The 119987-nt window shown below is 36.8% G+C and overlaps 1 protein-coding gene across 1 annotated transcript; it reads right to left on the bottom strand.

Annotated features, from left to right (window-relative positions):
* Positions 1-34397: 34397 nt before the first annotated feature.
* LOC149792117 (long-chain specific acyl-CoA dehydrogenase, mitochondrial-like) lies at positions 34398-118415 on the bottom strand. Its single transcript, XM_089970640.1, has 9 exons — positions 118281-118415; positions 110385-110534; positions 100742-100772; positions 98089-98195; positions 84630-84794; positions 75712-75943; positions 71955-72170; positions 46875-47002; positions 34398-35664 (listed from the first exon to the last, which is right to left on the bottom strand). The coding sequence occupies exons 1-9, from the start codon at positions 118355-118357 to the stop codon at positions 35484-35486; spliced, it is 1287 nt and encodes a 428-aa protein (XP_089826766.1). The 5' UTR covers positions 118358-118415; the 3' UTR covers positions 34398-35483.
* Between the last annotated feature and the right edge of the window lie 1572 nt (positions 118416-119987).

Raw genomic sequence — 119987 nt, 5'->3', positions numbered from 1 at the left:
TTTGCAAAGCAAATTAGTATTATAATACTTTAATTTTGATGTATTACAGAAGTCTGTTGTGACCATATGCATGACATTGCTTTCTTATTTTTGGTGGCAATAATTTTGACTTTTAAAAACACCTGTTTATATAACAACACATATTTAAAACTCATTTAGCAAACATATCAACTGCAGTTTTAATAAAGAATACATTAAACTCCTCAGTCCATATTATTGTGTAACCTTTATTTCATATCTCATTGAGTCGATAAATTACTTGAAATATCACCTTCTATCATTAATTTGACAATCACTTTATTTTTCTCGTCATCACTGACTGAGTGGAACAGAGGAACACCTCTAAGCACACATGTTGTGTACATTTCAGGAATAATTCCTTTCAAGTACAAAGAATTTAGTTTTTCTATCGTAATATTCCAGAATTCTAAACTGAATGGAGTGCGTTTAATTGATGGTTGTTGCTTCAAAGTCCAAACAAAGTGAGAGGAGGAATCTCCGTCTTCAGCAAAAAACACACCATCATAAACAATAAGTGCATGACCAATTACTATCCTAAGAAAGCCGAACGTATACGTCCTTTACCTAGACTATAACAATATGTATGTCACAACCAATTCCCGTTGGAGATTTTCACTTGATCGCCGGACAACAGTTCCTCGATGAAAGCTAAGTGGGATATTACCACGACTGGGACTATTTCGTTGAAGCCAATCCTGGATATCAACAACATCTGCAAGACGAACACAACGATTACCTTTCTGTGCCGAACAAATCTTTGTCACCAACTCGATGCTATCACAGGATCAACAGCAGCAGGAGAACACATTCGTACTTGGAAACGCCAAGGAACACTTGAAAACACTTGTACCACCACAACATTCGACAAAGACTTCTTTAAACTCATGAAGAAAGCATGTTCGGAAAAATAATAGAAAATATCAGTCATCGAAACCAGATCGAAATAGTTAATAACATGCGACGGCGAGATAAGCTAGTTCCCAACGATGCCTTTGCTTAAAAGAAAATATTCGATGAAGAACTAGTCGCGATCGAGTCCAGAAAAAATAAATCTCAGGCTTGACACACCCATCGTGGATATTGCAGCCGTTCTCGATCTCTCCAAAATGCTCATATTCGAGCTTCATCAAACGACTTCATCAAAATCAAATACAGAGACAACACCGCGCTCCTTACACCGACGACTACGCGGACATGTATCAACACCGTGCACTGTTTAATCGCAGCAAGTGTCCCAAAGTCAACCCATTCCACTGCGACGATAATAACAAAATGCTAGAAAAGTTCAAAGATGAAACTAAGGGCGTACCCGTCAAGAAATGTATCGGACTTCGAGCCAAAATGTAATGTATGACACTTGAAGATGGTACAGTCATGAACAAAACCAAACGAGTAAAACAAAAAACAGTCATCACCAAACTCACCACAAACCAACATTACACACAACCACTACACGAACACCTCCATTACTACTCCATAAGCACTTTCACAACAACACAAAATATCAACGACCCTCATCAATAAAATGACTATGCCCATTTGATGAAAATAATACTTCACAGACGGCATTCACACACTCGCACATGGACACGACAAAGCTAAAACCCTAATTAAGCACAACTATAAATGTACAATACAATACATAACGATCCAAAATAGTGATACACAATTGTAATTAGGGACATCACGCAGCAAGAAAATGCCAACATCAATTTCCAAAAATATATAGCCAGAAACCCCATTTAATTCTACTACTTGTATCCAGTGTGTAGATTTGAGTATTCAAGTTTTGCGCATTGTAATACGCAGTCATACATATAACATTTGGACAATTTACCATTTAGAGACTAATTGTGGTCACCCATTTGATATGTCCTAGTTGTTTGTTATAAATTATGTGACATATTTCATCACTAAACTACGTACCATCGTACGTATTATATTACCGACTTTATCTTCAACCACTGTCATTCAGTGAATATTGTGGAACTTAAAAATGTTTACTTTAATCAGGTTATGCCATCCCTTACCTTAGTTTAAAACATATGCATTCTGGATGAATATTTAGCACTTTCTACCACTTAAATCTCCTGTTCTACAGTACTACGGGCCATTATAGATTGTCAGATTGGCATTTGACTCATTAATTGAACAATACGACAACGCTTATAATATATCTCATGTTCAATTGAAGAGAAATCAAAGATGGTAGCATGCAAAGTAATTCTTGATTAGACATATTTTTTTTAAATATTATTTCTAATTTTCTGAAGAGAAGCTCAGATGGTAATGAGGTGGACGAATGGGAACAAGTCTAGAAATGGGTGAATATATAATGGCCTAAAGATGGGTTTGACTGGCAAGGATTGGTTGATGATCAAAGTATAATATGTTTTCAAAATAACCTTTTCAGTGTTAACCCTGGATGTAATGAAAAGTTAAAAATCATATTTTATCTATGGATTTGCAATCCTTTTAAGACTTTGGTTTTGAAAACTCATTACAGAATTTAGCAGCTGTCGCTTTGGTACGAACTTAAAAATACATGTTTAACCACATGTAAATCCAGAAAATGTTGCAGCTCACGATTTTCCCCATAGTTAATATTGCATCAATCAAACGTATATACTGATCATCATCGTTCTGAAGGTGAAAGTTAATGATTATTTTGTATCCCAGCAATTCATTTAGAGAGTGTTTGCAACATTAGAGTTTATAGTTTTATTGGGTTAAAGTTGTATTTGCTAGTAATGAGTATGCCTGTAGTGTATTTGCTAGTAATGAGTATTCTGTAGTGTATTTGCTAGTAATGAGTATGCCTGTAGGTTATGAGAATGAACTTTACAGTGGCAAGTCAAATTTAAATAAACTTACATTCAACCATCCTTAGGATTTTAGTAGTCGTACATGTAAATTAAATAAAATGGACATTGCAGACAGTAGCCGCAGTTGGGCTCAGCAAAAAACAAAATATCTAAAATTTACTTTCTGTCATAAAAGTCATACATTAATATTATAGAAAGAAATAATAAAGTAGATGGCAAGATTTGGATAATGATAATGTCAGCCAGCTTTTATTTACTAGTATCCACGTGCTTTACACAAACACGCATTGCAATGACAAGCCAAATTTAGGATAAGCATATAAAAGCTGCCTCTTCAAGGGCTTTGCCCTTTATCCTCGACCCACTCAAAGAAAATGTTATTGACTACGACGGAGAATCCAATGCTAACTACAAGTCTCGTAGATTACGCAATAAATGTTTGATCTCCTGAGGCCATTTGTGCCGACCGAGGGAATTAATTGTTCGCGCAAACAGAAATACCAAGAATGAAACTTTAGCTAAATAGAAAAAAGTATCTGAGAAAAACTGCCTGAGAGTGAAGATATTGCTACCAAGCCAACAAACGGGGTGTCGGGTGTTCTTGCTACGAATGCGTTTGCCTACTTCGCTGAGCAGATGAATTCCATACATGGATTCTCAGTCATGAGCCAACAAATAAAGAGACTGAAATCTTGTCAGATGTAACAATACATGCTTACTGTAGATTGTATTTTGCACAAAACAGTGACATATCTCTTAAATAATGACGCGCCAGGTGCAGTCTAACTAAAAACCTATTGCAACTAAAAAATAAGAACACACGTTGGACATTATCCAATAAAGGCACACACCTATAACTGAAGAGACGTAAATATATGCGAGGTATTAAGGGTCAATCAACTTTGAGTTTTTGAATGACAACACATATGCAAGTATGACAAAGGTAAACGTAATGGCGTATTATATCAATATAGAGCTAAAACATTCACTCTGTATATATTGAAGCTAAGCACAAAGTTATTGGAGAAAATAGCTGCATACACAGTAAAGTAAATTTTAAAAAATGATACTACCAATGGAAAGCTTGATAAGGCTACTCGAATCTGCACAAATATTTTTGCATGGTGATTAGTTACACCGCATAAGCATTCCTAAAAGGGACTACATTACATTAATAATGTATTTCGATTGCAACGAAAGAACACAATTGCTCTTGATGAAAAAAGCATTGTATGAATATTCAAAAACCTGCATGACATGTTTGGATGCAGTGTCTTCAGTTGCAAAAATTTTTATAAATCAACAGTTCGGAATTTATATGTGTACTGACATTTTTAGTGTTTCCTTTGGACTCCATTCAGTTAACGTGACACATTAATCTTGAGCCTAACTTTAAATCCATCGCTGGCATATTTCGAGGCATTCTTGCTTCTGGTCAGTACCAAAATCTAACCCGACGACATACTGGACCAGCCAGTACTTGGTGACCACTTTAGGTTGACACGGTAATGCACGAAATGAGCAAGTCCTGTGGAAAAGACGCAACCACATATGGTCTGCAAATGTTTGATCAGGAGGTTATATAGCCATATGATTTACCGCATGATTAAAACAAAACCAACACAGTTCGATTCAACGTAAATGATAAAAAAGGCAACACAAACGATGAAAAAGAATCGATGAGGTGCATAAATTATATTGAACAGGAAATATGCTAAATCGAAAGATAACAGCATATTAATAAATACAGTATATAATGAAGATAAATAAAGATGATTATGATTAGCGGTCGGGACTATCCAAAATAAAGCATGACCAGTTGTAAAGTACTGAATTAATGAGTAAATTGACCATCTTCACCAGCGACAGATTCGTCAATAGGACATACTGATAAGAGTGTTGACATGTTTCAAAAGCAACACAAATGAAAATAAAAAATAGCACAACAAGACTATCCCAAATAAATTAAGAACAAAATATAATTAAAATTTTCATTGCTTTAATGTGGCAAAGGAAACCTCCGAATTTATCGCATAGTCAAATCTGCATTCGTACACAAACATTAGATGAATTGTCATTTATGAGGTTCAAAAACACGATTCTTGATAAATCAACTGATTTCGGTTAAAACTGCAAGTGGTCAGCATTCTATTCAGGAACAATTAATATAAATAGACAATATGCCCTCAGGGAAAGAAAGTAAGAGAAACAAAATCTGGTAAAAAGTCCCAAAGTTACACTACTCAACATGACTCGACGAAATTGCATGACAAGCCTGCGTGAATCACGTTGTTTAGTTTCATACATAGTACCAGCGGATGATAATCCTGAACAAATTAACACATATATCCCCATAATATATAACTTCGGTATCATGTAATTATATAATGATAATAATAATAGGTATGTAAATCAATATTACTCAAGGTATTAGGTCTAATCTTCATAAAGTTATTACTAGTGCTGAATATCACCATTCCATTCAACAGTATTTGTCAGTTTTACAAATAATAATATCAGTTTCCTTGAAGTATAATTACAGATATGGTTATCATAATCAACCTCAGATGAAGAATAATCAAGTATAAAGGGACGAAGACATTTCTATCAAATGTTTTTGATTGTGAATATGATACAATTTTATTCCACCTAATATAATGCCATTCTGTATTCTTTCAACGTGCGCACTTCTGACTAATATATGTTTGAAAACTATCCCAATTGCAAACTAGTATTTTCTAGATGTTTAATATTTGCGTCATAATATACTTCCCCATTATATTATTGTGTAACACAATAATAACTACTCCGACAGTGGAGCCATTTAAATGCAGGAAGAAGGATGAATAATTTAAAATTTTAAATTTAATTTCTTCAAAGCTTGGATTATTCGATTTTCTGGCGTTTGAAATAAAGTTCTTAAAACTAGGGTTTAAAGAAAACTAATCATGCGCTCATTCGGTCTTCGTTACAATATATGTTATAAACGTATTCCCTGGACCCGGTAAAGAGGAGTGGCTGCTAAACTTTACACTTAATACATAGTTCATCTGGTGATAGAAAGCCACCACACCACTCCTTTGTCCTAAATATAACTTATAGTACGTAACAGCGTGTTAACTAGGATATGTGTATGTCTCTTGTATGTGCGTTGTATGTGTCTTCACCTCTCAGTATCGTCCATGAATAATAGTGAGTGGCACAGTCTAAATTATATCGTTAAGTGTACCCATACATCCATCAACCCGTCGGTTAGTTATCCCTGTAAATGGGATTAAAATAATAGTTTGAATGTTTTGAAAACCAACATGAAAACGAACGATTCGAATACTTTATGAAGTGACACGCGCAGGAGCATTGTGTTGGTCATTTTGTCATTTGTTTAAATTAGCATAGGCTACATAGTGTAAATAGAACACGCCTATCCAATACATATGATATTTAGCGTAATGGTTAATGATATATAGTAGACGAAAACTTCAGATTAAAGTTCTAATGTGGCCCTACTTTTTTCAAATCGTGTTTCAAGTGTTTTACCCCTTTGTCTAAGTTCATAAAATATATAGGAAGGTTTTCTAGCAATCTTGATGCATTTGTATATCTTGGAAAATTGGATTGTCAAACCTGATGACGATTTGCACGTAAATTTAGTACCTGCATTATAGCTTTGCAATTATTGTATTGTCAATTAGGATTCTAACGTGTACGTCTTCAAAAGGACATTTTTAATTGAATTAAAGAGTTAAACATCATTATATTTCTTACTTACCATTGGGTCAAACTTTTCTCATTTAGACACATTTTAGTCACCTTTTGTCCTCACTTGGCTTGGTACTCAGCTCTCACCTGTGGCTCCAAGAATCTGTTGCATTGGCAGCGACCACATTTCGGAAAACGGCCTCGACTGGACGGCTAAACCAGGCTGAGTGTAACCCATGGGTCTTAAACCATCAGTGAATTAGGCTTTGCCTACTTAGAATGTGAAGACTTGATTCGGCAGCCTGTGTCAATAAATCAACAGATGGTCAACGGGTTGAAAGGCGATTCCCAACAAAGCGCTGTGGAGTGCTAAAAGCTCGACGAGACACGTCGGACGTTCCGGTCATCCAATGCACTCAACTCCGTCTCCGGCCACCTCGCCTTTGTCATACTGCTGGACACATATGGTTTTAGGTGCGAAAGTGAGATCGACGAACTGAGCAACTCTTCCTCACTTAAAACAAAGTCACTGCTCAAGTCACTCTTGTCATACACCCATCCCATTTCATTATCCACTAGTCCTGTGGTGACAGGCAAGCGACGAAGCGGCAGGTGTGGGTACACTGGCAGCCGTAGCTGCAAACCTGCACGCAGGCGGCTCAGGCTAATAGGATCATTCACCACTGACACGGAGCAGCAGTGGAGTCCGGCACACACAGCCCTTAATGACTGAGCATCCCTCTTCAGGAATGCACTGCTCATCTCTTTGGCTCGAGGAAGAAGCGCGAAAAGGTACCCTAAATAGGGCCTGCTCTAAACATCCATAGCCAGCTTACCGCGGCTGGAGAGGCCCTACTCCAGCGGTAGAAATACAAAGAACAAAATGAGGATTATTCCTCTCACGCGTGGCATGAAATTTACGCACCTTACTGGACAGAGACGACGGGGAAAGACCCAATAAGAGAACAGCCCTAATAGGAAAGGAGATCGTCAGATACAACGTGGGCATTGCTGCCTTGAGCGAGACCCGGTTTGCAGAAGAAGGAGAAATCTGTGAAAGGGGCTTCGGATTCACTTTTTTTTCGGAGCGCTTGAGGAAGTGAAGAGCTCCGCGAGGCTGGTTACAGCTTTGCGGTGAGTACCGCACTGATTGGTAAATTGGCTGGACTTCCCAAAGGAATAACTACATACTCAATACCATGAAACTCCCCCTCTTGTCTAAAAGAAATCACCTTACCATCATGAGATACTACGTTCCAACTTTAACCAACCCGGGTGAAGTGAAGGTCACGTTCATGAGGATCTGCACCCCGTCATTTCTGGTGTTCCAATGGCTGATAAGCTAGTCATACTTGGTGACTTCAATGCAAGGATGTGATCACGTTACCGGGGATGGTGTGCTAGGAAAGTACGGAGTGGGTCACAGTTACAGCAATGGTCTCTGTTTGCTCCAGACGTGCACCTAGCATGAACTGCTGATCACCTATACAGTCTTCCACCTCCCTACCCGAAACTGGACGTCATGGATACATCCTCGATCTAGGCACTGGCAAATCATCGACTACGTTATTATCAGGAAGACGGACAGGCAGAACCTGAGTGTAACCAAGTCCTTGTGCATCCCCGACTGCTGGACGGACCACCGCCTCATCATCGCCAAGCTCAGCATCTGCATTCAGCCCAAAAGACACCCGCAGGGAAAGAAGGCTCCTAAACGACCAAACATCACCAAGTTGACACGTACCAGTACCAAACAGTCTCTCATGGATGCCCTGGAAGAACGTCTGATATCCACCCTCTGTACAATCAGAATGTGGAGATCATTCTGCTCAGCATTCAGAGAGCTGATCTACATCACAGCATCGGAAATCCTAGGACCCTCAACCAGAAACAACTAAGACTGGTTTAATGAGAACTGCGACGAGACCAAGCAGTTGCTACATGAAAAACACCGCCTCCATCAAACATACCACAACATCCCCAAGTACACCGCTAAGAAAGAGGCGTACAACAACATACACAGAACTATACAGCAGAAACTGCATCAGATGCAAGACACATGGCTGAGCAACAAAGCTGATGAGATCCAGTGCTACGCAGACAGTCCGGACACGAAGAACTTCTACTACACCTTGAATGAAGTGTATAGACCTACATCCTCTGGATCATCCCCCCCCCCCATTCTCAGCGCTGACAGGAACACACTAATTACTGACAATGAGAAGATTCTTCAACTTTGGGCTGAACACTTTGACTGCGTCCTGAATCGCCCTACATTCATAAGTGATCAAGCTATCAGTTGTCTCCCGATAGTACTCATCTACGAAGCACCGGATGACCCCCAACTTTGCTCGATACACAGAAAGAGATATATCTGCTCTCCAGTGTCAAACCCCGTGTTTCCGACTCCATCAAAGCTGACGTCTACAAAGAAGTACACCTAATAGAAAGGTTCCACCATCTGTTTTCACTGATGTGGCAGCAAGAGACGATCCCCCAGGAATTCAAAGACGCTTCCATAATGCATCTGTATAAACGCAAAGGTAACCGCTCGGACTGCGACAACTACCGGGGTATATACTTGCTCTCAATTGCAGGAAATATACTCGCCAGAATCCTACTGAACAGCCTCACTAAGCACGTTGACCAGAGACTCCTGCCATAAAGCCAGTGTGGATTCCGAAAAGAACGAGGGACATTTGGCATGGTGTTTGCTGTGAGGCGCTAAAAGAGAAATGTCAAGAGCAAAACGCCAACCTCTTCTCCATCTACCTCGACATGAAAAGGCATTTGATACTGTCAGCAGAGAAGACTTGTGGAAGGTAATGGTGAAGTATAGATGCCCTAGAAAATTTATATCCATTCCACTACGACATGCAGGCACTTTTCCAGGGCAATGAAGAGACATCTGAGCCATCCCCAGTAACGAATAGCGTTAAGCAGGGGCGTGTTCTGGCACTGACACTGTTCAGCCTAATGTTCTCCGCCATGTTGACTAATGCTTTCAGAGACGGAGATGTTGGATTCGGCATAAGTAAGATACTGTACAGATGGAAAACAGTTCAACCCATGGAGGCTTCAAGCCAAGGTTATAACAAATACGATCAATGGATTCTTATTTGCGGATGACTTTGCCTTAAACGCTGACTCAGACGCCGACCTGCGATGCAGCGTTGACAAGTTCTCCAGCTCCAGCACAAGCTTCGGTCTAAAGTCCTGTATCAGCCGGCCCTTGGAAAGCCCCATGTTGAACCCAACATCACTGTCAATGGCCCAAAAACTCAACGTAGTGAACCGCTTTACCTACCTTGGTAGCACACTGTCCGAGAGCTTCATTGTTGACGACGAATTGAACCTCTGCATTGCCAGAGCCAGCTCAACTTTCTGCGGACTGTATGCCAATGTATGGAATAGAAATGGCATACGCATGTAAACCAAAGGTCTCAAAGGCAGTATTTCTCCTTCTTTCAAGGCGTTGATTTGGCAACATGTATGAAGTCTAATTTCCATTACTAAGGACATTTGCTAAATTACTTGACTTCATTTCAGATAGTTATTTGTTGAAGAAGTTATTGTTGTAAAACTATTACTATATTCGTGCTCTTTCAGCTATTGATCCTACGTCATTAAAATGATATATTGTTCAAGCTTAACTGAATTTGGAGACAGAATAATTAGAGCTAGTTTCTATTTAGCTAGATACTGTATTTTCTTAGCGATATAATCTCTTCTGATGTTAGTGTTTTGAAAATAGATTATCTTGCTGGGTTATATTGTCTTTGGATTTGGTTGTTTTGTTTTTTTATATTCCAAAATGTATTGAAAGTACGTATACATAATACGACATTTTGATTGAGTGTAAGTTTAACTAAATTCAAAGCACACAAATGTGCATTAAATATTGTGGCTTTGTTTACTTTTAGTCAAATCACGAGCGAGTTGCTAATAATACAAAGAGGAGTGATCATATTTGTTAGGTATTTAGTTATTAATGTTTAATTTATAACTTAAATATTTATGATTTTTGAATAGCATAAAGATAGGTCAAGATAAAGGTGTCTTCCTTTTCCATTTCCTTTTGCTGTGCGTATATGTGTCACTTGCATATGCTATACGGTACAGGTTATTTGATTTTGTAACCATTTTGTAAACTCTTCTTACAGTAGAATCGAACACACTAGTTATCCCAAATCTAGATGGCACCATTTAGCAGCTGTCAAAATCATATCGTAAGCTGTGTTTTGATAAATTATAATTGTCACAGAATTAGGCAAAAAAATAACTTGGTTTTGCCTTAGAACTATTTGACTATTTCTCGTTGTACATGCGTACAACGTTATCTAGGGTGAATACGTGTTTTTCCAGGTAAGCGACTGTTTTAACATGTACCTCGCCAGAAATTACTTGCGACAAAAGGACATTATTAACACGATATGCAGGGGTATTTTACCCTGACGTTTGCTCACTCTCCTCTGGATTTAAGTAAGATCAATATCTAAACCGACACTGGTCGTTTTGGATCACGTCAAGGAGTGTACGCTATCCATTGTTCTCCAGCCATAGGGGTAAGTGTTAAATTTACATTTCATTTGATATGCAAAACTTATTCGGTTTGTTATGTCTTATCCCTTAATTATAGGTTACTGCATTTGTATGGGAAAATAGGAACGAGTTTTCGGAATGAATACTGCACGAACTTGTGCAGTATATCCTTCCGACAAAACGAGTTCATATTTTCCCATACAAATGCAGTAACCTTCTTATTATATGCTCATTTTTTTATTTTACCTAAGGTTTAATTATATAAACAAAATACACTACAAGAAACAACGTAAATGAATTAATCCAGTATTCCATACTAAATAAATAAGTGCAGATTTGACATTACAAAATGACATCATTATTAATGCGCACATAGCTCCGCCCAGATAAATTTGAACTTAGTCACGCGCTCGACAATGGCGTGTCTAGTTAAAATTGAAATTTGCAGTCATATTGTGAATGAATGCGCATTGCAATGACTTTTCCATTTGATCTGGAGTGAATATATTTTGGTATTTTGTTTCGATTCGACGAAAGTTTGTGATTTTGGACTGGATTCATCTGTGCAAATTATACATGAAATACATCGGATTGAAGTGGCGCGGGAGAAGCGTGTTTACGTCTGCAAATGTGCTTCTGTTTCTGTCATTGAATGTTTGAAATCATAACGTGGGAAAATATGAAGTCTTTCAATTGCAATTTTCAAAAAGACGCTATGGAATTTAATGTGTATTTCATTTTCAGTGCAGTAAGGCGGATGCAATTGCACTTATCATCGAAATTACAGCACACTTTCGAAACGTGTAATCCAGATTGAAAACCTATGACATGGCTCATGTAATTCGGATTTGCAGAATTAAGAAAAACATTTTGAAGAAATTCAGGATGTAAAACGGTAAGTATATTTTATTTTGCCATTCTTATCACCAGATAAAGAATACAGTATATTTCTTGTCACTTGCATGTTATTTGTAAGGACAAAATCGTTCGTATTTTATATAATGTAGCTACCCTAATTCTGTAACATTGTATCAACGCGGAATGTGCCAAAACAGCTGGGTTTTTTTGTGTTGCAGTCCACGAAACATGTTTTAGTTCATTCAGAAACAAATTTAAATAACCACAGCGTAAAGAGCCTCTTACGTGAGTGTATATGATTTGTTTACAGATCAAAAATGCTGGTGTCTGCGTCATTGTTTGTTTACAATAGAAAGTAGTTCCTTTATTCACATGAATGCTATATGTGTATTGTCGCGCGCGTTCAGTATCGGGGAATACTGAACGATTCCGACAATGTAAAGTAAACGGGGGGGGGGGGAAATGAGCATATAATAATAATGCATTTATTACAGCGCAGATTTGAACTTTGAATTACAAGTCGCTATGAGAGGCATATATCTTGAAATTTTACAGAAACTATTATTATGACCAATTTGGTTTTATTGTAGCTGAGTGTGACTGTAGCTATGATTGTGACTGTCACTGTTGTTGTGACTGTGACTAAGACTAGAGCTGACTAGAGTTTACTAGAGATGTCTAGAGCTATCTGAAGCTGGTTAGAGCTGTCTGGAGTTTCCAGAGTATTTAATTCTGCTTGCTGTCGGTATGTATGTATGTATGCATGTATGTATGTACGTATGTCTGTGCCACGGACGTAGACGTAGCAAATTCAAAAGGTGCTGTCTGGTGTCTGTACGTGTATACGTATGACTGTACACGTGGTGGATCCATAAAGGGTGCGAGCGGCCGATAAGAGTGTGGGCCAACCCAAGGAATCGTGCGACTGTACAAGGGGTCTAGAAGCATACGTTTGGCTTAATTATTGTTCCAATTGCATTTTTATGTTCATAAGATTATATTGAATCTTAGTTGCATACATAAGATTATTTTGAATCTTAATCGGAGTTCATATCTGAGTAGAATACTGTTTGAAGCGTATATGCAGTCCATGAGGTTTCTTGGATCTGTACTTCATATTGATTTAATATTTTTGGTTTATTTTCGATGTGTCAATGATGTGTAGAATGATTTGAGTAAATCGCATGTTGAGAGCGTGAGAGAATCATTGTATTTTTTACATCATATATTTTTCTTTATTAATTCATTTCATAAATTTCCATCTTTCTCACATTGTGTTCGCTTATTCATTTAGTTTTGTAAAAAAACACTCGGTTTCTATTCTGCGACAATAATGCCGCGATTTAACATAATTGTGTTGATATATAAAACAATTTTGCAATCCAATTTAGATATTAGTATATTTAGTAGTAGTAGTAGTAGTAGTAGCAGTAGCAGTAGTATCAAAGATCATTGCTATTACTATAAACTATTTGATCTTAAATATGCGAGTGTCCATAATGTTGCTTAATTTCCGAAAGACGATCAAAGAATACAATGTAAAAGAAATATAAAATAAAACAAATTATAATTAATTTTATAAAATAACAAAGAAAGAAAAAAAAGATTAGGTGATTGGTCATGTTTGTATTATAATTTTACCTCACACTGGAGCATTGAATTGTTGATTTTTATATAAATAATTGCAGCCTGATTTGCCTAGCAGATGAGTATTATTGGTAGAAGCAAGATGACACAAGAGGATGTAGTTATTATAAGAGTACTAACGTGGACAAGAACGGGTTTCATATTTATGCCCTGACTGAATCTAACCTTATCCTGTTCTTATTTGTATTTTTGTTCTTCATTAGCGGTTTAGGAACAAAATAAATGTTTTCACTGTCCAGAATCATACACTGTGATGTAGCTTACACATCCAGGTTGTGCATCGGTAGAAACAGCGAGATGTTATTTATCGGCATGAAGATATAGACATAATTTTTGTTGTTGTTGTTTTGGGGCTTAACGCCATTTTTCAGCACACGATAGGCTATACACGGCGGCCAGTATTAATGGTGGAGGAAGAACCCGGGAAAACCCCGGAAAGAACCACCGACCCACGAGAAGCTACTGGCAAGCTTTCTCACATACCCACATTGGCTGAATCCTAGACTCGAACCGCCGCAGACAGAGGTGAGATGGCAGTGATCCGTAACGGAGAGCGCTTTAGACCACTCGGCTACTCGGGGCCCCTTATAGACATGAATCGTACTTGAATCTCTGAGGATTGAACATGGGGTGGACACTGCAACATCGCAAAAGAAGAGAGAGAGAGAGAGAGAGAGAGAGAGAGAGAGAGAGAGAGAGCGAGAGAGAGAGAGAGAGAGAGAGAACAGCAGCTTTAGGGGCACTAGCAATTGACGCATGACTCAGTGCATGGTATAAAACAACAGATTATGTTAGTTTGCAAACAAAGGAAGAAAATAATTTAAATATGAGTGCAAATGACACTAGTTTTGCTATCATTGGCTACAAACGTATTCTGATAGACTACGTTATGTACTGTATTGTTCCCTGCTGACATTATTTATCGAATATGAAAACAAGGCGGGAAACTATAAAAGCTTGCAATACTAATGCATGCACCGTGTGGAGAGAAATAAACCCCTTGTTTCAATTTGGACTATCTAATACAAAAAATGTTGTTGTTTTTTATTTACAAAACACGCTTCCTACGAAGGCATGCGTTCTTTGGTTTTAGATGCGGCAATATTTTCATATACAACTATTCTAATTTAGGAAAACCGACGTTGGATTCGTTTTGAAAAGTATTAACATTAATTTCGAAAATAAATTGAAACACTGAAGCAGCAGAGGTACTCTAAGTGACACACCGAGTATACATTCTTTGAAACCTATTATGATTTCATTTTTAATATGTTACACTTGAAAGCCACAGTAATACTTTTACCATCTCAGCACTTATATTATAACTGAGACGATTTCCCTAAACTTACGACTCAAAACAAAGATCTGTCCCGGAATATATTGTGGACACTACATTTACTTTAAAAATCGGTTTATGATGTCCCAAACAAATAGCAAATATATACGATCTTACACACATATTAAATGGCTGACGATTCACCTCTATGTCTTGCTGGTTGCATTTTATTGTGTGAAAACTATAGGACGCTATGCACAGTCCACAACATTAGGTATCCATGTATATGGCGTTTTTCACAAAACCACAAAGAAAAATGAATTGACAGTTTCAATTGGCTTCTATAAAGGTGAGTATGTGTTATGAGTCATCATTTGTACTATGTGCACATTATTCAGAAATGTATATTGCATTGCGTCATCTTTTTCGTTCAGGTGACTTGGTCATAAGACAAAATTATCATTACTACCCCATATTTCTGATTTGATTTTTATCAAACATGAAATGCGCCTTTATAAAATAAAAAATAAAAAATATTTTAATCGTTCGATAATGAATAATACACATGCATGCTCTTAATGTAATTTCGGATCTGATTGGCAATCCATGTTGTCACTTTGTCGGCCATATTTCTCATATAAGGTTGATACTATTCTGCATATATGCTGATATCATGAATCTCTTGGACTAATTCAATCACTATTTCAATACACTCTAATAAAATGATCTTTTATTCAGTGCCGTCTTAACAACATTTTAGGCTCTAGGCAAAGCAATGCACTGGGGACCCCTACCGGTCAATATTCATTAACAATATGGGCAGCATGATGCCCCTAGAAGCGTGAGGCCCTGGGCAACTGCCCAGTGTGCCCATACCTTACGACGGCACTGCTTTTGTTTATTGATTGAGATTGTTACTACCCTGAAGACCATATTTTGATTTACCTTGGGATATATACATATATGATAATGATCTACGATTACCTGTTTTGACTGAGATTGATACATAGCCATGTGAGAATCATGTATGTGATTGGTTCACCTTGTTACTAGTCAAGAGCCCAAAATTACTGTCTAGTTCTATGACAATTTCAACAATGAACAACATATATGCACAGTATTTAGGTGATCTTGCAGCGCATTGCCTGAGTGTTTTGCCACTGTGAGATTAATATACCTGATCGAAGTTTGATAAAAGTTGGCAAAACAGTTGTAGTTCTACTGTGTAATTCTGTACTGTATTGTTTCTGAATACATATGATTATGTAGATTGTTGTATGCACACAACATGGTATACTCAGAGTAAAATCTAATAATCAATTATGAAACACCAGTGACATGATAACAAAACAACATAAAACAATTCAATAAATACTTGAGAATAAATAAATACGGTTTGAATATATTATAAGTGATGTGCATCAATTTGGATTCTAATAAAGTATTTCTGGCAAAAAACGTTGCAGAAGAAAAAATAATGTCTCTGGGTTCATGTTTCTGGTCCTGTGAATGTCGATATATGAAATTGCTTGTCAGGTGCTATTTCTGTTTAGTTGGTGTTTCCATTGATTTCCATGGGATATTCCTTCATAAAATATGCCGATTACCATGAGTAGCATACCACATGTTAAATGTTATTAAACCCACGAAACCCAACCATTCTAAATACTCCAAGCAGTTAGTATTAATTGTAGTGTGTGGACACATCTGAAACTGTTGTTTAAATTTTAAAAAAGACCTTAAAGCACTCCATGAAGACACTTTTCTGAAATCGGACTAAATAGTTTATGATAGTCATAAGTATCAAAAGACTGAAATGCTAGATCTACAGTGGAACCTGGTCTTCTGGAGATAACAAAGGAGGACGTATACAGAGAGTGGTGAGAAGTGTTTTAAGTGGGGATTCCAAGAACAGGCGATGCTAAAAAGAATGAGATTTTGAGCAGTAGGCAGACTGTCATCTAGAATCTGAAGAAGAAAAAAAAAGTGGAATTACTAACCGATTCATCAGCCTGAATAGCACATAGGGAGTGTTGCCAACAAGTAGAAAAGCAAGGGAAGAAAGTGGCCATGAGTTGACAAAGTGTTTTACCTCTATTTACATGCGTCTGCGCTTTCCACCACAACACAGACACGTAGAATAAAGGAATAATTGTACTGTTACTTACATAAAGAATTTACCTTTTCTAACATTTGTATATTCCTTGTGTAGTCAAATCAATAGTTTTATAATCATACTGCTACAACGCAACTTTTGATATAAGAAAGATAACTCGTATAAATCGTGAATAAATAGTTTATTGATTAGTCTCCCATGACTATCTTCGCTATGCATCATAATCACTAACTTCTGTATCGAACTGATCTGTTGAATTGTTGGTTTCATATTAATTCTAAGCTCGGTAGTATGAAATACTATATAAACTCGATGATACTTGCTGTAATTTTTATTTATGTCAGCTTATGATATTTTCTCTTCTTTCATTCTCTCTCTCTCTCTCTCTCTCTCTCTCTCTCTCTCTCTCTCTCATTTTCTCTCTCTCTCTCTCCATGTTGCCTCCCTAAAATGTTTCATTCAAAAAACCGAGAAAGGTAACCATTTTTCGGGCAAACGCTAACGATTATGTTATATAGAAATATTATATTATGTTAGATTAACACCTGATCGAAGTTTGATAAAAGTTGGCAAAACAGTTGTAGTTCTACTGTGTAATTCTGTACTGTATTGTTTCTGAATACATATGATTATGTAGATTGTTGTATGCACACAACATGGTATACTCAGAGTAAAATCTAATAATCAATTATGAAACACCAGTGACATGATAACAAAACAACATAAAACAATTCAATAAATACTTGAGAATAAATAAATACGGTTTGAATATATTATAAGTGATGTGCATCAATTTGGATTCTAATAAAGTATTTCTGGCAAAAAACGTTGCAGAAGAAAAAATAATGTCTCTGGGTTCATGTTTCTGGTCCTGTGAATGTCGATATATGAAATTGCTTGTCAGGTGCTATTTTTGTTTAGTTGGTGTTTCCATTGATTTCCAAGGGATATTCCTTCATAAAATATGCCGATTACCATGAGTAGCATACCATATGTTAAATGTTATTAAACCCACGAAACCCAACCATTCTAAATACTCCAAGCAGTTAGTATTAATTGTAGTGTGTGGACACATCTGAAACTGTTGTTTAAATTTTAAAAAAGACCTTAAAGCACTCCATGAAGACACTTTTCTGAAATCGGACTAAATAGTTTATGATAGTCATAAGTATCAAAAGACTGAAATGCTAGATCTACAGTGGAACCAGGTCTTCTGGAGATAACAAAGGAGGACGTATACAGAGAGTGGTGAGAAGTGTTTTAAGTGGGGATTCCAAGAACAGGCGATGCTAAAAAGAATGAGATTTTGAGCAGTAGGCAGACTGTCATCTAGAATCTGAAGAAAAAAAAAAACGTGGAATTACTGTCCGATTCATCAGCCTGAATAGCACATAGGGAGTGTTGCCAACAAGTAGAAAAGCAAGGGAAGAAAGTGGCCATGAGTTGACAAAGTGTTTTACCTCTATTTACATGCGTCTGCGCTTTCCACCACAACACAGACACGTAGAATAAAGGAATAATTGTACTGTTACTTACATAAAGAATTTACCTTTTCTAACATTTGTATATTCCTTGTGTAGTCAAATCAATAGTTTTATAATCATACTGCTACAACGCAACTTTTGATATAAGAAAGATAACTCGTATAAATCGTGAATAAATAGTTTACTGATTAGTCTCCCATGACTATCTTCGCTATGCATCATAATTACTAACTTCTGTATCGAACTGATCTGTTGAATTGTTGGTTTCATATTAATTCTAAGCTCGGTAGTATGAAATACTATATAAACTCGATGATACATGCAGTAATTTTTATTTATGTCAGCTTATGATATTTTCTCTTCTTTCATTCTCTCTCTCTCTCTCTCTCTCTCTCTCTCTCTCTCTCCTCATTTTCTCTCTCTCTCTCCCTGTTGCCTCCCTAAAATGTTTCATTCAAAAAACCGAGAAAGGTAACCACTTTTCGGGCAAACGCTAACGATTATGTTATATAGAAATATTATATTATGCTAGATTAACAACTCGGTTGAATACGTTTCCAACTCCTAAAACTGCTTCCATTTGGTTTAAGATCAAACAGAGGAGTCATAATGTACCTGCTGAAGAAGACAAAATAAATAAATAATAATAATGGCCAATATTAACTAGATAACAATCTCTATTTCATAAGCTGCTTGATAAGCACGCAGTGAGGGTTTCTCTTCTAAAGGCTTGTTTACCATTACTATACAACATTGTTTTATAATGCAGGCATTATTATTATTATTATTATTGCTGCTGCTGCTGCTGTTATTATTATTATTATTATTATTATTATTATTATTATTATTTATTAATTAATTACATCTTGATAAGGCTTATCGACGAGTATATCGTAAACAAGTATATCAATTTCACTTAGATTTTCGTCCAGAAAGTTGATATTTTTTACAATGATGCTTATGTGCCATCTACAGAATGTAGTTCCGTGTCTTTTGTTGCTATTCGCAATCACGTCTGCATATTGATAAGTATTGATAAGTATTTGTTTTGCTTTGTTGTTGTTGTTTTGTTTGGTTATTTTTTTTTTTTTTTTTTTTTTTTTTTTTTATTTTTTAGTTTCTATTTGTATTGACATTGATTAAATCAATATAAGACATTTTTGATTTAAACATAAAAGATAGTTTTAAGGAAGAAAGTTGAGCACTACAAAGACATAATTGGAGCCTTGAACACTGAACGTTCAGTCTTTCAGTTACATTTTCATATATTTACAGTTGATGTGAGCCATACTCTCTCTCTCTCTCTCTCTCTCTCTCTCTCTCTCTCTCTCTCTCTCTCTCTCTTCCTTTGGTCGGTTTTGCCTAGCATTTCCCCTCATTCTTAGGTCCAGAGGCATCGTCGTAGGACAAAAGCAAAAGTCTTTTATGCTCGTCTTTTATGTATTTTCGCCCATATCTTTCTACGATGGTATAGTGTGTGTGTGTGTGTGTGTGTGTGTGTGTGTGAGAGAGAGAGGGGGGGTATTTGTTATTAAAATTCTAACAACAATAGCAGTAACGTCAGTAACGTACAAGCTAAATGATTTGTCAGAAAAAGATGTTATTGGAAGTTTATAATAGCAAGAAATGCAAAAGACAGTACAAGATATAATATTAATTATTGAACGAGTAATAATAATAAATGGTAAAAACGTTTAGTCAAATGGCGTGGCTACAGCGACAGTTGTGTGTGTGTGTGTGTGTGTGTGTGTGTGTGTGCATGCATGCATGCATACATGTATGTATGTATGTATGTGTGTTTTTGTTGTCTGTACAACAATAGAATTTGGATTTTAATAAAACACAAACACCGAAAATTCTGTGCAACTAGTCTCTCATTTATGCTTCTTCAGGCACGAAATGTTTTGAAAGAAAACAGATGACGTCTTTTATTTTAAAATAACAATTACGTTATTACGTAACGTCATAAATTATATGCAGCGGCATAACAATTATATATATATATATATATATATATATATATATATATATATATATATATATATATATATATATATATATATATATATACATATATATATATATATATATATATATATATATATATATATATATATATATATATATATATATATATATATATATATATAATTGTTATGCCGCTGCATAATATATATATATATATATATATATATATATATATATATATATATATATATATATATATATATATATATATATATATAAGGATCTAAAAGATAGACGAGTCTCTAATGAAACCTGAAGAAGTAAAATAATAGAATGAAACAAAGGCAAACAGTCATGCATATAATTATATTGTTATAAAGGATATATAATATATCAATTTAAAAGAAATGTATACAATTTTATATAGTGCTTTGGCATTAATGCCATAAGGATACAAAGTATCTAACTTACGACTCCAGTAAGTTTTTATTATGAGTCTATACATGTCACCATGCACAATATATATAGGCATGAAAGAAAAATCGAGTAGAGAATGATTATTGGTGCTAAGGTGTGTTGAAATAATAAAGTTCCTTTAATACTGAGGATCTCTATATTTTTTATATGAAAGCGATGATTATTCATTCTCTTAGAAACTTGTTGAAGTGTTTGTCCAACACATTGCACGCTACATTGTTTACGAGTAATCAAATGAATCACATCAGTTGATATGCATTTAGTGTTTTCACGTAGTGAAAATACATATTTTGTATTAGCGCTACTGAAAGAAGTACTTTCTCTTATGTTTGCAAATTGAGAGCACCGTGTCTGTTACATTTAGATGTCGAAAATTGTCTTTTTTCTGTCTGTTTAGTTCTAATTAGAAAATCTTGCAAATTCTTGGGTCTTCTATAAGCTAGAATTGGTTTACTTGTGTAAAGTGATTTTACGCTGGTTTTATTTGATAAAATTAGGAGACTATAAAATTGATTAATTGTACGACATCTGTTAGGTAAATGAACGATTATATTGTATTGTGAAACGTATTATATCGTTCTCTATTTTACATTCTGCTGTGCTTAAAGCCTCGTGTTGAGTAATATTACGGGCTGAGTTCAGCGCAGAATCTATTCTATGTGTAGGATAATTTTTATTTTGGAAATAAGTTTGTAATTTATTCAACGAATATTGTAATTGACAATTATCTGAAATAATGCATCGGTATCTTTTGGCCTGGCTATATGGTATACCGTTTTTACATGACATGGGATGACATGAAGAATATTCCACATGTTTGCTTATATTAGTTTCCTTGATATGAATATTTGTAGATATATTGTTATCAATATTTTTTATATTTCATTTGGATTTAAAAATGAAATATGCGTAGTAAATGCATTATATAAATAAATTTAATCGTTGGGTGAAAATGATTTAGGCGATCAGTATTATTTTTCAGTTCTTCAGTTGAATGGTTCCAGATCATAAATATGTCATCTAAAAATCTAAACCAAACAGATGGATTAAACTTTTTGTTTTGAAGAAAATCTTTTCTAACTTACACATGAAAAGGGAAGAGTATGAAGGAGCCATAGGACTACCCATTGCCGTACCCATTATTTGTATGTAATTCATATTATTGAATTGAAAATAATTGTTTTCCAAGATAAGTTTTATTATTTTACATATATCTTCACTAGATAGTGTGCTATTATTAAGATTGTTATCAATAAAATATTTACATGCTTCAATACCATCTGCATGCGGAATGTTGGTATATAGTGATGTTACGTCTAATGATACAAGGATTGAGTTATCAGATAGCTGTAGAATAGACTTCAACTTTTTAATGAAATCAGATATATCTTTAATATATGAAGGAAGTGATTTCATTAAAAGTTGTAAAACACTTTCAATAAATTTAGATAGGTTTTCAGTATATAAATTATAACCTGATATAATGGGTCGTCCTCGACATTTTAAATGTAAATTATGATCAGGATTTCTATGAATTTTAAAAAGTTGAAGTACATTTCGAACCAAACCGAAACAGATCAAGTCTGTTAAGTAATTATTTTAGATGTTTAAGAGTGTTTATATAAATTTCTACAAAGTTAATTTTACCCTGCCATATTATTTTGTAGGTCTGACCTCACAGCCATAATTGTTTCAAGGAAGGCTTCTGACAAATAAAGAAAACAAACGGATATATGACTGGCATGTATTAGTATTTGTATATTTAACAATTATACTGTACATTCTTATCAAAGAAGTGGATATATTTCATAGTAAATTTGAATTTTGCATAAGTGAATAGCACTTATTTCAAGGATGATGCTCTTTTGTATATTTAACAAAAGGTTAGCACAAATGTCATTAATGCTGTTCGCAGTGATAGTTTACATGTTTTTTTAAATTCGTAACAAATGAGGGTATTTCTACATAGGGCACCAAGATTGATCAAGGACGGTAGCTTGAAAATTGGCTGGATTCAAGAGTGGCAATTATTTGTTCCTCGTGTTTCAATGACCTGATCTTATTAATAGTATCAGCTTGTATACCTTTCATTTTTATTTTGGTATGGTTGAGGGCATACTAAGACGTTTACAGAAAAATTTATATTTGTATGATTTCATTCAACGTACCAGCCAACTAAATTTACGGATTGCGGTAACAGAATAAAATTACAATCCGAATTCTCGGAGCCTGTCCTAATAGTCAAACTGCACACCACTATATTCTTATCTGCGGTTATGTGTGTACCATATATCCAAAGGTCGAATAAACTGCTTAACCACATTCATGGCCCGATTTTTCTAGAGCTTTTTTAAATTTTCGGGGTTCTCCCACGCATGCAACCTTAATGTTATTTTGAAATGACCATATCTAACACATTTTAACTGGGAGAAGGCCACTAAATTTTGTCTGGTGTTTGCTGACTCGTTGAAGATTAATCTACCTTTTCCATTACATGAATTATTTCAGTAATTTAAGTGTTGTGCTGAGCTGGTGAGTATTCAGTTTAATTTCGTTGGATTTTATTTGACTTTGATAGTCTTCGACGCGCATTAGCTGGCAAGAACAGTAACTCTTCCCGGCATATGGGTCCGTAAAAATGTAAATAATGCCAATAATACGGCATAAAATTGAGTTCATTAACACACAAAAACACGTTTTTTAAATAAAGCAAACAGTTATACCAAGTAATCAGATGATACACACACGTTTTTTATTCAGTATATTTAATGTGTTAAAGATACTGGGTAGAGCTTTTGTGTAATGTATTTTCGAGGTTATACTTGTACATATATTTATAAAACACGCATGATAGCTAGAGACATTGTTAGGCCGATTTAATTTAAAATTGTGCTGTTTAGTGTATGCAGAAATAAGTTAGATTCAAATTATTTTGAATAAAAGAAAACCCATTCATGGCATTTTTATATTATCGATTCTGACTGCTGACATTATAAAGAGAGGGAAACACTTGATTTGTACATATCACTTTATTCCAAGAGTCTAATAATCATAAATAGTTCGTGAGAACTCTGTGACAGGTTCTTCTCTCGCAATTTAAGACTTTAAGACTTTCACAATTTAAGACTACTTCTTGAACTGTATGATATTGCTCAAAGTTGATCAGAATTATTAAGAAAGTAGAAAAAAATTGACATCCAAAATTCAATGTTGCAACATACGCAATTTACACCAAAGAAATGCTGATTTACTGTAATAATAAATTAGTGGAAAACCTGTACAATATAAAAGTGTGAACGTGGACTTTTTCAAGAATTTTGTCCATATGACTGTCATTTTTTGTAGAATTGTGGAAGTATTCAGTGTAAGGTATTTTCCAGTTTGTTTATTTTTGTCATTATTTTTAAAGATATAAAAATTGACTAAATATATATTATAACAATTTAATTCTGAAGTGGTAATTTCTGTTACTAAATTGTGATTTCAGATCAACATGTGCATGTGCAAGAATGATGTAATGAGTTAAGAGTAAGATATAAGTTCAACTTTTGTATGACTCATCTTTAGGGTATTTTATGAAATAAATGAGTGTGGGAGATCACTTAAACAAGGGACAGAGGCGTTAAGAAATACCAGAAACAATTCAAAAGTAAATTTATTATAGAACTGAATGTTCATAAAATATTTCTATACTACCATATGTAAGAAATATGAATATTTCAGCTTGAAATAACCACGAGGTTACGATTATGCAAAAAGTGACCAAAGACAAATATTAAAATAGTGGATTATGCTTGTGTTTGGATGCAAGGTGTGAATTTATTTGAAACAAAATCATAAATATGAGTTCAATCTTGAATTCTCTACACAGAAAGTATGCATAAAACATTAAATTTTAAGAGCAACATATAATCTCCACATGTGTATCACTAAATAATACAGCATTTCACACAAACATAGTGGGGTGGGCACTTGAACAAAATGCATAGAGAGGCTTACATATGTAAGAAATATGCAAACGTCAGCTTGAAATAACGTGAGGTCACGATTTTGCAAGTGACCAAGAAAATATTAAAAATGGTAGACGGTGCATGTGGTTCAATGCTTCCTGAGAATTTATCGGAAAAGATATCATGAAGATGAGTCCAGTTTTAGATAAGCACACTTGAATTATGCAGGAAACATTCCATTTTTATTTAGTATAAAATTCTGAAAATGTCATCCCCTCTTACTATCATTAGCGATTATGTTAGTAAACCTGTCACATGGTTAGGTCTGGAAATTTGTATTTTTGGTCTGGAAAATGTCTGGAAATGGTCTTAAATCTTTTCCTAACTTTGTGGCAGGAACCCTGCTAAACTGAACGATGTTGAGAGTAAACAGGTTTATCCGAGAAGAACATGGCTATGAGAAGGGAATACACTACATTTTGTAATAGAAAATACAACGTTACAATGCCACTCAATGACAAGAGATACCAAACAATATAAGCCGATTTTTTAAAAAAATGGAAAATTTCAAAATATAAATTTAATAGGTTACTAAGTTGAAGAGAAACATCAATATATGGGATGTAGTGTGTTTACAACGTATCCGTCTTGGCAAAAACAAATACCGCAAACTGCTTCCATAGTAGAGAACTCATCTCGGTAAGAACTCGTGCCAAGGAGAACTCGCTCCAAGCTGAACTTCGCCAATGTGTCGGGAGAAGTCACCCGATGGTGGTTGAAGAAGTCGCCCCAAAGACCATATATACTAATTTGGGTATATCGCAACATGGTGGTTACCGTTTTATTATCAAGACTTGTGAATTATTATATTTCCTAAATGAGATTAAAAATTCATGGTAATTGGCATTCACATTGAAATTCGAATACAACCCCCTCCCCTTCCTTTTCAATAGTAAGTGCTTACTTAGATCCTGTATATATCGGGCCATTATTATATGTCATTGCGGAATCACAAATTTTTGTTGTTGTTCGTGCTATTTAGTGTTGTCACCTTGTTTGCCACAGAATTAGGCAAAGAAATAACTTGGTTTTGCCTTAGAACTATTTTACTATTTCTCGTTGTACATGCGTACAATGTTATATAGGGTGAATACGTGTTTTTCCAGGTAAGCGACTGTATTAACATGTACCTAGCCAGAGATTACTTGTGACGAAGGAACATTAATAACATGATATGCACGGGTATTTTACCCTGACTTTTGCTCACTCTCCTTTGGATTTAAGCAAGATCAATTTCTAAAACCGACACTGGTCGTTTTGGATTACGTTAAGGAGTGTACGCTCTATATTGTTCTCCAGCCATAGGGGTAAGTGTTAAATTTACATTTTCATTTGATATGTGAAGTTTATTGGTTTGTAATGTCTTATCGCGTAATAATGCATTTATTACAACGCAGATTTGAACCTTGAATTACATACATACATCTACAGATTATACAGAAACTATTATTATGACCAATTTGGTTTTATTGTAGCTGATTGTGTCTGTCGCTGTGATTGTGGTCATGATTCTAATTGTGTATGTCGCTGTGATTGTGCATGTCGCTGTGATTGTGTCTGTCGCTCTGATTGTGACTGTCACTGTGATTGTGACTGTGATTATGACTAGAGCTGTCTGAAGCTGTCTAAAGTTGTTGAGAGCTGTCTGGAGTTTCCAGAGTATTTAAGGATGCGTGCTGTCGGTACGTATGTATGTACGTATGTCTGTGCCACGGACGTAGACGTAGCAAATTAAAAATGGTGATGTATGCTGTATGTACGTGTGTATACGTATCACTGTACATGTGTTGGATCCATAAAGGGTGGGAACGGCCGATAAGAGTGTGGGCTAACCCAAGGAATCGTGCGACTGTACAAGGGGTCTAGAAGCGTACGTTTGGTTCAATTGTTGTTCAATTGCATTTTTATGTTCGTATGATTAATTTGAATCTTAGTTGTGTTCATAAGATTATTTTGAATCTTAGTTGTGTTCATAAGATTATTTTGAATCTTAGTTGTGTTCATAAGATTATTTTGAATCTTAATAGAGTTCATATTCGAGATTATGTGAATCTCTTAAAGTGTAAAATACTGTTTGAAGCGTATCTGCAGTCCATGAGGTTTATTGGCTCTTTACTTCATATTGACTTAATATTTTGGTTTATTTTCAATGTGTGAATGTTGTGTAGAGTGTTTTGAGTCAATCGTATGTTGAGAGCGTGAAAGAATCATTGTATTTTTACATCATCTATTTTTCTTTATTCATTTCATAAATTTCCATCTTTCTCACATTGTGTTTGTCTTATTCATGTAGTCCAAAAACCCACTCGACTTCTATTCTGAGACAATGATCATCTGTGTGGTGTTGAAGAGTGTAAAACGTTCATCTCCATTTATTACATCATATATCAGACTTTTTATAGTTTCAAATTTCTCTCGTACATATTGTCTCCATCCATCAGAAACAGACTCTCCATGATAACTGTTTATTTAACTATTTTATTTAAAGGAACCCAGTTATTTTGAATGGAATTTAATCTTTGCCTCTGTTTTTTAGTAGTATCTACCGAACACGTTTTTTTTTTTTTTTTTGTTAAAACAATCTTTGGTTAGAATACCAGAAATACGATGGGATCATATGAAGTCTTCATACCAGCTGTTCATCCACTAATTTCACTAACGTGTATCAGCACCACCCCACCATCAACTTCTTCAAATGCTTAATGTGGTATAAAACCAGAAAAAGCTCCTATTAACTTTTATTCAGAATTAATTGACGTCTTATGTTACATGGTTATGCTCAAATAAACAGCAACACAAAAAAGTGAAAACGAGTATTGAAAAATATAATTTATTTCCCTGGAAATATTCTGTAAAAAATTAAAAATATGAACATACGGTTGTAAAATCAAATCCAAAAATCTAAGAATAATCCACGAATACAACTTAAGAAGTTCTAATGATTTCAAGTTAAGAGTTCCGACGAAGAAATCATGATAGAAGACGATAACGTATGCTATAACCTGTAGTGTGTTGAAGTCAACAGTTCCTTATAGAAACAATACATATCACTCCAATTTTGGAAATGTTAATACAAATTGTTGAAAGCTGTCCTTGTTCAAGAATTTCATAAGGGTACGTGTTTTCCATGCAAAAATAATTAATCCTTTTGAATCCAAATAATCTGAAATAACTACAAACGGCACAACGGTCACTTTCCGGTGTAATAACCTTACTGTGTTTACTTTTCTATACGATAGTTTAATACTTGAATGTTACGCCCTGGATAAGGGTCACGTGGTATTGTTTACATAAAAAAAAATCACGCAGCACCTGTATGTTCTTGATAAGACCTAATCATTTTACTCCGAGAATAAAAGTTGTTTACTTCACTAAAAATTATTTTAGAAGTCTAGGGTTACGTATTCAATACAGCCTTGATCTCACTCAAATAAGACCCACAATAAAAAAATTTTTAAAAAATAAGAACTTGTTGACGTGGCTGTTACTAAATGTTGAATCAAGGTTAAGATCCAGGTCGACACCTGGTGTTTACTAAAACGAACAGTCAGGTCAAATCATTTTCTGGAAAATATCATCTGCAGTAAATAAATTTGCATTACAATAGCATGTAAAGAAAAATAAAGAGAAAATTTCAAACTAACAAACAATTAAATTTAAATATATTTTAGATCAGAAATAATTAAATAAAATATACATAACATACATAAAATAATGCAATACTTATGGTTTGAAACACGCATCGAAACATTGTTTAAAATCATAATAATTCTGGACACACGGAATACTACCCTAGTATTTTCATGACCCACGTTATGTCAGTCTATCCTGAGTACATCTTGGAAAAGGTGTACTGTTTATACACCGAGCTATGAAAATGGAATGCATTATTTAGTCTCATTCCGTCAAAACTTTTAACTAGAATCTAGGTCAGGTTTATAATCACTTTTAGAAAATTCATTGTAAATATGCCACTAAGAGATATTAAGCAAACCAAACCAATTTTATTATAAACCAATCGGAAAAGTTCAACATTTTATAAATTTAATAAGTTATTAAGTTAAAGAGAAAGAACAATGAATAGTAAGTAGTGTTTAAAACGTATCCTTTATGGCAAAACAAAATTACTGCAAAACTTGAAAAGAATATACACCTGGGAATCCGCACAAGCAGTAATTTGACAAGTTAATTAGCAGACCATAAAGTTGGTGTCAGGCAACTTCTTGGTTAATCCTTGTGATGAATGAATCATCATTGCGTATCCTAGCGTCCATGGAGTTTTGTCCATAATTAAAGCGCTCTCAACAACACTGACAGGAACTAAACAATATCATTTAACACATGATTTTGTTTCTTTCTTGACTCTTGTCATCGGTCAAGGAGTCTGAAATTCAATATTCTGTTTGCATGTATTTCCTGTTCGACAACATAATGGTACAGGTAGACCTGAATTGTTTTCTTTATGTAACATAAATAATTGTTGTTGAAGTGTATCACAAACTATCTTTATGCTTGCAACTATCAAATCATTTGGTCTCCATAAATTCCAAAAAAATTGTAATAAGAGTTTCTAAAATTATTTCATGCATTATTTCACACTGAACCTCAAATTTTATTCAGTTGTATTCTGATTAATTTCTGAAACTCTCTAAATTCTGAATCAAGCGTTCTATGATCATCAGTTATTTCTTCATAATAATCTACACAATTCCTCAGCTATTTATGTGAAGAAAATCCAACAAAAGGTGGTGGTTGACCATGATCGCCACACATTATTGCAGCAGTATTTTTTGTCAATAACCAATCAAGAAATATTTTTAACGTTTCTAATGAAACTGTGAATATTACCTCCCAAACAATAATCCTTGGAATATATTTCTCTCCCTTTCGTTTAGGAGTCCATTTATCTCTCTTCCATCGAAATAATTTATGATAAGTGCACGATTTAATATTTCTTTCTTTCATTTATCTTGTGAGTCTGTGTGTAGGTGTTAATACAATTCTGAACAACTGTTTAAGAATTTAAAAAATTGGGGGGTGTCACCCGACAGATGCCCCATACACACTTTTCGAAAAAAAGAAAAGGTGTTTTATTTTTAAGTGTTTCCTTCAAAGGTGTGTTGTTTGTTCATTTTAATACATGTATAAGAATTTGATCAAAAAAATTTTTTAAGTAAAATTTTGTATGGGGTATTTATTAAATGTCCCTCGTGTTATCTATAGGGTGTTCATCCGATCAGGTTTCTTTGACCTTACTTGAATTCACTTCCCTTAGTTTCTGTGTGACCTTTGCCAGAGACTTCCTAAGTCACGTGTTTGCTATGTGTCTATATGATATATCGTGTGTGTGCTATATAGTTTTTGTGTAGGGTCAGCAAGACTGTCAAATATCCCAGTTGTCTTAGTTTATATTTCAATATGGATATCACAAATTCATTTGATAATCTTGATATAATTTAGATATTTAAATTTGTTATATACTTTTGAATTTTGGCGAGTGAGTGGTGTACTATGGGTGAGTTATACAAATAAACCTGTTTTATATGCATGGCTATATGTGGCGTTCCTCGCATTAATTAGAGTCGAGAATGGCTTAAGAGAGCTTCTAAAATTCCTTGTGACAAAGCTTGTGTAAACGAATTCTGCTGATATCATTTGCAAAGTGTGTATGGAGAGGGAGTTTAGGACCAAAACAGTGCCTGAAGTGTGGTGTTGGAGTTAGAGGAGAAACGCAGTTATGTATGCAATGTGATGGTAAAAAAATATAGAGCTCAAAAGATATTATGATAAAAAAAATAACACTGATAATAATGATAAAGTTATAAGAAATATGAAAGATTATCTAGCTTGATTTTCAAAATAATAATTTAGGCAAATAATCATTTAAACAATTAATTACTTTGAAGCACCCTGTGATGGTGTAATCAGGCACTGTTAACTAAAAAAATCTATTTGGTTTCTCATTAATACTGGGTACCTCAAATTGTGCGCTGGGTGGGGGGAGAAAAATTATCTTTATCATAACTTTGTCTACAAATGTTTTCTGGGTGTACTCGAAGATGGTCTTGTGATTGATCATATCAATGGCAGTAAACTCAATAACTCTTTATATAATTTACGATTAATCACACATAGCATGAATTGGAAATTTGGAAACACTGGGAGATGTAAAACAAGTGGAAAAAAAGTTAAATTTGTAAATACAGGGACTGGTGAAGAAATATTTCAATCAATGAACTTTGCTGGCAAATATTTTGATATTTGCCGGTGCTCGGTTCAGTGCATCACAGAAAATATTACCAGATCTGCTTTTTCGTTAAATATAAAAACAAGATAACTTTTCATTATTGTTAAAGGGAGATAGCTCTGTCAAGCTAAGATATCTCCGATAGAGTAATTAAATAGTATTGGTACTAATATTATATCAATATTTAATTTTTGTCAAAATAATTATTAATAGAACAATTATTTATTCATTCTGAGACTTCTATTCATTGGTGGTAAAGTTTCCCATTTCATATAATATATATATAATTTTATAAGTTTACCCAGTCATGAAACATGTAAGGTGTTTTTTATGCTGGGTAAAATGTCATGATTGAACAGTTATTTATTCTGAGACTTCTATTATTAAAGGGAGATAATTCTGTCATGCTAATGCTTTCTCTAGCAGAGTAACTCAGTGGTTAACTTGCTTGTTACCATGTAACATTTATATGACTAATTAATATATTTTTTTTAAAATCAATGTAACAAATTTGCTATAATAATCTAACCATCTGTGATAATTAACAACATAATTCAAGACAATATTTCACTTACCTTTATTCACTTCTGATGTACTTCGAGACTGACAGAGACAAAATGAGTCTGGCTGTCTTTTATCGTCAAATAAACCCACACAGAATGACGTAATTTCCATAATAATTCAGTCATGTGATTTTCTAGAACATTCACCCATGCAGAATGACGGAGTTTCCAGAATAATTCACCATACTAACCTGTAGAAGATAAGGACTTTCCTGGATTTTAATGAAGGAATTCCATACTGATCTGTACAAAATAAAGGACTTTCCTAAATTTTAATGAAGGAATTCCATACTGATCTGTACAAAACAAAGGACTTTCCTAAATTTTAATGAAGGAATTCCATACTGATCTGTACAAAATAAAGGACTTTCCTAAATTTTAATGAAGGAATTCCATACTGATCTGTACAAAATAAAAGACTTTCCTAAATTTTAATGAAGGAATTCCATACTGATCTGTACAAAATAAAGGACTTTCCTAAATTTTAATGAAGGAATTCCATACTGATCTGTACAAAATAAAGGACTTTCCTAAATTTTAATGAAGGAATTCCATACTGATCTGTACAAAATAAAGGACTTTCCTAAATTTTAATGAAGGAATTCCATACTGATGTGTACAAAATAAAGGTCTTACCTTTATTTTAATGAAGGAATTCCATACTGATGTGTACAAGATCAAGGACCCTGACGGACTTGAACAAGGGGTGCCATACTGATCTGTACAAGATCATGGGCATTCATGCATTTTGATACAAACAATTCCATATTTATATGTAAAAGATAAGGATTTTCCTGGATTTTTACAAAGGAATAACCATACTTTGCTGCACAAGATCATGGACTTTCCTTAATTTAGGTAACACTGACTCAAGTATCCAATGGCAACAAAAAAAAATTTGGCTTTAATATCGACTTGATTTGTGTACTAATATCTTATTAACAATTTCCTATATGCAATAAACTCGTACACTTGACATACTACTTTTTGTATTTTATACTCGATCTGTAGTGCTACCCCACTAGATCATTTCTTATATACAATATACTCGTACACTTTGCTAGTGCTTTTTTCATTTTATACTCACTCAGAAGCCATACCCCACTAGATCATTTCCTATATGCAATATACTTGTACACTTTCCATAGTACTTTTTGTATTTTATAGTCACTCAGAAGCCCTACCCCACCAGATCATTTCCTATATGCAATATACATGTGCACTTTCCATACTACTTTTTGTATTTTATACTCACTCTGAAGCCCTACCCCACCAGATCATTTCCTATATGCAATATACATGTGCACTTTCCATACTACTTTTTGTATTTTATACTCACTCTGAAGCCCTACCCCACCAGATCATTTCCTATATGCAATATACATGTGCACTTTCCATACTACTTTTTGTATTTTATGCTTACTCAGAAGCCCTACAACACCAGATAATTTCCAACAAAGGGTCATAATTTAACCTCTTTACCTCATAGAGCATAGTGACAAAGTGCAGCGCGCTATAAATAGAACACGTTGCCTAGTCGACAGCATATGCATAGGCCTGCCTGTGAACTGTTAAGCAATGTATTGTATGTTACGTTTAACAGCAATTTTAACCATTTTACGTTTTTGGTACACATCTATTATATGTGGAGAAATTTAAGAGTAAAGTCCAATTGTTATAGCTGTAATTATTTTTCATTGAAGAATTTTGTATGTGCTTTAAAATCTTGAGAGAACTCATTCACCGTCATGTCAGTGAGGCTGCGTGACCAACCGTAGCTGCCATTTCCCATACTCAAAATTTACAAGTTTTTTGTCTGCATCTACATCACTAAGTCATCTGAATTTGATAATTTATAAAAACTAATTGCTGCCTACATCAATATCAGAGCCTTTACCTGGTTACTGAATCTTCCATAGTTGTGATTCTAATTGTGAAAACTTCATAAGTACTGAATGAAATATGTGACCGCCATTTTGAAGAGTGGAGATTACGACTCAGTTACTTTAAATAGCAGATACCGACCAGTGCATAAAAAGTAACCACGTGATCTGACGCAATTGTCATTTGCAGAAATGAATGTAGTATCTAAAAGTGGGTTTTCCCCGAAGGTGGCGCTATGAAAACTGGCTTAAAATCGCTGATGTTTACAGCTGACATCAAAAGGCACCTCCATGCAACTTGAAGAGGTGTCAAAAGGCGCTGCCATGCAAATGGTGTAAAGGCATCCAAAGACGCTTGCATGAGGTAACGGGTTAAGTATTTAAATTCTTAGTTTGCAGTAACAACAAAAACCATGAACATTGGAACCCACTGAAAACCATGCACATTGGAACCCAATGAAAACCATGAACACTAGAACCCAATGAAAACCATGAAGATTTGTATCCAATGAAAACCATGCCAATACAACCCAAGTAGGTGAATCATTGCACTTTACAAGTCTCAGATGAAATCATGTACAAGTTTCATTTGTTCAACATGTTTGGGTAGTAATACTAATTAAGCTCAGACTGAATGGACATAAACTTGTAAATCATAAAGTATCCAAGGTATAAAAAATATATTGGTCCCACAATTCTTGTATAGACAATATTAAGTGCTTGGACCAATACATGTTTGGTCATGTATAGAGTTGGGAAATGTAAAAATAACACCATTAACTCTCTTTTTATATCTTTTATTTAAAGATCTATAAAATAAAATATAATTTTGATAGCTACACTGACAGCAAACCCTGAGAACAGAATCAAATTAAGAAAAGCTAACCTTTTAAAATTTTAAATTTTTAATCACAGATGTAGGCATCGATGTCATTCCTCATCATCCATTAAAAAGTCTATGTATATAGAAACAGTAATGTCCACAACCATGACTCGGCCAATGAATCCGACTGTACTGGTGGTACTGCATTAAGTAGAGGATACATGTTGGGTATATTATCTTCAACTAATGACAGCTGCCAAATGGTTATTATAATTTTCTTCTTCAAAGTGTTGCCTCTAATTTGTACCAAAAAATGAATGATATTGCAGACAATAATTCTGCATGCATTCTGCAAATGTAGTTAACACAAATCCCTAATCACAACAAAAGTACCTATTTTGCAGAGAAAGAAGGAAAGCTTAAATTTTGTTGTGACAATGATTTTGAGCAGTTTTCATGAATGTAAAAATATAAGCAACAAAAAGATGCTTTATACTGACAGAAAAAGAATAAATCTTTTTTAGTCCCAGTTCCAAATATGTCCAGGAAAAGTAGGGATATGTTTCCTATATTTTAGTCCCCATTCCAAAATGTCCAGTAAAAGGAGGGATATGTTCCCTCATCTAACTACATATATATAGCATTTTAATTACATTCTGAGTCTTGAGGTATTGAGTACTCAAGTACTAAATTCTCTTACCTGTTGCCATTGTACAGCATGCTACTATATTTCCCATACTACTTTGTAATGGACTGACCAAAGACATTCAATGGCTCCTAAAATAATAGCATGTATTAATACAGTAGGTATGTAATAAAGTGAACAAGGATGTTCTGTGAATTTTAAATTCCTAACTTGTATTGTCTACTGTATGGAAGATTTGAAATAATTGTGTTGATGTCTGAATGAACAGTCAGATTCAGAATTTAATAATTTGGCCACTTTTCGCCCTTATGTATGTGTCAAGCATCTTAACAGTACAATAATATTAATAACCACTGCATGTTCCTTTTCTTTCTCCCAGGGCATAAACCTAATCCTCATCATTTATCTGCAACAATTTTTCTGGCTATCAACTCCTTCATGATTTCATTGCTGCCTCCATAGATTGGTTGAACACGGGCATCAACGAATGCCCGAGCTATGGGATATTCCCACATGTAGCCCCATCCTCCATGCATCTGCAGACACTGCGTGGCAATCTTGTTCTGCTGATCACTGCACCTGAAACCATGAATCAAGAGGTAACATATTGTCTATCATAATTCAACCTCATCCTCCAGTTGAAACTATACTAGATTAACAACCCAGATTCAAGCTGTACTATGTTATCTATTCCGATTCAAGTTGTATTACATTATCTACCCTGATTCAAGCTGCATTACATTATCTACCCAGATTCAGGCTGTATATTATCTACCCTAATTCAAGCTGTATTACATTGTCTACCCTGATTCAAGCTGTACTACATTATCTATTAGATTTACTATCCAGATTCAAGCTGATGTGCAATGTCCTGATTCAATCTGTACCACATTATCTATCCTGATTCAATCTGTACTACATTATCTACCCTGAGTCAATCTGTACTACATTATCTACCCTGAGTCAATCTGTACTACATTATCTTCCCTGAGTCAATCTGTACTACATTATCTACCCTGAGTCAATCTGTACCACATTATCTACCCTGAGTCAATCTGTACCACATTATCTACCCTGAGTCAATCTGTACCACATTATCTACCCTGAGTCAATCTGTACCACATTATCTACCCTGAGTCAATCTGTACCACATTATCTACCCTGAGTCAATCTGTACCACATTATCTACCCTGAGTCAATCTGTACCACATTATCTACCCTGAGTCAATCTGTACCACATTATCTACCCTGAGTCAATCTGTACCACATTATCTACCCTGAGTCAATCTGTACCACATTATCTACCCTGAGTCAATCTGTACCACATTATCTACCCTGAGTCAATCTGTACCACATTATCTACCCTGAGTCAATCTGTACCACATTATCTACCCTGAGTCAATCTGTACTACATTATCTACCCTGAGTCAATCTGTACTACATTATCTACCCTGATTCAAGCTGTACTACATTATATATTAGATCATCTATCCAGATTCAAGCTGGTGTGCAATATCCTGATTCAATCTGTACTACATTATCTACCCTGATTCAATCTGTACTACATTATCTACCCTGATTCAATCTGTACTACATTATCTACCCTGATTCAATCTGTACTACATTATCTACCCTGATTCAATCTGAAGTACATTATCTACCCTGGTTCAAGGTACAGCACATTAGCATATTATCCAGCCTAATTCAAAGTGTGTTACATTATCTGAGTTAAGCCAAAGTACATTATTTACCCCAATTCCACCTGTAGTAGTTTATCCATTTTAGTGAGATATCTCCAGATTTGAGCTGCTGTACAAAGTCTACCCTGATCAAAGTTGAAGTACATTATCTGTCTATAATTCAAGTTGTATTACACCATCTGTCCTGTCTCAAACAAATTACCTACTCTAATTAATCAGTTGTTGTTGTTGTTGTTGTTGTTGTTGTTGTTGTTGTTGTTGTTGCAGGGTTTAACACCATTTTTCAGCACATGATCGGCTATACATGGCAGCCAGTATTAATGGTGGAGGAAGAACCTGGGAAAATCCACGGAAAGAACCACCGTCCCACAAGAAGCTACTGGCAGGCTTTCTCACATACCCACATTGGCAGAATCTGAGACTTGAACCCACACAGAGGTGAAATGGCAGTGATCCATAAAGGAGAGTGCTTTAGACCACTTGGCCACTCAGGGCCCCATTTAAGCAGTAGTATGTTCAAACTGTCCTTATTAAAGCTAAAGTAACATTATTCAAGATGTTTGTCCCTTTTTCAAGCTGCAGTACAATAAACCACACTGGTACAGAACCTACCCTGGTGACGTTTGGATAATAGTTATCTCTCACTATAATACTTGTCAAGGGAACCATACAAGTGTTATATGTTGAGTCACTTTATACCAGTACAGATATCCTTCATGATAATGCCATTCAAGGGAGACATACAAGTGTTATTTCGAGTTACTTTATACCAGTACAGATATCCTTAATCAGGGGTGCACTATGGTGTAGGTGAGGTCTGTTTGTATTGACGTATATGTATTATTACAGCAAGTGGTCAGAGAGTTAGTATTTCTTTTACTGATATTAATTAATCTTTCATGTAAAGTAATTACAAGAAGGAAATTTTAGTCCTTCTAACAAAGTATGTAATTGCCAGGCTTTTCAATGATAGTTGTTTCTATACCTGTTTGTTAATAAAGACTTGTTGAGAGTCAAGATTATATCATGTGGGTGCAGATGCTGTGAAAGCAGGAATAAATGATAGAAGTCTGCATACTTGCCTGTTCCTATAAATTAGAAAGTGATGTTTGTGTCCTGTAAAAGCACATGTAGAGGTGTAAATAACAGTAGTTTTTGTGTACCATGAGGTCTAAAATGACCAGCATGTACCATGAGGTCTAAAATGACCAGCATGTACCATGCAGCATGTACTGTGAGGTCTAAAAAGACCAGCATGTACTGTGAGGTCTAAAAAGACCAGCATGTACCATGAGGTCTAAAAAGACCAGCATGTACTGTGAGGTCTAAAAAGACCAGCATGTACCGTGAGGTCTAAAATGACCAGCATGTACCGTGAGGTCTAAAATGACCAGCATGTACCATGAGGTCTAAAATGACCAGCATGTACCATGAGGTCTAAAATGACCAGCATGTACCGTGAGGTCTAAAATGACCAGCATGTACCGTGAGGTCTAAAAAGACCAGCATGTACCGTGAGGTCTAAACTGACCAGCATGTACCGTGAGGTCTAAACTGACCAGCATGTACCGTGAGGTCTAAACTGACCAGCATGTACCGTTGAGGTCTAAACTGACCAGCATGTACCGTTGAGGTCTAAACTGACCAGCATGTACCGTTGAGGTCTAAACTGACCAGCATGTACCGTTGAGGTCTAAACTGACCAGCATGTACCGTTGAGGTCTAAACTGACCAGCATGTACCGTTGAGGTCTAAACTGACCAGCATGTACCGTTGAGGTCTAAACTGACCAGCATGTACCGTTGAGGTCTAAACTGACCAGCATGTACCGTTGAGGTCTAAACTGACCAGCATGTACCGTTGAGGTCTAAACTGACCAGCATGTACCGTTGAGGTCTAAACTGACCAGCATGTACCGTTGAGGTCTAAACTGACCAGCATGTACCGTTGAGGTCTAAAATGACCCAGTCCATCATCTTAGTTAAGCAAAAGTACAGTATTTACCCCAATTAAGCCTGTAGTAATTTATCTATTTTAGTGCATTATCTCCAGATTTGGTAAATTTTACAAAAAATATCTGCTCCATTCAAAAAATCTTGCATACCACCACAATGAAAATTAATCCAAATAGATCCAAAATTTTGAATGAATAGCTTGAATCATAGGAATATTAAACACAAAGGCTGAATTATAATAAGTCTCCTAGGGTTTAGTGTTAAGGTTGTAATCATACACCCTAGTAAAACACATTACGGTCTCAACAACACATCATACTTAATATTGGAAACTCCATGCTACTCTCCAGGGGCTATGTGTTGTATAATGCAAAGAGTAGTACAATTATATTTCAATTCATTTAGTTATAACATAAATAGTCTGTTAAAGATTTTATTTTAATGCATATACAATCATCTTTTCCGCCAGATTTAAAAATCATTGTTTTCAAAAATTAAAGAACTTACTACAAGTACTAATGTTCTGAATTAATATTTTAAATTTTTACAATATACATAGTAACTATATTCACACAAGATTTCTCAAACTGATCTTAATGCCAGGCAGTCAGCTGAATAATTGAATACAATAGGACGAAGAATTGAGTACGTCACACCCAAGCAGATCAGCGTGGTGCACCGGTGAATGAAAAGCAGATTTACTGCATACCCATGCTGAAGCATTCACTGGCATAAGCTGATTTTCTCAACGTCACTAAGGCATTAAACAAACTACTGTGTATATATACCCCACCAGCACACATAGCTCTTCAGACTGTTTTGTCACCTGAAGAAGGCATTAGCCGAAAGATCTTGTGACATTCATTGGAGTGTAACAGAAATATCAACTAAATTTGCAGCATCTGACTTACAGATAAGTACAGTGTTATACTGTATTTCTTTTACTGTATTATCATATTTTCTTTTCAGGTATTTTTAATCATTTATTTCAGGTTCTTGACTAATAACTTTAGGTTGCCCTTACACTAGCACCTAAATCACCCACCCCAACCTCATCACCCCTATATATTTTTTTTAGCAGGATGCCCGGAACAAATCAGCAATTCAGGAGAGGCCAGTATGCCGACTGGACAATAACCCCAACAGCCAATGGATAAAACTCTTCTACCCAATTTTGCAGGCCATACACCACTATAATATCATGAAAAACCAAGTGATCGGACTCAGAACAACAGGTCCAACTATTAGACAAATTTTTAAAACCAGCCCAACCAACACCAGGACTTACACAGGAATTGGAAAGATTAAATAGAATGTGGGCTACAAAGGTCACTGAGGCCTTAACCAGTCATTACAAAACCAGGATCTCCAAACTGATGGGCATGATAGTAGGACTTGGATTTGCAGATTCACCCTCAACAACCTATCCAACCAAGCACTAGGCTGGGCGAAACGAAACTTCAGGAATAAACTGAGCCTGGATACAATACAGGAGTATTAACGGATTGTGAAGTCTTTTATAGCTGTTCCATCCAGACAACAAATCGACTCCACTAGGAATTCAAACACCACCCAAAACAGCCAACAACAAAGGTGGAAGCAATGCATGGGACATCAATCAGTATATTCCTAAGAGCCCTCGGCAAAAGATCCATCAAAAAAAAGTGAGCCCACAGAAAGCAGTATACAATCCGATTCAGTTTAATAATTGGTTCTAATGACTGCAAGTTTTAGACACACTCCCACACAGGACACCCAACAAACAGAAAGTGGATTTTAGGCCAAAGACACAGCTAGTAAACTCCAAACAGTAAGAACCTCGAGAACCGAGCTCAAGTCCTACGAAGCGATCTTTAGAAAGAATTTTGTCAACAACACCAAACATGCCGAAGCACGCCACATCAACAACATCACATCTTGTAAAATCATTGGTGGATGCTCTGAATGCTTGGATAACATCAAGGACTCCTTCTCCAAGGTGGGATAGGTCACCAGACCGACAATCACGGTCCCTAAGTTGCTCACCATCTCCAAGCAGCTCACGCTCCTTGTCGCCATGCTACCAGATACAGACGTATGCCATCATGGTCATATCACCACATAAGTTAACATGGTTTACTCAACACCATGGCGACAAAGCGGACTGGAAGCTACCAAGATTAACACAATCAACTGTAATAATTGGAGATTTGAACGCATCAAGAATCGGAAATGAAATAGGTAATAAACAGAAATTACAAACACAAGGAGAAACCAGAAGAAATAATTGTCAACGTAGGTATAAACGACAGAGATAATGACAACACCACCGCAGTAGTGCAAAAAATGAAGGATTTAGTGAAGATAGCTTGAGCAACATTCCCAGACTCGGAAATTTTCCTAGCTCAAAACCCGGTTTAGTGCTTATGGATGAAATGAAACCCAAGGAAGCATTTAATATCAGGAAACTTAACGAAAGTTTGATTCAACTCACAGGGTCAGAATCCTAGATAGCAATATCAGCGGAGGTTGTTTTCTTTAGTCGGATGGGATTCATTTAGAAAGTGATGTTTGTGTCCTGTAAAAGCACATGTAGAAACAAAACAGCCAACAGCATTGTCAATAAGTGGGTACAACAGATCAATCTTTACAAATCGGATTTTCGGCCAATCCTGAAGGACACAGCCAGGTCAACACAAACAAAATTGGGTAGCAACATAGTAAACCTAAGCTCTAACAGACTTTCTGTTTCTGAGAGATCACTTTTAGAAAGGGGTTTAAAATTAATTCCAACACCAAAATATATTGATCACTCAACAATTACACAACCAATAAAGGAATTCACAAGAAAATTAATGATCACTAAATTCTTTCATTCCAAAAACACGATGACTAAGACCCCTTTTACAGATAAAAGCAATTGGTGCCCACCGCCTTCTACCCTTACACCATCATTTAGAGAGATAACTGACCGTATCTTTAAGAATGCTTCTAAGATGAAAATGGAAAGAGAAAAACCTAATCTTCCGGCTAATGAGTTAGCGGCTATCAAAACACTTCACAAGGACTCTGAAGTTATTATCAAAATGGCAGATAAAGGTTCAGCAAGGGTTGTCTTAGATAAAAAAGATACATTTGGGAAACAGATTGGCAACTTGCTAACTCTAAGCATTACAGGAAATTAGAACAACCTATTTATCCTACTACAAGTAAACAAATAACTAAAATCATACATCGTTTGGCAAACAATAAGCACATTAGTAAAAAGCAAATCTAGTACTTGACACCAGCTGAGAACCCTAGGCCAAGGCATATTTATACTTTACCTAAAATTCACAAAGCCCCGAAGCATGGTCTATTCCATTTAAAATTCCACCAGGAAGACCAATAATATCTGATGTGGGGAGTGAATCATATCGCATTTTGGAATATACAGATTCATTCTTAGCACCATTAGCTGCTTAACACTTGTCCTATCTCAGAGATATGGTGGAATTTTTGGAGAAAATTAGACAGTTTCAAATCCCTTCCAGCAGCTTTCTTGCCATTTTGGATGTAGAAAGTATGTACACAAATGTTGACAATAAGGATAGATTGAAGGTGGTGTTTAACAGTTTTAAAGCAAATGCACACCCTGGTAGACCAGATTTAGAAATTTTGGAACTTTTGAAACTTTGTTTAGAAAATAATGATTTTGAATTCAATAGTAACTGGTTTTTACAAATTTCAGGAACAGCAAATGGGAAAGAAATTCACCCGAGTTATGCAAATATTTTTATGGCGGAGTGGGGAAAAAAAGCATTCAAAAGTTGTTACCTTCTTCCCTTATTATATTTAAAGTTTCTGGATGATATTTTTCTAATTTGGACTTATTCCAGGGAAGATTTTGATCATTTTATCCAAACTTTAAATAATTTCCATCCATCCGTAAAGCTAAAAGCTACAGTTAGCGACACCTCTGTCGATTTTCTAGATACAACAATTTTTAAAAGACATATGTTTGGAAATACCAAAATTTTAGATACAAAGGTATTCTTTAAGTCGATGGATACACATCAGTTACTACATATATCTTCTTTTCACCATTTGCACACCTTTAGGGGGATCTTAAAATCACAAATTATTAGATCTGACAGAATTAGTTCCAGGAAGGAAGATTTTCAGAGGGCTACAAACACACTGTTTAGAGCTTTTAAGAGCATGAGGGTATTCAAAGTGATTTCTTCAACAAATTAAGAACAATACCATAAAAAATTCGGATACAAAACATGTAGTAGCAAAAGCAAAACCATGCAATAGCAGTTGCTGCTGCACTTGTCCCTTTTTTAAGGAAGTAGAAAATTTCAAGTCATCAGACTAATCAAGCATTTTATGTTAAGCAAAATCTTTCATGCAATTCTAAAAAGTTATATACCTAATCACATGTCAAAAATGTGGCATACAATATGTAGGACAAACCAGTCTTACATTAAGAGACAGATTCACTAGACACAGATTTGATATCAGGCATAAGGCAAATAAATCTGTCTCTAACCATTTTAATACCTCAGACCATTTGATGAACGATTGTTCGATCAACGAAAAGAGAACATTATTGGATACAAAAACTAAAATCATTAATGCCTGGTGGCCTGAATTTACATGAAAATTCTAAAAAACTAATCTCGTTTATCATTACATATAACACAAAAGCAACACAAGTGGCCAAACTAATCAAAGAAGGGTATAGTGAAATTCAGGCAAAGATTCCCCGCCGTATTTTCCCATAAATTAGTTACCGCTTATTGCAGAAATAAGAACTTTGGTGACTTCATTGTCAGAAGTAAGTTAAGGAGCAGAAGTAATTCTCCCTAGGCCAGAGCTAATTAGGGTCCCCAAACCCTAATCCTAACTCTAAAACCTAACCCTAGCACTGTACTTAGCCATACTGTAACCCTAACCCTAGCACTGTACTTAGACATACTGTAGGACAGTTTGCTGCTGTAAAATGTTGGAACACTTTTTGTGTCAATACTACTAAGCCCAATGAAAACATCTTTGCTCTGGTGTGGTAAAATGGCCTTCATAACATTATCAAAGGATAAGTGGTTATCAATGGGTCTTAGAAGTAACAATATCGATATTTTCATGGGTTTTATTCCTCATAAAGGTCTGTCTCAGTGTGGGACTGACAACCACTCTTGATAATTATTATGATTCGCCTGGAAATGGTGGATGATGAAATATCCAAGGAGGTAGGAAGGAATGCTTTCGATCCTTCCTGCTTCCTTTAGAGGAAGCTAAAAAAAACTTTCACATCTTGCAGAGCAAACAAGTCTATCATGACCATGCCAGCACAGATATGTCTGAGGTTTGGGATTCCAATAGAAAGTGGAGCTAATGAGGATAGCTGATTTTTAGCCAGAAAATCATGTTGGCAAAGAAGAAAATGATTCATAATTACTAATGAACCACCATAAATAACTTTAATACTGATATCACAACTCTACAGTCTTTAATTAAGAAACAGAAAAGAGCAAACACCAACGAGTTTTGTAAAAATAAACAAATTTATTTCCCTAGAATACAAAGTGAAAAATTAAGAAAAAATCTTAGAGTATTGTGAATTGAATTCCAAACAGTCCAAAAAGTTCTATCACCAGTCCTAATAAATAAAGTTCTAATTTAGTACCAGTCAAATTAAGGTATGGTGCTGAAGGTATTGATATGTCTGTAGTGACATGGAGATGTGCCTTGTCTTTTAATAAATCACAATAATATATTCCAAGATATCCTTATCTGAATTCACTATAATTCCAAATTAATGCCTCTGTCCAGCTTATTCAACACTTTGTAATTACAGAGAATAATAATTTGAATATATAATTCCACCCAAATCAAATAATGAACATAATAAGAATGATTATGCTAAAACTGTTAAAGTAAGAATGAGTAATTTCTCAAGTAAGCAAGATTACAAACCCCTCTAACCATAACATCTCTACTTCACCAAGGTTGCAATTACCATTTTCTGTTAAGCAGTTTTTCAAAAGCAGTTATTAAAAGTTTAATGGTGGATATATTTAAATGCAGGTTGGCATCATTTGTACAAAGGTTTAATGGTGGATATATTTAAATGCAGGTTGGCATCAGTTGTACAAAGGTTTAATGGTGGATATATTTAAATGCAGACCGGCATCAGTTGTACAAAGGTTTAATGGTGGTTTAATGGTGGATATATTTAAATGCAGACCGGCATCAGTTGTACAAAGGTTTAATGGTGGATATATTTAAATGCAGACCGGCATCAGTTGTACAAAGGTTTAATGGTGGATATATTTAAATGCAGACCGGCATCAGTTGTACAAAGGTTTAATGGTGGATATATTTAAATGCAGACCGGCATCATTTGTACAATGGTTTAATGGTGGATATATTTAAATGCAGACCAGCATCAGTTGTACAAAGGTTTAATGGTGGATATATTTAAATGCAGACCGGCATCAGTTGTACAAATGTTTAATGGTGGATTTATTTAAATGCAGGTTGGCATCATTTGTACAAAGGTTTAATGGTGGATATAGTTAAATGCAGACTGGCATCATTTGTACAATTGTTTAATGGTTGATATATTTAAATGCAGACTGGCATCATTTGTACAAAGGTTTAATGGTGGATATATTTAAATACAGGTTGGCATCATTTGTACAAAGGTTTAATGGTGGATATATTTAACTGCAGACTGGCATCATTTGTACAAATCTCAGAGTCCTTCATGACAGAATGATTTCCACAAAATGTGCATGAAATTGGTTCAGTAGTGAGATTAAGTTTAAAGAAAAAGAAATGCTGACAGATGATGAATAATATAAGGAAGATGATGGATGAAAGGTACTGGATGGAGATCCATGCCATAAAATCATGACCTTACAAAAGGACTGGAAATTATACATCAAGTCCAGAATCAAACAAAAGTAGGTCTCCAAATGAATTGTGTTATAAAGAAAGTTCATCAAGGAGTTTAGAAAATGTATTCATACCAAAATAATGCAGAAGACCTGAGTCTGCCAACATCATTAAAAAAGTGACTAGTATGTCTTGCTTCCCACTGATGTGGTCTAAACAAAAACCATGACTAGTTGGTACAGTATGTTAGAGTCAAGTCTGTTAGAAGCCTGTATGTGTTATGTCAATTTGTTCCATATAGAGTCAAGGCTGTTAGAAGCCTGTATGTGTTATGTCTGTTCGGTTCATACAGAGTCAAGTCTGTAAGAAGTCTGTATGTGTTATGTTTTTTTTCTGAAATTTGAACATCATTCTATTGGCATCAACTGTTACTGTGATATAATTAGATCCATGACTATACTCAGGTATAATGTGAAGCCTTATAGTGAGGGGCTACTGTGAAGCCTTATAGCGAGGGGCTACTGTTAAGCTTTATAGCAAGGGGCTATTCTATTTGAAATTTAATACAGTAGTCCTTTAAATAATGCTTTTAAGGGAGCTATAAAAATCTACTGTGTTATAGGTGAGGCTGTCTTAGATTAAATCGTTTATTATTGGATAAAAGAATTCAAGCACATTAACTTCTATGACAATACCAGTATTATATCAGGAACGGTGTTAAGTCAGGTTATATTAGAGACAGTGTTATATGAGAAATAGTGTTAAAAAAGACAGGGTTATATCAGGGACAGTGTTATATGAGAAATAGTGTTAAAAGACAGGGTTATATCAGGGACAGTGTTATATGAGAAATAGTGTTAAAGGACAGGGTTATATGAGGGACAGTATTACAGTGTGCAGCATTATAAATAGGGGCCACTGTACCTAAACACCAAAGAAAGGTCTTTACTTGTTACACTTTTGAAATACTTATCTGGCAACAAATGCAATTCTTTTATTTGTGTTTATTCTTCCTGGATTTAAATCTTACATAAAAAACAGATACTTTTCTCTGTGCAATGATCTTTTAAATGAATAACATAACAAATAAGATCTAGAAATAGGATATAAAATTTTAATTATAACCCTACAGTGATAAAGACCACTGACTCGTAACCCTAAAAAAGAGATGGAGATTGATGAATCATAGGATCTAACCATAAATCATGGATGACGATTGCTAACTTAGTCCTTCTGCATCGTAACTCCAGAATAAAAACTGCTGACTCACCAGTATTTGGCCATAGATGCCATATGAGAGTCCAGTCCTTTTTTACTGTGTATGTCCAGACAACTGTCCACAAAGGATCGGCCAATACACACCTCCGTCTTTATTTCTGCCAGCTTGTGTTGGATTGTCTGAAAGTTAAAGTACAGTACCCTGTACACTTTTCCAGGTCAATAGACGACTGCCATTAAAAAAAAAAATATTTCAGCACTGTGATTCGAGTAACTTATATGGAACAATTTGCTGGGTTGATTGAAGTGGAACTTTATTTTCATAATCAAATAAAGGAGTCATTCTTTATTAGAACTGATTATAGATAAAAAAAGATGCCTTCTAACTTTATTTATAATTTTAATCCCCAAGACATCTTAAATTAAATTATGTACTATACAGCAATATAATGGCGATGGGACAATGTTGTTATCCAATCCATAGTCATCCTTCCTCAGAATCTGAACAAATTAAATACTAATGACCATAGGTTCAATCTAGATAGATATGACTGTAGGTTCAGTTTAGATACTAATGACCACAGGTTCAATCTAGATAGATATGACCGTAGGTTCAGTCTAGATACTGACGACCATAGGTTCCATATAGATTTGTTGTTGTTGTGGTTGTGGGGTTTAATACCATTTTTCAGTACACGATAGGCTATGCCTGGCGGCCAGTATTAATGGTGGCAGAAGAACCCGGGAAAACCCCGGGAAGAACCACTGACCCACGAGAAGCTACTGGCAAGCTTTCTCACATATCCACACTGGCCGAATCCTGGACTCGAACCCACACAGACAGAGGTGAGATGACAGTGATCCATAACGAAGAGCACTTTAGACCACTCGGCCACTCGGGGCCCCATTCCATCTAGATAGAAATGACCATAGATTCCATCTACATAGAGATAACCATAGGCTCCATCTTGAAAGAGATGACCGTAGGTTCAATCTAGATATATATGACCATAGTTTCAATGCAGATACTGATGAACATAGGTTCGATCTAGATAATGATGACCATAGATTCAATCTAGATACTGATGACCATAGATCTAGATACCAATGAATGTAGGTTCAATCTAGATAAATATGACTGGCAAATCAATCCAGATACTGATGTCCATATATCTAGATACTGATGAGTGTAGGTTTAATCTAGATAGATATGACCATAGGTTCAAACTAGATACTGATGACTGTATGTTCAATCTAGATAGATATAACTGTATGTTCAATCTAGATAGATATGACCGTAGGTTCTAGATAGATAGATATGACCATTGTTGTTGTTGTAGGGTTTAATGCCATTTTTCAGCACACAATAGGCTATACATGGCGGCCAGTATTAATGGCGGAGGAAGAATCTGGGAAAACACCGGAAAGAACAACCGACCCACAAGAAGCTACTGGCAAGCTTTCTCACATACCCACATTAGCAGAATCCGAGACTCGAACCCATGCAGACAGAGGTGAGATGGCAGTGATCCGTAACAGAGAGCGCTTTAGACCTCTCGGGGCCCCAGATATAACCATAGGTTCAATCCAGATACTGATGACTGTAGGTTCAGCAGTCTAGATACTGATGATTGTAGGATCAGCAGTCTAGATACTGATGATTGTAGGATCAATCTAGATAGATATGACCATAGGTTCAATCTAGATAGAGATGACCATAGAGTTGAATCTAAATAGATGACTGTTGGTTCAATCCAGATAATGATGACCATAGTTTCGATCTAGATACTGATGACCATATGTTCAATCTAGATAGCTATAACCATAGGTTCCATCTTGATAGAGATGACCACAGGTTACATCTAGATAATGATGACTGTAGGTTCAGTCTCAATGGATTTGACCATGGGTTCAATCCAGATATCGATGACCACTGGTTTGATCCAGATACTGATGACCATAGGTTCAATCTAGATAGATATAACCGTAGGTTCAATCGAGAAACTGATGACCGTAGGTTCAACCTAGAGAGAAATGACCATAGGTTCAATCTAGATAGAGATGACTATAGGTTCAATCCAGATGCTGATGATTGTAGGATCAATCTAGATAGATATGACCACAAGTTTGATCCAGAAACTGATGACCGTAGGTTTAATCTAGATAGAGATGAACATAGGTTCAATCCAGATACTGAAGATTGTAGGAAAAATTTAGAAAGATATGACCGGAGGTTCAATCTTGATAGATATGACCGTATGTTCAATCTAGATAGAGATGACCATAGGTTCAATCCAGATGCAGAAGATTGTAGGAAAAATCTAGATAGATTTGACCGGAGGTTCAATCTTGATAGATATGATGTTAAGTTTAATCTCGACAGAGATGACCATATGTTCAATCTAGAAAGATATGACCGTATGTTCATTGTATATAGAGAGGACCATAGGTTCAATCAAGATAGCTGTTGTTGTTGTTGTAGGGTTTAACGCCATTTTTCAGCACACGATAGGCTATACATGGCAGCCAGTATTAATGGTGGAGGAAGAACCCAGGAAAATCCCCAAAAAGAACCACAGACCCTCGAGATGCTACTGGCAAGCTTTCTCACATACCCACATTGGCCGAATCAGAGACTTGAATCCACGCAGACAGAGGTGAGATGGCATTGATCCATAACGGAGAGCGCTTTAGACCACTCGGCCACTTGAGGCCCCCAATCAAGATAGAGATGACCATAGGTTCAATCTAGATAGAGATGACCATAGGTTTAATCTAGATCGATTTGAACATGGATTCAATCCAGATATTAATAACCATAGGTTCAATCCAGATACTGATGCCCATAGGCTCAATTAAGATATTAATTTGGTATATATAATCAATCCCAGTTTCCTAAGTTCATGCCCATCCCAGCCATCAATTAATCCCTTTGCTGTTGATACAAAGTATGCAAATCAGCATTCAATTGAAGAAAATATCTGATGACCTGCAATTTCACAATTAACAAAGCACTAGACAATAATGACTTGGTTTTATGTTTCACAGCACAGCAGTAAAAGTAGATTATTTCATGCCAATGTAATTTTGTGAAGTGCGTTGCCCCAGGGTGCCAAGGTAGCTATCTCAGGCTGATCCAGTAGTAGGATTGACCAAGGTAGCTATCTCAGGCTGATCCAGTAGTAGGATTGACCAAGGTAGCTATCTCAGGCTGATCCAGTAGTAGGATTGACCAAGGTTGCTGTCTTAGGTTGACTCAATGGCAGAATTGACCTCGGTAGCTGTCACAGGCTGATTCAATGACAGAATTGGCCTAGGTAGCTGTCTCAGGCTGACTCAATGGCAGAACTGGCCTAGGCAGCTTTCTCGTGGTGATCCAATGGTAGCATTGACCAAGGTAGCTGTGTCAGGCTGATTTTATGGTATGATTGACCAAGGTAGCTGTCTCAGGCCAATACAATGGTTGGATTAACCAAGGTAGCTGTCTCCAGCTGATCCAATGGTAAGACTGAAACAAACCTGCATCTTATCTGTCACAAGTCAAGTACCCTAACCACCTAGACATGTGGCTCTTGCCTCCATTAGTCTACCTCTCACACATGCAGGAGTATGCATCTAGCTTATTCTACATCCATGAGCCCACATAATGGGTTGGTCTATTTGCTTAAAGCTGTTTTCATGTACAGTAAACTGCAAACAAGTGGCAGATTTTTCTGAAGCAAAATTAACACCTAAGGTGCTCAAAACTTCAAGGAGCTCGAAAGCACCATACAAATGCAATAACAGTAGTTAAGTGGGATACCCTAGCGACAATGGAAATTATCATTACAGACCCCCTTGGGACAATCTGGCGACAATGGAAAATTAACATGGAGAAAAATCGTGGGACAATCTGGCGACAAGGGAAATTAACATGGAGAAAAATCGTGGGACAATCTGGCGACAAGGGAAATTAACATGCAGAAAAATCGTGGGACAATCTGGCGACAAGGGAAATTAACATGGAGAAAAAATCGTGGGACTGTTGAGCGACAAGGGAAATTGAACATAGGATTTTTGTTTTTAAAAAAAAAAATAAAAAATTTTTTTTAAAAAAGGGGTAGGCAATTCAAAGACTATCTCTTTTCAAGAAATATGGGGCCCTGATAAGGGCCTTTGGGTTTTTTCTTCTTCTTCTTTTAACTTCTTAACTTCTTCCACCATCCTCTTATTTTGTCCATCATTCCTTTCTTCTTTTTCTTTTCTGTTTCCGGCAGCCAGTCCGGGTGGCCCATGGCCCTGAACTTCTCTTGGATTTTCATCCAGTTTGTGTTCAGTTTTTCAAATTCATCCCTTTTTTTTCTATTTTCTTCTTCTTTTCTTTCTTTATACCATCTCTCTTTAATCTTCTTGACTTCTACCTCCATCACTTTTCTCATCAACTCCTCTCCTTTCCTCAGTCTTTCCTGGCCTCTCTCCACATAAGAGCACTCTGTCCCATGTGACATTTTTTCAAGAAAGCACCTGACTTTGCTTGCATTGTCAAGTGCTTCCTTTAGGCTTCCCACTCTGACATAGGTGGGATTTATCATACCTCTCAATCTTTTTTCCTCCTCTTCAATCATTCCTGCTATCACTTCTTTGGCTATGTTTAGACATTTAGCGTAGTCCAGGTACTCTGCTATCTTCCATTCTTTTTCCAGTCTCTCCACTACATAGATACCATCTATTATCCAGTTGTATATATGTACCAAATTGTTGAACAAGTCACTTGCAACCACCATCTTCATTTTTATTATTCCGTAGAATGGTTCGAACGACGAACGTGGTGGGTTATTATAGTGAAAGCGCGGACGTGAAGGAAAACATCCCCCTACTTTCTCATTTCATATAATAAAACCCTAACTATACTCTTCACATACGCTAAGAAACCCATAATCTACTATTCACACTAACATACCTGAGCTCTTACAAACACAAACACACAAACACACAAACTCATACCCTCACACTATCTTAAAAAAGAGTTAGTGTTTATATACACACTACTCTACCTACACACATTGGCAAATTGATCGTTATTTCTTTTCTAGAGTATTGGGTAGCCCTGAAAAGGGCTGTTTGTTTTTTAACTCCAGATGCACCTATCTAATGATGGCACCTTCCAGGCCTGGCACCGCACACACATCTTCTTCCCCAGTCTCCTTTTACCTTTCTTCTTGGGAGTGCAGAGGCGGGATAAGTGGCTTCAGAATCCCAATTTTCTGTCTCTGGGATTCTGAAATTTTCTCTCTCCTTTTCCTCCTCTTCTTTTTTTCTTCTTTCCTCCTCCTCTTTCATCCTTGCCTCTTCGACAATGGCCTCTGCGGCCAGTTCATTTAGTATGCGCCTGGCATATTCCAGGTGCATCTGGAGTTCTAGCAGTTTCACAATTCTGGTATTCATTGTCTTGTCAACAAATGAACAGGGTAGCTAGACTGCCCAGCGAGTTTCAATTTATACAGAAAGTGCGGACGTGATGGAAAACATCCCCCTAAAACAGAATTGATCTTACCTAGATCATGACCAAACAACGCGCGAACCTAAAAGAAACACTCACTCACTTTTTTATACTACCCATTACTATTCTTAAAATTTTCATTAATCACTTCAATATACTATTCACATACGCAAAGCAATCAAACCCCAAATCTACTCTTCCCACACGTCAAACAGCAAAAAAAAAAATAAAAAAAAAAATAACATGATTTTAATCTACTATCCACACTAACGTACTTGAGCACTTACAAACACACAATCCTATACACAAACACTTACACTCACATCACAAAAGAGTCAGTGTTTATTTTCACACTACTCTACCTACACACATTGGCAAATGGATCGTTATTTCTTTTCTAGAGTATTGGGTAGCCCTGAAAAGGGCTGTTTTTTGTTTTTTTGCTATGGCATTCTTTTTTAGTTTCTAAGAATGCGATGTCCTCTGAGGATAGACTTTCTGGCGATAGGTCTGCTTCTTCGGAAAGAGAAGAAGAATTCTTTGGTGTCGATACGACAATCGACAAAGCCTCTGTCAGCTTCAGGTTGCTGCTGCTGTTGCTGTTGTTGCTGCTGTTGCTGCTGTCTCTGAAGTCTGTACTTCTCTGTCCATTCTTCTTTCTCCCTGTTCACTTCTTCTCTGAAGAGCTCTTCTATCAGGTCTTCAGTGATTTTTAACATTCTCACATTCTCTATTTCTTCTGGCTTCGGTATCAGACTGTGTCTGACCCTATGCAAATTCACGTAGGCTTCGTTGAGCTTAGCTAGTTTGGAGCACATCTTCGTAGGAGGATGAGTCGACAATGGATGGTTAGACTGGAAACAACCCGGTTCTTAAAGTGAAAGCGCGGACGTGAAGGAAAACATCCCCCACACGGTTTTCGAGCCGCAACGTTCATGAGAGGGATAGTAAGAAATGAAAGAGCATCAATCCAACATTCTTATAGCTAAACTAAAGACAAAGGCATTTTTTTCTAAACACAACATTTTTTATTCAAAAAATCACTTAACACTAAACAACATCAACATTTTTAACAATTATCCAACATGATAACATGAAACATTTTTTTCAAATCACCAACAATTTTTTTCTTCAAATACAATCTACTTTAAACAAGGCTGACAACGTTGTGAATGAAATTGTGATTTCCACTGTTGGAAATCATTAGGCCATTGATGGACACTACTTTTCCTAGCTTGAGACAAAAGATAAGCATAATGGTCACAAAACCATCTATCTACTTTCACATCGTTTCTAGCAGAAGAACGAGGATCGAAATGAGTCACTAAATGTTCTAAGGAATAGCCCAGGCTGCGATGATGCAGAAAATACACACAATATTGTCCACACACCAAGGAATCTGTGCCTTGTAATTTCACATTATTGAATCTAGTGGTTTGAGCATTTCTTCTCATAAAGTCGATGATATCGTCTTCCAAAGGGGGCAATCCGTACGAATCGAAATATTCCACACATCCTTCTTGAGGAAAGTAGACGGCTACCCAGTGGGTTCCTGGGAGATGACTTTCGTCCGTGTTGATCACGTAAGCTTGATGGTCTTTAGGTTTGCGATGAGGGAGTTCATCTTTAGCACAGACGACAGGATTCCAAGAAGCTGTATACGAACTGTGGTTCAAAAGGTAATAAAGTTCCCAGGTATCCATTGTTTTCTGTGTTGTTTTTTTTCTTCTTCACAGGTAATAATAAGTTGTCAATTCGATCCTGACTTTTTGCTTGAAAATGTCTGACGAATAAACGGTTATTCGTTCTGTTTCCTCACTCTGATTCAGGAGAGCTTCGATACGATGGATCTCCAGAGGCGTTAATGGAGGCCAAGAATGTTCACGCAAACCTTTATACCACTGATAAAACACGTCTTCTTCCGAGATGAGACCCCAAGCTTCGTCCAGATACTCGTCCAATTTTTCTTCTTGACTCAACATCAGGCATTTATCGTGTTGAATTTGACTGGGATGATCGTTTTGACATCCATAGCAATTTTTCTTGATCAATTCCGTCATTTTGTCGACCAAGTGTTTGGCAAAACAGGAGACTAAATGGGCTTCTTGTTCTGGCCATCTTGACTTCATCATGACAATTTCTTCGTCTTTGTCTTGGGATTCTCCTTCCACGGTCTCCTCACATTTCATCTCCAAAGTTTCTTCACTAGGTAAAGAGGGATAACAGTCTTCCATGGCTTTCTAGTAATCTAGAATGATTTCTCTCAAACTGTTGATTTCTATCGTATTGTCAAATTCTGCATACAGGATGACGTTCAACGTTGGATCAGCAGGGTCTCAATTTGCAAACTGAATTTCCACACGAATCTGACCAGATTTTATAGGGTGGAAATGTCCCTCGTCGCTGCCTTGGTCTGGAGTGAAATCGAAAGCCCACAAAGCATAGCCTCCTACATAATCCTCGTACGTAATACCGTGACTGGTGTTGGTTCCTAACTGACCGGTGGCTTCGTACAGGGACAAGTACGATCTCAAGTAATTGTTCTGGGCAAAGTTAGGCTCAAAGGGTCGTGTACACAAGGTCTTGCCGTCGCGACTGACTTCAATTTTGGACACGCTAGAGTGTCGAAACTCAAAAGGATTTTCGTTGTGAAGTCCATTGAAAGCTGAATTCCTGACGATACCAACGATCAAACGCTTGGGTAACTGTCCTTGAAACAGATGATCTTCTATCATGGATCGCTGTCCAACAGGAATGGTGAACGTTTTCACTTCCACACGTCGTATGGGATACTTGGCGGTCGTTCTGCTCAACGTCTGACTGATGTCGTTTCCCACTTTAGGTAACACTTCCACACGGCGTACGTAAAGTCTGGCTTCTTGGATAACAGTTTTGTATTCGTTGGCATGGGCCATCAAATGGAAAGCGGCAGTGCTACGATTCAGTCTCAGGCGAATATCAACTCCGTTCAGTAAATACTTTTCTTGTAACCACATGTCCAAATGCAAACGATCCATCAGTTCTAAACTACGTCCTTGCAGAATTTTAGTTCTACGTGTGTTAAACCCCGCATTGTGAGGATTGTCATCTTCTGTCAGGGCTGTGTCGCTAAACGTGGCTGCACCTGCCGTGTCAGGTTTCCATACCACGCAAGCATCCAGATGAGTATTCTTGGCTTCTTTTCCGTACGTCAAGAGATTTTCCAAGTAGGCACGATATGGGTAAGTATCCATGCTGCTGCTGACCAGTTTGTTATTCAAGTACAAGTCCACTTCGCTGAACAAGGAATGCATGAAATTGTTGACGGGCGCTACCCTATCATTGGCTCCAGGATTGGTGTTGTCAGTTTTGATCACTTTGACTTTCAAATACAGGTAACTGCTATTCAGATCGATGTAATCTTCGGGTTGTCCTTTGATTTCGAACTCGATGGGAGCGGAATCCGTCAAAGAGGAGACGGGATGAAATTCCACCCACTGGGATTCTTGCATCGTCATCATGGTGGGGGGCATGGCAAACATATCCAGTTCCATCTTGGAACAAGCACATGACTCTCGGTGCATCATTTTTTTTCTGTGTCTCAATAATCGAAAACGTCTAAGTCTCGAACGGTTCTTCTTTTCTTGGCTTTTCTAGCTTGAAGTCTGGTGAAAAGGTGTTTTCTTCGTCGTCTCTTTCTGCCTTGTCCTTGCTGAATGCCTGACTCGGTAGCGTGCAGGGCATTTATAGGTGTGTCTCGTCGGCCTAAAATGTCTTTACCCGTTTGCAGCAGGACATTTTTGCCTGCCCTCATGAAGGCTTCTTTAGGGTTTTGTTTGTCGATGATGACATTTTGGAGAAATTCTTTGCCTTGCGTCAGTGCCGCATCTTTCAAGGCGTGCAATCCGCGTGTCACCATCGGTTTCAACACCGGGGCCACCGAACGAAAGGCCGATTTTAACATGTCTCCTAAACCGTGTCCTCGCTGTCGTGCAACCCCTTGGTACACTGGATACATGACTTACTTACGAATCGTGAGAGAACCGTTTTCGAAAATGGAGTTTCACCGTGACTTTTCCTTTGGTAAATGGAATATCTTGTCCCAGATCTCCTTTTATAGTAATGTTGACCGTGTCCAAATACGACTTGCTGACTGGCAAATAGTGAGGATGGACAAATTCACGGTGGACGTGGTAAGTGTTTCCACCTTCCTCGTCAGCGTTCGCGGCAGAATCCACTTTGAAAGGAATGACACGCAGTAACGGTACGGAGGTGTGTCCCACCACGTTATACTCCACCACATCGGAGTACACGAACATCAAATTCAGTCCTTGGTTCAGTTCTACTGGGGTACGAAATAACTTGCTAAAAGACTCGTTGTCGTAAACGATGGGTAATTCGTTGTTCTTGAGTATGCTCATTCTCAGGTTCATGTCTCCACCCAACATGTCATACAATTCAGGACAAAATAAAATGGACATGATTTTACTCCGCTCAAATTTCATCGAGAAGCGACGAGCTACTTTGTGGTACTCCATGGTGACACTTTTGTTGACATGCTCCAAAGCTTTCCCAAACACGCCATTAAACTTGGCAGCTATGATGTTGACCAAATGTTGACCACTGAAATAATAACCTGGGGAAATGAAAAAGTGGTAGGTCCACTTTTGAGTTTTCTCATTATAGGTTTTATTGTCATATATGACTTTCTTATTCAACTCCTGTTGCAATGACTCGTCATGAACTTCCACATGAAAAAAATTTTGATTGGGAAGGACATTGAGGACTTGGGTTGGGTGAATGATTTCCACTAAACCCACTTCCCAATGGGCTTCGTGATCTAAGGGGATGGCCTGAGGTAATTTGGCCGTGTAACAGCACAACGTGTTGTGGGGAAACACCTCCATGGAACTGTCACTGGGTAAGGTTAAGTAAAATTGGTTTTGGTGACTCATAATTCCAGAGTTCTGTGGCTGTCCGAGAGAATATTAGTGGATGTCAGAGGTGTGTCTCCGCCCAAAATGGGGTTCTGGTTGTTGTTGGAGTGGTGACTGGCACTGGCACTGGACACAACGTTCCCGTTCGAGGAGAATTTCAGGGAGGGATTGGGAAGCAGGTAACCGATGCAACTGCTCAATAAAATGGTCCACAATTGTTTGTCTCCTTGTTGCAAACTCAAATTGGCAATGGCTGCCCCGATGACACAATACACCACGAAGATTTGGCAGAAAAAGACGATTTGCGTTTTAGGCACACGTTCTCCACACCACACCCACAAGGGTTGTTTTTGTAAATCTTGCACAGAAGAACTAGGGGAAGAAGGACTGGTCGACGTAGCTGCGTCTGATGTGTGAAAGGGCATGATGGTCACTTCTTCTTTTTATAGTCGATGACTTGCGAAGCGTCGATCCAAGAATCGAAACTGGGTGGATATCCTTTCCAACGTACTTTGACTTCTTTGACACGTCGTTTGCCCACTTTACGGGTTCTGCGTTCGAGAATGCTTTCGATGTCGTACACGTCGTCTTCTATTTTGGTGACACGTTGTAACTCGGGCAAATAAAACGTTCCTTTGAGTACTTCTCCGTTCATGTCTTCCAATTTATAGACGGCAGGATGACGGCCATGTACTCGTTCAGTGACGCGAAACAATTCGGTCGTCCAGTTAGGTAAGTAACCTTTGTCGAAAGTGCGTTTGGTTTTGCCAATGCGCACCCAATCTCCTACGGTCAACTCTCCACTTTTCTTGGGGACAGCCCTCGTCGGGGACGTACCAAACAGGCACTCGAACACCAGCACTTCGTTGTCGGGAGTCACGTCTTGCGGGGCACGTCCGATGCTTCAATGGTAAGATTGGTTGTACGCTTGCACCAGGTGCGGTAAGATGTCGATGTACTTCAGAGTGTGGTGATGCGTAAAATATTTCCACATGCGTTCTTTCAAAGTGCGTTGAAAACGTTCCACGATGTTGGCTTTGGTTTCGGGATTCTCGGTGGTAAAAAAATGAATGTCACGTTTCTTTAATTCTTTTTGGAAAGCTTGGTTCAGAAATTCGGTGCCTTTGTCCGTTTGCCATCGAAGAGGGCGACGACCGCTTTGTTTCAACACCCGTTGCAGGGCTCGCACTAACTCGCTGCTCGATTTGGAAGTCAAGGGCACGACCCAGGCAAATTTGGAAAAGACGTCGATGACACAAAACAAATATTTGTAACCACGATTGTAGCTGGCTAAATGAGAGACATCGGCTAAATCGGCTTGCCATTGATGATCGATGCCTTCCACTCGGGTGCGACTTCTGGCAAACTTGCGTCGAATGGGTTTGTGCAAAGTGTAGGTAGCTTGTTCTTGTAACCATCGTTGCACTTGAGGTAAACGGAGACTTTTCAGTCGCGTTTTGGCAGCACGATACAATTTTTGAACTCCTGCGTAACCTGCAGGATGCGAGGGATCGTAGTAAATGCTAGCTAAGACTTTTTCCATTTTTTGTGTTGATTGGTGTCTTAATAAGGCACCCACTCTTGGAAGAGGCTACTCTTTTTCTCTTGGGGTATTTTCTTGGATTGCAAGGCTTTGCGTGTGCGGCCAGCAATAGGTGTCGAAGAGGAGGAGGATGTCTGAGCAGGGGATATCGGTTCTTGTTTCACTTCTGTCTTCACTTTCTTTTTCTCTTGTGAGGAAGAAGGGGTGGCCATCATCTTTTTAATCCATCCAATTCTGGAGGTAGATGGTGTTGTTAACTTGCGTACTTTTTCTGGTGGAGTTTGAAACCCTTCCTCTTCTTCTTTTTCTGTCTTGGTCACGGGTACTGGTACTGGTACTGGTGATGGTGCTGGACTTTTCATCAAGGTCTTAAAATCTTTCAAAGTGGGTAGAGCTGTTTCGTCTAAAGCTTTCTGGTGAAAGAGTTGCAGTCTTTGCAAGAGTTGACCGTACTTTTGCGATTTTTCTGTTTCGGACAAATCTTGACGATCCATCAAGGATTGCAATTCGTGTTGTAACTGGGACATCTCGCTCAAATTGGGATTGGGAGGCAAATGCGGGGTGCGTTGTTCTTGCCACCGATGGTATTCCATCCATCGTTTGTAAGGCACTAAAGCTAGTTTTCGTCCTTCCATGGGGTTGTCAGGGGTGAATTCTGAGATTTCGGGACTTCCGAAGGCCTTTTTATCTTGCTCCCATCAGTCCTCCCAACATGGTTCCCAAGACTCCTTTCAGTATGGGGCCTAACAAGAGAGGTAAAATGCCTCCACGTTGGACCAACATCTTCTTTTTTTGACGAATGGGAATTTTCTTTTGAACCATTTGGCGAAGAACGTGACGATGTTTGCTTAAGCATTGTTTCTGGTGTTTGGACAAAGGGATCGTGCCTTTCAAAACGTTCAAACAACATTCGCACACGGTATCGATGACCTCTTTGGAGGCCGTTTGAATGAGTTTTTTTCGTAGGGGTGGAGAAGCTTTGGACAGGACAGATAACAGGTCCCCATGTTTGGCTAAACGTGGTGGCAGTCCTTTCCTTTTCTTTCCTTGGGGTTTTCTGGAGGGTGACATCTTTGAGTCTTTAGGAGCACCTAAAAACACTGATACCCTACTCGGTCACAGGTCTTTTTTATACTGGAACACGTCGCCACTGATTGTCTTTACGGCGTATTAGTTTGAGGACAGGCATGACACGTCGTGCAGGGGTACGCAACGGACTAAATCGAGCCAGTTCTTGCTTGGACAAATCCAGTAAACTTTGTAACATGCCCGATCTTTCATGGACTTTGATTTTGGGAGAAGGTACTTTGTGAGCAGCAGCCACTGCCGCTAAATTGGAAGGTCCTGCCACTGGGGAAGTTCTTTTGGGGGTCATCAACGGAGAAGTTCTTGGTGTGATCAACGTCTCCAAGTACTCTTCAGTTCCTGGTGACATCAACGGAGAAGTGGACAAACGTGAGGCTGCCGGAGACGCAGTCATTGCCGTGGCAGGTCGTGGTTTGCGAGTGTAAGGTTGCGTCCTGGCCGAAGTGCCTCTCTTGCGACTAGTTTTCTTCTGTGGACTTTTCTTTTTCTGAGGACTTTTTCTCTGTTTCTTTTTCTGGGGGCTTCTTTTCTTTTTCCGGGGTGGTGTCTGGTAAGAGGAGAGTCCTGCCACTGGAGAAGTTATTCTTCTTGGGGACTTGGTCTTTTTCTTTTTCTTCTTGGAGCTTCGTTGGACTTTTGTCTTGGGGATAACTTTGGGGGCATTAGGATCCCATCTTAAGAGTGAACGAATGATGACCCCTCCTAGAGTACCGCTCCCTCCAGGTTTCAAAATGATTTGTTTTTTGGTTTGAGTGTCGATGCGGGGATCGGCCAGTTGGACCAAAGCGACTTTGTTTCGATCGAAAAAGCGTTGAGTTTGATGAGGAATCTGAATGATTCCTTGGAGTAATTGACGTGCCGTCACCGTGAACCATCGTAAGACTTCTTTGAGACTAGCTTCTAAGACACGGGCTCGTGTTTGTGGATCTTTTTCTCGACTGATGCCATACAAGGCACGAATCAATTTGACGGGAAGATGCGACTGAAGGGACGTCATGTTCACACTGTGTGAGACAGACGAAAAAGGGTCTGAGGTTTTTATAGATTTTTTTCATGGGGAGTGAAATGAAGTCGAGGACGGAGACGTGTACAGGACAGGCCCTCCGTCTTGGCACCAGTGGTGAAACAAGTGGGTACGAAATCGCAAATCCTCGGGGGTCGTAGGTTTCAAATCGACGAGTAAATAGGCGTGTGGCGTTTGAGTGGCATCGTCGTACGCCTGAGTCAACCAAGGCGTTCCTAACTGTTTGGCTAAGACTTGCACTTGCGATTTATCTCGAGGGCTTTTAAACAAGACCACGTAATGCGCATTGAGACTGATGGTGCGATGGGCTTTACTTTGTTGAAACAAATTTTGGGTGATGTAAATGACACTGGCATTACGGTGATGCCCTTTGCGCGTGAACCACAGTTTAATTTCTTCTTCGTCTTCTCCTAACATGTCGTCGAAAATGACCAAATGGGTTTGACGGGAGTCAGAGACGATGCCGTCGTCTTCTTTAGGAATGCCTTCCACAAACACGATGGAATCGCCTTGACTTTCTCGCAAGAGGCTGTACGCCGATTGCCACTCTTTGTAACACCACACGATCCGTTGAGGGGGTCGATCGATCAAATGATGTTTATGTTCGATCAAACGTTTGACGAATTCGGTTTTGCCTGAACCGCTAGGTCCAGCAATGAGCATGTTAAAGGGATGGCGAAGATACAAAGCCTCCCAACTAGCACGATCTAAGTGTTCGTCGATGACTTTGACAGTAGAGGAAGAGGGAGCAGAGACAGCAGAGGTAGCCATGGTATGAGAAATGTCACTTGTGACACGAAAAAACAAGACAAGAGTTTATATACTTTTTCAGAACACGTTTATTGAATGTTTCAAATATGAACACGAAAGACAAAAATACATACAACCCAAATAGTGATGTACAGGAATATAAAACACAGCAAAGCGATCAAAGTGGAATATAAACAAGTGTCTGTACAACATGTTTTGGTTAACCAAGATGTCCTAGGGACAGTGTGTAATGTTCTTACAGTCTCTACATGAGGTATTGTCACACAAGTGTCCTCCCGGAATGACCTTTCAGGCATGTCCATGACAGTCCTGTCCTGAAGCGAGTGGTTGTTCTCGGTGACGGGTTCTTCTGGCACCGTCACTAACACAGGTTGAAAAGTAACTTTTTTCCTTGAACAACTCTTGTGCATACTGGGCCACTTCTTGGGTCCAAGCCTCAAAACCCCCCTTTTTCCAGTCACGAACATCTGTCCAATGGGGATGTAAGTCACAAGCTACACACACATCGTCATACACGTCTTGGGTAGCTAAAAGTTGACGAATCTTTTTTTCCTGTTGAGGTCGAGAAGTATCCAGATGAAAACGCAAGGCTTTGAGCAAAAGGAGTTTTTCGTGACCATTTAAGGCCATGGAGGTGGTAAGTACTGATCGTAAAGAGTCCACAAAGAATCGGCTGGTAAACGAAATCCCAGAAAACAAGTCACTAAGACACACACCACTTGTCGTCCCAAATTGAATGGATACAGTTCTTGTAATAATCGATGGTAATGATCCACGGTTTGAATATGGTCATTGAGTTCCTTCCACGGAATCTGTTGGATGACATACGACATAAGTCGTGGCATAGCTGCCTGTTTTTATAGTCTCTTTGTTTCGAAAAGAATACACGTACTTTCTAGCCAGTGATGTTCGTTTTCCAGTGGGTAATGTAAATCTTGCATACTGTAAACGAAACGTCAGAGTTCGATTAGAAGTTTCCTCTTCCGCTAAGTAGATTCCACGTAAAATATGTTGGTAATCCTTTACCTCGTCTTCCTCAATGGGTTGCTCTAGGTGAATCTCGAAGTAACCAAAATGATCAACACGTGAATCATCGGGGGCCTGGAAGTATTGAACAAGGTCTGACCACTGAAACAATTTCTGACGAATCAGTTCTCTTATACCCTTCAGGTACCAGTGGTTAAAGATCTGGTGACGTAACGGATGCAATTGTTCTTTACGTTTCACTTGTATTTTGACCAGTTCTCGATAAATGCGTTCTCTCAACTCCACAGGCAAAGCACGAATGTTCTCTAGCAAAGTATCCATGAATAGGTCATACTAATTCCTCTTTGGTCTGACACAAGAAATGTACTCTTTGCACAAACATGGTTTCACTTCAGTGTCGAATTTAAATCGTTGAGTCACTAATCTACACATTACAATTCGTTCAGAAGTTTCCTCTTTCACCAAGTTGACATTGTGTTTAAGATGTTGGTAATTCGTTAACTCTTCCTCTGGAATTCGATGCAGTACGTTTACAATGTAGTAGATAGAATCGTCAATACCAAACCATTCCTTTTTATAACCAGGAGGTCGTTGATCAATGTCTGTCCAATGGAACACTTTCAATTGAATCAGTCCTTGTATAGCCTTCAGGTACCAGTTGTTCAAACACCGGTGACGTATCGGATGCAATTGTTCTTTACGTTTCACTTGTATTTTGACCAGTTCTCGGTAAATGCGTTCTCTCAACTCCACAGGCAAAGCACGAATGTTCTCTTGTAAAGTATCCATGAACAGATTATTATGGTAAGAAGTTACTTCAATGTCTCGGTCCCACTAAAGGTAAGTAATGACAATTCGGTGACCATCGAGCATGTTCTACGTAGGCCGAATCTTGCGGTTCCCAGTGTTGAAGTGACACACCGCAACTGAAGCACTTGACTTTATCTCCTTCGCCCAAGTAGAAAAATCCGGCACTGGCTAATTCTTCGGGGGTCGGTCCTCCCAGATACTTTGGCCATTTTCCTTTGAACGATTGAAGATGATTTTCAAAGTCGCAGTATTCCGACGAACGCACAGGAAACGAATATTCGTTTTTCACAGGTTCGTTTCGATGAGGGTTGAGTGAAATGGGTAGGAGTTTGCTCAGGGCTGGATGACATCCGTAGGGAGGTAAACGTGAAGGTCGACATTCCCCATTAAAACGAAACCCAGTAAAATGTCCAAGAGGACGAGCAGCATCGCTTTCGCATCCCACAGGTTTGACACGCACAGCATCACTTTCCATGACAGGGGTAGGGACACTAAAGTTCCCATGATGCTTTACGGCATCGCTCAGGTCACAACGTACAGCATCGGTCCCATCGCAAGGCTCACAATCGCATTCCACTTCCGAAGCCTCACACTTGAATTGTGCCCTTCTAAACAACTTGTTCTGTATTTCTCTGAAAGTACTCATCTTCTTCGTTCGGTCTTGGTAGTCACAATGAACTATCGATCTTGACCATAGCCCCTTTTTATACTAGTCGCAATGCAGTCTCCAGCTTGTACATCTTTCCTTTTTTACGTTTTTTATGTCTTGTTTCGGAAGGTACCGTCTCTAAGGTACCGTCAACATTGTACCGTAGTGCGATGGGTGGAAAGGCCATAGAAAGGTAAGGGCAGTGCGGAGACCATCGAGTATGTTCCAGAATAGCTGAATCTTTATAGATACATAGATCCATTCGTAACTTCAATCCACAAGCGAAACACTGTACCTCGTATCCCAATCCTGACTCAGGTCCCAAGTAGACAAATCCTGTTCTAGCTAAAACATGCGAAGAAGGTAATCCTTCCCTATCCGTAGACCATTTCTGAAACGTGTCCAATCGACGGGCACAATCACAATAGTCAGGTAAGAAGACTGGAAAATGGTAGGGTTTGAACTTGGAATTCTCATCGTGTTTCTCACTCGATTCTTGCTGTGGCGAAGTCATCTTTCTGGTGGGGTAACTATCCTCTTACAACCAATGTTTTATACCAACGTGTCCATACGGTAAGGTGAAATGATTGGGAAGTCGAACTCGCTTCTGGTACACGATTTGATAAACTTTTTCCAAAGGTCGACTGACGATGTGGTGAGTGGGTAAACGTACAATCTTGTTCGGTTGGTGAGTAGTCACTTTAAAGTTTCCATCCTCTCCCGATTGCAAGGCTTCTTTCAATACCCCAAAGTTGACCACTCGACTGGTACGATGATTCAGAGTCAGTCCTTTCACTTTGCACGTCGTGTGCACTTCTCCTTGTTTGTCCCGGTATTCGTAGCCGTAATTTTTGGGACCGCCACTGACGAAACTTAGAATCTTGTCGTCGGGATGCTCGTCTGTCCAAGCTCCTAAACGGTCTCCTTCGATGTTAGGGTGATGTTGAATCGGGTGATGGATGTAAATGCAACTGTCCGTGTCAAAGTATAGGACGCGTTCTTCTAACAGTTCTAAAGCTTCGTACAATTTTAAGCGAGCATGAGCTGTCACGTAAGCCGCAATGATGACATTTCCAAAAGGGTCGTCTTGTACAAAGTCCAGATCTTCTTCGTAATTGACCAAGATCAAATCCTCTCGAACGACGTCCACGTGTTTCATGTATTTGGTTTTGTCGTGAATCATCTGGAAGTAGCGGGAAGGTTCTGTCAAATATTCCGTCTTGGGTAAACACGGTCGTTGTGCCATTTTACCCCACAAGCAATTTAACATCACTTTGGCAAACGATCGCCTGCCTTCGTTTTTCTCGATGTGGTCTAAAGTGATGCCTTCTTGTTCGTAGTATTTCTCTTTGAATTGTATTTGGTCTTCGGGAGTGTGACACCAGGAAGGATAGCCGCTGGCTTCTTGCTTCAGTTTCAAAAAGGCATCCACGTAGTCTGCGAAAATGCCTTTCTGAGTAGGGTCACCCTTGTGGTATTGTTGTGTCTTGGGAAAGTGGCAAATTTCGTACACTTCTAACAGTTGGTATCCCATGTCCATAGCTTTGAACAATTCTACGCTGACCCAGGTTCCCGTCAAGGCCCGTTCTTCCTGGGTGTGCTGACAAGGCTGATCTTGGTTGCACGTTTCGGCACAAGTACGGCACAAGGGAAACATCAGTTTGCCTTGACAATGGTGAGGTAAGACGGGATGGTATAGGTTCGTGGGAGGCAAAACTTTACACTTGATCAAGCCTTCGTATTGTCGAATGTTTTTCAGGTCGATGTGTTCCGTCAACAATTGCGGGTGCCCTACAGGAAAGCGACAATATTTGCACACGTAGGGATACAGCGAACACACGTCCAAGTACTTGATTTCTTCTCCTTTCTCTTCGTCGGCTTGGTACAGCAAACAGGTGGCATTGGTCCTTCCTCCGTACAAACTATCCCTCGGGTTCAGCGGGTCCATGAACTGGTAACTTTCCACGAGGCGTTTAAACTCGGGATCGGTTTTCATACGGTGATCGTACTCGTGTTCCCACATTTCCACCACTTGGTATCCTTGCTGTTCTAACTTTAGGCGTCGCTGACAAGTGTCCTGGTACAGGTCTTCCATGGTTCGTTGCAAAAACTGATTTTTAGTGTCACGGTCAGGGTAACAGACGGGACATCCGTGAAATAAGCACCCGTTAAACTCGTACACGATCTTGGGGTTTTCCAAATCCCAGCCATCGACCGAATACGTTCCGATGGTCTTTTCGCCTCCTCCGTTGCGGGCATGCTGAATCCATTTGTCTTCCTTGTCGCACAAGTAATGTAACCAACGTAGGGCTTTGACCGAGTATTGACGCTTGACATAGTGGGTCGTTTGAGGACTGATGACAGCCACGGTGTTTTCAGGCATGAATCGTTGGCGGTACACTAAGGAACATGCTTTGGCAATGGTGCAAGCTTCTTTCAAAGGATCGACCCCTCCGTGTTCCATGAACAGTTCTCGAAATTTTCCACAGCAACGTCGTAAAATGTCCACGTCGGAACGACAATACTTTAACATTTCTTCCTGAAAGTCGAAAGGGTCCGAGGCGTGAATCTGGTACCAAGCGTAGAAAGCTTCTCGTTGTTCGGTACGCATGTTGTCGGGGTCGTAATGGTGAGCCTCAGGCAAATGGGGTAGAACGGCATGTTGATTGGCTTCCGTATTGAAAAAGTGTGGAAAGTACCCTTTAGCCATTTCTGTCATTCCAAACGTTTTAGGCATTCGACTCAAAGGCATGGCCAAGTAACTCATCGAATCTTTAAACTGCACTTGTCCCACTTGCATGAAAATGATTTTGGCTCCGTTCAAAGTGACTTTAGGACGTTCGGTGCCATGTTCCGTATAGTACCTCAAAAGAAACTGTCCATCGTATCCGGAGAAATTGTGAGCCATCACCGTGGCATGACGATGACAATCTCCGTAACGTTCGATGTCCTCTTGGCTCCACGTCTTGTTGACGGGGTCTAAGACCCATTGGGCAAAATCGTCTAGCGTCTTCGGTCCCCGAAAGATTTTTTCACGTCCTCCAGGAATCTTGCTGCAGTGAGGGCAATGACTGAAGATAGGTTCTTGAATGCACTTCTCGCACGCTCGATGAGCCACGCAGAAATTAGGGATGTGAATGCCAGTCTCTTGCATGCATTCGAAATCGAAAAAGATGAAATTGCCTTTCTTCTTGTGACCGTCCTCTTTCTCTGGTGGGGGTTGGTATTTTTGCACGTAACATTGGTGTTCCAAGTCCACGATGTGGTGACAAATGTGACATTTTTTCTTTCCTCGACATACGTGTGCCTTGGCATTGTTGGTAAGTATGCCTTGTCCACACGTAGAGCACAATCTCAGCAGTTGACAAGCACATTTCTTCTGTGAACCTTGTGTTTTCAAATGTTGTTGGTAACAGGTAGGGCTGACAAACGTGCGCAGACAAGTGGAACAAGGCACTGGTTCTTCGCTCAGACAGGGTGGAGAGGCCAAACATCCTGGGCATTTCGATCCACAATGCTTGTGTTGCTCTCGATTGTTATAACCATAATCACATTTCTCACAATAATAACCGTATCCTAGGAATCCAGTGATACTGGTAATGGTATCGAAATGGCCATCGTTATAATAGACATGAATGTATTTTCCGTCCTTAAATTCTTGGCCTCGAAACAACAGAGACCCGCGCATTTCTTGAGGGTGCACTTTCAAAGTGTAGCGTGGAGCTAGGACATCTTGCAATTTTTGCATCTCAGGAATGCCACAGGGTGTGTCTTTGGACAGTCCGGCTTGTTGTAACAGGAGTTCTGCTTCGTTTCGTTGTTTGGCTCGGTCGGATCGTTGAATAGTTTTCCAGGTTCTTTTCCATTCTACCGTGTCGTTCTTGTTGGCATAGGTTAGTCCCACCACGATGGCACGGACTAAACACATCTGGTCATGAGGGTTGTTAATTCGGACGAGACTTGTTTTGGTGTTGCGAAGGTCGTCCACCAATAACATCTTTTTGCGTCCTGTCCCTTGAGGAGGAGAGACGTGGGTCATGTCCAGTGTGGCTTTACCATCGGTGATGTCAAACTTGTCATTGGATTGTTGCACGTGTTGAATCTTGTCCATGACTTTGGAAGCGGTCAATTCTGCCGGGGTGCTAAACTCGATCCAAACAGGGGATTTCAAACCGTCGTGTTGTACGGAAAGTCTCAAGCGATCGTCTTCTTTGGGTTGACATTGTTGCTTGAGTGCAGTGAGCAAAGAATCCCACACCTCGGTGATGAACACTTCTGCTTTCTCTAACGGCACTTCAGCCTTGAAATCTTTAAACTTCACCGTGTATTTGTAAGCCGTGGTTCTAAATTTTCTAGAGGAGCGCTTTTCCGTCTCTCGAATGGAATAGTACTTTTCAGGGTTGACTAAGGGTGGTGAACTTGGTTTAGAGGGTTCAGATTCTGGTTCACTCATGTCCTCTTCAAAATCACTGGCATGAATTTGTGCCAAGATTTCAGCCCTGGTACGAGGCGATAGATCACGTTTCTGCCTCTTACTTTCTTCTTCTTCTTTCTTCTCGAATGAATGGGATCGTTTCATCTTGAAAGCAAAAAGTCAAATGACTCAAGTTCAAACACCATGAGCTACTTTATAGTCATAGCAGACCAGCGTATATAAAAGGGTGTGTGTCTTGTCCTTTCACTATTCATTTCACTCTCAAGCCGAGCACAACGATGGAAGAGACTGATCAGATGGAACGTTTCGTCAGAGCTTTGCGAGGGGTCATTAGAAAATTCTCTTCAGACCAGCCTACGGACTACTCTCCTTCCTTTAGAGATAAAAGTCAAGATACTTGCTATATCTGTCAGAAGAAAGGGCATTGGTCTTCAGAGTGTCCAGACCGTCAAAAAAGAAAAAAAACGGGGGATAAAAAAGACAAAAGTCAAGATACCTGTTATTATTGTAAAGAAAAAGGACATTGGTCTCCAGATTGCCCAAAAAAGAAACAAGAGGAGTCAGAAGAAAAGATGAATTCTTCAGAAGAAGAGAAGGATTCTTCTGAGGAAGAAAGAAGACAGGTGAATAAAAAGAAACAAGAGAAAAAAAGAAGAAGGGAAGAAAGCGAGGAGGAAGAAGAGGAAAAGAGTGAGACGGTGAAGAAATTGAAAAAACAGAGAGACTAAAAAGGAGAAAAGAAGAAATTAATGAACTTTTAAATTAAAGTGTTGGGTTATAAATTGTGAATTGGATTGTAAAAAATGGAGAAAAGAATAAATGAATGATAAAAGGTAAGTGTCTTTGAGTTTTGATTTTAAAATAAGAAGCTACACTCACGCACTCATACACAGACACGTACTAAAAGGGTAACATGGGTGAGTTTTTTTTCTGAGTTATTGGCAAATTGAAATTGTATTTCTTTTCGAGAAATGTGGGTGGCCCTGAAAAGGGCCTTTTTTCTTCATGGTGAAGGGGTGAGTTTAAGCAATCAATTTTAACTGCCTTAAGCCTTTGCCACGGCCAAGGCCTACTTCTGGACTGCGTAATGATGATGATGATAATGATTGGGTTGAAATCACTAAGGGTGGTACGGTAGGCTTAATCACAGGGTTGACATGCTTGGCTCGGGAAGGTCGTATTCTCTTCGGTCGTGATAAAGAAGTCTGATACATTTGTTTCAGACTTCTTAACTCCGCTAAAATGTCCAACAGTACCGTGACCGTTTGATTTTCACCCTCTTGTTTCTTTGCTGCTACTTCTTCTTCTTCTTCTTGCTGTTGTTGCTGTTGTTTTTTTCTTACCTCTTCTTCTTGTTGCTGTTGCTGTAGGAGAAAAGCCTGTTCCGCTTCCTTTTGTCGTTGTTTAAATTTCTCCAATTCTTCTTTCTGTCTCTGTCTAAAATTCTCCACTTGCGGTAATGAAGAAAGTAACGAAGGTTCCGGAACAAATTCTTGCGAGGAGAGAAAATCCACAAAATCCCAATTCACCTCTTCTGAAAGTAAGTCCGGGTTCCCTTGGGCAGTCTCCCCTGCTGGTGCACCCCACTGGATCGTTTTCTGAGTTTCCGTCATGTTGAATCACTGTTGCATAGATTGACTGCACACAAGCGCTAGCGAATCTATATTGACTACGTGACGTCACAGACTGCACTCTTTGGATTGGATGCGGGCTGACTGAATTCTGTAACGCGTGTTCGGATTGGTGAATGAACTCAATCCGTTTCAATCCTTTCTGTCCCTATAAATAAGCGCCGCTCAGTGCATTGATTCACCTGTTCTCGGCGCCTCAAGATGTGGACCGATGTGCACTCTTCAACGCTTGTGTCAACGATGATGTTCAGAACGGACATGCTCATGTATGTCCGATCGAAGTGGACTGTTGTTGATATGACAGATGCTAGTCTATGGATGAGGAGAGTTTATATAGAAAGACAAGGATGTCTCAAGAGGGTACTTGTGTATGGACCGGCAGTTAGAAGGAGTTTAAGAAGAAGAAGAAGATGTAACAGATGCCATCTATGTTAATATTAATATTAACATAAACCCAAAGGCCCTTTTCAGGGCCAGCCATATTTCTCGAAAAGAGATAGTCTTTGAATTGCCTACCCCTTTTTTAAAAAAAATTTTTTATTTTTTTTTTTAAAAACAAAAATCCTATGTTCAATTTCCCTTGTCGCTCAACAGTCCCACGATTTTTTCTCCATGTTAATTTCCCTTGTCGCCAGATTGTCCCACGATTTTTCTGCATGTTAATTTCCCTTGTCGCCAGATTGTCCCACGATTTTTCTCCATGTTAATTTCCCTTGTCGCCAGATTGTCCCACGATTTTTCTCCATGTTAATTTTCCATTGTCGCCAGATTGTCCCAAGGGGGTCTGTAATGATAATTTCCATTGTCGCTAGGGTATCCCACTTAACTACTAATAACCTATAAGTATTATATGCTAATTTTTTCTCTGTTAACTTAACATTGTCAGAATCGTTCAGTATTTTACGATATTGCACACCTTCATATTGCATTCACATGCATAAAGGAACTATTTTCTATTGTAAACAAACAATGGACTCAGAGGCCAGCACTTTTGATTAGTAAACAAATCACGTACACTCGTGTAGTAGGCACTTAACACTGTGGTTGATTAAATTTGTTTGTTTGTTTGTAAGAATAAGTAGAATAAGATATTTCTGACCAGTAAAGACTTTAATAGTTTAACTTTTTTAATGAGACCACTGCTATCGCTGGAAAAGGAACTAATAAATCTGATCATGCTAATGCATAGGAGAAAAAACAAACATTATGACTTTTCAAAATGGCAACTGCACAAACCTCTCAAAAATATTAAAGGCCTTATTGGGCCCCCTATCATGACCACACATCAAACTGTAACAACTTAAACTATGTTTTTTTTAGTCTAAACGAGTTAGAATTTGAAAGTCATTTATTTCTTGACTTGCCTGTGGCTGTGAGCAGATGTATGCATAGCCTAGACCTAGATGTTCAAGATGTGTATGTTATGTGGCCTTACCAAACAGGAGTTTAGCAGTCATGTAGGCCTGTCCTTTACTGGCCTTTGTGTGTTATGTGGCCTTACCAAACAGGAGTTTAGCAGTCATGTAGGCCTGTCCTTTACTAGCCTTTGTGTGTTATGTGGCCTTACCAAACAGGAGTTTAGCAGTCATGTAGGCCTGTCCTTTACTAGCCTTTGTGTGTTATGTGGCCTTACCAAACAGGAGTTTAGCAGTCATGTAGACCTGTCCTTTACTAGCCTTTGTGTTATGTGGCCTTACCAAACAGGAGTTTAGCAGTCATGTAGGCCTGTCCTTTACTAGCCTTTGCTAACCTTAACCCTAACCCTTTGCTTCAAAGCAGAGGTAATAGTCCTATATTTTACCTGGAGATATGACAGGGTCTTGCCAAATGCCTTACGCTGTCGGACATACTGCCGTGTCTCTTCGAACATCCACTCAGTGGAGGCTTGTGCCATGTTGGCAATGATGAGTCTTTCCTGGGGAAGCTCCTGCATCAGGTAGTAGAAGCCCTTGTTGGCTTCACCTAGTAACGCACTGGCAGGGAGATGAACATCATCAAAAAATAGCTCAGCTGTGTCCTGCAAGCAGTTAAGTAATTATCAGTCTCTGTTTCTGTCCTTTCTTCATGGATCCAACTGACAAAAGAGTCTAAAACAAATCTCTAAAATGACATATCACCAAACCTACAAATCCTTGATCAAACAGTTTATCAAAAAACAGAAAAAATCTTTGCCCCAAAACAAACTTGCTAACTTGTTAAAAGTTAGCATCGATGTTAAACTTGCCAAAATTGTATCACTTCAAGAAGCTATGTCATTGTACTGATTAACATATAATACAAGTTGTCATTAAAATAACCTTCAACCAAGGAAGTGCAGGTAAAAATATGTGCACTGTAATTATTCTCCACAATAATATTTGGCAAGCTTGCTTTTCAGCAAAGTGCTCATTGCAAATGTGCCAACAACTGGTAAAACTATAGTGCACCAAAATGTCACTTATAGGTTTCAGTGATAGCTGCAAACAGGCTTGAATTAAATAATTTGTAGTTCTTGCATTTTCAAGTTTATGCACATCTTTTGGACCTTGACAGGTTCATAAATAATAATATAATAATCTTCATTGAACAAGAACAGATTAGGGAGAGCCATTTTGTTTGAGAAAATAGTCATGCTGACATCAAATATATCAGGGACAGCCATTTTGTTTTAGAAAATAGTCAGGATTATATATCACCCAAAACATGTAATTGGCTGACCTACAAAAATACTGCAGGACAAATCAAAGCAGAACTAGAAACAGATTTAACCTAAAAAGTGATAATATGAAAAAATTCTTCTATATTTGTAAATAAAATGGTTGGGTACAAGAGACTTCTCCTGCATTCCATCCAGGCGTAATGACTGTGCCCTAGTCCAACTGTTTATTTTGAGTAGTAAAGCATTCAATGACAAAATTTGTTTTATATTTCTGAACTGATATGCTTTCAGAAACTCTTAATTACTTTTTATATATAGGAGGAAATTTTAGCAATCACAAGAAAGACACAAGGGCTTGAAATCTCAAGTTGTATTTTCTGCAGTCAACTTACATTCTGTGTCTGAGCATTAAATTTGATAAATTCTAACTTCTATTTATAGTCTGCCAAACAGCAGCTTAGATCAGAGAGAGAATGGATGGAGACGAACTGCATTTGACCTGGAAAATTGTATCGGCCAGACTTTTGTGACTGTGTAAGATCACTATCATCGGATCATCTTGTTACACGGATTTCTGTTGCAAAAAAAGGGGGCTTCTGGCCTACCCAAGAGACCCTGCAGAGGGGTGTGAAAAGCCTTTATTCATCAGCTGCCATATTTGGGAAAACCACGTGTCATCTCATAATCACAATGGTGTATTAAGACATCAGACAATCAAATCTGTTTTCCATATATTGCAAAATCCACATGCTGGCAATGCATGAAAAATTATTTTTTAAGTGTCTTGTAGAACAAGAATAGATTTGTATTACCATGTGAGATGTCTTGTTGATCAAGACCAGATTTGCATTACCATGTGAGATGTCTTGCTGATCAAGATGAAGACCAGACTTGCATTACCATGTAAGATGTCTTGTTGATCAAGACCAGACTTGCATTACCCGGTGAGATGTCTTGTTGATGAAGGCCAGACATGCATTACCATGTGAGATTTCTCATTGAACAAGGCTAGATTTGCATTACCATGTGAGATGTCTTTGGTGAGCAAGACTCTGACTTGCAATACCAGGTGAGATGTCTTATTGATCAAGACCAGACTTACATTACTATGTGAGATGTCTGTTGAACAAGACTAGAGTTGTATTACCAGGTGAGATGTGTTGTTGAACAAGAAAAGACTTGCGTTACCAAGTGAGATGTCTTGTTCATCAAGGCCAGACTTGCATTACCATGTGAGATGTCTTTGGTGAGGAAGACTAGACTTGCAATACCATGTGATATGTCTTGTTGAAGAAAACTAAATTTGCCTCACCTAACATAGTAAAATATAAATTATCTGAAGCAGATTGGAAGAAAGTTATTTTCAATCATTCATTTGTTTGGACAACTGATAATCTGATGCACAAATCATTATGCGTCCATGAGAACTTAGATAATTCATATATATATATATATATATATATATATATCCAAATAACCAGTATCAACATCAATGATTTTTGCAATACACTCATTACACAGAGATCGCATTCATCACACGTCTCTTGTATTTCTCATCTTTTGAAGAATTAAACAACAAAAACTACATACCTTCAACATGCATCAAAATTCTACTGAAGTTCGTCTGAAACCTAACTTTACCCTGATACAGACATCTTTTGATTTAATTTGCATTACTATTCTGTTCCTGGATTCATCATACGGTACAGTTTTTATTTAATTTGCATTACTATTCTGTTCCTGGATTCATCATACAGTACAGTTTTGATTTAATCTGCATTACTATTCTGTTCCTGGATTCATCATACAGTACAGTTTTTATTTAATTTGCATTACTATTCTGTTCCTGGATTCATCATATGGTACAGTTTTGATTTAATTTGCATTACTATTCTGTTCCTGGATTCATCATACAGTACAGTTTTGATTTAATTGCATTACTATTCTGTTCCTGGATTCATCATACAGTTTAGTTTTGATTCCTTGAGGTAAGCATACTGCAAACCAATCCTCTAAGTGATACACTTAGTTGTATGTGTTTCATAAAAGACAACAAATTTTTCTGCACTCAACTTTGTTGTTGCTGTAGGGTTTAATGCCATTTTTCAGCACAATATAGGCTATACATGGCTGCCAGCATAAATGGTGGAGGAAGAACTGGATAAAACCCTTGAAAGAACCATGAGAAGCTACTGGCATGCTTTCTCACATACCCACATTGGCCAAAACCGAGACTCAAACCCACGCAGACAGAGGTGAGATGGCAGTTATCCATAAGTGCCCAAGACCACTCAGTCACTCGGTGCCTGCAATCAACTGTTGAATTTGTGATGGTTAACATCAACATATAGCATGCTTCCTTGAATGTTTGAAAGACAATTACTTGCAAATGTTTCTAATCAGCAAACAATAATAAAACAATATTATTCTTCTGTTGAGCAAAGAAGCTATGAATTTGAAATTGCAATGACAAACTACTCTACACTGCATTGCACCCGAGATATTTCAAACTAGAATGACACAATACACCATACTCCACTGCACCTGATCTATGAATTTCACACTGCATAGACATAGCTGACCATATTCCACTGCACCTGATCTTTGAATTTCAAACTGCACTGAGGGCTCAGAGTGGCTGCATGGTCTAAACCACTCTCCGTTACGGATCACTGCCATCTCACCTCTGTCTGCATGGGTTCAAGTCTCAGATTCGGCCAATGTGGGAATGTGAGAAAGTTTGCCAGTAGCTTCTCATGGGTTGGTGGTTCTTTCCGGGGTTTTCCCAGGTTCTTTCTCCACCATTAATACTGGCCGCCATGCATAGCCTATCGTATGCTGAAAAATGGCGTTAAACCCTACAACAACAACAACAACAACAACAAACTGCATTGACACACTTGACCATATTCCATTGCACCTGAGCCTTAAATCCAAGCTTCTCAAGCTTTCGACCTTTCTTGAATCCAGGTGTGCCAGTCTCGACCAGGAACAGGCTGATGCCATGAGCCATGGATTTTGCATTGGGGTTTGTAATAGCTACCACAATGACTACGTCACACATCCAGCCATTGGTAATGAAGACTTTGCTACCATTCAGTATCCAGTCAGACCCATTCTGCTTGGCATGGGTCCTAATGCCCTGAAGATCGCTGTTGAGTAAACAATTTTTTATTATAAAACTCATTCCTTGCTGATAATTAGCAAAAAGTAATTAAACTTTCCTGGATGTGAGTCAGCATCTGTAAGAAAACCTTAGAAATCAAAATTTAAAGAACAAAGGTAAATATACTAAGTGTGGATTTTAAAGAACAAAGGTTGTTGTAAATGTACTAAGTGTGGATTTTAAAGAACAAAGGTTGTTGTAAATGTACTAAGTGTAGATTTTAAAGAACAAAGGTTGTTGTAAATGTACTAAGTGTAGATTTTAAAGAACAAAGGTTGTTGTAAATGTAATAAGTGTGGATTTTAAAGAACAAAGGTTGTTGTAAATGTAATAAGTGTGGATTTTAAAGAACAAAGGTTGTTGTAAATGTACTAAGTGTAGATTTTAAAGAACAAAGGTTGTTGTAAATGTACTAAGTGTAGATTTTAAAGATCAAAGGTTGTTGTGAATGTAATAAGTGTGGATTTTAAAGAACAAAGGTTGTTGTAAATGTAATAAGTGTGGATTTTAAAGAACAAAGGTTGTTGTAAATGTACTAAGTGTAGATTTTAAAGAACAAAGGTTGTTCTAATGTAATAAGTGTGGATTTTAAAGAATAAAGGTTGTTGTAAATGTACTAAGTGTAGATTTTAAAGAACAAAGGTTGTTCTAATGTAATAAGTGTGGATTTTAAAGAACAAAGGTTGTTGTAAATGTAATAAGTGTGGATTTTAAAGAACAAAGGTTGTTGTAAATGTACTAAGTGAAGATTTTAAAGAACAAAGGTTGTTGTAAATGTAGTAAGTGTGGATTTTAAAGAACAAAGGTTGTTGTAAATGTAATAAGTGTGGATTTTAAAGAACAAAGGTTGTTGTAAATGTACTAAGTGTAGATTTTAAAGAACAAAGGTTGTTGTAAATGTACTAAGTGTGGATTTTAAAGAACAAAGGTTGTTGTAAATGTAATAAGTGTGGATTTTAAAGAACAAAGGTTGTTGTAAATGTACTAAGTGTAGATTTTAAAGATCAAAGGTTGTTGTGAATGTAATAAGTGTGGATTTTAAAGAACAAAGGTTGTTGTAAATGTAATAAGTGTGGATTTTAAAGAACAAAGGTTGGTGTAAATGTACTAAGTGTAGATTTTAAAGAACAAAGGTTGTTGTAAATGTAATAAGTGTGGATTTTAAAGAACAAAGGTTGTTGTAAATGTACTAAGTGTAGATTTAAAAGAACAAAGGTTGTTGTAAATGTACTAAGTGTGGATTTTAAAGAACAAAGGTTGTTGTAAATGTAATAAGTGTGGATTTTAAAGAACAAAGGTTGTTGTAAATGTAATAAGTGTTGATTTTAAAGAACAAAGGTTGTTGTAAATGTACTAAGTGTAGATTTAAAAGAACAAAGGTTGTTGTAAATGTACTAAGTGTGGATTTTAAAGAACAAAGGTTGTTGTAAATGTAATAAGTGTGGATTTTAAAGAACAAAGGTTGTTGTAAATGTAATAAGTGTTGATTTTAAAGAACAAAGGTTGTTGTAAATGTACTAAGTGTAGATTTCAAAGAACAAAGGTTGTTGTAAATGTAATAAGTGTGGATTTTAAAGAACAAAGGTTGTTGTAAATGTAATAAGTGTGGATTTTAAAGAACAAAGGTTGTTGTAAATGTACTAAGTGTAGATTTCAAAGAACAAAGGTTGTTGTAAATGTAATAAGTGTGGATTTTAAAGAACAAAGGTTGTTGTAAATGTAATAAGTGTGGATTTTAAAGAACATAGGTTGTTCTAAATGTACTAAGTGTGGATTTTAAAGAACAAAGGTTGTTGTAAATGCAATAAGTGTGGATTTTAAAGAACAAAGGTTGTAAATGTACTAAGTGTGGATTTGAACAAAGGTTGTTGTAAATATACAAAGTGTGGATTTTAAAGAACAAAGGTTGTTCTAAATGTACTAAATGTGGCTTTTAAAGAACAAAGGTTGTTCTAAATGTAATAAGTCTGAATTTTAAAGAACAAAGGTTGTTGTAAATGTACTAAGTGTGGATTTGAACAAAGGTTGTTGTAAATGAACTAAGTGTGGATTTGAACAAAGGTTGTTGTAAATGTACTAAGTGTGGATTTGAACAAAGGTTGTTGTAAATGTACTAAGTGTGGATTTGAACAAAGGTTGTTCTAAATGTACTAAGTGTGGATTTGAACAAAGGTTGTTCTAAATGTACTAAGTGTGGATTTGAATAAAGGTTGTTCTAAACGTACTAAGTGTGGATTTGAACAAAGGTTCTTGTAAATGTATTAAGTGTGGATTTGAACAAAGGTTATTTTAAATGTACTAAATGTGGATTTTAAAGAACAAAGGTTGTTCTAAATGTACTAAGTGTGGATTTTAAAGAACAAATGTTGTTCTAAATGTACTAAGTGTGGATTTGAACAAAGGTTGTTGTAAATATACTAAGTGTGGATTTTAAAGAAGAAAAGTTGTTCTAAATGTACTAAGTGTTGATTTGAAATAAAATGCAGTGTACCCTGGACCAATTAGATTTGAAGAGCAGGGATTATTATAATGCTTTAAGTCATTGGTTTAAATGATGCAGTGAGTTTATGTCATTTGTTATGCATATTCAATTTGTATGGTTTGCTTTTGTCAATAATTACAGATTGTACGGGTCATTTTAAAAACAACATATCATATACCTTGTTTGCCTATGATTGTACATTATATTTTACTCTTAGTCTTCTGCTTATGACTGTACATTATATTTTACTCTTAGTCCTCTGCCTACGATTGTACATTATATTTTACTCTTAGTCCTCTGCTTATGATTGTACATTATATTTTACTCTTAGTCCTCTGCCTACGATTGGACATTATATTTTACTCTTAGTCCTCTGCTTATGATTGTACATTATATTTTACTCTTAGTCCTCTGCCTACGATTGTACATTATATTTTACTCTTAGTCCTCTGCCTACGATTGTACACTATATTTTACTCTTAGTCCTCTGCCTATGATTGTACATTATATTTTACTTAGTCCTCTGCCTACAATTGTACACTATATTTTACTCTTAGTCCTCTGCCTACAATTGTACACTATATTTTACTCTTAGTCCTCTGCCTATGATTGTACACTATATTTTACTCTTAGTCCTCTGCCTACAATTGTACACTATATTTTACTCTTAGTCCTCTGCCTACGATTGTACATTATATTTCACTCTTAGTCCTCTGCCTATGATTGTAAACTATATTTTCTCTTAGTCCTCTGCCTACGATTGTACACTATATTTTACTCTTAGTCTTCTGCCTACGATTGTACATTATATTTTACTCTTAGTCATCTGCCTATGATTGTACACTATATTTTACTCTTAGTCTTCTGCCTACGATTGTACACTATATTTTACTCTTAGTCCTCTGCCTATGATTGTACATTATATTTTATTCTTAGTCTTCTGCTTATGATTGTACATTATATTTTACTCTTAGTCCTCTGCCTACGTTTGTACATTATATTTTACTCTTAGTCCTCTGCCTATGATTGTACATTATATTTTATTCTTAGTCTTCTGCTTACGATTGTACATTATATTTTACTCTTAGTCCTCTGCCTACGTTTGTACATTATATTTTACTCTTAGTCCTCTGCCTACGATTGTACATTATATTTTACTCTTTGTCCTCTGCCTACGACTGTACATTATATTTTACTCTTAGTCCTCTGCCTACGATTGTACATTATATTTTACTCTTAGTCCTCTGCCTACGATTGTATATTATATTTTACTCTTAGTCCTCTGCCTACGATTGTACACTATATTTTACTCTTAGTCTTCTGCCTACGATTGTACATTATATTTTACTCTTAGTCCTCTGCCTATGATTGTACACAATATTTTACTCTTAGTCTTCTGCCTATGATTGTACATTATATTTTACTCTTAGTCCTCTGCCTACGATTGTACATTATATTTTACTCTTAGTCCTCTGCCTACGATTGTACATTATATTTTACTCTTAGTCCTCTGCCTACGATTGTACATTATATTTCACTCTTAGTCTTCTGCCTGATCTAGATCACAGTCATGCTTACATCAATGATGTTTTCATTTACAATGACACCTATAAAGATCACTTGAAAACCATTCAGAAATTCTTTGATTTAGTGATGCATATTTGACAACTAATTTAGGTAAAATTGAGTTTTGCTGTGCTTGTGTTAAATTTTCAGGACAAACTACAAAGGTCAAGGCTATCTCTGATTTGCATGTGCCTATCAGTGAAACAGCAATTGATGTAATATGTGGGTACAGCTCAAATTTTTCCATAATTGCTTAAGTCCTGCCCAAATTCTTGTGTAAGGAAACAAAGTTTCATTGGACAAAAAATATCAGGAGGCTTTTGATAACCTGAAGGCCATACTTAAGGGTGCACCTGTTCTCTAGTTCCAAATTTCAGTCAATCACTTAAAATGTCTGTTAATGCAAGTGATGCTGGGGTTAATGGAGTATTGATTCAAAAAGATAAAAATAGTGTGGATCATCAAGTGTACTATTTTGTAAAGTAACCAAACAAGCACCAATGAAACTACTGCACAACTGTATATTTTGTGTCATTAAAAGACTTCAACTTATGTAACTTTAATCATAGGTGCATCTGACAAATAGAAGAAAACTTTACTGTATGAATTGTTCTTTTAGGAATGGGTGTGTTCCAAACGGTTCTATCACCAGTCTGAATTAATACAATTCTAATTAAATTCCATTGGTCGTCAAAATAAGATCTAGCCTATAGTCTTCAATTTACCAGTGGCCTGAAGTGTGCTGATGTGCCAACAGTCTTCCAATTAATAACAGTAATATCATTTAAAATGTCTTTGTCTCAATTCATTATTATAATTTATATATATATATATATATATATATATATATATATATATATATATATATATATATATATATATATATATATATATATATATATATAATTCTAAATCAATGTTTCTGTCAAAGAATATTTTAAGCAATTTGTAATTCCAGAGAATAATAGTTTGAATAAATAATTCCATCCAATTTCAAAACCTGTACACAAAAATAAAATGATTCTGCTTCTGATGTTATCACAAGAATGAAATTTGTTTCAAGTAAACAAGGTTATAAAAAAAAGACACAAAAGTAGAGCCAGGATGTAGGTCCAAATTTTATTTCTAGAAGATTACAAGTTGTAAGCAGATAAAATCTGTTAACAAAATTATAATAAAGATCATAGGAAACCTCAGGTACAACAAGGTTTTCCTGGTGGAACTCCAGTATTCTAGACCCAGACCCAATTAACATGTCTACCTTTATTGTTAGTCACCCTAGTAATTAACTCCTAGAGATATATTAACTATGTCTTATGTCTTTGCAAAATAAAAGCAGTTTCAATGTCTCTAGTCAGGTATACAGTGAACTTAATTTTGCACAAGTTGAAATCCAAAATACCATTACACACAGTCTATCATCCTGGAGAAGAAAAAAAAAACAAATACAAAAATTAAATATACATAATAATAATAGAGACATTTTGAATTGCACTTTGTGATAAATCAAGACTGAAAGAACATCAACACTATTCCAACATATTGGTATATCAGCACATCCAAGATTGGAATTCATTTGGAACACCACTGGAATTCATTCGGAATAATCTACAATTCTGTACTTGTGATAATATGTTTAGGACAATTTGGAATTTATTTCACAATACTTAAGTTCTTTTTACATTTTCACTTTGTATTCAGGTAAACAGATTATTTCTTGAATATTACTCAAATTTGTTGATTTTCACTCTTTCTGTTACTTAGTTTAAGACCATATAGTCGTAACACATTAAATTCACCAATTCTAGCATTTAAATGGTTGGACACTACTGGACCAAGGTAAAAAGAGGAAAGCTTTCGATCAACAATTACTTCATGCAAGACAACAGTACCCAACAGTACAAAAGTTCTTAAACTGTTTTGATATGTTGTGAGATATTTTACATCTGTCAGTATTTGATTGGTGGGAGGGTGATGCTTAACATAACCATCACTCATTTTACATACTGTGTGTACAATTACAGACATCTCCCCCTGCTTGTGTGTGTATAAGCCATACTGTGTGTACAATTACAGGCATCTTCCCATGCATGTGTGTATAAGCCATACTGTGTGTACAATTACAGACATCTCCCCCTGCTTGTGTGTGCATAAGCCATACTGTGTGTACAATTACAAGCATCTTCCCCCTGCTTGTGTGTGTATAAGCCATACTGTGTGTACAATTACAGACATCTCCCCCTGCTTGTGTGTGTATAAGCCATACTGTGTGTACAATTACAAGCATCTTCCCCCTGCTTGTGTGTGTATAAGCCATACTGTGTGTACAATTACAGACATCTCCCCCTGCTTGTGTGTGTATAAGCCATACTGTGTGTACAATTACAGACATCTCCCCCTGCTTGTGTGTGTATAAGCCATACTGTGTGTACAATGACAGACATCTTCCCATGCGTGTGTGTATAAGCCATACCGTGTGTACAATTACTGACATCTTCCCATGCGTGTGTGTATAAGCCATACTGTGTGTACAATTACAGACATCTTCCCCCACTTGTGTGTATAAGCCATACTGTTTGTACAATTACAGACATCTTCCCCTGTGTGTGTGTGTATAAGCCATACTGTGTGTACAATTACAGACATCTTACCTGACTTGTGTGTATCAGCCATACTGTGTGTACAATTACAGACATCTTCCCATGCATGTGTGTATAAGCCATACAGTGTGAACAATTACAGACATCTTCCCCGACTTGTGTGTGTAAGCCATACTGTGTGTACAATTACAGACATCTTACCCGACTTGTGTGTATAAGCCATACTGTGTGTACAATTACAGACATCTTCTCATGCGTGTGTGTATAAGCCATACTGTGTGTACAATTACAGACATCTTCCCCGACTTGTTTGTATAAGCCATACTGTGTGTACAATTACAGACATCTTCCCCGACTTGTGTGTATAAGCCATACTGTGTGAACAATTACAGGCATCTCCCCCGACTTGTGTGTATAAGCCATACCGTGTGTACAATTACAGACATCTTCCCCAACTTGTGTGTATAAGCCATACTGTGTGTACAATTACAGACATCTTCCCATGAGTCTGTGTATAAGCCATACTGTGTGTACAATTACAGGCATCTCCCCCCACTTGTGTGTATAAGCCATACTGTGTGTACAATTACAGACATCTCCCCCCACTTGTGTGTATAAGCCATACTGTGTGTACAATTACAGACACCTTCCCTGGTCAACACACACAAGTGATACATTCAACTATAAACATACTTTCTTCCAAGATGGCTCAAAGAACAATTTTCATGGGACATAACAAGACATCAGGGCTATCAGGTCAAAATAAAACCCAAACCCTAACAAATGAGTTTTGTTCCCCTAACTCTAAATACAAAATAATGCAGTTAGGTATTTATAAAATACTTCTTCTTTAAATTAGTTTTTGATATACAGTATGTGTACAAACACCTAATTAATTCAAATATTGGTGTGTGGAATGTAATAAAATTGACAACCAGATTATCATTGTAAGATTGAATGTCACAATCTACCTGCCAGATTGAATGGATATGTCATAATCTACCTGCCAGATTAAATGAGTATGTCTTAATCTACCTGCCAGGTTGAATGGATATGTCACATCTACCTGCCAGATTGAATGGATTTGTCATAATCTATCTACCAGACTGAATGGACATGTCATAATCTACCTGCCAGATTGAATGGATATGTCATATCTACCTGCCAGATTGAATGGATTTGTCAAAATCTACCTGCCAGATTGAATGAGTATGTCATAATCTACCTGCCAGAATGAATGAATATATCATAATCTACCTGCCAGATTGAATGGATACGTCATAATCTACCTGCCAGATTGAATGAATATGTCATAATCTACCTGCTAGATTGAATGGATATGTCATAGTCTACCTGCCAGATTGAATGGATATATCATAATCTACCTGCCAGATTGAACGAATATGTCATAATCTACCTGCCAGATTGAATGGATATGTCATAATCTACCTGCCAGACTGAATGGATATGTCATAATCTACCTGCCAGATTGAATGGACATGTCATAATCTACCTGCCAGATTGAATGGATATGTCATAATCTACCTGCCAGAATGAATGGATATGTCATAATCTACCTGCTAGATTGAATGAATATGTCATAATCTACCTGCCAGATTGAATGGATATGTCATAATCTACCTACCAGACTGAATAGATATGTCATAATCTACCTGCCAGATTGAATGGATATGTCATAATCTACCTACCAGACTGAATGGATATGTCATGATCTACCTGCCAGATTGAATGGATATGTCATAATCTACCTACCAGGTTGAATGGATATGGTATAATCTACCTGCCAGATTGAATGAATATGTCTTAATCTACTTGCCAGGTTGAATGGATATGTCATAATCTACCTGCCAGATTGAATGGATTTGTCATAATCTACCTTCCAGATTGAATGAATATGTCATAATCTACCTGCCATATTGAAAGCATATGTTATAATCTACCTGCCAGATTGAATAGATATGTCAAATCTACCTGCCAGATTGAATGGATATGTCATAATCTACCTGCCAGCTCCAGGTTCTGTCATGGCAATGGCTCCAATACATGTACCTGCTGTCATCCTTGGTATAAACTTCTCAACCTGCTCCCTAGAACCATAGTGGGTAATGTAGGGCATCACAATGTCTGAGTGTAGACCAAAACCTGGTCCAGAACAGTTCACATACATCCTGAAAATGAAGAAAAGAAAATACTGGTACTGAACAGCCCATACACAAACACACACACACACACACACATATATATGTTAGATAATTTTTAATTCATACTCTACATAGACTCGAACCCAGGTCCACAGGTAAATGGGGACCCATCACGATGGAATACAACAGACTGAAGGCCAAGAAAAATATCATGAATGGCACATCATATGCCTATCATGTATCTAATAAAAAATCCATGCAGGTAACTTAAATTTTTATGTAAAAACCACTTATTTTTTTTAAGTCACAATGACCTGGACCACTGAACTTCTGACCCAAAAATTAAAAGGTTTTTCTTCACTTCAATTGCAAGAAATTTACAAAGTATGATCCAGGTCTGTGATGTAAAACTAAAAATAATACAAGGACACAGGTTTTCTTCTTTCAGTCTAAATTACCAGGACCATTCATCCTTCAGCTTCTTGGTGTAGAAATAAATGTCACTGTATAGAGGCCATTTATCTTTTTAGTCACACCAACCTTTGACCTTGTAACCCCAAAACAGATAGGTTTCTTCCTTACCCCAAGTACGTGGCAAAGTTTGGTTGATGATGGAGTTATTGTAAGAAAAGCATCTTCTTTAGTCCCTTTACCCTTGATCTTTGATCTGAAATTAATACGTTTTTTTTCCGTACCCCAAGTTTGGTAACTGTAGATGGCGGGTAAGATGAGTTATTATGCAGAAAACATTTTTCTTCTTTCATCCAGTTATTTTGACATGTTATCTTTTGACCCAAAAATTAAATAGGGTTCTTCCATATTGAAAGTATGAATCAGCCACAAAGTATGACAACAAAAGATAATGGTAAATTTAAGTTACTGTGAAGAATCCATTTTTTCATTCATGGTGACCTTGACTAATGAGTTTCTAACCCTAAAATTAATGGGGTTCTTCTTTACACAACATGTAAGCTGTCCACAGGATTTTGTTGTTGTTGTTGTTGTAGGGTTTAACACCACTTTTCAGCACACGATAGGCTATACGTGGCAGCCAGTATTAATGGTGGAGGAAGAACCCGGGAAAAGCCCGGAAAAAACCACCGACCCACGAGAAGCTACTCGCACAATTTCTCACATACCCACACTGGCTGAATCCGAGACTCAAACCCATGCAGACAGAGGTGAGATGGCAGTGATCCGTAACGGAGAGCGCTTTAGACCACTTGGCCACTCAGAACCCCCCACATGGTTTTGTAACTGCTGATGGTGCATAACTAATAATAATAAAATACTTTATTCACAATGTGTACCAAAAAAATGCATTGAACTGCACAAGACAAGAATTATTGAAGGCTGGAAATAATAAAATATGGCAGTTGCTTACAAAACTGGGATGAAAAGAATGTTTTACTTCTGCATTTAGGCTATTAGACAATTCGGCCCAAAGACAATTCGGCCCAAGACAATTCGGCCCAACTTGGACCGAAAATAAGACAATTCGGCCCAACTTAAAAGACAATTCGGCCCAACTCGAAAGACAATTCAGCCCAATTTTATAATACAACTGACAATAGTTTTAATAAGTATTTATTTTTAACATTCATTTTGACAATTCTTATATAATGTTTTTACCGTATAGTTCAAAATCCTTGCATTAGGTAACTTAATTATTCATTCTCATTTTAATTAGTTTGTAAAATAGAATAGGTTGAGAATAAAATTTGAAACATTTGGTGAACTAGATAAATGTTTTCCTAAGTTATAATGGTTAGGAGCTTTCTGATATCTTTAGGAAAACCGTCCCAAAGACAAATATTACTGTGGAGAAAGGACGTCTGATAAAAAGTATAGTAGAGATGGACGTGATGCTTGGGGAGTTATGTAGACAATAATGAGATGCATCATATCTCCTGTGGAAGAAGGTTGATTTTGTTAGGCACTTGCCCACTTGGTCTCAAAACCTTAATTCTCAGGCAAAATACATACGTTACAAGAGATCTTCTCGTATTTGAACGTATTTGTTATGATTTGCAAATAAAATTATTCCGGTGAAAATGTTCGAAAATTGCATAATTAGGTATTTTGCAATAATTCAGAACATTATTGCATTTTGCTATTATGAGTTACGAAAAAGACAGATAAATGTGCACAACGTAAGATGCATCTTTACCAAAATTTCTCGTATTTTAAATTTCATTTAAATTGATAATAATGAATATTCAAAACACCAAAAAAAACATTTTAAGTTGTCAAATTAATACCTATCTAATCTTAACAGTTTCCGATTCAAAACATAAGCACGAAAGTTTACAATGTGTATGCCTTTTTTTAGTAACTCCAAAAATATAACGTATGTATCAGATACATACGACAAAAGACTGTTCATTAAATCTGTAATCGTTTTCACTCGGCTTTCTTGGTTCCCTTTTGGTCATGAAAAAATGGCATGAAATTATTACAAATATGTTTGATTAACCATATTAAACACATATATGAAGCAGTGTTACAATCTGAAGCCTAAAATCAAATATATTAGTATAATATCTCATGTACGGTGTCACTACTCTTAGAAAAATGTAAAGGTATTCTGTAGAATATTATCTGTTAAGTATTATTATTATTTGATAAATCAATATAGAATATTTGACCAGACAACTTTTATTCAGAATGTCATGCAGATGCATATATTTTTTTAAGCATAAAAATAAATGTATTTAAGTATTTTAATTAGAAAGCGCAATATATGTTAGTTTGTGTTCTCTCTCTCTCTCTCTCTCTCTCTCTCTCTCTCAGCTATCTTACATAGTATCTACTTGCTGTTTGAAGAAAATTATCTTTATACAACTATCATAAAGTTGGGCCAAATTGTCTTTCGAGTTGGGCCGAATTGTCTTTTAAGTTGGGCCGAATTGTCTTATTTTCGGTCCAAGTTGGGCCGAATTGTCTTGGGCCGAATTGTCTTTGGGCCGAATTGTCTATAAGTCCTGCATTTCATATCAAAAAAGGGGTTGTTCATAACTTAATATCATTATGTAAGATATTCCATATTTTAAGGAATGTTTTGGGATTGTTATTAGAGGAGGATGTGATCTGACTACGCTTCAAAGTATTCAGATTATCTGGTACCATATTATATCGAACTTTGTACATGAGGACTGAGTCACTGTAAAACATAATCAACTGTGTATTTCAAATAAAAGTTCCAGCCACTTTCTTCCAAAGATTTTCGATGTATTTTTGGAAGGTAAGATGATGTTGTTGTTGTTGTGTGGTTTAATGCCATATTTCAGCACAATGATAGGCTATGCATGGCGGCCAGTATTAATGGTGGAGGAAGAAAACAGGAAAACCCCGGGAAGAACCACTGACCCACGAGAAGCTACTGGCGAGCTTTCTCACATACCCATGTTAGCCGAATCCTAGACTCAAACCCACATAGACAGAGGTGAGATGGCAGTGATCCGTAACGGAAAGCGCTTTAGACCACGTGGCCCCTCAGGGCCCCAGAAGGTAAGATGAACAATGTCTCTAAATATTGAAACAATAATCAAATTGAGGTAATATAAAATTGTACACATTAAAATACTGAATTCATTCTAAATAAAATATTCTTATATGCAGAGTTGACTGGTTATTCCATGACAAGGTGTTATCAAGAGTTGACTGTTTATTCCATGACAGGGTGTTATCAAGAATTGACTGTTTATTCCATGACATGGTGTCATCAAGAGTAGATTGTTTATTCCATGACATGGTGTCATCAAGAGTTGATTGTTTATTCCATGACAGTGTCATCAAGAGTTGATTGTTTTTCCCATGACAGTGTCATCAACAGTAGATTGTTTATTCCATGACAGTGTCATCAAGAGTAGATTGTTTATTCTATGATAAGGTGTCATCCTCTGTGACTCCTATCAGTTTTTCATGACTAACATATTGATGTTAGTGACATTCACAAAAACAAATATATCCTTCTGCATTCTTCTTTTCTTCAGAGTAGTGGCAATTTGTAAAACCCTGTTTTATTTTAATTTGTGTGTGTGTGTGTGATTTGGATTTTTAATGTAGCTTTAACAATTTTTCAGTCATATTGAATAAACAGTAGCAATAAAAGTTGTCCTAAAATTGACCTTTGCAAAACTCGTGTAATAACACTGGACAGTGGTTTAAAATGCAATTCAGCCAAATGGTTTGACATTTAATACTTAAATGCAAAATAAAAAGTTTTAAATTTGAGCATCCATACATTCCTAATTAACAAAGTAGAATAATAATAATAATGAGGACCTTGTATAGCGCCTAATCTTTAGCTCTAAGCACTTTACAACTTTAGACAACACCTATAAGATAAGAAACATAATAATATTATTATAAGAACAAACAACATGAAATTAGAAAAACATTTTAAAAAAATAAAAAACATGCTGAGAATATTTCAGGTAGGAAACATTATTAGGTCTTTAAGTTTGTTCTTGCTGTCGAAATAAGTGAGTTTTGGGAGCCCTCTTGAATGTGATCAGTGTGTCTTTGTGTCTAAGTTCAGTGGGCAATTCATTCCACATTGCTGGGCCCTGGTATGCAAAAGAATTCTGTCCATATGACTTTATTTTCATACTTGGAATAATGAGTATACGATTGTCAGAAGAGGAGCATAAGTATCTTGCTGGTGTGTACACATGGGTGAGGTCAGATAGGTATGTTGGACTAGAGTCCGACAGTGAAATGTAGCACAGAGAAAAAATTTTGTGTTTAATTCTGGATCGAATGGATAGCCATTGTAGGGTACAGAGCAGCGGGGAGGTGTGCTCTGATCGTGGTACTCTAAGTATGATCCGAGCAGCTATGTTTTGAACTTTTTAAGTTTCTCGAGTAGATATTGAGATGAACCAGACAGAATTGAGTTACAATAGTCCAGTCTAGAAAGTACTAATGAACACACAAGTGTTTTAGTGGCATCAACTGAAAGATATTTGCGAATGGAGCTGATGCGTATCAGCTCAAGATATGCAGCCTTGCATATCTGTTCATGACATGTTGGTGCAATGTGAAAGTACTGTCCAGAGTAACACCTAGGTTTCGTACTGATTGTGTGAATTTAATGTTGGCGTTGCTGATATTTATTGTTTGAGGTAAAGGATGTGAGTGAGAAAGTCTTTGTGTTGTGATCAGAATGGCCTCAGTTTTATCATCATTCATCTGCAGCTTGTTACAAGTCATCCATGATTTCACATCAGAAATGCACCTCTCTACACCTTGGATGGTAGCATCAACTTCAGTTGGGTGGCTAGATTTGTATGTTTGGGTGTCATCAGCGTACAATTGGTGAGATACTGGATGATGATGTATGACACTTGAGAGTGACCGAGTGTACAGAATGAAGAGAACAGGTCCAAGAACAGACCCCTGTGGAACACCACAACATAGATCAACTGGGCTGGAGTGTATTCCATTTGCAGATACAATTTGTGTCCTGTTGACCAAGTAGGACTTGAACCACAGTAAGGCTGTATCATGAATGCCATACACATGCTAGAGACGGTGAAGTAATATATCATGGTCTATTTTGTCAAATGATGCAGACAAATCAAGGAGGGTGAGGACTGTAATCTTTCCGATATCTTTCCAATATCCAATGCAGAGAGAATGTCATTAACTACTTTTAGAGGAGTTGTTTCAGTACTGTGGCAAGGGCGATATGCAGATTGTACATTGTTAAAAAGACTACCTCAATTTAGAAGAGATACAAGCTGGGATAGAACAACCTTTTCTAAGATGTTTTAAATGAATGGGAGATTAGAAACTGGGCGGTAGTTCTTTAAATCGTTATGGTCTAATGTTGGTTTCTTCAGCAGAGGCTTTACAATGGCAGTTTTGAAAAATGATGGGAATTCCCCAGATGAGAGAGAGAGAGATAGAGAGAGAGAGGGGTATTAATAACATCAGTTAGTGAAGACAATACTGGATCCAAGCACTCAAGCAGCAGCGATGTTGGAATTGGATCAAGTTCACATGACTTTGGTGCACTCTTCATCACGACTGTATGTACGAAATCCATAGAGACAGGTTCAAAATGCTGCTAATGGTTGCTGCTCAAATTCTGTATCCCAACTGTATGGTGACGACAAGTCAATTGAAATTGTGGTGTCAAGCTTATCTCTAATGGTTTGTACTTTGTCACAGAAAAAATTTGCAAACATGTCCGGAAGGTCGACTGGAGAGAAGGTAGTTGGAAGTGGTGTTGATTTGTTCCTTGACATTAGCTTGTTAGTAATCTCGAAGAGCTCTTTGCAGCTGGAACTTTCCATGATCTTAGTAGTGTAGTGGGCTGATTTCGCTGCATGGACTATATCTGTGACATTCTTCTTAGCAACTTCATAGATCTGCTTATGAATAGTGAGTCTGGTGGAAAGCCTGAGCCTCTCAGCTTTACGGCGGTCTCTTTTAGCAGTGCGAAGCTGATCCCTAACACTGGTATACCATGGGGAACATTTAATAGTGTGACCATGTCAAACACTTTTCTAAAATCTAACACACCAATAACATTTGCTTTATTTCCTGATATAAAAACGATGTCTGAAAGGAGTGGAACTTTCTAAAATAGGATTCACTGATGAACAGCAAATTATGGACTGAAAAAGGAATAAAAATCATTAAACACATGTGAATTGAGTAGTTTTTACAGCATGGGAATAATAACAATTGGCCTATATCAACTGGAGTTATTGCATGGAAACTATTTTCCTTCAGCAACCATGATATTTGACCAACTACGGATAGGGAAGTTATTAAGCAGATACAATTTTGAATTCTTGAACTCAAAATTAACAGGTTTTCATCCTTAGTCCAAGTGCAAGGCATCCATAAAATTTGGTAACTCACATTGGTGGACAACTTGAAATATTATGCAGATATGAAATTAAGAGATGGACAAACTGATAGATATGACATTGAGAGATGGACAAACTGAAAGATATGAAATTGAGAGATGGACATACTGATAGATATGAAATTGAGAGATGGACAAACTGATAGAATCTTATGAAAATGAATGATGGACAAACTGACAGATAAGAAGTTGAGAGATGGACAAACTGACAGATATGACATTGAGAGTTGGACAAACTGATAGATATGAAAATGAATGATGGACAAACTGACAGATATGAAACTGAGAGATGGACAAACTGACAGATATGAAACTGAGAGATGGACAAACTGACAGATATGACATTGAGAGTTGGACAAATTTACAGATATGAAATTGAGAAATGGACAAACTGATAGAGATGAAACTGAGACATGGACAAACTGATAGAGATGAAACTGAGACATGGACAAACTTACATATATGAAACTGAGACACGGACAAACTGACAAACATAATATTATATGCCATATGTTCTGTGTATAACAAAATGGCTTGAAACAGTTCATGTATATAACTTACAGCCTGAAATAGTAGTCTTTAGACAAAATCCTCATTTGATAAAGTTTATACAATTAATTTACATCTTGTATATAACATAGAATGTGAGCTAGAACTGGCCTAACACAGTTCATGTACATAACTTACAGCCTGCAATAGTATTGACTGTAGGCTCAAAAATGGCCTGAAACAGTCCAGTCTGCTGGCCAAAAACTGGTCATAAGTAGTTCCTATATATAACATACAGCCTGAAATAGTCCAGTCTGCAGGCCAAAAACTGGTCTTAAAGGAGACCAGAAATCAGACATTTCCTTTTACATATGTAATTCTTTACAGATTTTATTTCGACTGTAATGTTTATAAATTAAAAATATCACAAGTGGGTAGTGATTATATTGCGTGGAAGATACCACCATTCCGTAAATTGTCGAGTTTTTCAGAGTTTTGATGAGACGCCAGATCATGTGGTCCCATGACGCAATATTAGCCAGTCCTCGAATACAAACATAAACATGGCGAGCGAGACAGACAGGAGGAGACCAGATTTGGGTTGCACAGTCAAAAGATGAATCTGCTGTCTGATATAATAGTTTATGTACTGTAATGGTCAGTGCTCAAAGAATTTTTTTAGGCACAGGCCCAGAGTTGATGACTTAAATAAACTCAAGCTATGAATGAAATTACACACGTCCAGACAGTTCATACCCGTAAACTCTCAAGTCGGGAGAAAAACCTCCCGATTTTGGGGGTATTTTCTCATCTACCTCCCGATCTCATATCTCCCAATTTTTCGCAGTGAAGTCCCCATTATTGCATTATGTCTGTCAATTTTCATTTCTCAGAAGAAGAAGAAAAGAAAAAAAACCAAACATAAATAGATATAATGTATGCAATCCACATAAGCCATATTCTATCAGTTGTGAACATTGCAGTAATGAAATCAGTGCCAGATTTTGGCATAAGCTAAACAAGCTACAGCTTAGGGCCTCACAGTCTGAAGGGCAGAGACGGCATTAGGAGTATGTGGGGCCGACCATGATCGCACGGGGCCAGAGTATTGTTATCTTGATTGGTATGCTACTGCAAACACTGATTATGTGTAGACTACATCAACTTTCGCGATCTGGCAGAGAATATAGCTTGACAAAATCATAAGGATGACCTTAGGCCTAAAGCACAGGCCCCCTTAAGAGTGGGGCCTGGGGTGGTTGCCCCACTTGCCACCACCAAACACCGTTCATGCTGAAGGGGCCTCTCAATTTTATTTTATACCATATAGGGCCTCTTCAGCTTCCCATAGCTTAGGGCCTCACTATGTCTAAACTGCCACACTGCAGACATCATAGCGATATGACTGAAAAATTGTTAAAGCTACGTTAAAAATCCAAATCACACACACACACATCTAAATCAAGCACTGGACAAAATAATTAATATTACATGACAGTTTTTTCTTCAGTAAATAAAATGTTAAGATTAAACATTATTCACATAACTTTCAGATTTTTTAAATAACTACAACAATACTATAGTAAAACAATATTAAAAGAATAAAATCTCCATCAATTAGCTTAAATGAATGATCACTGTGAATGCTGTGAAATTTGCTCTGCAAACAAACTCAAATCTCTATTTACGCTAAAGAAACTCAGCCAGTTAACACCTGACATTCCTCTACCATATATGTAAAAGTTTAATTACCATGATTAAATTAAAAGAAGGAATAAAAGAAAATATACCATGCAGTATATGTCCTCCTAAAGAACTAATTCAGAATAAATATTTTATTCAGTAAACAGTGTTACATGCATTAAGACTTATGCCTGAGGAAAAAAGGTGGGGCATAAAATGTGAGAAAAACAGTTGTCATATGTAAGGTAACTTGTGACCGCAGATTTGAACTGTTAAAATGAGGTTCTAGGCATTGTAAGTTACAACAAAATAGGCATCGTTTATTTGTCAATCAATAAACACACTGTTGAACATGGTTTCTTTGATGTATGTCAGAAGGGCAGTCCTTTTCACAAGATAAATGCAAGGATAAGGATTACTGTTCATTAGTCACACTGGCTTTATTGTTTGTGTACTTAAAACAAAACTTTAGATATTTTGCAATTTGGCCAGAGCAGGACCAGGATATGAAAAAGGGGCTTGTCCTGGGGCAATAATAAGGAGTATCACAGGGAGAAATGGCACATCCCATGGGCGCTCGCACATTAGGGCATGGGGGTGGGGTCAATAGTCTCCTCACCCCAATTTCTATTGTCACCGGTTAATGTGAAACTTTGACCTCTTTTCTTTTAATCGCTGCAGCTATTTAAACTGCCCAAGGGATTGTTTTACATCAGTTCCAATCATTACAGATTACCGTTTATACATACTACATGTAACAGGCATAGACTGAAATTTTTTTATTTTTTACTTTTAAAGTTATTTTTAAAGATTACTGAAAATTGTGTTTTCTTGAAGCACGACAGGTTTAGAATCTTACTTTTAACAAAGCTTCCATCTGATAAAAATCAGATCTCAATTTCACCTAGGACAGTAGTGATTTGATTTAGATTGTGCCATGTTAAGGCATGGCTCCCAAAATTTCATATACATGTATTTTTATTGTGCACAAAAAAATCTTAAAAAAGTACAAAAAAAACGTAAAAAGTTGCTTATCATTTTGGGGAAGAGATCACGTATGAATAATACAAGACGAACGTGGCTTGGCTCCTGAAATTTTATATGTATTTTTCTCGTACACGAAAAAGTATTTTTTTGTTCTTAAAAGTAAGAAGAAGAAAAAAAACGCATAAAAAGTTTATTCTGGGATCGCGTAGGTCTTCTCCAATGTCGCAAACTTGGATTGTTTTTCCTTATTGGCTGCAAATCATACATGTGGCTTTTTTATGTATTGGTGACATTGTTGGCTGTTTAAACTTTTATATACAACCATTGGTTTGGAGTGCAGAAATTCAGAGGCTCCATGAAAAGAAGCCGCAAACTGGATATAAAATGCACTGAAATTTATCTATTGTTACATAAACAAATTCTTTGTCCATACTGACAAACCATCTAAACAATGCACTGTTATATCATAATCCGCTTATCTTGACATTTAGTATGAGTTCTGTATGTTCTGAAATATCCGCTTTTTTGTTGTTGACATTTCTGGTAACGGTGATCAACCGGACGAGGCATTGTTTCGCAATCTATCTTTCATCGGATTTTTGGCCGCTCGCTAGTAATTAATATATTTACAAAGAGTGACATTTGTACGTGGATGGTAAGTAAAATTCCTCTTCTTTTCGCTCAAAATTAAATCCTTCAGAACACTCACATTTTCTGTAATAATCCCTATCATCAGAACACCTGCGTCTCTATCATCAGTTGACCATTTGTTAATTTTCAGACGCATGCTTGGAAGGCAGCATCACGCTGCTACCACAAATGTAAAAAAAAATACATCTTACCTATTGGTTTATTCAATAGGTATGGAGGGACAGTAACTATAATAGTCTAAACGACAGCCAATTCCTTTTTGAAAATGTACCCAGATAAAATAGTTTGCTGAAATTTCAAAGGAAACAGATTACCTTTGAAGCACCAACTGTTATGAAAACATACTCAGCAAATGGAAAAAATACCAGTCTCAATCATGCAATACAATTATTTGATGTTGCCGCCACAATAAGAATTGAGCATTCATTTGGTTCTCCAAAGCTGTCTTTTAGCGGTGACTTCAATAGCACATGCACCCTTCATCAAAGAAAGCCGACTACATTCTTTCAATAACAGCAAAGAACTTTTCTTCAAAGGAAGTCAGTACCAAACTTAAATAAAAGTGATGGAATCTGATGGATTTTTGCATTTTCCAACGTGACTGGAACATGTTAACTGTGCTGTGAAAGTTTCCTTTTTGTAGGGAAAAAGTTTATGCTTAAGAATGCTACCAATGGCGGCTAAAACGCAAACTAACTTTTACTGACTTGGAACGTACTTTAAAGTAAATGTGCTTTGTCATTCGTTACGTGACTGTGCCATGTTTTTCCACTGAATTCAGACCAATATGACCTGTTACAAAATTAATGAATATTTTAAAGCTGTGTGTGCATATTTTCGATGGAATCACTTGTATTGTGGATTCAATGTATATGACGAGGTTCGCAGGTGAGTACACTGTGTTGATACTATTCATGCTATACATCAGACATGTATATAAACAGTATTCACGTATATGTACCAATTCGTGGTTCTCTACATAAAGTAAACTATTATATATGTCTTCTCTGTTTTCACTACAGGTGCATTTCTCATTTAATATGCATCAATTTAAGAAGGTAACTGTGCTGACGAAGCATGTATTTTACCACCTGCATTTTATTACCCACCCCCCACACACACCATTTATTTTGGGGGTACATTTTTTTCAGCTAACTGACTTGGTTGCATATAACACAGTTTGGTATATAACACGGTCGGGTTCTATGGCTCCCAACTACCGTGTTATAGCGGGGTCACACTGTATATAAACATTCTTGGAACTGTGTGCAGTCAGTTCTATTCCTATAGATCAACTATGAAAATAATGATAGAAAGTAATAACAATCCCCGTTTTCTAAATGAATTTAACATGGTACACAATTTAATCACAATACTTTTTTTTTTGTTTCCCACTCCTTTCTCATGCACAAGGGACAAAATATGTGGAAATCTGGAGTGAAAGAGAAAAAGAATTTGGGCTGGATGAAAACCTTGAAACTGAACTGGCACCAAGTAACTAACAAGAATGATTCATTGTTATGGTATGTGTACACCTGCTTGGGATCAATCTACAGTGTTTACATAATCAATGATACATAGTTACAAATGCCTGTTGACACAATAAGGTAAATATCTTGGTTACAGGGCACACATATGTAATATATTTAATGCTTTGCTGTTGTTTCTAAAACCTATAATAAGGTTCTAAAAATTGATTATAATTAATTAAATATGAAAATGTCCAAAGGCTGCCCCCCCCCCCTTCTCTCTCTCTCTCTCTGTTGACCATCATAGCAAGATACGGGCAAAAATTCATGAAAAGATGACCATACCATGATATCACTGGACCTATGAAGAGTGATGGTAAATGTTAAGTCGAACCAATCAAAGGGAGAGAGAGACATAAACAATGTTATGGTTGGTAGTAATGTTAATTAAAGCAAAAAAATGACTTAGATCAACTGTAAATATATTAAAATATTTTAATCTCTTGTTGGTTCGTCATTTTGTTTAGTTTCTATTTCACACTAATTTCCATGCCCCTGTACATAAATGGCTGAGCATTCAGTGTTCAAGAATCTATGTGTTTGTTGAGCTCTACTTTCTTCATTAAAACCATCCTTCATATATAAATCATCAGTGTGTCCTATACTGATTTAATCAATGTGAATAAAAGTAAAAACTCAAAATAGAAAACAATCAACTTATCAATATGCAACGGTGATTGTGAAAAGCCACAAAAAGCACAAACTACTTTTTGTAGCTGACACACTCAGCAAAGATGTGAGTTTCATTCACTCAGTCAATACACAGTTGCCCGTAGTCAGTCTTAGCTCTGTTCAAAAGGCAAATATGTGTATTTGTACTGATATAAATAAAATATATATATAGTATGTATGCTGTTTCAATGATATACAACTCGTATAAATTTTTCATTAAAAGGAAACTCGGCAAGCCTTATTTCCTTTCAATGAAATTTTTTTACATCTTGTGGTATGTCACTGGTACAGCATACATACTACACATATTTTCTATATGTATACATATACTGTATAAAAGAAATGAACTTCTATTTATCTCTTTTTCAAATGATTTAAATATGACATCTCATTACTGCTAAGTTATCTCTTGACATGTGCTTACTGTTCTTCCCATGTTATAGCTGTGGACAACATATCACCCCCAACACCTCCAACTTCAGCTGGTGTGTTAACTCCTAATAATCCCTGGGCACCTGCCTTCTCCCACACCTGCAAATAAAGCATTTAATCAGACTGTGATAAAAGTATGACAATGTACTAGGGTATTGTATAAACAATACAAATGGGTACCACCAACAACTGATGTATAATTAATATTCTCAGTTGTTCTCAGATATTGCATAAGGAATGTACTCAGGTATTGCCTACACCTTATGCATAAGGAATATTCTCAGATGCACTCAGGTATTGTCTAAACCTGCTGCATAAAGAAAGTACTCAGGTACTGACTTCACCTGATGTGTAAGGCACATACTCAGGTATTGCCTACACCTGACGCAAAAGGATTATTCTTAGATGTACTCAGGTATTGCCCACACCGGCTGCATAAAGAATGTACTCAGATGTGGCCTACTCCTGATGTGTAAGGAATAATCTCAGATGTACTCGGTTATTGTCAAAACCTGCTGCATAAGGAATTAACTCAGGTATCGCCTATACCTGATGGGTGCAGAATGTACTAGGATATTGCCTACATCTGGCATGTAAGAACTGTACTCAGGTACTACCTACAGCTTATTATTAAGCTATGTACCGGTACTGTCTACATCTTACCATTAAGAAATGTACTTGGGTACTGTGTACATCTTACCATTAAGCAATGTAGTAGGGTACTGTCTACATCTTACCATTAAGCAATGTAGTAGGGTACTGTGTACATCTTACCATTAAGCAATGTAGTAGGGTATTGTGTACATCTTGCCATTAAGCAATGTAGTAGGGTATTGTGTACATCTTGCCATTAAGCAATGTAGTAGGGTATTGTGTACATCTTGCCATTAAGCAATGTAGTAGGGTACTGTGTACATCTTACCATTAAGCAATGTAGTAGGGTACTGTGTACATCTTGCCATTAAGCAATGTAGTAGGGTACTGTGTACATCTTGCCATTAAGCAATGTAGTAGGGTACTGTGTACATCTTACCATTAAGCAATGTAGTAGGGTACTGTGTACATCTTACCATTAAGCAATGTGGTAGGGTACTGTGTACATCTTACCATTAAGCAATGTGGTAGGGTACTGTGTACATCTTATATCTGATATATAAGGAATACACTCAGGAGCTGCCTACTACACCTCATGTGTAAGGAATGCACTCTGGTTTTGCTTAAATGTTTGTTGCAAATTTAGAGTTGAACAAATGAAACATTATCCTTTATATATCTTACAAGTTCCATATAATCTTGTATGCCATCCTATTTGATCCATCAATACAGTCATGCCTTCATTCTAAATAAAAACAGGCCACCACAAGCGTAATTGTTAAAGCTCTAAAATATTGCACAACACCAATACATAAATATGCATTCAATATAACAAAATTTGGGCCATCACAAGTTACATCACTACAAATATAAGCATAATGTTTAGGATAGAATGTAAGAAATTAATATCACCAAACCATCAATTAACTCAAAGTACATTTTATCTGTAAATCAGTAGGGAAAAAACATCAATTAACTCAAAGTACATTTTATATGTAAATCAGTAGGGAAAAACATCAATTAACTCAAAGTACATTTGATAGGTAAATCAGTAGGGAAAAAACATCAATTAACTCAAAGTACATTTTATTTGTAAATCAGTAGGGAAAAAACATCAATTAACTCAAAGTACATTTTATATGTAAATCAGTAGGGAAAAAACATCAATTAACTCAAAGTACATTTTATATGTAAATCAGTAGGGAAAAAACATCAATTAACTCAAAGTACATTTTATATGTAAATCAGTAGGGAAAACAACATCAATTAACTACAAGTATAATTACAGTTCCCATGTAAATCAGTCATGGCAAACCATCAATTAACTCAAAGTACATTTTATATGTAAATCAGTAGGGAAAACAACATCAATAAACTACAAGTATAATTACAGTTGACATGTAAATCAATAGTGGCAAACCATCAGTTAATTCAAAGTACATTTTATATGTAAATCAGTAGGGAAAACAGCATCAATTAACTACAAGAAAAACTAAATTTTACATGTAAATCAATAGGGCCAAACCATCAATTAACAACAATTATAGTTATAATTCACATGTAAATCAGCGCAGCCAAAAAATCAATAAAATTTTGACAAAAATTAAATGTAAATGAGAAGACCCAAACCATCGATTAACAACAATTATAGTTATAATTCACAAGGAAATCAGTACAGACCCCCAAACAAATTTGATAAAAATTAAATGTAAATGAGATGAGCCGAATCATCGATTAACAACAATTATAGTTATAATTCACATGGAAATCAGTACAGCCAAAAAATAAAATTTTGATAAAATTAAATGTAAATGAGAAGAGCCGAACCATCGATTATCAATAGTTACAAATTATTTGCATATAAATTAGCATGACAAAACCATCAATTAACTACAACTTTATTTTACATACAAATCACTACGACCAAACCATTAACTTCTATTATAATAGCAATTTAGATGTAAATCAATAAGACAAACCATCATTTAACTATATTTATAATTATAATTTACAAGTAAGCAGACTAAAATTCATAATTTAAATTGTCTTACCTCCCTGCTGACCTGACCGTCCTTCTCCCATCTGTGAAAACAGAGCTACTTTTTATGAAAATCAAGAAACGTTTACATGTTTAATTATCTATAGGGTGTTGTCTAAACATTTAAGGAAACCTATTATTTGTAATTTGCTGTATATACTGTACAGACACTATTATTTTCTTATGATACTTATAATTATCATTACCTTTAACCCAGGAATATATTTCTTTATTACGCCAAGTGCATGCCATCAAAGTTTGGTTTGGAAATCTAATCTAGAGCACAAGCTATTTTGCAAAACGCATTTTTCTTTGAGCAATAATGACCTTGACCTTCAACCAGACCTTAATTTTAAAGGCCTCCACATCTTAATTCCATCTTTGACCAGACCTCGATTTTAAAGGCCTCCACATCTTAATTCCAACTTTGACCAGACCTCAGTTTTAAAGGCCTCCACATCTTAATTCCAACTTTGACCAGACCTCAATTTTAAAGGCCTCCACATCTTAATTCCAACTTTGACCAGACCTCAGTTTTAAAGGCCTCCACATCTTAATTACAACTTTGACCAGACCTCAATTTTAACGGCCTCCATATCTTAATTCCAACTTTGACCAGACCTCAGTTTTAAAGGCCTCCATATTTTAATTCCAACTCTGATCAGACCTCAGTTTTAACCTCCTGTCCCAGGATAAGATTCTCCCAGTCTCAGTTTTAATGCCCTCAATTTCTCCCACAATTGTCTGTTCTCATATCCTGTTTAGAAAAATAAAGCTTCTGAGCTGAATGGTATACACTTCTGTGCCTGTACCAACAATGCTGTTGTTAGAACAATCTGATAAATCGGATGCTTTGGATGCTGTATATACAGCATAAAAAAGAATTTCATTTAAAGAATCGGAAAATTCTGAAAATAGCTATGGCACATTACACCTAAATGAAAAGAATCCTATTGGAATAACTCTGAATTTACCAAATTTTGAAGAATGAGAAACCCATGTTTGATAGTAAAATGTTTGTTTAATAATATTTACCAAATCACAATACTTTTGGAGAACTACCTTGCAAATCCAGCACTCCTAGGATAAAACTTCCAGCTAAAAAGATAAAAGTTATCTGCCCAACTAGGTGGCAGTTAGAGTGATTTCCCCTAGATACAAAAATTGGTGCTAAATCCTGTGAAATCATCAGTTACTACTGGAGAGTAAGGCATGCTCTCTATATAGATGTAACTGCAAGGAGGCTGGAAGTTTGTATGTTTATCATAACAGTTGCGATTAGGTATTACTGTAGCAACATCTTTCTTCAAATACCCAATCAAATCATCTTAGGTGGATAGGTAAGAGATGGAGGGAGATAAATCCCCTTACGCCAGAAAGACCATCTCCCATCCCCTAAGGTATTTGAGACAGTTTCTAGATGACCTGACTGGAAAATAGTCTACATATGTCGGGAAGCAGCTTCAAAAGAAAAAAAGTTATCAAGCAGAAGTCATCAAACCACATCTTTATGATGCGGTCAAACAACATAGAAGGTAACCTTTAGCACCTGGAGGCCCCGAGTGGCTGAGTGGTCTAAAGCGCTCTCCATTACAGATCACTACCATCTCACCTATGTCTGCGTGGGTTCAAGTCTAGGATTAGGCCAATGTGGGTATGTGAGAAAGCTTGCCAGTAGCTTTTTGTGGGTCGGTGGTTCTTCCCGCGGTTTTCCTGAGTTCTTCCTCCACCATTAATACTGGCCACCATGCATAGCCTATCGTGTGCTGAAAAATGGCGTTAAGCCTCACAACAACAACAACCTTTAGCACCATGGGAAAAGGTTCCTCCAGAATGAATTGAGCCTATTTAAAATAAAGATCTCTGATAAAATGGAGAGGTGTAATCAGACCTCCATCCCACAGTAATTACAGTTAGAGCAATGTTTGTAGCAACTTCATGAACTGATAGGTGAAGCAAATTCATTGGTGTGGGTTTAGTCTGATATGTAAAATCTCCATGTCTTTCCCTCTTGTGAAGGTAAAATGAGCCATGGTCTCCCTCAATTCAATGGCTTGGTCTTCCTGAATACCACTTCACTCAGAGCTCGCACTGGGTCCTGTAGATGACCTTGAGATGAAATGTCCAAAGTAAACAGGAATTATACCAATATCTGATTACCTATGAATGGTACATTTTCTTAGCAATGAAAACTGGGGGTTTCATGAGTGATACTGATCAGAATTATTGCCTGCTGACTGGAGAAGGGCAGGACTTATATCAGAGGTCAAGATAAATGGTGTCTTTTTCAGCCAGGTTGATACCATGATAAACTCCATATGGGCAAGGATACACTGTCATTGGCCAGGTGTGTCATTGGCCAGGTGAAATCCAAATTGAATAGAGAATCAGATAGGACTTAGTTTGTCCAATATCTTCTCTTTCATGACAATAAAGTGTGCTAGTGATCATGGAATGGTAGGTTTAATGGTTCTATTTCTCATAATGGTCGTGGAATGGTAGGTTTAATGGTGCTATTTCTCATAATGGTCATGGAATGGTAGGTTTAATGGTGCTATTTTTCATAGTGGTCATGGAATGGTGGGTTTAATGGTGCTATTTCTCATAGTGGTCATGGAATGGTAGGCTTAATGGTGCTATTTTTCATAGTGGTCATGGAATGGTAGGTTTAATGGTGCTATTTTTCACAGTGGTCATGGAATGGTAGGTTTAATGGTTCTATTTTTCACAGTGGTCATGGAATGGTGGGTTTAATGGTGCTATTTCTCACAGTGGTCATGGAATGGTGGGTTTAATGGTGCTATTTTTCACAGTGGTCATGGAATGGTGGGTTTAATGGTTCTATTTTTCACAGTGGTCATGGAATGGTAGGTTTAATGGTGCTATTTTTCACAGTGGTCATGGAATGGTAGGTTTAATGGTGCTATTTTTCACAGTGGTCATGGAATGGTAGGTTTAATGGTGCTATTTCTCATAGTGGTCATGGAATGGTAGGCTTAATGGTGCTATTTTTCATAGTGGTCATGGAATGGTAGGTTTAATGGTGCTATTTTTCACAGTGGTCATGGAATGGTAGGTTTAATGGTTCTATTTTTCACAGTGGTCATGGAATGGTGGGTTTAATGGTGCTATTTCTCACAGTGGTCATGGAATGGTGGGTTTAATGGTGCTATTTTTCACAGTGGTCATGGAATGGTGGGTTTAATGGTTCTATTTTTCACAGTGGTCATGGAATGGTAGGTTTAATGGTGCTATTTTTCACAGTGGTCATGGAATGGTAGGTTTAATGGTGCTATTTTTCACAGTGGTCATGGAATGGTAGGTTTAATGGTGCTATTTCTCATAGTGGTCATGGAATGGTGGGTTTAATGGTGCTATTTCTCACAGTGGTCATGGAATGGTGGGTTTAATGGTGCTATTTGTCACAGTGGTCATGGAATGGTGGGTTTAATGGTGATATTTCTCACAGTGGTCATGGAATGGTGGGTTTAATGGTGCTATTTCTCACAGTGGTCATGGAATGGTAGGTTTAATGGTGCTATTTCTCACAGTGGTCATGGAATGGTAGGCTTAATGGTCCTATTTTTCACAGTGGTCATGGAATGGTGGGTTTAATGGTGCTATTTCTCACAGTGGTCATGGAATGGTAGGTTTAATGGTGCTATTTCTCACAGTGGTCATGGAATGGTAGGTTTAATGGTGCTATTTCTCACAGTGGTCATGGAATGGTAGGTTTAATGGTGCTATTTTTCACAGTGGTCATGGAATGGTGGGTTTAATGGTGTTATTTCTCACAGTGGTCATGGAATGGTGGGTTTAATGGTGCTATTTCTCACAGTGGTCATGGAATGGTGGGTTTAATGGTTCTATTTTTCACAGTGGTCATGGAATGGTGGGTTTAATGGTGCTATTTCTCACAGTGGTCATGGAATGGTGGGTTTAATGGTGCTATTTCTCACAGTGGTCATGGAATGGTAGATTTAATGGTGCTATTTTTCATAGTGGTCATGGAATGGTGGGTTTAATGGTTCTATTTCTCATAATGGTCGTGGAATGGTAGGTTTAATGGTGCTATTTCTCATAGTGGTCATGGAATGGTAGGCTTAATGGTGCTATTTTTCATAGTGGTCATGGAATGGTAGGTTTAATGGTGCTATTTTTCATAGTGGTCATGGAATGGTGGGTTTAATGGTGCTATTTCTCATAATGGTCGTGGAATGGTAGGTTTAATGGTTCTATTTCTCATAATGGTCGTGGAATGGTAGGCTTAATGGTGCTATTTTTCATAGTGGTCATGGAATGGTAGGTTTAATGGTGCTATTTTTCATAGTGGTCATGGAATGGTGGGTTTGATGGTTCTATTTCTCATAATGGTCGTGGAATGGTAGGCTTAATGGTGCTATTTTTCATAGTGGTCATGGAATGGTGGGTTTAATGGTGCTATTTCTCACAGTGGTCATGGAATGGTAGGTTTAATGGTGCTATTTCTCACAGTGGTCATGGAATGGTAGGTTTAATGGTGCTATTTTTCACAGTGGTCATGGAATGGTGGGTTTAATGGTGCTATTTCTCACAGTGGTCATGGAATGGTGGATTTAATGGTGCTATTTGTCACAGTGGTCATGGAATGGTGGGTTTAATGGTTCTATTTTTCACAGTGGTCATGGAATGGTGGGTTTAATGGTGCTATTTCTCACAGTGGTCATGGAATGGTGGGTTTAATGGTGCTATTTCTCACAGTGGTCATGGAATGGTAGATTTAATGGTGCTATTTTTCATAGTGGTCATGGAATGGTGGGTTTAATGGTTCTATTTCTCATAATGGTCGTGGAATGGTAGGTTTAATGGTGCTATTTCTCATAATGGTCGTGGAATGGTAGGCTTAATGGTGCTATTTTTCATAGTGGTCATGGAATGGTAGGTTTAATGGTGCTATTTTTCATAGTGGTCATGGAATGGTGGGTTTAATGGTTCTATTTCTCATAATGGTCGTGGAATGGTAGGTTTAATGGTTCTATTTCTCATAATGGTCGTGGAATGGTAGGCTTAATGGTGCTATTTTTCATAGTGGTCATGGAATGGTAGGTTTAATGGTGCTATTTTTCATAGTGGTCATGGAATGGTGGGTTTAATGGTTCTATTTCTCATAATGGTCGTGGAATGGTAGGCTTAATCGTGCTATTTTTCATAGTGGTCATGGAATGGTGGGTTTAATGGTGCTATTTCTCATATAGGTCGTGGAATGGTAGGTTTAATGGTTCTATTTCTCATATTGGTTGTGGAATGGTAGGTTTAATTTCTCACAGTGGTTTCTTCAAGGTCCCTGACGTCCATTGCACTTTAGGTATATTTATCAATGGCCATTTCAAGGATTAGTGAGAATGTTGTAATGTCCTGACAAGAGGCTTCCTAATATTTGTACAATAGGCTTGAGACTTTATAATAGAGAATAAAAAAAACAAATCTAAGGAGAATAACAACACTTCATTTCTAAGAAAACCAAATGAATTCAGATCTTTATATGAAGAACAAAAACAAAACATAGATTACATAGCAAATACGGTACACTAGGCACAACAGTACTTGAACGTCTTAATTCCAAGTACACTACAAAAATACAAATACTAGAAATCAGACTTGTATGACAGTCACAAATCATATGAAGAACCAAACACAATGGAAGGATAACAACTGGACAAAGTAGAATCATGGTTCCCACGCTTTCTTAAAGATAAATTTCCAGGTCATCTCCAGTACGAAATTAATTTTTTCAAGATTCACATATGATCAATACTAAAAAGAATTAAAGAACATATTAGCCTACAAGATAAGCATTTTTTTTAAATTTAAATGAAATATGTTTTTTTGAGCTGAACTTTGGTGCTAAACTAGCATTGTTTGTGATATTCAATACTAGTTTAGCACCAAAGTTCAGCTCTCAGATTCAACATTTTGGACTAAAAAATTTACTTAAAATGAATGTCAGTCTGATTTCTAACCTGGGTTTCCTCAGAATATTCCCACCACATTTTTCCTATTCGGACATTTAGGTTGGGATGTGGAGTCAGAGAAATTGCCTATCAAAAAATTGGAATCTGCCACCATGGTGATATAATGGCATTTGGCATATGGTAGTAGCTTAAAAATAGGCCTTGCAAACTTAGATTATGTTACACTGAGTCATACCTGCATGAAATCAATACGAAGAATGATTTATTTATCAGAAATGGCAAGTACTTGTTATGTCTTTTATCTGCTGACAGACAAGACAAAACAACAGCATAGATGACACCTGACCCGGTATTCACCATTTGCACTACTAGTCACATGACTACCACATCAGAAATTCAATTGTCATGTAATATCACAGCAAACACCTAATGTTGCTGTATAAAAATTCAAATATCTTAAATGAAAGTCGGACACCTTTTGTAAATGAAAGTCAGATACCTTTTGTAAATGAAAGTCAGATGCAAATCACGAGTACAAGGTCAAATTTCATCAATGCCATAGTTTCATCTCGTCTTTAAGCAGAATAAAGACATATCGATATAAAATTTCTGAGAAATTAAATAATTTCAAATTGATTTCAAGCAGATGTGACACGATGCAACAGCATTTAAGTTTGCTAGGACATCTGGTAAGCAGCACTGATATGCCAACACCATGTTGGCTTCAAGTGATGATAAACTGGTTTTCAACTTTAAATATTGAAAAGGATGTCAATATCAAGCTGTCCATGCAACAACCATTCCACTAGCCAAATCTAATCCACTGAAATGTCTGGAGTGGATCAATAAATATGTAAAATGCAAACACCTAAATGATCCATACTGCATCCTTTGAATATTCTGGTCCGAGCTTGCTAAATTTAACTCATGATCAGTCCAGTTACAGCTCAATTACATAACTGTTTCTGGCGTCAAGCGTTGGCAGAGAATTCCCGAGTTTTTCCCGACTTTCATCGCTATTTTTAAAATTCAGGGACTTTTCACAGTCAGGAAAAAATGTATAATTTTTCTGGACTTTTTCCCCAATTTCGTGAGAACCCTGTAGAACAGTTACAATCTTTTTTTAAAATTCTACACTCAAATATATAATTTGCACACATGTCACACTACAACCACTGACTTTTTAAGTACTAAGTTCCTTAACATGGTCAGCTATTTCCTTTTTGACAGTTTCCATTTCTGACTGATTGTGCAGTTTCTCTTTCTTCAATGCATTGGCTTGTACAACAAAGTAGATTTTCCCACTAGCTTCTGCCTTTTCATATAATTTGTCCATAATTTCCTCAAGATGCTGGATGCTGTCTTCAATCCTCCTGGATATTCAATAGCAATCGGAGTTTACAGAGATTGCCAAAGCCCACTTTCTTACTCCAAAACACTTCACGAAAACATATTGGCCGACCTCGCATATACCAATTTGAATAATTTATGTGTACCTGAAGTTGTCCACAGCAGACAAAATCGATTTCTTGAATAACTTCGCCACATGATATGATACATTAAAACTACATTTTACATCTTCATCTGCCGTGAAAGTATGCTGCGTTTCGCCCCATCTAATTTTTCATATCTGCTGTCACATGATCGTTCATTGAAATTTTACAGGTACATTTTCATGTAGATGTAAATACATTGTGTAGAAAGCAACCATTCTTTTAACAGACATACGGCCATAATTTATGCCCAAAGTTTGGTCGCAATGTCAGAAAAGTCAATAACAGACTTCCAGTAGACTTCAGAATTTTAGATAGATTGCCAAAAATTAGAAGCTTGGACGTACTATAAGAACAAAGTGACCATTTATATGTATATTTTCCATTATCTTTTATTTTGAGAGTTTAAACAGCTGATTCACCATGATTTAAAGTACAAAGATGTACTGCTGCTGCAGAAAATAAATCGATGAAGAAGAATGATTGAAAGAAAAGATTTGTGCACATTTTAATGCTCTCTATAATCAGATCCATGCGCAATTATAAATATCTGATTGGTCATGTGATGTAAACAAGCCAATAGCAAACAGTTCTATTTTGATTACATGATGCAATGGCATGAAAAGAAACTTTCATACAATCATTTGTCAATTAACTAATATTTTTCAAGGACTGAGGCTTATTTTCAAGTACTTTTCCACTAGGCCACAGGAGCAGTAAATAAATAAATAAATAAATAACAGCAATGGGCTAATTGTATAATATACATATATCTAAATAAAAGCAATGGGCAGATGGGCTAAATGTATAATATATATGTGTCTGAATAACAACAATGTGCTAATTGTATTATAAACATGTGTCTAAATAAAAGCAATGGGCAGATAGGATAATTTATAGTTTACACGTGCTTGAAAAACAGTAATGGGCAGATGGGCTAATTGTATTACATGTGTCTGAATAACAGCAACGGGCTAACTGTAGGTTATACATGTGTCTAAATAACAGCAATGGGCTAAATGTAGAGCATGCATGAGTCTAAATAACAGCAATGGGCTAGTTGTAGATACATATGTCTGAATAACAGCAATGGGCTAATTGTAGAGTATGTGCCTTAAGTAATGCAACCAAAAGGGTATGACTCTAACTTAAATAGCAGAGCTTTATACAAATGTAATACTGATATGAACGTAGGAATGTAAAACTATGTAACAACTGATGAAACAAGTAATCTAACTAGAAACTGTACCCACCAGACTTCTGGAACAGCCTTCAAGGAAATTTGTTCTTATTTCAGGAACACTTTTGAAACATAGACAACATATAAGGAAATTTTTAATTAGCTTCTGGGAGATCTCCAATTTTCTCACAGATCTTTGGGCAAATTTAATGTCTATATAGATAGTTTCTTTGACGGTCTGGAAGGTATTACATATTGTAAGAATATAAACATTATTACAGTCTCTTCGACAATCTGGAAGACATGACATATTGTAAGAATACCAATATTAATACAGTCTCCCTGACTATCTTTGAAATATGACATACTGTAAGAATGCCAGTATTAATACAGTCTCCCTGACTATCTGGGAGACATGGCATGTTGAAAGAATGACAATATCATGTAGTCTCCCTGACTGTCTGCAAGGTATGACATACTGTAAGAATGCCAATGTTAATACAGTCTCCTTGACTATCTGGGAGATATGACATATTGTAAGCATGCCAACACTATTACAGTCTCCCTAACAATCTGGAAGAACGACATACAGTAAGAAAACCAACATTAATACAGTCTCCCTGACTATCTGGGAGATATGACATATTGTAATACCAGCATTAATACAGTCTCTCTGACTATCTGGGAGATATGACATACTGTAAGCATGCCAACACTAATACAGTCTCCCTAACAATCTGGAAGAATGACATACAGTAAGAATACCAACATTAATACAGTCTCCCTGACTACCTGGGAGATATGACATATTGTAATACCAGCATTAATACAGTCTCTCTGACTATCTGGGAGATATGACATACTGTAAGCATGCCAACACTAATACAGTCTCCCTAACAATCTGGAAGAATGAGATACAGTAAGAATACCAACATTAATACAGTCTCCCTGACTACCTGGAGATATGACACATTGTAAGCATGCCAACATTAATACATCCGTCATAACATGGTGCAAATGATTAGAACTCACTTGCTGTGATGAGGAAGCACTTCTTCCTGGAAGAAGCGTCGGACACTCTTTCGAAAGATGTCATGCTCTTCTGAGAAAATGTTTCTGGTCCCGATATCAGTCAGTGATGAGGCTTCAGCAATCTCAGGCCTTCGCGCAGTGCTGGACAACCTGAAACATTTAATATATGCAGTGCTAAAAGATAGATTATTTCATACACTGTTGCAAGGCTTAAAAACCAAGAGTCCCTTCATGGGATTGATACTCTAATGTCTTAAAGAATTTACCAGGAATTCATGAAAAGACCATTTTCTTCCTTTTAAATGCTGAGTGTTGAAACCATCTCTGATATTCATGTGCAATAAGATTTTTAAGTCAGCAGCTGTGGCAGCCATACTGGATGATATATCTGAACCATTGTCATGAACCAGATACTGAAGTCAGAATTAGGGACAAGATTCTCAAAATGTTCATTGTGACACCTATATCTGAGGTTAGATCATTCATGACCAAATATATATCATAATTAGTCTTCTCATGAAAACAGCATTTCTATATGACTTTCTATTTTGGAGGAAAAACAATAACAAGATTTCAAAAAGGCCTGACTGATTGGCCCAGTTGCTATATCAATGTCATAGGCCTGGCTGATTGGTCCAGTTGCTGTATCAATGTCCTAGGCCTGACTGATTGGTCCAGTTGCTATATGAATGTCCTAGACCTGACAGATTGGTCCAGTTGCTATATGAATGTCCTAGGCCTGCCAGATTGGTCCAGTTGCTATATCAATGTCCTAGACCTGACTGATTGGTCCAGTTGAGTTAATGCTCATAAACATTTGACAGGAGTCCTGCTTAAACATGTTTATTTTTATACTGTTGATATCATTCATGATACTGAGCCCTCAATCACATTCTCTTCTAAAGGGACTTACAACTTCTAAAGGGACTTAACAAGTTTTAAAGGGATTTACAACTTCGCAATTTCTACATGTTCAGTGGCAGAATTCTTAATAATTCTGGAATATACCTCCAGTCTTGGGATCTATGTTTTCAACAGCAGAATTCTTAATAATTTCATATTACAAGACTTAGCAAAGCCCTTGATAACGTCAGTTAATTTCTACTAAATACGAGGTTAATTTCAACTAAATACGAGGTTAATTTCTACTAAACACAAGGTTAATTTCTACTATATACGAGTAAATGCCAAGACTTGTATATCTATTTAGAAGCATACACAGCCTGACACATAATACATTACATGGCAACAAAGCAAATTTTTCAGTAAATTATGTTTTACAAAGAATACTTACCCAATCACATTATGTTACAAATATTAGCCTGCTACCTCCTGAATCCAGCCCTACCAAAAGATGAAAATTGCCTTTTCCTGTCTCTCATATAGACAATGGGCAATAACTCTTGCCCATTACCTCCCCTTGCCACAATCAGATGTTGCTAGGTTTTAGCTGAGTGATATACTAACGAGGATGCCTGCATGGCTGAGTGGTTGGAAAGATCCCTAAGTAATGTAAATGGGTCTGTTATGTATGTTTCATCTGCATTCTTTGTTAGTTTTTATTCATTATATGCTATGGATAATTGCATTCTGGACTTAACCTTATCCAAAATAAAGTTCCTTCTCTACCTGACCTGAATCAGTGACTATTTTTAATTCTATAAAATAAATAATACATAGCTAATATTTTCTCTACAAATAAGGGCTAAATATTAGGATTATTATCTTGGTGTAAACAACTAATACATAGCTAATATTTTCTCCATAAGTATGGGCTAAATATTAGGATTATTATCTTGGCCTTAGTCAAGGACATTGTGTTTACCATATTCGTTAGTATAGCGTTAGTAACAGGTCTTTTAATTATAACTAAGATTTTATCTTGTAAACATTTGGAACCTTCCAGAATGAAATTTCTATTAGGTAATAGTTTCTTTAGAAAATGCTAATTATCACCTGAGGTCAATTAGAGGACTATGTAATCTTGTGTATTGGAAAAATTTTTGTATTTGTGCTGTAAGACCTGCAGAATCAGTTGTAAGACTGTTGGCGCATCACTTCTACTCAGGCCACCACAGGCACATCAACACTACCAGCACTGCTTTTATTTTGGAATATCACTAAAGTTTATTCAGAACTTTGATCATCTGGACCTGTGTTGGAAATTATAGGATTTTTTTAGATTTAATTTGCAATACCAAATTAACTTTTTATTAAATTTTCAATTTGTGTTCTAAAGATTTAAATTATTTGTAGATTTTTATAAAGCTTGTTGCTTCTCACTCTTTTCTATAACTTAATTTAAGACCTTAGAGTCAAAACAGAAAATTGGGGGCTCATCCAAGATACATATTTTTCTAAAATATTCCAGAAAACATTGCTTTTGAAATTAAAATTCACCTTGTTTGGGAATTTTCTAAGTCCTGGGTATTATTTCACAATTTAGAAATACATATTAAAATCAGCAAGCCTTTACAATGTCATCTAAAAAAAAAACTTTATTTTAAACTTTACCCAGGAATGGTTAGACTCCTTGAAAAAGTATGCATTGCTCCAGCTTGCCAGAAAATATGATCATATGATCTTTCTGAGTTAAAAGCTTCTTTAACAAAGCAAGAAATAAATAATATTTTGTCCATTATTTGATGAAGAAAAAAATGTTTTGGATACAAGTTCTTTGGATTTAATTAGCTCTAACTTTAAAGTTCTGAAATTAAAATACAAGAATGAAATAGTTAAGAAAGCCTTAGCTTCGGAAAGAAGCAAAGCAAATGCACTTACAGAAAGAGGAGAAACAAATACAGCAGCAGCTGCCAAAAGAAGAGAGTTACAAATACAATTACAGCTGTAGAAAAAAGAGACAAATACAAGTACAGGTGTAGAACGAAGGGAGAGACAAATACAATTACAGCTGTAGAAAGAAGAGAGACAAATATAATTACTGCTGTAGAAAGAAGACAGAAATACAATTACAGCTGTAGAAAGAGATTCATACAATTGCAGCTATAGAAAGAAGATAGAGAAATACAATTACAGCTGTAAAAAGATGAGAAAGACAAATACAATTACAGCTGCAGAAAGAAGAGAGAGACAAATACATTTACAGCTGCAGAAAGAAGAAAGAGAGAACAAGAAGACAGGCTAATGCAAATGCAAATCCAATGTGAAAAGGAAGAAAAAGAAATGCAGAAAGAAATGGAAGGGAATTTTAATTTAGATTAAAAGAATTAGAGCTGGCAAATGGAAAGCATGTCCCACTTTGCACAAAAATTCAGGTTTTGATGTTGCTAAAAATAATAGGTTAGTACCCCATTTTAAAGAGAAAGAAGTAGATAAATATTTCCCTCATTTTGAAAAAATTGCTGATAATTAGAAATAGCCAACAGAGCACTGGAATCTGTTATTACAAAATGCACATTTTGCAAAGCTTGTGACAACTATGCTTTCTTGTCAGTACAGCAAAGTGCTCATTAAGATCTGGTGAAGGAATTTATCTTGAAGGGTTATGAGCTGGTACCTAAGGTTTATCAGCAAAAGTTTAGGAACTATAAAAAGAAACTGGACAAACCCATGTCAAATTTGAAAGAGAATAAAAGGTGGTACTCAGCCAAGAAAGTCGTTCAAGGTTACAAAAATCTCAAACAACTCCATAGCGACATTAAAGCTGAGCACAACGTCAAAACTTTCAAAAATGCTGCTCGTACAGCTGATGAGTATTCTTTAGTTCATAAAGTTTTTATTGTCAGTAAGCCTTCCACTCAGCAGTCTTCTGGTTTAAAAAAAAACTATTTTAATCTAAGGTGGCGCTCACCAGATAATATGTACTTTTGAGAGAGTGACGTATGTAAGGTGAAGTAGTTCGCATTTAAAACATGCACAGTGGAGAGAATGTTGGCATATCTCTATGCTACATTAATGTAATGTGGATGATATTTCTTTTGGATATTGTACTTTTGGAAATTTTATATGATTTAAGTACACTGCTAACTAAAATGACTGCTCCCTTGTGTTAAAAAATCAGTCTGAATTAGTCTAAAGTGCACTATACATAGCAGCTATTAAAATAGGGAAAATGAATTTTGCCAGACTAGACAATACCAGCTTCTGAAAGTGCAATGAATGAATTACCAAATATATAAAATGTAAAAAAAGTTATTGGCTCCTTTTTATACAATTGACCTCTGAAGTTCAGGAAGTGAAAATGACCAAGTAGAGCTAGCACTTTTTTGAAAGGTGCACATTTGAAGTAAGGCCAAGCTGTATACTCTATAACCCATAGTACACCCATCAATCATACACCAAAATAAAGGGAATTAAAGGTTCTTTGCATTATACCTAAGATATACAAGGTCTTTTTTAAATAGCCAGTATAACCAGTGAGGAGAGCCGGGGAAATTCTTTTTCTTTAAAATCCTAACCCTATGCAAAATGCGAAACTGTATAGCGCCACCTACGCTGTTTAATACACAGTGTTGTACAGAACTGTCACCTAGTAAAATGGCTTGTGTATGCACTGTGAGCATCTCTTGGTGTCAAAAATGACCACTGGATGTTAAAAATTCAGATATTTATGTGGGGATGGTGCAAAGAAACACTGCAATGCACTGAAACACTGGAGAGTATTGAAAACACTAAAACTCACTTTAGATATCTTATATATATCATAGTTTATCATTGATTGTGTATAAATCATTCATAACTTTGATAATTTAATAGTAGTTTTATAATAAAATAACATGTACTTTCATTACTGCCGACAAGTGATGGAATGGTAAATTTTACAGGTATGAATTGGAAAGCAAATTAATAAACAGTTGTAAACTGTACATTCTGATGACAGTTCTGAAGGTAAATACTATAATTATCAACAATGCATACATTAGTTTAATTTAATTATTATTATTATTTAATGCTTAAGCTTTTAATAATAAATAGATATTAATAATGATTTATTAAGTTATTTATAATATTATTGTAATAGACTTGGGGCTCTAAAGATGTAATATGATGGATGGGAAGGGTGGTTTTTCTGTGTCATAAATTTAACATGTTGTTCGTGTCAATGAATATATAAACTGCTGAAAGATTGAAATTAAACATTGTAATGTATCAGACGTGTATAGATCGCGACTTACCTTGATATCTGTATTAAACTGTTCATGTTTATGTCAAGTGTGATTGCCGGTCATGTGGTAACATGAGTCATCAAACTCAACCTCGCACATCGTTAAATACTCACAAAATCTTCTGGAATCTTATTTCATATGAATTTGTCACACCAAGAAATATGTTTATCACCCTTAAATTCCCATGTCAACTCATCATTTGAATAGCACTAAGCTCGATGACTCCAACAGCTGACATCACGAAAAAACGTCTGCAAGCAAGATGGCCGACACTAGATCACATGACCGGTTCCACACAGTAAATTTGTCAAGTTCACATTTTTTATTAAACTTCACTTGTTGATTGTAAATGCTGGCCTTATTTTATACTAGAATAAGTATGTTTTGAATATTTAATGGTGTATTCTTCATTTTTATGCTGGTCAATATATTTTCAATGTTATCAGCGTTCATCGGTAGTTGTGTACTCTTCACCCAAGCTTAACTGTCTTGGTTATGATTTCAAGTACGTTGACGTTTGACAGACACGGCAAAATACATAATGTTTATATATCTGCTAATGATAGAGTGCGAACAGACAAGTGATGATGGTTAAATTGTATATTAACCCTCAGTTTATGTCGCTGTAGAGTATCTGTTCAGCACCACCAGACCTGTTCGGCGTCCCAGACAAGCAGTGATTGGTTATGTTTACATCATATGACTACTTTCCAAAGAGTATAAATAGGAGTGAAATTTGAAATTCGGGAGATAGCTGTCAACATTAACGCTTCTATCAACATCTCTCCACCATATAAAAGATAACTGCATTGAGGTAGTTATAATTACAACTTTATTGGATGGCATTAAAAAGCTCATAGATACTTATAAAAATAAGACAAGTCTACAAATTTTAATTTCTTTATTCTCAAAAACAGACTGGAATTATATATAGTACAACAATAGTAATCAATTCAATTCAAACAAATTCAATTCACTGCTATTGATTCAAGCCTAATATAAAAGTAATATTGTGCCACATAAATAACCAGCTATCTCCCACCACACTAAGAATTTAGGGTTAACTTTCAAAATACTTACTCCGTGGGTCGTCCATTTCTCGCTGAATGATTATGTTAAGGTTATGAAGGCCAGCATATTATAGAATTTGTGTATTGCATACGTTACACATAATCAAACACATACATTCATATTTTAGTCATATTTCTTGTATTATGCATCTTTTCACAATTTCATAATCAAAAATAAAAAGGTCCTGGCTTTGAGCATTCTTGAAATTTTTTTATTACTTTTACACAAGTTAGCCTATACCCCCCCCCCAATTTGTTACATTATGATTAATGGATCTTGTTTCTTTTTATTTATTGTTCTGGGATACATGAGGAGATTAATGCAAACTAACAAATAAAACAGCTGTACATTGTAAATGTCACTACCTGGACTTATGTGCGAACAATTAATTTAATGGTCTGAATACAAGGATACATGTGAGAATGGCGTCAAATAATTTGCTCATTTATTTCATTGTTTGTGCATGATTCAAAGTAGTTACATTTCTCATAATGATTTTCATGACTGGTGCGTACTACAAATGTACTAGCTAATAGTACAACCCTTGGATGGCTGTCATTTTGATTTACATGTGCCACAAGGAAATTCATCCATATATACTGATTTACTAAAGAACATGGCCAACTGAACAAAGATTTACGAGTTTTAGCATTTTTATAAGTAGATCATGAACTGATTTGTAAATACACATCAAACAAAACTGTGAGGTAATTTAAGTAGATACATAAATTGATTTGTAAATACACATCAAACAAAACTGTGAGGTAATGTAAGTAGATATATGAACTGATTTGCAAATACACATCAAACAAAACTGTGATGTAATGTAAAGGTGGCACTTCCTAATCCTGACCTTCCTAATTAAGATAAGTAAAACATTTGGATAACTGTTATCATCACATTGTCAGGGGTCATGTTACCAGGCGAAGCGGACAACCAAATCGCCTAAAAAATATAAAGTTTGCCTTCCTCTGTTAGGAAAGTGAAAACAACTTTGCCCTGCGATTTATTTAGAAGAACATTGAATGACTGTCCTTTTTAGATGCTCTCTCTTGCCTTGTCCCAGTTAGTTCCAGTGTTATGTTAGAGTTCAATTCGAAATGTAGGCTTCATGCAATCAGATAGTTGGTGTTGATATCAACTGCGCCAACAAACAAACTCTTGCACATTCACAGGTAATACCTGAGGCTCAGGTATGTCTTTTCATAGCTGACTGACCTCAACCCTTTCCCGAGTAAGTTAGCAACTATTGCTGCCCGATTTCCGCAAGTTATCCTTTGATGATAAAAAAATCAATTAAATTTGTGTTTCGAACTTAAACTTATGTAAATAGCATTATGTGTTTTAAGAAAAGAATCGGTAACAAGAATATTTTAACTGCCGCGTGTACATTATTTTCTTTTGATATGAACGGACATTTATGTCACAGGTCATGTGAATAATATCTTATGCTTTGTCTAAATTTGGCTATCCAGAAATATGGACCTTTTGACCAACCCTGTCTACTTTTTAATTATTATTATTTTTTATTTTTTTTGACATTATGCAGGTGGGATTAAATTTGTGCATTCATAAAAAAAACTGTCCCTTGTACCCTGGACTTTGAACTGTCCTAAAAAAAAGATGTTAAGGTACATACGGAGTAGACTTCCCATACAACAGACTCTTTAGGTTTAAACTTCAAGTAATCTGTAATTACCTATTGCAAATTTTCCATATGGTTTTCGATCCGTACACTTCATTTCGAATAAAGTGGGAAACAGTTCGGGAAAACATTTTATCTTGTGTAGACCATTAGGTAGTGTTTAACAAAAATATCCGAATGTATCCGCGTCGCCGGTATTCTCTAATCCAACGACAACTCAAATGCTGACTCGGACTCATCGGATATAACAATTCACATTCCGGATAGTAAAACTATGCCTGAAATCTAAGTAATATATCTTTATCTATTATATGACAAGCACTGAAGACAAATATTATTTCAATCCAAAAATACACAGCTGCCCTCTCTTATTCTTAGATACAAGTTACGTTTTAAAAATGAAGGTACTTGTATGGATTTAGGCACAGGGTTCTGTAGTCCTACAATGTAAGACCCTCCAAAACATAAATATCAGGGTGAATGTCTTACATTGTATGACATGGGGTTATGTTATGTGGTGCATGATGACTGCCCAAAAGGGGTTCATTTATTATTAGCAGTGTTTTGAACTAGCAAATAATTTCCATCATCTATTCGGAACTTTTGAGATCCAGTAATTACTAAGTTGGTATGCCATGGTACTAAAGATGTGATGTGAGAGAAAAGATGTACTCTTTCCACTGCTACACAGTACTATGGATCTGAAAGTAAGTACTCACTGCACTGCTACACAGTACTATGGATCTGAGAGTAAGTACTCACTGCACTGCTACACAGTACTATGGATCTGAGAGTAAGTACTCATTGCACTGCTACACAGTACTATGGATCTGAGAGTAAGTACTCATCACACTGCTACACAATATACTATGGATCTGAGAGTAAGTACTCGTTGCACTGCTACACAGTACTATGGATCTGAGAGTAAGTACTCATTTCACTGCTACACAGTACTATGGATATGAGAGTAAGTACTTGTTGCACTGCTACACAGTACTATGGATTTGAGAGTAAGTACTCATTTCACTGCTACACAGTACTATGGATTTGAGAGTAAGTACTCATTGCACTACTACACAGTATTATGGATCTGAGAGTAATTACTCATTGCACTACTACACAGTACTATGGATCTGAGAGTAATTACTCATTTCACTGCTACACAGTAGTATGGATCTGAGAGTAAGTACTCATTGCACTGCTACACAGTACTATGGATATGAGAGTAAGTACTTGTTGCACTGCTACACAGTACTATGGATCTGAGAGTAAGTACTCATTTCACTGCTACACAGTACTATGGATTTGAGAGTAAGTACTCATTGCACTACTACACAGTATTATGGATCTGAGAGTAATTACTCATTGCACTACTACACAGTACGATGGATCTGAGAGTAATTACTCATTTCACTGCTACACAGTAGTATGGATCTGAGAGTAAGTACTCATTGCACTGCTACACAGTACTATGGATCTAAGAGTAAGTACTCATTGCACTGCTACACAGTACTATGTATCTGAGAGTAAGTACTTGTTGCACTGCTACACAGTACTATGGATCTGAGAGTAAGTACTTGTTGCACTGCTACACAGTACTATGGATCTGAGAGTAATTACTCATTGCACTGCTACATAGTATTATGGATCTAAGCGTAAGTTCTCATTGCACTGCTACACAGTACTATGGATCTAAGAGTAAGTACTCATTGCACTGCTACACAGTACTATGGATCTAAGAGTAAGTACTCATTGCACTAT

The sequence above is a fragment of the Sinohyriopsis cumingii genome, chromosome 9 (assembly GCF_028554795.1).
Source record: "Sinohyriopsis cumingii isolate HCF-2022 chromosome 9, ASM2855479v2, whole genome shotgun sequence".
NCBI classification, from domain to species: Eukaryota; Metazoa; Mollusca; class Bivalvia; order Unionida; family Unionidae; genus Sinohyriopsis; species Sinohyriopsis cumingii.
The sequence above is the reverse complement of the archived record's forward strand: the minus strand, read 5'-3'. Positions and strand labels throughout refer to the sequence as shown.

Coding starts and splice junctions, on each gene's coding strand:
- LOC149792117 (XM_089970640.1), bottom strand. CDS start 118,357: ATGTTTTCCCGAACTGTTTCCCACTTTATTCGAAATGAAGTGTACGGA. Junction 72,171..75,711: donor AGCTTGGATTTAAGGCTCAG/GTGCAATGGAAT, acceptor AACTGCTTGCAG/GACACAGCTGAGCTATTTTT. Junction 35,665..46,874: donor GCATCTATGGCCAAATACTG/GTGAGTCAGCAG, acceptor TCATGGTTTCAG/GTGCAGTGATCAGCAGAACA.